Source organism: Lagopus muta, chromosome 2, assembly GCF_023343835.1.
Source record: "Lagopus muta isolate bLagMut1 chromosome 2, bLagMut1 primary, whole genome shotgun sequence".
Classification (NCBI taxonomy): domain Eukaryota; kingdom Metazoa; phylum Chordata; class Aves; order Galliformes; family Phasianidae; genus Lagopus; species Lagopus muta.
This window is the reverse complement of record NC_064434.1, coordinates 5,857,434-5,969,541: the sequence shown is the minus strand read 5'-3', so window position 1 is coordinate 5,969,541 and position 112,108 is coordinate 5,857,434. Positions and strand designations below refer to the sequence as shown.

Here is a 112,108-nt window from a genome sequence, read left to right as displayed (position 1 = left end):
CCGCTGCGCTGAGATAAAAATTACAGATGTGGCTGAGATATCTAAAAACATGGGACAGAACCAGGCTGCTGGGGAGCTGCTCCTTGAGCTTGATTGCAGAGTGTGACATAAGAGAAAGTTGAGGATTTTTAGGGTTTCTCCCAAGGATAAACGTTGGAGAAGGGAAAAAGGTGCCCAGGCTGATGGGCAGCATTGCAGGGAACAGCTGATGCCTGTCAGGGATGGGGAGTTCTGCAGGGAGCACGAAGCTGGGGATGTGCACGCATGTCTTGAGGTTTGGTTGGGGGCAGGGAAGGTGATAAGGGGACTGCCTGGGGGGCTGCACCCCTAAAAGCACACTGTGTGATATCTGCATCCCCACAGCAGCCCTATCTCCATTGCTGCCACTCCTGCATCCCCATCACTGCCCTTAATGCATCCCCATCCCATCGCTGCCCCTCCTGCATCCCCATCACTGCCCTTAATGCATCCCTGTCCTATTGCTGCTCCTCCTGCATCCCCATCACTGCCCCTCCTGCATCCCCATCACTGCCCCTCCTGCATCCCCATCACTGCCCTTAATGCATCCCTGTCCTATGGCTGCCCCTCCTGCATCCCCATCACTGCCCTTAATTCAGTCCCATCCCATCACTGCCCCTCCTGCGTTCCCATCACTGCACCTCCTGCATCCCCATCGCTACCCTGAATGCATCCCTGTCCTATTGCTGCCCCTCCTGCATCCCCATCACTGCCCCTCCTGAATCTCCATCACCACCCTTAATGCATCCCTATCCCATTGCTGCCCCTCTTGAATCTCCATCACTACCTTTAATGCAGTCCCATCACATTGCTGCCCCTCCTGCATCCCCATCACTGCCCTTAATGCACCCCCATCACTGTCCTTAGTGCATCCCCATCCCTCATCACCCCATGTCCAAACAATTTCCCCGATGGATTTCCCATCTCTTTGTGACACCGAGTGCACTGACCCCTCTGCAGCACTGCCCCGGGGGACATGAAATGCTCACTCGGGCTGTGCCAGGCGCATTTCCCCAGGGCTCCAGCAGCCGCTCAAGGCTGAACCTTGGGATGCCTGCGGGCGATCCCAGCTGAGCCCTCAGCAACCAACGTGCAGTCAGGGCAGCAGCAGGAATAAATAACTTCCAGAGAGCTCGTTGCCTTTTGTGCTCTTCTGCTTTGTTTTAAAGGGAGAGCGAGGGGGATTTTCAGATGGGAACTTCACGTGCAGGTGGGAAACTTTCCCCGCTGCTCCGAGCATTGAGGCAGTGCTCTGCATTTAAAGAGGAGGATTTCCCAGGGAAGAACCGCGTCTCTCCTCCCCACCCAGCCCTGCCCCTTACCTGGAGAGAGGTCTTGTGCTCCGTTCCCTTTGCTGAGCCCACTCACGGGGTGGGGATGCTGTGCCGCGGAGGCTCCGGCGTGCAATGGGCTCCTGTGGAGGATGTTCTGCTGTGCTCAGAGCGGTGACGAAAGGGGAGGAGGGAGGAGGGTGAGCCCAGAGCGCTGCGAGGAGGAGGAGGAGAGGGGAGGAAGGTTTTCTGTGGCCCCCTACTCCCCTTCTTGTCCTCCTGTGTCTGGGTGGGATGTAGGGATGTGCAGCAGGGCAGTGGGGCTGCAGCACGGCGTGGGGCACTGCACTGGGCACTGTGTGGGATCCTGCAATGGGCATTGCATGGGGTATTGCAAGGGACATTGCAAGGGGCATCGTGTGGAGGCACTGCATGGGGCTTTGCAAAGGGCATATTGCATGGGGCATTGCATGGGGTGTTGCAGGGAGACATTGCATGGGGGTAATAGGGTATTGCACGGGGTGCTCCCTGGTGTACTGAGAGGGGCATCGCATGGAGTATTGCATGGGGTGTTATAGGGGAGATTGCATGAAGTTTTCCATAGGCAGTCCAAAGGGCACTGCATGGGGTGTTCCATGCTGTACTGCAGGGGAGTGGAGGCAGCTGCCCCCCATCAGCCCACTCACCCACCTGCCCTGAGCTGGTTTTGAGGCCAAGCTGCTCATGGGCAGCTCTCACAAAATGCTGCCAAGGAGAATGTCACAAAATTGGGAAAGCATCCTGCATCTCCCCCACCCTGCAGGACTAATTTCCCTTCCACCTACAGCCAGACTGAGACGCCCATTGGGTGCAAACAGAGGGATGGGGACAGAGCTTTGACAGGGGGTCTCTCTCCATCTGCAGGGGATGGGAAACCCTGAGCTCATCCTTCTCACCTCCTTCCTGGGCGAAGGCACAGCCCTGACCCAGACCACTCTCCCTCCTTCCTTCCTGCTAGGAAATGTACTGCACAACCTTCCTGCTACTGATGCCCAGCACTGCAATTTCCAGCCCTGGGGGACCTGGAGAACAGTTTGCATCCTTTCCCCTGGGAGGTGAACAAGGAGGCAGAACCAGGCTTGGGGGGCACCAGAATGTGCTTCTCTCCCCATTCTGCAGCCCAATGTTGGACCCCAGCCCACCTGCACGGACTGAAATCGGGGCAGTGGGTGCCACCTCGGGGTGCTGAGCACCCAAAATACCTGAGGAGAGGAGCACTGAAGTGGTGGCATCACCGCTCTGGGTGCTGTCCTTCATTGAGGAAGGAGACAAAGCAGATGTGGCAATAATGCTGACGCCTGGCAGAGAGCAATGCATCTTTATTGTGCTGCCTGCAGCTCCTGGAGATGTGTCACTGCTGCTGCCTGAGGTGTTCCTGTTGCCCAGCCCCAGGGTTGTGCAGTGCACACCTATGGTGTCCCCAGGCTCTGTGATGGTGTGGCCAAGACGTGTCCTCCTTGTGTTTAAACAGACCAGAGTTTTCTGCCTCCAGCTATTTTCCTAATGCCCAACCCTCTGTAGGTTCAGTGCACTCCGGTTGCCAGCTTCAATTTACTGCTGGGCTGCTTGTATTCATCTCCCATAGCTCCAATCCAGCACTTCTCTGCCTGTGTGTGTGCAGCCACTCCAACCCCATCCCCATCCCCATCCCCATCCCCATCCCCATCCCCATCCCCATCCCCATCCCCATCCCCATCCCCATCCCCATCCCCATCCCCATCCCCATCCCCATCCCCATCCCCATCCCCATCCCCATCCCCATCCCCATCCCCATCTCATCCCATCCCATCCCCATCCCATCCCAATCTCCATGCCCATCCTCATGCTCATCCCCATCCAATCCCCATCCCCAACCCCATCACCATCCATGCCCCAGAGAAGACGGCGATCATTTGTAGAAAGGAACAGCATGGATGAAGACGGGCATGACGTTTGGATTTTTGGGGTTGCACACAGTAATCCTCGGGGCTTCCTTCCAGCTTGAGATATTCCATGTTTCTCAGATTTTGGCTGATTTTGGCTGGCTGCAAACGGTTGCATGGGCATAGCATGTTCAGGGAGAAGCAAAGGGGCTCAGAGTTCTGCTGGAGAAGGAAGGAGCCTGCAGCAGGGAGTGCACGCAGTGCCATGGGGCTCTGCAAGATAAATGCATTAAATACTCGGGGTGATGGGCATCATGTGGATGAGGACTTGCACAGCAGGCTGCAGCCCTCAACCCCGCCCAGCACCCAGCTTGCTCTGCAAATGCCCTCTGCAAAAGGACTCCTTGAAAGCAATACAGCATGAGTACAAAGCAGCATCCTACCAGCAAGCGAGGCTGTACGGAGGGCAGAGGCAGAGCTCAGCCCGTATCCTATGGCTGGGCAGCAGCAGCACGGGTGGCCGAGCGCTGCAGGCGGAGGCTCAGCTCATCCTGGAGGCGCTGGGAGGAGGCGTCGAGGACGTGGGCAAGGTGGGAGGTGAGATTCAGCACGTGGGCCACCAGGCGGATGTCCTTGCGCAGCCTGTGGGTTCAGGGCAGGGACATGGGTGGGTATCAATGGCAGGAGATGGCTGAGCCTCCAAATCCTATGGGTTTGGGCAAGGGATACGTGTCTGGATGTTAATGACATGGAGTGTGGTTTAGGGGCATGGTGGTGATGGGTTGGGCTTGATCTCGGAGGTCTTTTCCAATCTTGATGATTTTCTAACCTTCATGATTCTCTCATTCTGTTTGGAAAGGATATGGTGGCAGAGCCTCCAGACCCAACGTGTGGATATCAGTGGCATGGTACATGGTCAGTGGGCATGGTGGGAATGGGTTGGGTTGGACTTGGTGATCTTAGAGATCTTTCCCAACCTTAGTTATTCTACGATTCTATGTGAGTGACAGGGGATGGGGGAGCTACAAATGCTATGGGTTGGAGGCAGGGACACATGCATGGCATGAGATGATTGAGCCAACAAAACCTGAGGGTTCAGGCAAGGGATAAATGTCTAGATATCAGTGGCATGAGACATGGTGGGGATGGACCAACGGCTGGACTTGATGACCTTGGAGGTCTGTTGAACACCCAGTGATTCTACGATTCTGTATCAATGGTGTGGGGTGATGGGGCCTCCATACCCCACCTGAGTCCCACCAACCAACCACATGTGCTCACTGACAGCACTGAGCATCCTTAGGGCCACGCAGAGCAGCACTCTGGCCTGGTTGCCCGTAACGCCCACCTGTGCAATTTGGGGTGATGCTTCCTCTTACCCCCATCACCTGCAGGGAGCATCTCCCCTGCCTCTCCCCTACCAGAGACCTCCAGATTTCAGAACTCCCCAAGAACCATTCCTTTCTCCACGCTCATAAGGACAGATGGCTGTTGGGATTTGGGGTGCTGCTCACTTACTTCTCCCTCTTCTCCACCACCTGCGGGTGATCGCTCTGAGCCATGTGAGCCTCCAGCTCCCTGCGCACGTTGTCCAGGCTCTCCCCAAATTCCTGGTTGGCCCCACGGATTGCAGGCAGTGCCTCATTGATCACATCCTGGTACCGGGGTTGGGGTTCCTCCAGCACCGCCGCCGCCTCCACATCCTGCAGCGTGGCCCTGTTCTGCTGCAGAAGGCTCTGCAGGTGCTCCAGCTCCTCACGGGATGCAAGATGGGATGGCACACGGGGTGGACCGCAAGGGTTTGGGGCATGGAAAGTGATGCCACAGCGCTCAGGGTCCCCAGGAGGGTCCTGCTGGGGGGTGGCACGAGGGAGCAGGGCGCACAGCCCCACCAGCAGGCAGCAGGCCCACGGGACCATGGTGTCCTATGGGGAGAGGTGGGCGTCAGCACCCCGCAGTGGGGCTGGGATGCTCTTGGGGTCCCTTCTGCATCCCACCAGGGACCCTCAGATTTCATTTTGCAAACAGCAAAATCCCTCAGGGACACTTCTTTTCCTATAAGGGATGGCAAACTTTTTGGCTGCTGGGATTTAGGATCTGGGGGATGCTATGTGCCAAAATGCAAAGGGGGGGAAACTGAGGCACAAGGGGGCTGGAGCTGATCCTGCCTCTCCAACTCCCCTCCATGCAGGAGAGAGGGGCCGCGGTGGGGAGCAGCAGACAGCTCGGCTCTTCCAAAACCAACGCTGGAAACCAGTGGAAACCGCTGGCAGCGGGGCTGGAGGGGCGGAGACCAAAGCAAAGCGCCCTGAAGCGTTGGGGAAGGACCGGAGATGCCATTCAGAGACCGCAGCGCCGTGGCACCCGGCCCTGCCATGAACTGGCTGGGTCTCAGCACAGCGTCTGCTGGCACAGAGAGCCGGGCTCCATCCTGGCCAAAGCCAGCAAAACTCTTCTTTTCCTCTCCTTCCTCCCCAAAATGCTTTCGGATTTTTGCTTTGGGGAACTCACTGCCTGTCAGGGGTCCAGGCTTTGCCAGAAGCTGGGTAAGGAGCTTTTATCCGGGTGGGGCACGGGTGGGTGGGGGGCACTGAGCAAAGCAACTGGATGCCCATAGCTGGGAAAAGCACAGCTCACGGGTGCTCAGATCCCACCCAGAACAATTCTTCCCCCCAACCCAAAGAAATTCCCACCCTCCCCAGCCCCCAAGCAGGGAATGGCCCCTGGTCCCCATGCACTTTGTTTGCAACGCTGCAATAACCCCCCTTCCCCAGCATACACTCTACAACCCCCCCCTTTGTTCCAGCATTTCAACCCCACTGTTCATTTTGCAGTTGGGGAAACTGAGGCACCAGGGGTGGCACTGCTCCCTTCCCACCCCCCATAGCCCCCATCCCACTCACTGCAAGGCGAGACGATGGTCCTGCAGTGGGATCTGTGCTCTGGAGGCTGGGCCAGCCCACGCACATGTGCACACGCATGTGCACACACACACTGTGCTCAGCACTGAGCGGGCCAAGCTTTCAGGTCTGGAGTGGGATGTATGGGGTCGTGCAGCCCCCCAGAGGGGGATCCGTGTGTATTACAAAGCTGGGAGGGGTACAGCTGTGAGCAACATGGCCAGACAGTGTGCACACGTGTGCACGCATGTGCTAAGCGTGTGGATGTGCTCAGTGTGCACACATGTGACTGATGGGGCATACGGTGCTTTCTGTGCGTGCTTGTGTGAATGTGTCTGCAAGCTTGTGCATGCAGACCTGCATTTCTGTGTGTGTTTGTATACATGTGCATGCAGATATGCATGTTTGTGTGCGTGTGCACATGCATGCAGGTGTGCAGGTGTGTATGCGTGTATGTGCAGGTGTGTATGCACGTATGGGTGCATACGTGTGTAAACCCGAGGGGTGCAGCAGGAGCCGAAATGGCTGCAGGACCTCCTTGTTAATGCCCCCCAAAATGTAACGTAGGGCAAAAGCCAACAGATTTGGGCACTCGTGAGGACCTGGCAGACCGCTACCCCAAAACCACGGGGTATCAGGGGTCCCACAGCCCCGAGAGGGCGGTGGTGGGGCCGAGGAGCGTTCTCATGTCGGGATGTCCCCCGGAAGGACACACCTATGGGTGAGCGTGCCTGTGCTGAGTGCCGGAGGGAGCGGGCCGGCGGCGCTAGGACCTGCGCGGCGCTGCTGGGAGGGGGCGTGGTCACAGGGCAGGGGGCGCGGCCTAAAGCATCGAGGGGCGTGGTTATGGGAAGGGGGCGAGGCGGAGGGCGCGGCCTTCAGGCGGTTGAGTGGAGGTCACGGGTTCGAGACCGGGCGGTGGCGGCAGTCATGGCGCGGCGGTTTGCGTTGTTCGATTTAGGCGGAGTGCTCTTCGAGCCCGGCCTGCAGCACTTTCTGGGCTCCTGCGAGCGGAGATACGCCTTGCCCAGGTACGGCTCGGCATCGCTCTGTGGGTTGCGGCTCGGAGTCCTAAGAGTCGCCCGCCCGCTTGACAGCGGAGCGCCTGTCAGCCGGAGACACGTGGAGACGAAGCGGCGATGTTGTGTGTGCGGTCGCCGCACGCGCGGAGTGTGCGGGGTCTCAGCGATAAACCCGACGGGACGGGTGGGGGAGGGGGTGGAGTGCAGGATGGGGGTTAACCCCCCCCTAAAATTGGAGATTTCTATAGAGGACGTTGACGTAGAGGTGGAGAAGAGCGCCTGATGGGTGTGGGAGGAGAAATAAATATGTTTTTGTTCATGAAGAGCCCCAAACACCCCAACTTGGAAGGGGGAAGCCATCAGCCCCTCCCTTATGCCTTCAGTGGGGCTGCGCTGTCTGAGACCCGACATAAGTCGTTGCACCCCCTGAAGTGCTCCGTGCCAGCCTTCACACTGCCCGAATTGGGGTGTTTCACCCCATTCTGATCCCGGAGACCTTTGGGAACCCTTTGCCCTATTTGATTTTGGGAACTTCACAACGCCATCAGCTCCTGAGGGTGAGCAGAACAGGTCGGGGCTGGTTGCACCACCTGACGTGTGCGGGGCGGGGGGAGGGCAGTGGGATTTCAGCACAGCGATGCATTTCGGTGCGATTTGCAGAGCTGAAGCAACGAGTTAAGCAATACAAATGCAGCAGAGCAGATGGAGCAATAAATTCCTCCATTATCAGCCGATGAAACATTTCATCCTTCACCTCATTACGAAAAAAAATCGGCGACACCGATCTCGCTGGCACGGGGAAATCGACCCGAAGGAGTTCTGTCCCGGAGCCAGCGCTGTGATTTTATTTTATTGCTGCCTCAGAAGGCCCTTCGTGAGCTCCTGATAGGGACAATTATTTTCCCTGAGCTGCAGCTTTGCACAATTCCTCGCTCTCGGCTGTTTTCTCTTCTCCTTGGCCAATCTGCCCTGCATTGTACTGAGATGCGAAGTAATTGAGCTGCCAGCTGGAATGGATGGGCGGCCTCCCTGCGCCCCTATGATGGGGATGGAGGGGGTTGGTGCTCAGAGCCACCTCCATCTGATGCATCTCTCGCACCCCCCCAGTCTTGGGGTGCCCAATGTTCAGTCCTGGGGTGCCCCCTTCCAGGTTTTGGGGTGCTCTCCCCTTGGTTTTGTGATACTCCCCTTGGTAGTGCGGTGCCCCCCAGGCTTTGGGATGCCCCTTATTGACTTTGGGATGCCCCTTCTTGGTTTCGGGATGCCCTCTTTTGGTTCAGGGGGTCACCTCTTTGGAGGCTTGGGGTACTCCCCCCAGTCTTTGAGGTTCCTCCTTTGGTTTTGGGTTGCCCTCATGGTATTGAGGTACCTAACCTTTGGTTTTGGGGAGCACCCCCAGGCTTTGGGATGCCACCCCCCCCCCCCCCTTGGTATTGGAGTACTGACCCCTTGGTTTTGGGGGACCCCCTTTGCTTTTGAGGTGGCCCTTCAAGATTTGGGATTCCCCCTTCTAGGCTTTGTGGTATCCCCTTCCATTTGATTGTGGGGTATCCCACCATCTGGTTTTGCCGTGCCTACCCCTTGGTTTTGGGGTACCCTCCAGACATAGGGCTACCACCCCCAAGCTTTGGGGTTTTGGTTTTCACCCCCGGGTCCTGGAGTGTCCCCTGACTGCAGCACCCCCCTCTCTTCCTTTTGTAGGAATTTCTTGCGGGATGTCCTGTTTGCAGGTGGTTCTGACAGCCCCCACAACAAGGTGATGCGGGGGCAGATCACCCTGTCCCAGGTGAGTGGTTGAGCACAGAGTGGGGGTGTCCATCAGCTGCCCCTATATGGAATGGAAGGGTCAAGGGTCTGGAGTTGAACCCTTTGGTTTTGTGGGATGCAGCTGGTGAAAGTGAGGTGCGAGGCTACGGGTGCTGCCTCGCCACAGGACTGTCTCTGATGGGATGTGGGATGTTTTCCAGCTCGTCTCAGAGGTGGATGAGGGTTGCAGGCAGCAGGCCTCCACTGCAGGCATCACGTTACCAACCAGCTTTTCCATCGCCCATGTGTTTGAGGACATAGCAGCCAAGAGCACCCTCAATGCCCCACTGCTGCAGGCTGCCAGAACGCTCCGGAGGAATGGTGGGTGCTGGGGAGCTGTGGGGTGTCCCTGCTCATTCAGGATGGAAAAAACCTCTCAGATCCCCAAGTCCAACCCTAACCCAACCCACCGGGCCCGCTGCTCACGTCCCTCAGTGCCACATCCCCACGGTTCTGGAAACACCTCCAGGTTTGGTGACCCCACCACCTCCCTGAGCAGCTGTGCCACTGCAGCACTGCTCTTTATGAGAAGAAATGCTTCCTAATATCCAACCTGAACCTCCCCTGGTGCAAATTTGAGGCCATCATCTTTCAATGCTTGGAGACAGGAAAGGCTGCGCCTTTAGGTGGTTTTGGTGCTCCTGGGTAGTGTTGGGGCGTGCTTGGTTTGTTACCAAGCAGAGCCTTGATGATCTTGGAGGTCATCTTTAACCTCAGTGAATCTATGATTTTATTTAGGGATATGGCTTAGTGGGCATGGTGGGAATGGATCCATGATTGGACTTGATGTTCTTAGAGCTCTTCTCCAAGCTTGATGATTCTATGATTCTGGAAGTAGGCATGGTGGTAGTGGATTGCCAGACAGACTTGATGATCTTGATGGCCTTTTTCAACCTTAACAATTCTATGATTCTATTTAGGGACACAGTTTAGTAGGTGTGTTGGGGATGGGTTGATGGTTGCACTTGATGACAGCTCTTTTTTTAACCTTTGTGACTCTATGATTCTGAGTGGGCATGGTGGTGATGGGTTGACGGTTGGACCTGATGATCTTGGAGATCTTTTCCAACCTTAGTGACTCTACAATACAGTACCCATGATTGCATCCAAACGGCTTTAAAATATCTTTGGGGAAGGAGACCCTTAGCCTCTCTGGGCAGCCTGTGTCGCAGTCATGAAGCTTTCCCTCATCTCTGCCTTTCCCCAGGGTTTAAGACCTGTGTCTTCACCAACAACTGGGTGGATGACAGTGCGGGGCGGCTCTTCACCTCCTCTCTGCTGAATGTGCTGCAGCGGCACTTCGACCTGGTCATTGAATCATGCCGTGTGGGGCTGCACAAGCCAGATCCCCGCATCTACACCTACACCCTGGAGCTGCTGCAGGCACAGCCACAGGAGGTATGGGGTCACCACCGTTCCCTACAGCTTCCAAGATGCTGGTGGTGGTGGTGCCCAGAGAGGCTGTAGGCTCTCCTCCTTGGGGATCTCCAAAGCCCATGCCTGTGGTGCTAGGCACCCTACTATGGGTGGGGAAGTTGGGACCCAGGGGTGCCTGTAGGCCCAAGCACCCTTGGGATCTCTGAATCCCTTTGTCTGGGATCTGCTCCAGGTGATCTTTCTGGATGACATTGGGGAGAACTTGAAGCCAGCCCGAGAGATGGGAATGGCCACCATACTCGTCAGGGACACCGACACCGTCCTGAAGGAGCTGCAGGAGCTGTCAGGCGTGCAGGTATGTAGTGGTGCTGTGGGGACACCTTGACCCCCCCTGGTTCATCAGAGCCTATTGGGTTCTGCTGTATGGGATCTGGGAAGAGGTTGGATCGCTATTCTCTGACTTAGGATCAGCAGTATTAGGGTGGGGGCACAGCTTTGGGTGTCCAGTGCTGATGGGAAGAGGAAGCAGGCACAGTTTCTCCATCCATGAGCAACTTGTGGAGCATCATGCTGTGACCTTGCATCCAGTGCTACAGTGCCTGCATGGCAGTGCTGGGTGACACTGGAAGCTCAGCACTAGCAGATGCAGTACTTCAGCTTGGCAGCTCTCCTTGCCCCGTAGCTTCTCCAGCAAGAAGAACCATTGCCGACTGCCTGTGATCCAGCCACCATGAGCCATGGATATGTGTCCATCCGGGTAAGAGAGACAGCAAATTGTGGTGGGGACAAATGTGCTACTGAGGGCACTGGGACATAGGTGAGGATTTGTCACCTGGCATCACACTGTGCTGGAGGGACTGTGCTGCATGGTGTTCCCCATCCACCCTATGGCTAACTGCCATGCATGTGGCTCAGAAGCACCCAGGGGGCTCTGAGGTTGCTGAGGGTTCTGTCCCCACAGCCCGGTGTGCAGCTGCACTTCGTGGAGATGGGGCATGGCCCTGCTATCTGCCTGTGCCACGGCTTCCCCGAGTCCTGGCTCTCCTGGCGCTACCAGGTAAGGGGATGGGGAAATGGGATGGCTATGTTGGCGTGGTGACACACCAGGCATTGCCACGTGCCTTTTTTTGGAGGTTTCTGTGGTTTTCTGCTTTCCTTTTGGAGGTTTCCATGTTTTTTACTGCTTGCTTTCTCAGATTCCTGCCCTGGCTGATGCTGGCTTCCGTGTCATTGCTTTGGAGATGAAGGGCTACGGCGAGTCCACAGCACCGCCAGGTGAGCAGTACCCATCCTTCCCCATAGGACCAGAATGTACCATGAGCATCCCAGTGTTGTTCCCATCCCTTTGCACTGGATGAGGGGCTCAGGGCATAGTGTCTGCTGTTGTACCCAGCTGGGTGGTGTTGGGCACAGGGCTCTTTCACCCTGGGGAGGCAGAGGGGCTGTCGTGATCCCTTTAGATAAATGGGAATGCTGCAATGATGGGAATTCTGTCTTTTGTGCAGAGATAGAAGAGTATTCCCAAGAGCAGATCTGTAAGGTAAGGAGCTGTGGTGCCAAATACAGATGGGAGAGCTGGAGCTGGAGCCCTGGGTTTTGCTACTGCTTATGGGTGAGACCCATGGGGGGGACTTCAGCCTCTGCTTAACGCTGGGATGTGGAACCCTCTGACCCCAATCTTCTCCATCCTCCAGGACCTTACCGTTTTCCTGGAAAAACTGGTAAGAGCCCCCCACCACCTGCCTCCATATCTCTGCAGCTTGTGCTCTCCCTGTATGCTGTAGTTGTGAACTTCAGGACAGGGATGCTCGTGTCTCCCAAGATCTATAGGGATATCCCTATAGGGTCTGTCAGCTCCTGTTCTGTGTTGCCTCCTCCAGTCTTTAGCTGAGTATAGGGATATGGTACCCACCTCCACGGGAGCATCATCCCATGGCAAACCCTTTGGAATCACAGCAGATCCTGGAGTACTCAACCTGGCAGCCCCCATCCCCTTTTTATAGGGTTTCAGCTCCCATCCCCCTTTTGGGAGAGGGTTAAACCACAGCACAGAGCCTTGCCAGCCTCAGCTTCCCCCCTTGCCATCCTCAGGGAGCTCTTGCTGCTGGAAGGGAGTTTTAATTATATTTCTAAACATCAGCTAATTACAGAGCGTCTGCTTCGTTGTTGCGAGCTGGTGTTTTAATTGGATTTGTTTGTAGGAGCCCGCGGGGGTCAGTGAGGAGAAAGGAAATGTGGGGAGCAGAGCAGTGGGTGTAGGATCTGGCTGCCCTGCAGGGTGCTGCCAGCTCCTCCCAACCCTACATCCCACTGTCACCTGGGGGCTGGTCCCCATAAGTCCCCCTGCAGAACCCCACGCTCTACCCTCTCCTCCATCCTCATCCCACTGGTAGCGAAAGGCCCCACAAAAGAAAGAGAAAACTGCTGTTCTCTGATCTTTTTTTTAATGCTTTTTGGGGAAGGCAAAGCTCTCCATGCTCAGTGCTTAGGGTGCCAGTCTCTGCTTTAAGTGGGGGGTGGTCATTGGGCTCAATGGGATGCTTACCTTGTGGTTGCACTCACTAGAGTGCTCTCATTAGGGATATACTCAGTGGGATGCTCACCTTGGGTTTGTGTTCATCGGAATGCTCTCCTTTGGGATGTAGTCACTGGGATGCTGGCCATGGGGATGAGCTCAATGGGATGCTGTCCTTGGGGACACGCTCACTGGGATGCTCACCATGAGGATGAGCTCAATGGAACGTTCTCTTGGGAATGCACTCAATGGGATGCCCTCCTTGGGGATATGCTCAGCAGGATGCTCTTTTTGGTGTTGAATGCAGTGGAATGCTCTCCATGGGGACACACTTATGGTCCCCCTTCCTGTCCCTGTCCTGCAGGGCATCCCACAAGCCGTGTTCATCGGTCACGACTGGGGTGGTGCAGTGGTCTGGAACATGGCCCTCTTCTACCCCGAGAGAGTGAGGTGGGTTCATACCTCACTGCCCTTTTGGGGTCAGCAACCATCTCTGCAGGGAGTGCCCCATTGCCTTTCATCCTGCAGGGGGTGCCTGGCTTTGCTCCCTATGGTGACTATGCTCCCCGCATTGTCCTAGGGCCGTGGCCTCACTGAACACCCCATACCGACCAGCAGACCCCACAGAGGACATCGTGGAGAAGATGAAAAGCTTCCCTATGTTTGATTACCAGTTCTACTTCCAGGAGCCGGTGAGTCAGAAATGAGGGACCTGCCCATGTTGGGGTCCCTAATGTGCACAGTCTTTGCCTACCCCATGGCTGGACTCCCAGTGCCATCCCAGTGCCATGGGGCACCCAATATCACCCCACTGCCCCATCTTACACTGCAGGGCGTCGCAGAGGCTGAGCTGGAGAAAGACATCGGCCGTACCCTGAAAGCCCTTATCCGTTCCATCCGCCCAGAGGTAGGAGAGGAGCTGGGAGGGAAAAGGATAAACCTGGGGGGAGGTGAGCAGAAGAATTTGGGGATGGCTTTATACTGCCTACAGTGCTCTTCAGGCACGCTCCACCTGCGTCTGCTGCCCTTTCTGCCTGCAGCACAGCCTGCATTGAGCTGCCATCACTAGGGACCAGAGTGAACGCATCTCTGTGAGCAGTGTGGGGCTCACAGCCCTGTAGAGTGATGAGACACTGCAAAGCTGTGCTTTGAGGAAGGGGGTGCTTTGAGAAAGGGGGTGCTTTGAGGAAGGGGGTGCTTTGAGGAAGGGGGTGCTTTGAGAAAGGAGGTGCATTGAGGAAGGGGGTGCATTGAGGAAGGGGGTGCATTGAGGAAGTGAATGCACTGAGGGAAGGGGAACATTGAGGGAAGGTATGGTTTCTGCATCCTTTGGGGTGCAGCAATGCTTGGTGCTGACTCATGGCAAGGAGGGGCTCACAGCCCCACGTTGGCCATGGATGACCCCCCCTAGCATTGTGCCATCTTTTCAGGACCGCCTGCGCTCGGTACCTGGCATACGTGGTGTCCAGGAGCGAGGTATGGGGCTTCTTGGGGGCACAGCTCTGCAGTAGGACTGAGCTGGGGGTTGGCCATGCTCCCATTGCCCTGCTCTGTGCTGTAGGGGGGCTGCTGGTCGGCTTCCCAGAGGACATTCCTGAGAGCCTCATCCTGCATGGTGCTGTGCTGCAGTACTACATCGAGCGCTTCCAGAGGTCTGGCTTCAGGTAGGAGCAGTGCTGTGCCTCTGTAGGGCCGTGTCATGGGCTGGACAATGGAATCAGTGGAGCTGTGCTCCAATTCCCCATTCCCTTTCCTCAGGGGTCCACTGAATTGGTACTGGAACATGAGACCCAACTGGCAGTGGGCACTCTCAGCCAAGGACAGGAAGGTGGGCACGGGGATCTCCCTCATAGAAGCAGTGTGTGGGGCCACCACAACTCAGATAAGTGTCACCCTATGTGTCCCCTGCAGATCCTCATGCCAGCACTGATGGTGACAGCGGGGAAGGATGTGGTGTTGTTCCCCAGCATGAGCAAGGGCATGGAGGAGTGGGTATGTGTGGCCCCATCCCAAAGCCATTGGGGTGGAGATGCTTCCGTGGGAGCTCCAATGGGAATGGAGCTCTGGGGGTGGGAATTATGCTGGGATATGGGCTGGGGTGTGGGATGTGGGGAGTTAAGGAGGGTTGCAGGGGGTTGCGGAGGGGGTAAGAGGAAGAATAAAGGGTGGGTAAAGAAGGGGAGGAATAATTGGGGAATAAGGAAGGAATAAGAAGGGGGTAATGAGGAACCGAGGGGAATAAGGGAAGAATAAATAAGGAATAGGGGGAGGATAAGGGAGGAATAAGGAAGGAATAAGGGGGGAATAAGGGAAGAGTAAAGGGGGAATAAGGGAAGAATAAAGGGGGAGTAATAAGGGAGGAATGGGGAGGACTAAAACAGGAATAAGAAAGGGATAAGAGGGAAATTAGAATGTGAATCAGGAGGGAATAAGGGGGAAGGATAAGGAGGGGAATAAGGGAGGATGAGGGGAATATGGAAAGAACAAAGGGGGATGAGGAGAATACAGGGATATAAAGGGAGAAATAAGAAACAGGTTAGGGAAGGAAAAGGGGGAAATAAGGAGGGGATAAGGGAATGTGGGAAGAATAAGGGGGATAAGAGGGGATGGGGGGATAAGGGTGGGATAAGGAGGGCATCAGGTGGGCATCAGGTGGGGCCTAGAGGGGAAGGGGTGGTATTTCCTTCCTCAGCAGAGGCAGGAGGGGGTCTGCTCCTGGCCCAGCCCCCTCCTGCTTCCCCCCAAAGATCCCACAGCTGCGCCGGGGGCACCTGGAGGCGTGTGGCCATTGGACACAGATGGAGAGGTGAGGGCTGGAAAGGGGGACCCAGGGCTGGACCCCCACTCTATGCCAACTCCAACCCTACTCTCTGCATCCCCCCCAGGCCTGCGGCCCTGAACAAAATCCTGGTGGAGTGGTTGGAGGGCCTCCCTCCAGATGGAGCCATGCTGAGGGTATCTCGGCTGTGAGCATCCCTGCAGCTCCATCCCAGGGCTCCCCTTGCCCTGGGGTGATGCTGGAAGGGAGGATTTGGTAAGGAAGTCTGGATGCACTGACGCTGCTGCTGCTGCTTCAGGAATTGCCTTCTGCCTTTGTAACACAGAGAAATAAAGCACCCATGGGGCTCAGCCCCCCACTGCTTCTCCCATGGGGTCTTCAGGACGTGGGTTGGTGCTGCATCCCTGCAGTGGCAGAGCTCATCCCATTCCTGTTTGCTGAGCTCCAGGCCCTTGCTGCGGCCTCACAAAGCTTGGAGCAGACAGCCAGGATGGTGGAAGGGCTGGGCAAACATGCCTGGTATTTCCCTTCCTTTCCTCCATGCTCCCCCCCCCTCCCCCCCACCAACTCTTCCCCAGCCCTCAGTTATTTTCAGTCTGGGATTTGTGGTTTGTCTGGCTGCAGGAAGGGTTGCAACACTGTCTGCTTTTGTCATTTGTTTTTGTTGGAGGTGGGCAGGAGTAGGAGGACCCCATTGCACCCCCAGCAACTCGCAGAGCCCCATCCTGTTGTATGCAGGGCTGCAAAGCGTGGTATCCCCAGTCCCTGCAGCACCCCCAGGGATGGCTTTCACAGGGAGATCCCAAACCCCTTTCCCTCGCTGCATGCCCTATAAACCATCTACAATGCCACAGCAGGGTGGTGCTCCAGCAGGACATTGCTCCAGCAGCCCCTGGCCTTAATCCCCACCTCAGGGTCCCTCTCCTGCAGCCCCTGTTGGCTTCTTCAGCCCCACAGGTGCAAGTGTATCCTGTGCATGTGCATCCTCAGTTCCTTGGCTACACACACACATAACCCCTAGGGTGCATGCATCCTTGTTCACCTGGGTGCACACATCCTTAGCCCCTTGGGTGCATGCATCCTGGTTCCTTTGAGTGCATGCATCCTTGTTCCCGTGGGTGCATGAATCTCAGGATTATTATCAAGAAGAAAAATCGTTACCTGGCCCTAAAGCGAGTGGGGAGTCAGCAGTTTGGCTTTGGCAAAGCATAAATCAGTGTTGATGTATTTCTGGGCTGTTGGCAGTGTTTAGGTGCTGGCTGGCACACACAACAGCAGCACTGGGTTAATGAGTGTTTGCTGCAAAGTGCAAAGGTCTCTCTGGGCCCTACACGTTTTGCTCAGCTCAGATCTCAGCACCAACGTGCTGCTTTGCACACTGGATTGTGGGGCAGCTCCCTCTGCTTTTAATGGGGTCTGTCCCCAACCCTTCAAGGCTGCAGGGCCGTACAGTGAGGACATGGTGGGCTCCCCCCCCCCGCGGGCCCTACTGGGCTATGGGAATGGAAGCAATTAACAGAGCAAAGGGAAAAAAGCCCTTGGAGATTGAGAAGCAAAAGTAAAGGATAAAAGCTGCCTGTAATTAAATTCTGTCTTTTATTTTTTAATGGAGAAGAAAGGAAAGGAACCGTTTTCTGGCTGGAAGGAGCAGTGCTCAGATCATTCTTGACTCTCAGATACTCAGAGAGCTGCAGCAAAGCACTGCTGCCCCATATGTCCCCATTTGTTATAGGGGCATTGGTGGCTCTCCTGGTCCCCTCACCTTTACCCAGCCCCGGGGAGGCAGCAATATGGGCAGACTCTGCAGGCACGGGGCAGAGCCTGGGCTGGGATCCCTGCAGTTTGGAAGGGCATTGCAACTGGGGAATGCATTGCAATTGGGGAATGCGTTGCAATGGAGAACACATTGCAGTTGGGGAATGCATTGTGACGTGACAGCGAGGAGAATGGCTGCAAAGGTGTGATATTCCTACAGGTTTCACAAACATAATGTTTTTAGAGGGAGGCCCAGAGCAGGACCCTGGTTCTGTCACAACCAGAGGACTGCAGCAACCTCAGCTCAGCCCTGCCTGGCACCGAATAACTGTGCTCAAGCAATGGTGTTCTCCCCTGGGTGCAGCCAAGAGCCTGCAGGCACCCAGCTGGCGAGTGGAGATGGAGGAGGGGGGAGGCTGCTGCACCTCTGCTGTTAATTAGTAATTTCTGGGCTATGTTTGGAGCTCTGCTGACCTTTGAGCACCCGCAGCTGTGAGCAGGGCGGGCGAGGAGGTGGTTGACCCCAATCAGCCCCATAGCTGGCTAATTACTCATTAAATCGCTGTGGTGCAGTTAGGGAAACCTCAGCAGGGGTTCGAAGTGGCCAGTGGGCCAAGGAAATTTGGAGGTGGATGGGAGGAGATGTGGAGAGCTCTGAGGGAGGTGCTGGAGAGAGAAAGGTTCTTCAGGCTCATGCTCTGCAATTAAAAGCAATTAGTAGTTGCGCAGTTGCACTGTGTCCTGCTCCCAGTGGGGCAGCAGAGTGCATTGCGGGCGCCAGGCGAGTGTGCAAAAGTGTGAAGCATCCCAATGCCTGTGTGCACGACCAACCTGAACACCTTTGTATGCATGCAACCTACAAGCCGGCAGGGCTGTTCCCTTCAGTCCTGTAGGATGGGGACATCCATTCGACAGGAGGATCTCCTCCCCACAGCCCCAGCGTTTGCAGCATCCCCCCCTAGCCTGGGGCAAAGGGCACAGCCCCTCTGCTCCTCCTGCAGAGGGCTGTTACTCATTATCCCCCCTGGGCCTGGGGAGGGGCTGCTTGCTGAGCCAGGCAGCAGCAACCCCACATCACTCCACAACATCCCCCCACGTCACCCTGCATCGATCTGCCTTGTCCTGCATCAAAGCCCACAGCACCCCACGTTTTCCATCCAGCAGCATGGTAAGGAGGGGAGGGGGGCGCCCCACTGTGGGGTAGCATTTGGGGTGGAGAGGGACTATTATTTACTGTGACTTTTGGTAAGGATCGGATAACAAATTAAATGATGTGGTGAGAAACAGAAAGGTTTATTGTAAGAAAGGGGGGAGGGAGGGAGGAGATTCCCTTTACAAGATAGGATCGGGCTGTGGCTGCTGAACAGGATTTTCTGACCCACCAAACATCTCCTTTCCTCAATTCTGTTCTTTTTTTTCCCCCATGTATTTCATAAAGTCTCCCTGTTACCCTGGCTCTGCATCTATAACTCATCCCACCTCCCCCTCACCCCCAGGGCTGTGAGCTGTGGAATCAGCATTGCTCTTGATGGCCCTGTCCCCAGGCAGTGTCACTTCCCTGGGCAGGGTGATGGGCCATCAGGCAGTGTCCCTGCCCTGCCCGGGGGGAGCTGGGACGGGAGCACTGGGGTGATGGGGATAGAGGAGCTGGGGTACCCCTGCTGCTCCCTGGAGAGGTCTGGTTAGATTTGGGGTGTCCTCCTATGGGGTCTGCTTTTTGCATGCCCATGCAAAGTGAGTTGGGAGCTGAGCCCAGGTCTATCAAACTGGTGCAGAAAAGGCTGTGCAAAGTGTGGGAGAATGGGGTGGGTTGTGCTCATGCGAGATGCCTATGGCAATCCTTCCACATCTCCCCACTAACTGTGGGGACATCTCCAGCAGGGTGTTGGGCTGAGATGAGCTTCTGTGCCCTCAGTAACCAACTCCTGTGGAAACCCAGCCCTGGTATGGGGGGTTTGACTGACAAAGGATGAACAGCAGGGGAGGCATTTCACACAATTGCAGACACATTCCAGTTGGAGAAGATCAGCAAGCCTGGCCCACCGTGCCCACTGCCCATGTCACCCAGTGCCACATCCCCGGGGTTCTGGAACACCTCCAGGGATGGTGACCCCACCACCTCCCAACCATTTCAGAGGAGAAATGTTTCCTGATAGCCCACCTGAGCCTCCCCTGGCACAACTTGAGGCCATCGCTTCTTGTAGTATCTGTTCTGCTCAGCTTCACATCTTGGTTTTGACCCAGGTTCACGGCCAAGGAGGAGTCAAGTTCCAGAATTGGGCCAAGACTTATGGCTCTTCCCCAGAGCTGTACTTCCAGCCCACCTCAGTGGAGGAGATCCGGGAGGTAAGGAGGAGCTCCCAGATCTGTTAGGAACTAGAGGAGGAATGGCCAGTGAGGGCAGTGCCACTTCATTGTGTTCAGATGGCTCCCAGCCATGACAGCATGGATCCTTCCCTCAGCCCCAGGTTGTGGCCCAACCTTCTGAGCCACAGATATGGGCATCACCTCTTTTGGGGTGATCCCAAGGGCGGCTGTGCTGGGAGGAGACTTGTTCCAGGGGTGGCTTTGGGCCTGAATGGTGAATTCTCTGTGTAAAGATGGGTGAGGCTTGAGGTTGTAATGTGCCTCCATCACCATCCATGGTGTGTTGGGTGCTCAGGGGCCGTGTGTTGCCCCAACAGATCCTGGATATGGCCCGGCAGAGGAACAAGAGGGTGAAGGTGGTGGGGGGTGGCCACTCACCCTCTGACATTGCCTGCACTGATGACTTCATGATCCAGATGGGGAAGATGAACAAGGTCCTCAAGGTGAGGCGTTGGTGGCCCTAGCATATGGTGGCACTTGCCTTAGAATGGGGATGGGTGGTATGGCACCAGCGTACCTGGGATGGAGGACGAGGGGGTCTTTTTCTCACAGGAGGGAGTTCTCCCAAATCAGACCCTGAAATGTTGGTGCCAGAACAGGGAGTGGGAGTTTTCCCATTGTGTAGAAGCCTTGTAGCATTGTGTAGAAGCTTTCCCCTTGTGTAGAAGCTTTAGAGCATGTGGAGCTGCCGTAAAAATGCAAGGGAATGAGGATGTCTTCCTAAATTGTGTTTGAGGAGGGCTCAATATCTACACATTGTCCTCTCCGTGGCATGCTCGTAAATCATTTGGGTTGAAAAAGACTTCTGAGATCCCCTAGTCCAACCCCAACCCACCCCACCATGCCCACTGCCCACATCCCTCAGTGCCACATCCCCATGGTTCTGGAACACCTCCAGGGACAGTGACTCCACCACATCCCTGGGCAGCTGTGCCACTGCACCACTGCTCTTTTGGAAAAGAAATTTTCCCTAGTATCCAACGTGAGCTGTTGTGTTTCTCCTGCTTTGCATCCAGACCTGAGGGTGCAGGGAGACACTGGGCTTTTACTGGGGCTGAATGGCCTGTGTGCATGCATATACATGTGTATCTGCATATCTGTGTGTGTGTGTGCAATAGAGGGTGAAGAAATCTTGACTGTAGCAGGAAATTCTGAGAGTTGTATCACTGCTGGTAATTAGGGAGCAACTCCGGCCCTGCCTGCCAGAAGCAGGATGCACAGCTCCAGCAGTGCAAGCTGTCCCATCCTTTGCAGGTGGACAAGGAGAAGCAGCAGGTGACGGTGGAAGGTGGGATCTTCCTCTCAGATCTGAACGTGGAGCTGAGCAAGCACGGGCTGGCGCTGGCCAAGTGAGTGGGACATGTGTGCTGGACCATCCCTAGGTGTCTGCCAGGTGTCTAGCCTTGCCCCAAATTGGGTGTTGGGAATGATGGGAAGATGGCAAGATGGGAGTGTTTGGGGAGCTTATGCTGCAGTGCATGGGTGTTTGCTTTGGGATCTGATGGGGCACTGAGGCTCCGCAGAGTGATCCCAGCTGGTCCAACCACCTCCTACCTGCAGTGATGTTCAGGAAGGGGCTTGCAAAGGGAAACACTCATGGAGAGCTGACCTCTGCTGACCCCAGGGAAGAAAGTACTCTTTTATTCCAGGCTGGCTCAGTATACAATCATAGAATGGCATGGGTTGGAAGGGACCCAAAGATCATCAAGTTCCAACCCCCCTGCCACAGGCAGGGTCACCAGCCTCCAGATCTGCTACTAGACCAGGTTGTCCAAGGCTCTGTGCAACCTGGTCTTGAACAGCTCCAGTATCCTGCGTCCCTCAGTTGATATGAGCGATGGGTTTTTCAGAAGCCCTCCGGGGTCAAATGGCCACTGGTTTGGGTGGGGACAGCAGGATGTTCATGGAGGATAAATCTATCAAGGGCTTTGCAGCATCCATAGCGAATGGGCCTGGTTTAGGCGGTCCCTGTACCCCAGCTGTTGGAAGCTGGAGGGGGATTTGGGAGAAATGGCAGGAACAGCACATTGTTTAAGAGGTGGCTTTAGCCTTCTGCCTTCCCCATGTGTCTGCTTTTGCTGTGGCTGGGGAGACAGAATGTGGGAGATTTCTCCATGCCAGTGAGTCACTGTAGGCTGATGGGGAGAGATGGGGACTTGTCAGGTGGGACAAGCTGGGCTGGCAGAAGTGACCACCTCTCTTTTCCTCTCTGTGAACTAAAGCAGGATCCTGATAGATCTGACCCAAGGAGAAGTTCACATATAGTCAAGAAGAACATTCATGACTGCAAGGTGCCCTGAAGAGCAGAAAACCCTGCTCAGAGGGGCTGGGGACATGTTCTGGGGGATTCTGTGCCAACACACAGGGTCAACATCCAGCTCAGTAGACTGTACCCCATACCATGTCCCACATACTCAGGTCCTCACCCAACTTCATCTGCCAACAGCTTAGGAGCCGTTTCTGAGGTGGCAGCAGCTGGTGTGATTGGGACAGGGACGCACAACACTGGGATCAAACATGGCATCCTCCCCACCCAGGTGAGTCACAGTGTCAGTGTGTGGATGTTGGGTTCTGAGGGCTACAGGGGATCCATCCCATTGTCCCCTCACCTGGTCTGGGGCTAGCATGTCCCATGAAGGACCCTGAGCCCAAATCCTCAATGGGTCAGCCCAACTCATCCCCTGGACACACTGAGACCTCTTCTGCCACCTATGATCCAGCCCCAGACTCCTCTGTCCCTATGCTTTGTTGCCTTGTAATCTGTTGAAATTGGTAGAGATGTGTTGATGGTTGGACTTGGCCATCTCAGTGCTCTCTTCCAATCTGTGATTCTATGAAATAGGAGAAAGCACGTAGTTCTTCTCTTATTGAAGCCCCCCCACGCTGAACCTTTGCAGGGTCCGGGTCTGTTGTTAACTGGACAGTTATGAAAATGCTCCTCTCCTATCTCAGATCCTACGTGGTGATCCCACCAATGCTTGTGGAGATGTGAAATCATTTGGGGGAGGTTTACTTCTTTAAGTTGGCTTTTAAGATGGCTTTTCCCAGTGCCCTTGAGGTACAGAAGGGTCCTTTTATGTCAGCACGCCAAAGGTGACAGAAGGAGATGTGGAGTCTGGGACACAAGGTTGGGTGCTCACTGATGCCTGACTTTGCTCCTGGCAGGTTGTGGGGCTCTCACTGCTGACAGCTTCAGGGGACATCCTGGAATGCTCTGAGTCCATCAATGCAGACATCTTCCAGGCTGCCCGCCTGCACCTTGGCTGCCTGGGTGTTGTGCTCACCGTTACCTTCCAGTGCGTGCCCCAGTTCCACCTGCATGAGGTGACCTTTCCATCCACCCTCACTGAGGTAAGGTGTTGACTGTGCTCCCGAAGCCTCCTTGGGAATAAGCAGAGTTCCAGGCAGAAATAGTTGGAGGGAGATTGGGAAGTAGTAGGAAATAGCGTGAGTGTGCTTAGGTGGTAACTGTTGCATAGGTTGTACCTGTTGTGTGTCTTCATGTTGTGCTTTGTGGTGTCTTTTAAGATGGGAATTGATCAGGATGACCAAGGAGAGGTTGGCCAGGGAGAGAAATGCCATTTTAACTTCCCATGAGTGGGAATAGTATCTTCTGGGCCTGGGACCAGAGTGGTGTGGGGTCTCTTTCTTGGAGATCTCCCCAATCCCTTGGCTGTGGTGCTGGGCACCCTGCTCTGGGTGGCCCTGCTGGAGCAGGGGGTGACCAGAGATGGTTACCTCAAATCCCAAGCATCCTCAGCTCTGCTTTCAGCCTTGAATCTGTCCCAGGGCAGTTCAGTGGTATAAAGGAAGCCTCACCTTCATCACTGCTATAACATTTCACCTTTCAGCCATTTCCAGGCTCCTCTTTTGAAACTGGTTTGGACTGTTGAGGATATTTTAAATATATATATATTTTTTGCATTTACCCAGTCTGAGATCCAAGTATCTGGTTTTTACTATCCTGGACCAGCATCTGTGCAGCCCCATGGCTGTGTCCCAGCCTCTCAGCATCAGCTGTCCCCTGTCTGACTCAGCACGGAGGTGGCAGAGGTGGGACCCGGGTTTCCTGGCTCAAAGCCCCCATTCCTTGTGCATCACCCTGCTTGATTTTTAGTCATTCCCACACCTGGTGGGTTTAAATCACTCCCACATCTTGTGGATTTCAGTCACTCCTGTATCTCATAGGCAATGCCTGATGCAGATTTAATGTTCCAGCTGGAGAAAATTGTCCTGGCTGGAAATCCCAGGCTGCCAAGCCAGTGTGCTGGCCAATCTAAGCAAGAAGAAGGGGAGGAGTTTGTGCCTGCACTGCCCTGCATCCCTGACAGCCAGCAATGACTGAGGTACCATGAACCTGGTGCTTCAGGGATGGGCTGCCTCCACTGTGCTGCCTCCTGAGAACCAGAGCTTTGCTTTTCCCAGTGACAGATGGGCCACCTAAAATAGTCTGGGAGCAGCTTGGTCCTAACTTTGTCCCTTCGTGTTTGTAAGTTCTGGGGATTTTCAAGATGGGGACCCCATCTTCCAGCACAAAGGTTGGGTTTAACCATTATTTTTTGAGAGGAACCACGCTTCCTTCCAGGGAAATATGAAAGGGCACAATGGGTGGCACACTTCCAGGCCACGCTAACAAATTCCTTCTCAGCACTCAACCACGGAGCTGCACGTAGCTGTGAAAAACTCCTTTTAAGCCATTTGTCACGTTGCTACTGCCTACGTCATCTCCCTCTTACCAAGGGCTCCAACCTCCACAATGAAGGTGTATGGCACCAGTGGCCCATCTGAAGTATCCTGTGGACTTTTGACCCCATCTTGCACAGTTCTGAAGACTTCACACAGTGTCACTTCTTGGCAACTTCTGCTGCCTGTCCTCTCCTTGTTGTCCCATCCCTATGGCACACGGCACATGAAAGGGCACTGAGGAAAGCAGAAGTTTGGGTTCCTGCTGGCTCTGGGGCTGAGCCACAGGACTGTGCACAGAGCTCAGTTTGAACAGTTGGACTTGATCATCTTACTGGTCTTTTCCAGCCTTTATGACTCTATGACTCCCTTGGAGCCCTCCCACCCTCGTATTGCCACAGTGTTGGATGGGGTGGCCCTTCCAGAGCTGAGACATGACCTGTCCCTTGTCACCAACAGAAGGTCATTGCTGGAGGCCAAAGCCAGCAGCACTGTACCACCTGTGAGCAGACTGTTATGAGATCTGATGGCCTTTCATCAGGACAGACTGCATTCACTGAAAGTTACCTTTCTGGATGGGGAAACTGAGGCACAGAGTCCAACAGATGGAATCTCCATCGATCCCTCCAGTGATAGTGGAGAGCTTTGAGAGCTTGGATCTGCTCCAATCACTGATTATCTGTGTCCTCCTAAGAGGTGTGACATCCCTGCTGCTGTACAAACCTCAGCAGCATCTTCATCCCTCATCCCATCTGAGTCTCACAGGTCCATTTCCAGCTTTGGCTAACACCAGCGCAGAGCTTCGTTAAGCTGAGCTCATGAAAAATGAAAACTTCTTGGACACAACAGTGGAATTTGTTGCAGGATTGATCAGAGCCGCAGTGATGGTAAAGCTCTGAGAAATGCTGTCCTTAATTTTTTAAGGACTGAATTATTCAGCGCCCCATTGGGGTGGCTTGAGCACCGCCAGCAATGTGAACTGAAGCGGGATCATCTTTGCAAGTCCTGATCCATAGCAGCCTGGTGGCCTTCGAGTTGTGCTGTGGGTGGTTGGGCTGAGCTGGAAGGAAGGCAGGAAGGTTCGTGCACAACACCCCAGCACCTGTGGCATCTCCATCGATCACCCAGGAGAGCAGCCAGAGCTGTAGCACTATGGGCATCCCTGGAGATGTTTCCCCATGGCACCCTCTTGGCCAGCACTGAGTTCCTTGCAGGTGTTTCCAGTTGCAGAGGGGATGAGGTTTGCATTGAATAATTCAACCTGCAGCTTCCCTGGTGTCCTGTGGCAGAGTTTGCCTGCTTAAATGCATTGAAGTGTGGTAGGATCTGCTGGCTCCTTATAGCTTGATCCTCATCTGTCCTACAGCACTGCTCAGACCTTCACCTGAACTGGCATCACCTTTGGCCAAGTAATCTCTAAGTGTCTGAGGTTGGAAGGGACCTTTGGAGGTCATCTGTCCACCCCCTGTTCATGAGGTGCCTTTCCAGTGCCCTCTGCCAGGTTTCTGTCCCTGCTGCTGAGCATCCCTATCACCTCCTGTGTGATGGGGTCTCATCCTCAGGGATCTCCCAGAGCTGTAGTGCTGGGTATGACATGGGCAGAGCAACAGTGCTCAGGCTTAGCAGTGCACTGGACCTTCCTTTAACAGCAGATCTGCCCTTGAAGGTGCCAGTCGTTTTACACCTCCTAATCTGTCTTTTAGCAAGAAGAGCAGTTGTGTTTGGGACGGGCCCACAGCCCCGTAGGGCTGGAGTGTCTTTCCCTGTCCCTCAGGGCTAGCAGGGCAAAGCAGGGATGCACCCTATAAATATTAATGCCATTATCAATCCTCTGTTGTCGCTGCTCCTCGCCTGCTTCCACATCTCCAGCTTTCATGTTGAGTGGCCCAGCGAGGCGGAAGAGAATAATGGCAAGGGAGCAGGCTGCTTGAAATATTTAAGCCTGAGTTATCTAAGACGTTGCAAATAATATATGTGTCAAAGGAGCCAGGCTTGGATTTGTGGTTATGTAAGATCTGCTTGCCTTCTTTTCTGGCCTCGTGATTGTCTTTATCATTGGAATATGCTCAGCTGCCCTGGCTGCTGATGGTGACTGGGAACAAAGCACAGATAGAGAGGATTGGTGGCACAGCTGAGGTCACCTGAGCCCCATAGCATGTGCTGGCATGGTGATGGGGCTGAGTTCAGCCTCTCCTCGACCCAACCCGATGGGAAGCTAAAGAGGGTGAGGATGGGCCAGAATAAGATGCTTGTTCCACTGATGAGTTTCCCAAAAATTCCAGCACTGGAGGGCTGAAGAAGTTAGGCTCTGAGCCCTCCACTGCTGAACCCAAACCCTTGTGAGATAGGAAGATAGTAATGGGACAAAGAGGGGCTGTTTTAAACTAAAAGGGGGAGGTTTAGGTTAGATGTTATGGGGAAATTTTGTCCTTAGAGGGCAATGAGAGCCTGACACTGCTGCTCAGAAAGCTGTCCCATGCCTGGAGGTGCCCAAGGCCATGGATGGACTCTGGGCAGCCTAAGCTGGCTGATAGGGCCCACAGCCCAGCATGGATTGGGGGTGTTGTAAGGACTCTTCCAACTGAGGTTCTATGATCTTTAAGGTTCCTTCCAGCCCAACCCATTCTGTGTCTCTGTGATCATTAACTACTCTTCTAATCCAACTGTTCTATGATTCTATGATCTTTGAGATCTCTTCCAACCCAACTCATTCTGTGTGTCCCAGGCACCTCATCCTGGTGCTGTACCTAACCTGATCCCCCCTGCCCAGCAATGCTGGCATTGCCTTTAGTGTGCAGATGCAGATCTTCCCTTTGGAAGCGTGGGTGCAGGGTGACATTTAGCACCAGCATCCTCTCCCAAAACACAAGCTCTCCACGCTCCCTGGCTCTGATGGACCTGGAGGACATGTGCCAGTGGCTTCACACTCCTTATCCCCCAAGGCCTGTTTCAACCCAGCCTTTATGCAGCGAAGGGATTTGTTCTAGGAAAGCAAAACGAAGCTGAGCCGAACTCCCCCAGGGCTCAGTGTGCTCCTGGGCCATCTTCGTGGCATGAGAGAAGATTTCCGCTGTGCGTCCTCTGCCTCAGACCCAGGCGATGTCCCCAAGGACTCCCACTGCTCCCGCCTGCTTTGCAATTATCCTACAAAGCCTCCAGCTGATTTCCTCTGGGCTGATCTGGCTCTATCAGAGGGATCAAAGGCACACATTGAAGAGGTCGCCCCGCTAACAATTTGCTTGCGCTCTCAGGAGGAGGAGCAAGAGCTGCAGGATCACCTTGAAAGTTGCTGCCTCTGCACGCTTCTCCCCCCTGACTTGTTTTAGCTCCTCGGTGCACTTGTTCCTAATACAAACCAGAGAATGTATGGGGTCGTGGCTTTTGCCCTGTTCCTGCTTGCACAATCGTTGACTGCTTCCTTGGAGAGTCATGGAGTTGCAAACAAGAGCTTCTCCAGCCAGAAAATGGGAATTTCTCTATGAGGTTTCACGGCTCAGTGTGCCCTGTGAATGCGTAGTTAATGACAGCAGCGTGAGGTCATTAATTCCCACTAATTGCAAGAATGGCTGTTCACTGTCCACCACTGAGGTTGCTGTACCACGTGACCATGCAGTGGCCTTAACCTCACGGTGAGGTCACAGCAAAATGCTCAGTGCTGAAGCAGCCCAGCCTGGTGATTAATAGCTCATTAGTACAAATAACCCAAATGGCCCATCTGGAAGTGAGCATCCGTGACCTCCCTGGGGTTATGACCATGGGTCACCACACCCTGCATGCTCCTCTTGTGTCAAGCAAACCCACTGGGTTTTCTTTAAGCTTTCCTGCAAAGCTATGAGGGATCTCTGCCAGGAGGAGCTGGGGATGCTCTTTGCAAGAGTGGTAGTGCACTGTGCTCAGGGTGAGCACAAGTTTTTGTACATGCAAGCATGGAGAAGGAACAAAGACTGATATAACTTCTAATTTCTGCAGTGGGATTTCCTTGAAGGAGCACTAGGATGAGACCCTGTGTCCTTAGGAACAGGCTGTCCTGGGTCTGCAGCAACCCCCATCCCCACCTGCATTGTCCCTGCTGTCCCCGTTCCTGGCTGTCTTCAGCTGCTGGCAGGCAGCTCATCCTCTTTCAAGAGCTGCCTTTCCTAAAGCTCTTTTTTGTGTCTTGATGAATAATTTGTCAATTCTGCATTTGGAGCAGGGTGCATCTCTGGGATGGGACTGTGTTGTGCATCCTGGTTCCATGCTGCACATCCTGGCTGCGTCCAGCATTGTGCCAAGCTGCAGAGAGCTGGGAGGTGAAGGGGAAGATGGATGTGCCCTGCTACCCTCGTGGGGTCCAGTCAGCCCCATAGGCTCTGCCCTGCAACCTTGGACCTTGGCACGGTGTGGGGTCACTTCTTCTCGGGGTTATAATCTCCTACCAGCCCTGTTTCCTCTGGTTCTTGCAGGTCCTCAATCAACTTGATGACCACCTGAAGAGATCCCAATACTTTCGGTTCCTGTGGTTCCCACACAGTGAGAATGTCACTGTCATCTACCAGGACCCCACCAACAAGGCAGGTACCACTAGGCCCCAAGAAGAAGGGAGAAGGGCCATCACCAAAGCTGCATCCCAAAGCCTGGTCTCCTCCCAGGTCTGGATGTGACCCTACTTCATCATGGGAGAGAGATGTGGGGGTCCTGGGGTGCCCTTCTCCAGACCCCCACCCCAAAGTGGGATGCAGAAAGCTGCAATCCCTGCTAGTCCCTAATGACCATCATCTTCCTCTGCTTGGCTTTGCAGCCCCCCTCTTCCTCTGCTAACTGGTTTTGGGATTATGCTGTTGGGTACTACTTGCTGGAGTTTCTCCTCTGGATCAGGTAGGAGCATGGGGAGGGTTTGGGCAGCCTCATCTCTCTGTTTTCTGCATCTCTGCACTCGGGGATGTGGTGGCAGGGGGAAGGATGCGACCCAGAACCCCCCATCCCTGGGAAGAGGAGGCTGCCCACTACCTTCCGTGCAGGAGCATGTTGGGGCTGGGGCTGATAGCTGGGGCTGATAGCTGGGGCTGCACTGCCCTCGTGTGCACAGAGCTGGAGCAGCCTGCGCATTTGCAAGGGAAAAAAATAATAAATAAATAAATAGGAACTTTCTGAGGACGTGATACCCAGGGTGAATAGAGGGGATGCAGCCCCTTCAGAGGGCATCCATGGTTGGGGCTTGGGCTCCATAAGCCCTGAGCACTGCCCCGTTGGATTCTTACCTCCTGCTCTCCCCCTGCAGCACCTTTGTGCCCAGCTTGGTGCGCTGGATCAACCGCTTCTTCTTCTGGCTCCTCTTCAGCTCCCGGGTGGAGAACATCAACATCAGCTACAAGATCTTCAACTACGAGTGCCGCTTCAAGCAGCATGTGCAAGATTGGGCCATCCCCATGTAAATAGCCCTGCAGAACCCTGACCCATCCCAAAACACATGCTGTACGCTGTGCTCTGCCCAGCCTAGCTTGCCTGGAGCAGGAGCAAAGCCACAGAGAAAGGGACCAGGCTAGCAGGCACTACTGCCATCTGCAGGCATAGCGTGGGGACCCTTCTGCATCCATATCCTGGAGTACTGGTACCATGTCACAATACAATCTTTGGTTGTCTGGAGGAGTTTTGGGTGCCTCACTTCTGGAGGTGCTTAAGGCCAGGTTGGACGGGGCCCTGGCAGGCTGATGTAGTAGGGGGCACCCAGCACACGGCAGGGGTTGGAGCTCAGTGATCCTTAAGTCCCCTCCAGCCATTTTATCATTCTGTGATCTTGGAGCCTAGTGATCCCAAAGTGATAGGATGGATATGCTGGGATATGTCACAGGGACATGGTGAATTAGCATAGGAATGGAGCTATGGGGCATTTAAACCCAAAGGCTGCTGGGTGGGACCATGCTGACATTAACTGAGCTGCTCTTGGGCAGTGAGAAGACAAAGGAAGCACTGCTGGAGCTGAAGGCTGCCCTGGAGAACAACCCCAAGATGGTGGCCCACTACCCTGTGGAGGTGCGCTTTGCTCGAGCGGATGAGATCTGGCTGAGCCCCTGCTTCCAGCGGGACAGCTGCTACATGAACATCATCATGTATAGGTGAGCAGCCCTCTCCCCTCTGTTTAGGATATGTACTCAGAGAAACACACACATCTCAACCACCTCTGGCTCTCAGCTGCCCCTGCAGAGCTCGTGCACTTTTGCTTGCTCATCCCACTTGGTGCTGGGCAAGTGTTAGTGGCATGGAAACATAAAACCATAGAATGGTTTGGGTTGGAAGGGACCTTAAAGCCCATTCATTCCCAGCCCCTTCCTTAGGAACAACTCCCACCAGCCCAGGCTGCCCAAAGCCCCATCTGGCCTGGCTTTGGCCATTGCCATGATGTTCCTAGAGGGTTTCCACCACCTGGTTCTTGTCAAAGAGTCCATGATGGTCCCCTGGGCTTGCCCTGTTCCCCCTGGTGTGGGTTTCTCAGGGAGGGTGTACAAATTCCCCTATCAATGCCCCCTTGCTTGGCTCCCCCAGGCCCTATGGGAAGAATGTGCCCCGGCTCAACTACTGGCTGACCTATGAGGGCATCATGAAGAAGTATGGTGGGAGACCACACTGGGCGAAGGTATGTGTGGCTACATTCTTCCTGGGGTCCTTTCCCTTTCTCCATCACGGCTCTTCTTGGTGGGGGCTTTTTGGGTGGGAGAGGGCCAGAGAAGGGCACCCACATCAGATTTCTCCCTTGGGGAGGGCTGAGCATGGGCTTTACAGCAGTGTGCTCCTTAGCCACAGGCAGCCCCCCACCATTTCCTCTCCTGTAGGCCCACAGCTGTACCCGCAAGGATTTTGAGAAGATGTACCCGGCCTTCCCCAAATTCTGCTCCATCCGGGATAAGCTGGACCCTACAGGGATGTTCTTGAACACCTACCTGGAAAAGGTGTTCTACTGACAGCACGGGAATGGAACAATGCAGGAGATGGAAGAGAAATCAGCTGTCATCCCTGGTTCTCAGGACACCCCAAAGCTCGTAGTCCTTGGTGACCCCAAAATGCTGTATTCCCAGCTCTGTTCCCAGCTGTTGCAATGGCAGGCAGCATGGGCTGGCCCTGGGAATGGGGCCGTGTGTTGGCATCGCTCCTAGTGGGTCCCTGAGATGTGCACAGTTCCAAGTGTCTCCTGTCCAAGCCAACATCTGAATAAAGAGCTTTCTAGCAGAGCCAGCCTCAGTGTGTACTTTCAGGTGGGTATGGTGTGCCCAGGTCTGGGGACCAGAGAACAGGCTTGGTGTCCCTGAGTCAGAGCTGGACACAGGGACCAGAGCCCATTGCACAGCTCAGGCTGGTGCCATCCAGGTCTTTGGGCTCAAGCCCTTGCCCCTTGTTGAGGAACACAGGCAGATATTGGAAGAGGTTGCGTCTGTGTTGGTGTAAGAGAAGCCATGCTTGGACAGATGGACTTCGTCCTTTCCCAAAAGCCATGGGAGATGTTCCTCAGGACCCAGCAGGGCAATTCCCACGCTGCAGTCTCTGCTAGCAATTGTCCCCACTGGAGCAATCCAAATTGCACTGGCCTGGGCCTCACTTCTATTACCGTAAGATGGGAAAGCGGACATGATCGTGTAAAGAGAAGCTGGAGGATTCCCCACTAAGATCAGGATAGATGGGCAGATGATCAAAAATGCATTTAGTGCCCTGTGGAGTCAAGTAGAAAATGTTTACAAGGTTTGAAATTGGGCTCAGTGATCCTTACAGGTCCCTTCTAACTCAGGATATTCTATGGTTTGAAGGTCAGTTGAACTTTGGCTTTTGGAGCCAACAGCTGGCACAGGGTGGACCTTGTCTTCTGCATCTTGCTTGCTTCAGCTTCCCTCGACCTCAGGTGGTTAAAAATTTGGCTAAACTGAAACACATGCAGTTTGTGTCCAACTTCTCAGCTTGTTCCCAGCCCAACGTGCAGTGGCCAGGACCCCAGTGGAAAGATTAAGGCAGGGTGAAAGTGCTCTGGGGTGCCCAATGGGTTGAGTCAGGGAAGAGGGAGAGGCTGGAAGCAGCGCAGCATCTTGGGCAAAAAAACAAAGGCCAGGTGGTTCCTGCACGTGATGTTTCTGAGTTTCCCTAAGTTCCTGCCTGCTGGAGCCTCATCTGAGGTGCAGCCCTTGGAGCCCCATGCCTTGAGCCGCTCTCAATGTACGGGTCTGCTGGAAACAACCTGAAGATAGCTGTGTTGTAGTTTAGAGGACTGATGATGAATGCGAGCAGGAAGCAGGTGAGGATTTACCTGGGGGTTGGCCTCCTTCCAGGGGGAGGAGTTTTACCAGGTTTCATTTCCGCTGCAAAAGAGGAATTCCTGGAAAGCCTTCGAATCCGAAGATAAAAGGTTGTACGTCCTTGCATGTGTTTAAATTGCTTTTGTAACAGATTTCTTTTGCTGCCTGAATAATGTGCTCTCAGCTTCTAACCTGTTTAATTTCTTCTATATCTGTTTACTGCAATGCTGGGGAAGGTTTCTTCCCAAGGAGATCTCAAATCCTTCCGTGCCTCGGTTTCTTGGGCTTGGTTTCCTGGTAGAAGCTTCAGTCTGACTCAGCTCAAAAAACCTCTCTGAATTCTTGAAAAAGCAAATTAACATAATTATCAGCTCAACCTTTACACTTTGTGTGCCACAACAAGTGTCTCCGGTTTGGTGGCACAAGAGGCAGATACTGCTTTGTGTTTTCTCTGCAAATTCTTCCACCTTCAACACCTTCTCCTAAGGCTGTCTGTTGTCACCCATGATGTTGCTGGCAGGTCTCTGTCCTCTGCCACCCTCACGTTAACCGCATCCCCCCGTTCCTAAGGACACCTTAAGGTTAAGCCATGGTGTGCTGTGAAGAAGCCAGAATGTGTGAATCCTTGTGGAAGTCCTGCTGTGACCCCCAAGGAGGCAGTGGTGGCATCCTCAAATCATGGCTCTGGAGGAAGTGATTGTGTTCTTCTCTCCCACAGGAGGCTCTTGCAGTGCATCCTTCTCTGTCCTGGGGCCACCACCTTCTGAGCTGCTGAGACCTGGTTCCACTAAGGGACAGCACCCTGCTACTCAGCCAAGGTCACCCCTGGTTTGGCATTACTCTGTTACAATGGCAGAAGGATGTTCCAGACCACCTGGTGAGTTTAAGGGGGTCCTGCATTGTGTCTTCCTTCACCGTGAATGTCATTGAACCTGTAATCATAGAATTATTATGGTTGGAAAGTCTAACCTCAACCAAGTCTAACCTCAAGCCATCCCCACCGTGCCCACTGACCATGCCCCTAAATGCTTCTCCATTGGAGAAGAGGCTCAGATCCACTCTTGGCAACTCCTCTGACCACCCTGAGGTGGAACTTCCCAAAGGGGACTATAGGGAGGGGCTCTTTGTCAGGGAGTGTGGTGATAGAACAAATGGCAATGGCTTTAAATTTAAGGAAGGTTAGACATTAGGAGGAAATTCTTCACAATGAGGTGAGGCCCTGGCACTGCTGCTTAGAGGGCTGTATGTACCCCGTCCCTGGAGGTGCCCAAGGTCATGCGTGGGGCTTTGGTCCCTGGGAGGCGTCCTTATGGCAGGGTTGGTGCTGGGTGGGCTTTAAGAGCCCTTCCAACACAAACCAGTCTGGGATTCTGTAGTTCAGCATCATGAGCTTTAAAGGGATGCTTACCCAGAGCTGCCAAGAATGATCTTCAGTTCAGAAACCCTCTAGTGAGATTTGGAGATCAGAAGCACTAATCAGAAATCCCCTTTCCTCTGACAAGGTGGCAATGATGATTTGCTGGAAGAGACTCCCAAGAAAAAGAGCAGGAGAGATCTAATTCTTGAGGATGGGGAGCGAGAGACTCTTAAGAACTGTAAGTAGGGAAAAGGCACAGTGCCTACTGACCCTGGGCTTGGAACATGCATCTCTGCAGCCCTGACCTCAGTGTCCTTCCTGCAGGTAAAAGGATGCAAAGTGAACTAAAGACCATCCTGGAGAAGTCCTCCCAGAAGCTGTCACAATTCCTCCCTGTATTCAGCCAGCCTGGGGCAAGAGAGGGGATCCTATATCTCAGGTGAGTTGATGGGTATTTTTTGCCTTAAAGGGCATCTTTTGATTCTTGTGTGAAAAGGGGCTGCCCAGAGCTTTTGCCTCATAGAATCATTCAGATTGGAAAAGACCTCCAAGGTCCCCAATTCGAATCCCAACCCACTGATGTCCAATCTGCCATCCTTTGAAAGCCTCAAGCCTATTGAACTTACTTAAATTTTAATTATGGTGGGGAGGCCCTGGCACTGCTACCCAGAGAACTGTGGGTGCCCCATCCCTGGAAGTGCCCAAGGGCAGCCTGTGCTGGTGAGGGGAACACAGCCCATGGCATGGAGTTGGACTGAGGGGCTTTGAAGTCCTTTCCTACCCAATCACAGAATGGCCTGGGTTGGAAGGGACCTCAAGGATCACAAATCTCCAACCCCCCTGCCACACGCAGGGCCACCAACCTCCACATTTCATAGCAGCCCAGGCTGCCCAGGGCCCCATTCAATCCGGCCTTGAACACCTCCAGGGATGGACGGGGCATCCACAGCCTCTCTGGGGCAGCCACAACCCTGATGTGTTTCCATGATCCTATGAAATGTTCCTTTTTTTTCTATCTTTGTGCTCAGGAACCGCCTCACAAGCTTGAAGCCCGACATTCTGATGGACCCCATTTACATTGGTCTCTTTGGCAGCACTGGGGCAGGGAAAAGCACATTGCTGAATGCCATCATAGACAAAAACTTCTTCTTGCCAGTGTCGGGGAGCAGTGCCTGCACGTCCTGTGTGGTGCAGATCAACACAAGCCGCAGTAAACAGCACGAGGCCAAAATTCACCTGCTCACAGATGAGGCATGGATTATAGCTCTATGTTTCTTGAATGTCTCCCTAGACACAGGGTTGGGTTGGATGGAGCTTTTAGCACCTGATGGAGCTGTGTGTGTCCCTATTCATTGTGGGAAGTTGGACCTGATGGCCTTTCAAGGTCCCTTCCAACTCAGATGATTCTGTGATTCAATGTTTGCCTTTAGAGGAGAGAGGAAAGAGGCTTAGCTGACTTCTCCAGAGGGAAGAACAACCTGATGGAAGAATGTGGGAGGGGAGGATGTGACCCAAAGGCCAATGTGTCCCCAAAGAAGTGATGGGCACTGGCGCTGGTTCCTGCTGGTTTAGGTGTGCCAGGAGGGAGGAAGTGATGGGATTTCTTGCAGGTATCCAAGCCATAATTTCTGCACATCTAATGTGTCCTGCCAGGAGTGGAAGGATGAGCTGAAGGGTCTGGTGGCGTTTTTGGACCCCAGTGAAGACAGTGAGGACAACAGTGAAAGAAGTGAGGCTGCTTTAAAGATCTCTGCGATCTATGGGAAAGGAGCTGAAACTAAGAGTTACGAAGAGTTGTGCAGGATGAAACCCATCGTTTCCATTCCCCCTTCAAGATGTATCATCTTCAGGGAAACAACAGTGAGTAGCCCCTGTATGTCATGGAATCCCAGAGTTGCACAATGATTTGGGTTGGAAGGGAACTTAAAGCCCATCCAGTTCCAACCCACGGGCACGGTCACCTCCCATAGACCAGGATACCCAAACCTCATCCAACCCTGGTGGGGTTCTGGTGTCTCTGAGGTTCTTTGCTAAGGGGGTCACTACTTTATTCACTTGCTATGGCCCAGGCAGAAAAACTTTCAGACAAAATGTGCCCATATATCCGGAGTCCAACCAGTGCAGTAGGAGAAATGAAGAAAGAAGACACAAAAATGCGGATCTGGCCCCTGATCAAAAATGTGGAAGTGACTCTCCCGTATTCACAAGTGATTCCGGAAGGTGTTGTCTTTGTGGATATTCCAGGGACAGGTGATTTCAACAGCAAAAGGGATGAGATGTGGAAAGAGGTGAGTGTGAGCTGCCCCACTAGGAGGGCAGGAATATTTGCTTCTCTGCACGTGGCATACTTCTGTTCTCTAAGGATCAGTGATGGAGAGGCCTGGGAGCCTCCATGGGGCTGTGGGGAACAGGGATACCTTTAACAGAAGGTGCACACCATTCTGGTGTGGCATGTCTGAGTTAATGGGAATAAAAAGTGCTCAGCATCTCCCATGTGTAATCTCATCCTTTATTTCTGGCCCTCCTTCCCCTCCTGCCCCTTGCAGAACATCAACAAATGCTCTGTCATTTGGGTGGTCAACTCCATCCAGCGGATCCTGGGAGAAAAAATCCATGAGATGCTGCTGAGAGAGGGCATGAAGGCTTTCCAGAGTGGGATGTGCAGGGACATCTCCTTGGTGGCCACCAAGTCGGATGACTTGAATCTAGAGGAATATAGATGGTAATGAAACAAGTAGGGTGGGTGATGCTGGGTATCTCTTCTCCTTGCAGGATCTGGGGACTGCTAAAATCATTCAAGTGTGTAATTTCTGCCTTGTTTTTATCTTTTCAGGGAAAAAAAGAAAAAAAATGTGAGTATTTTTCAGCCTTACATTTCTTCATCCCTTTCACAGAATCATAGAATCGTAGAGTCATTAAGGTTTCAAAAAAAAATACAGTAAGATCACCAAGTCCAACCATCAGCTCATTACCACCATGCCCAGTCATAGAATGATAGAATCATGAAGGCTGGAAAAGACCTCCAAAAGCACCAAGACCGACCCCAACCCACCCCCACTGTGCCTACTGACCATGTTCCCAAGTGCCACATCTCCATCATTCCTGAACATCTCCAGGAGCAGTGATTCCATTTAAGGAAACTGGAGAATTTCCTATATGAATCAGTGTGACATGAACAGAACTGATGGGCTTGGTACAGAAACCAGGAGCTCTGTGCAGTTCTTTGTTAAGAGAGTCCTTCATTAGGGAGAAACTGTCCTGGATGGCCCATTTGACCTTAGAAGTTCAGGATCCCTAAAACATTACTGGGAAATGTCAGTAGTAATTCCTATTCTTTCTTCCAACACAGATAAATAAACATGATGCTATCCTGGAAAGGAATGCGGCTGTGAAACAGGAGAAGAGTAGAATGATAAAGAAAAAACTCGAGGTAATGTTCCTTGGAGAACCTGGTTGGCATACGTCTGTATGGCACTGTTCTTCATTAACAGACATTTTCCATGATGTCTGCTCTTTGTCTAGTAGCCTCTGCTTGCTTTCTTTGCTCTGTGTTTGGTCCATTTGGTCCCTGGTCATCTCCAGTTTAATTCTCCACTGTCTATGAAAGAATCGTGTGAAATTTAATGGTGGAGATGTCCCCTAACCAGCACTTGCTTCGTGAAAAAGAAGAACCCAGCTGACATGAGCTCGGGGTGTTCATGTCTTTCAGGAAAAGCTCCCAAATGACTTGGAGGTGGTGCACAAGGCTGACCTTGTGTACACCGTCAGCGCCCGCGAGTACTGGCAGGAGGAGATGCTCAGCAAGGAGGAAACAGGTGATGGTTGGGTTTTCTGGCTGCAGGTGGCATCCAGTGCTGCAATGCAGGGCTGTCATAGAATCATAGAATGGCCTGGGTTGGAAAAGATTGCAATGCTCATCTAGTTTCAACCCCCCTGCAATGTGCAGGGTCGCCAACCTGCAGACCAGGCTGCCCAGAGCCACATCCAGCCTGGCCTTGAATGCCTGCAGGGATGGGGCATCCATGCTCACCCAACCTCCCGCCTGCTTGCAGAGATCCCAAAGCTGAGGGAGTACGTCCGCGGGTTTTACGTCAAGCAGAAGAGGAACGTGCTAATGGATCACACCATGGAGGCCTTCACTATTTTCTCTCTCATCTGTAGTCTCCAGGCCAACAAACATGCTCAGGTTCGCCCAGAGAGGCTTTAGGGAACAGCTAAAGGGAAAGGTGGAGAGGTAGTTTGGCTCTGGTGGGGTTATTTATGGCTCCATTGTGATCTTATTATAATTATTTTTTCTTTCTGTTGTCCACTGATGTCAGTATCAACTTGCAAAAAGAAATCACTTGAGAGAGATCATGGTGCAGAAGATTGCTGATCTGGAGAAGGATATTAAGGAGTGCTTTCTGCCCATCGAGCAGCCACTCAAGGAAGGCGTAGAAGAAGCAAAGAGGTCCTATCAGACAGCTATCCGAAGTATCGTCAGTGTGAGTATAAATCGGTTTCTCTGCTCTCTGGTGACAGTGGCAGGGCTTGAGGAAACAGCACGGAGCTGTGTCAGGGGAAGGTCAGGTGGGGGTTAGGGAAAGGCTGTGCCCCAGAGGGCAATGGATGTGGAGCAGCTCCCCAGGGCAGAGGGCAAGGCTCAGAGCTCAGGGAGCACTGGGATACCACTCTCAGATGTATGCTCTCCGGATGGTCCTATGTGGAGCCACGAGTTGGACTCAGTGATCCTTTGGGGTCTCTTCCAACCATGGCCAGGCTGTGCCTCATCACACTTCTTTCTGCCCTGCAGCGCAACCACGGGTACCAAGGCTACCATCAGACCCTGAGGGCCGTGTGCCTGAAGAAGGGGGTCTATGCCTCCCGCACCTTCTTCCGGATAGATGTCAACAGCTCCTTGGCACAGCCCATCTACGAAAAGATCGACATGAATTTTGGGAAGGTGTTCAGGTGAGAGCCTGCCTGTGTTCAACCGCAGTTTCCATAGAATCCTAGAATCATTTGAGTTGGAAGGGACCCTTACAGGCCATCTGATCCGACTCCCTTGCACAGAACAGGGACACCCACAGCTCCATCAGGTGCTCAGAGTCCCATCCAGCCTGACTTTGGCTGTCTGCTGGGACATCCATCACCTCTTCGGGCAACCTGTGCCGGTGCTTTTTAGAATGCAATCATAGAATCCTGAGAGTGGGGAGGCCATGGAGTACAATGCCATTGCCATTGTCCTTTTTGATGAATTTCCTACCCTGACAGGATCCAGATGGGCACCTGCTCCACACTGAAAACCTGCCTTGATGCTTTCAAAGAGGCCGTGCAGCAGGAACTACAGAAAGCCCAGACCAAACTGATGGCTGACAGTGAGCTTAAGCTGGCGTTCCTCAAGCAGGAGGTACACTTGCCTTGCAAGGGGAGCAAGAGGAGATGGAAAGGGGTGAAGCACTGCTTGTGTAGGACCTGTGGAGATGACTTGCTCTGTTTGAAGTTCCTGGAGAGAACACAGAGGGAGATATGAGCAGTCTTCAACAAGCATGACCATCAGCAGGGTTAGGAGTTCTTCCACTCTTTCTTGAGTCCTGGAATAAAACTTCCCATCTTCATGTTAATTCATAGCAGTGGAAAAACGATGCCCACTGGTCATCTGTTAAATGCCACACTCCAGTTTAGGTCATCGTTACGGGGTTATTAGTATGAAGTCGTTAGCTTAGGTCTTCTGCAAAAGAGCAGTGCTGCAGTGGCACAGCTGCCCAGGGGAGGTGGTGGGGTCACCGTCCCTGGAGGTGTTCAAAGAATGTGGAGATTTGGCACTGAGGGATGTGGGCAGTGGGCATGGTGGGGTGGGCTGGGGTTGGGCTCAGGGGTCTTAGAGGTCTTTTCCAGCCTGAATCATTCTATGGTTGTATGACTGTCTTGTGGGCAAGCACTTGAACTGATTCTTGTAGACAGACTTCATCGTCAGTGAGGCTGAGAAACTCGTCCTTCAGAAGAAAGCAGAGATCTACCAGTCCCTTGTAGTATCCATTCAGAACGACCTGCTGCTCTGCTATGAAGGTATGACCATCACCTTTGTCCTGAAGGTTCTTTCCATTTTAACAGGATGACCCCACTAAGGGCTGAGCAGAAGGGTGCAGGCTTATAACTTACCTATAGAAAGGCTGGGAAGAAATCCACAGGGAAAAGGATTGTCTGTTAGGTGGTCGTTGACTCACAGAGATTTCAGAAGTCCAAAGTAGCCCGTACTCAAATATGGAAATTCACCTGCCTGATTTACACCAATTTGTTAATTTTTGTAATCTACAGACGTCTTCTAGCTCTGATTCATTCCTATTCGTGTCTCTGAAGGAAGAAGCAAAACTAATAAGCTCCTTAATCTGTTTCTTTCTTCCTTTCCTGTCAGTAGATGGCATACTTAGGAAACAAAAAGTTAAAATCCAGCTGGTTGAATGCAGGTCCCTGGCATGAGCAGAGGCAGATGGGTCTCCTGCTGTAGAAAACCACCTCTATGACCTTGTGACCCTTTCCTAAATCAAAGCACTGCCCCCTCTCCTCTTGGGCTGGACCCCAATGTGACAATGACCCCTCTGCCACAGAGGCTGCTGCAGTGAGAGGACTACAAGCCTACCAGAGGATGCAAACTATCCTTAGAAATGGTATCATGAGAGCGGTGGAAAGCGGGATGTTTGAGAGAGCTGAGAACAGCATGAGAGAGCACCTGCAGGACATGAAGGTAAGTTGGGTGCCTTCGTGTTCCTTGGGGACCTCTTCACAGCTGTGGGCAGAGCTGTGCAAGTAGAGGACAATGTCCCCAAAAGGAGCTTGTGTACATGTGTGATAACAGGAATGCGTCTTCTTGTGAAACATTGGCTCACTTGTGGTTCTTGGTGATGCTTTTGCTCACATGCTGCACTCTTTGGCTGCACTCACAGAATCACAGAACTGTAGGGGTTGGAAGGGACCTCTGGAGATCCCCCAACCCAAATCCCAGCCAAAGCAGGTTCCCTATAGTAGGTTACAGGGGAAAGCGTCCAGGTGGGTTTGAATATCTCCAGAAAAGGAGACTCCACCACCCCTCTGGGCAGCCTGTACCACTGCTCTGCTACTGTCACTGTAAAGAAGTTATTCCTCATGTTTGTATGGAACTCCCTGAGTTTCAGTTTGTGCCCATTTCTCCTTGTCCTGTTGCTGAGCACCAGCAAGAAGACAGCATCCTCCTGACCCCCACCTTTCAGATATTGATTACACTGATCAGATCCCCTCTTCCCTTCTCTTCCCCAGGCTGAACAGCCCCAGGGCTCTCAGCCTCTCCCCATCAGGAGATGCTCCAGGCCCCCACCATCTCTGCAGCCCTCCTCTGGGCTCTCTCCAGCAGTTCCCTGTCTCCCTTGAACCGGGGAGCCCAGCACTGGACTCAGTGCTCCAGCTGTGCCCTCCCCAGGGCAGAGCACAGAGAGGAGGATCACCTCCCTTGCCCTGCTGGCCACACTCTGCGCAATGCATCCCAGGGTTGTATTGGCCTTCTTGGCTATAAGGACGCACTGCTGGCTTGTGGTCAACCATCAGTCAACCATTGGTCGACTGTCAGTCAACCAGTGATCAACCATTGGTCAGCTGTTGGTTAATTGTTGGTCAACCTGTTGTTCACCAGGACATCCAGGTCCTTCTCTGCAGAGCTCCTTTGCAGCAGCTCAGCACCTAATCTGTACCGATGTGTTCAGTTGTTCCTCCCCATGTGTAGGACACTACACTTGCCCTTGTTGAACTGCCCCTCACCATTCTGCATTCAGTATGCTCAGGAAGATGCATTTTAATGTTACCCAAAGAAGCTCTGCTCTGGAAATATTTAACTCCTATAAAACATTGAGCCTTCTCAGAACAGCCACGCTCTGTTCTGAACTGTTGGCTTGTGCTGCAAACCGCCCTCTCCTTCTCGTATACCAACATCAAGGATCAGACCAAGAAAAGATGGGCTGGTGGCTGCCCCTGTGCTTCCCCTGCTGGGAGGTGACCAGGTGCACTGACTGGGACTGGGGAGGATGAGGAGCTCCACTTCTCTCCCCTGCTGATGTGCTTGGTCATGTGATGGCTGCAGGAGCAGATCACCAAGAAGCTGGAGGAGGACTTCTCCAACATGCTCAGCCTCGCCTTCTGCCCCTGGGACCAACTGGATGGCAAGCTGCCAGGTACAGCCCTGTGGATGGGTTGGGGGCTCTTTGTGCTGATCCCACATCCCCTTCCTGAGGGCGTGACAAGGTGACAGCGTGATGCAGACGTCCAGAGCTGCAGTCTCACCATGAAGTGCTTTCCTTGGTTCCCATGGGACGTGCCATAAGCAAGCATTGTGCCCACATCCCAGCCAGAGCCTCAGGACTCCCCAGCTTGTCTCAGAGCTCTCCATTCTACAATCCCCAAATCCATACACATCTGTATGGGCACAGGTTTAGTGATGGGGTCAAATAAATCCCAGCTAGGTACGCCAACTTCTTGAGCACCTGCATGGAGGAATCTCTCCTATTCTCCAGAGGCAGATGTCTAGCTGACTCTAACAGGCTCCTCTGTTTTGCAGACTTGCAGAATGAATTCTTGAACATCAGCTTCATTCACAAGACCCTGCAATCAGCCAAAATGTCTTAGAGAGCTGCAGGAATTGCCCCTGATGGTGTGGTCTTATTACTCGTGGTTGTGGCTTGCTTTCTTTATCCTGTGACTTTATAGGAAACTATCTCCAATGTTTTTTGTTTCCTCTTACAAAGCATTTCTGAGATGTTTTGTATGCATTTTATATTACTGACTAAGTAAGAGTCCTGGGCAATTCTTAGTGCCCCTTCCCTGCATGCCTACACACCAAACGTATCCTGATTTTACTAGACAGGTTTATATTGCTCTTGATGCTTCAGATTTTTCTAATAAAATAAAGGTGTTGTAAACAAATCTGTGTACACGTAGTGTGCTCCTGTGAAAGCCAGGCTTGGGTAAAGCCAGCCCCATACAGCTGCTGGAGAAGTGCTTATCTCTGCAGAAAGATCCAGTGCAAAGCAGAGGTGATGGGTTTGCATGGGGCACAGGTACTAAAGGTGTGCTGGGCTCAGGGGAAGGATAGAGGTGTCTCAGCAGCTCCAAACTCCAACCAGAAACAGAAGAAACCTTCCCTGTGAGAATCATAGAATTGGAATCATTGAATTATTCAGGTTGGAAAAGACCTCCCAGGTCACCCAGTCCAACCCCAGCCCACCCCACCATGCCCACTGACCACATCACTCAGTTCCACATCCCCACGGTTGTGGAACACCTCCAGGAACAGTGCAGGTGCTTGCATCAGCATTTGCACAGCGCAGAACTTGCTCCAATGTGCAAGAATGTTGTCACTGCTGTGAGCAGGTACAGCCACTGAGACCAGGGCACAAGGGAAACTGGCTCAGCCCAAAGGGGCGGTGCATGGCACGGGCAGGGCTTTGTGTGTAAGCATTTCTTTCTCTATTCTTGAGAGGCAAGCAAGAGGAAGGTGAAGGCAAGGTTGCAAAATTCGATTTCCTTGTTGCTTGTGGATGACTCCATAGACAAGCCTTTGGCCACCTCTCTCCTGTCTGTACGCTCCTGGAGGTTGGAAGTCTTTGCAGAGCACAGGTGAGAGAAGCTGCCCATAGCAGGAGGGACTGTTTCCATCCACGGGTGCTCTCAGAGCACACATCTGAGCAGCCCATCGAGGAGTGCTCAGCTGCAACCACCATGGAAGCAAACACTTGGGGGTGGAGCTGGGGCAGTGGGCTGGTGCTGCCTGCCCAAGTCAAGGGGAGATGCTCCTTGTGATAGACAGCCCTGCAAAGGACAGCTGCCAAAGGCACCGCAGTTGTAGCATCACCCATGCCTTCTCTGATGTGTGTGGGTTGATGATTAACCCAAAGCATCATAAAAACAAGTGCATGGAGTTCTTTCTTCGATACCCAGAGCAACCTCTGAACCAGTGAATCGATCAGTGGTGCAGCTGTGTCCAGGTGTGAGCAGGACACCTGGGGCTGTGTGGCACACACAAGGGTGTGACACCAGAGGCATGGGCTGTGTGATTCATACTTATCTCTTTTTTCCTCCTCCCAGGTGGCTCTGGGAGCACAGAGCTGGTTGTAACTTAGCACATCCTGGTGGTGGAAAGACTATGGAGGGGTCCCATGGAAAGGCAGATCCTAATGGTGAGTGCGTATCCCTGTTCCCAAACCTTCTGCCTTCACTTCCTTGCAGGTTGCTACAGATAGGTGGCAGGAGTCAGGAAGCCACAGCTTTAGTTTGATTTCCTGACAGGGGAATTGGCCTCTTCACCTCACACAGGGACAAAGGGGAGGTTCAGGTTGGATATGAGGAAACATTTCTTCTGATAAAGAGCAGTGATGCAGTGGCACAGCTGCCCAGGGAGGTGGTGGGGTCACCAACCCCATAGGTGTTCATAGAACGTGGGGATGGGGCACTGATGGATGTGGCCAGTTGGCATGGTGGGGTGGGCTGGGGTTGGGCTTGGGGATCTCAGAGGTCTTTTCCAACCTGAATTACTCTGTGATTCTATCAGCAAAAGGGGGTAGGGAAAGGCTCTGCCTTCACCCAAACAAACGCTCATTTCAGGGAGCTAGCTTTGTGGCACTGTTTCCTGCAAAACCTGAAACTGTACACCAGGAAAAGAAAGGTAGAAAATGAAAAGCAGGAGCCAGCGAAAACAATGCACACGGTGATGAGTCACGTGGCAGCAGGCAGGAGGTGAAGAGGTGTCCTTGAGATTCCTGATACCATTTCTGCAGAAATATTGCAAAAGGTTTTCACCCCCCTCTTGATTTCTACATGTTCAGGGCCAGTTTTGTAGCTTTTCTTTGCAGTCTGAAGTGCAAAGCCATCTACCTGCCTGCCATAGATATCCTGCTGTGGGCAACCAGGAAACAGGAGAGGCTGTGGGTACCCCATCCCCAGAGGCACACAAGGCCATGGATGGGGCTTTGGTCTATGAAAGGTGTTCCTGTGGCAGGGGTTGAGGCTGTGTGGGCTCTAGGGTCCCTTCCAACCCAAACCACTCTGGGATTCTACAGTTCTATGTAATCCCATTCTCTTGGAGACTTGTGACCTAATGCTAGCCATTCTATTACACCAGCCCTGCTCTGCTCCTTCTGCTCTTTCTGTTGGTGTCCAACACAAATCCCATCTAGCAGCCATCTGCCTGACCAAGGGGATCTGGGGGCTGACGTGAGGTTTGCTGTCGTGTCCCCACTCGGGCTGTTCCTGGGGTACTGGAAGCACAGATTCACATCTCTGTCCTTTCAGCTCCCTTCAGTGCAGATGGGGACAGTGCAGCTGTGATTCCTCGGAAGCAACCACGCTTGCAGCTGTCTTTCCAGCAGGAGGAACAGAAGACTCTCAGGAACTGTGAGTGCTGAGAGCCATGTGCACGGCACCATGGCTGGCCCAAGATTCAGAGAGGGGCTGCAGCCCTGTTCCTACACACTGGAATGACCACATAACCACCTCTCCCTTCCAGATGAGAATATTGAGAGCAAGGCCAGAAAAATTCTGAGCACCTCCTGTCAGAAGATGACCCATGTCTTTCTGCTGGAAGACATGCCTGGGCACCTGGCCTATCTCCAGTGAGTCTGTGGCCAAAGAGACTCCACCAAACTTGCTTTCCTTTGGCAATGCTCTGGGTCTGGCTCCAGGCTCAGCTCTGCTCTGAGGCTTTGACAGACACCAGTTGCTAGGGAGAAAATTGGAAGTGGGAATCAATGCTGGGATCGCTCTGCAGGGTGCATTCCCAAAGGCAAAGCAGGTTGTGCCCTGGTGGCTTTGTGCCATGGGGAGGTTGAAGGGTCCTTGTGGGCACCCCCTGGAGGTGTCAGGGAGGGATCGCTGGAGCCCCTGGATCTGCTCTCGTTTTGGCATGGGGTCTCCAGGGTTTGGGGCAGGGAAATGAAGGATGTTGGAGATCATGGGTTGTGCCTTAGTAATAAGTCCTTTTGTTGGAGATATCGCATCTTGCAAGGAGAAAACTCCCTCGATATTTGCATGTGCTGCAGTGGTCAGAATTTCTTGTGCACCCCTTCCCCAGGGACCGCCTCACCACTCTCAACTCCGGGCCTGCCTTGGAACCCCTCTACATTGGGCTCTTTGGGAGCAGCGGGGCAGGGAAGAGCACTCTGCTCAACACCATCCTGGGGAAACGCTTCTTCCTCCCGGTGTCAGGGACCCGCACGTGTACGTCCTGCCAGGTCCATGTCAGTGTCTGCAGGAGCAAGCATTATGAAGCCAAGATTTTTCTCCTCTCGGATGAGGTAAGGGTGTATTCCGGGCCCTGCCATGGAAGGGTGCCCAGCCCAGCCCAATGGGGTTGGGGACATCTCCCCAGAAGGAGCTCCCAAAGCTCTCTGCTCCCTGTGCTCCAGCATCTCCTTGGCACTGCGGTGCTGCTGATGGGGCTCCAGACTCTGCCCAGTGCCCCTGGGCTGCCCTGGGCACTGCAGAGCAGAGCCCAGCTCCATTCCCTTGCAACTTCCATGGAGATTTCTGGCCATGGGTCTCTGGCCATGCTTGCAGACAAGAGGGAGCCTTGCAGCCCCTGCACTGCTGCTCCCCACTGCTCCCCACAACTGAAGCTGTTCCTGCCCCAACAAATTGGAACCATGGTGCTGCATAATGTGCTCCTCACTCAGGAGTGGAAGGAGGAGGTGAAGAACCTGGTCATGCTCCTGGAAAACAGACATGAGAACAGTGAGATTGATGGCGATCTGGAGCATGCCATCAAAGTGCTGACGGCTATCTATGGGGAAGGAGCAGATGAAAAGTCTTATGAAGACCTCATGAGATCCAAGCCTGTGATCACTATTCCTCCTTCGAGAGTTATCACTCTGAGAAAGACAGAGGTGAGCACAGCACACAGCAATTCCCGTGTCTTTGTTTCCCTTATCATGCTGTTTTGGTGGTTTGCACTTTTCAGGCTGCTTGGAAGGTTTATCTCTATAAAGAATCTGTGAATCATTAGGTTGGAAGAGTGCTTTAAGTTCACCAAGTCCAACCATCACCCCAACAACCACCAAACCACGTCTCTTAGTGCCACATCCACACATCTCTTAGATACCTCTAAGGATGGGAACCCCAGCACTGCCCTGGGCAGCCCCTTGCAGTGACTCACCACCATCTCCATGAAGAAATTCTCCATAAGATCCAACCTAAACCTCCCCTGGCACAACTTGAGATCATTAATGGGGGGCAAACATTGAATTGCTCATGTTGTCCCAGGCAGAAGACCTCTCCAATGAGCTGGATCCATACATCCGTAACCAGGATGGCCTTGAGGGGGTCGAGTTGATGGGCAGCCCCCAGTGCAGCGAGCAGATGCGGCTCTGGCCCCTCATCAAGCAGGTGCAAGTGACACTCCCCCCATCTGACCTGGTGCCTGAAGGTGTCATCTTTGTGGACATCCCAGGGACAGGTGATGCCAACAAGAAGAGGGATGAGATGTGGAAAGAGGTGAGTGGCACTGGGGGCAATGCAGTGGGGTGGGGAGCACTGGGGTTCTAACATAAGGAAGGGGCCCTCAGTGCTCATGCATCCTGCCTGATTCTTCTCCCCTTGTTCCCCCAAGAGCATCTTGCAGTGCACATCCGTATGGATCGTTGCTGATGTTGAACGTGTTTTTGGGGCTAAAGCACATGAAATCATGGTGCAAGAGGCAATTAAAGCTTAAGGCAATTAAAGCAGGTCGGCAAGTGCAGCGATATCACCTTTGTGATCACCAAGATGGATAAGATTAATGTGGACGAGTACTTGAGGTAGGCAGTGGCTGGTTCTGGTTTGCAGAAGGACAGGCTGCCTCATCCCCACTGCGTGCTGCCTGTCCAGCTGCATTCCCTACCAATAGCTCTCCTTTTATAATTATTACACATTCAAAAGCCCTGGCACCCAGATCTGTGCCCGGGGTTTACAGCAGGACCCCATCACTATACATCCCATGTGCAGAAAGACCACATCCCATGTGGTCTTTCTGACCACCCTCCTCCTTTGGTGCTGTGGTAGTGCTGTGGGCTGGCGCCTTGCTGCCAGCTGACACCAGCACGTGCTATAGGTTTCGACTTGACTGTATCTGCTAAAAGCCTTTTCTTCTTTTCATTTCCCAGGAGCCACCCAGAGGTTTCAGTGAGTATCCGCTGGCTGCTTTCAGAGGTGGAAACCCACACCCCTTTTCTAACTGAGTATTTCCATAGAGCAAAAGTGCATAGTCTCTCTTTGGAGGATGGCTGTTGTCTTCCATGGATGTAATGGGGGGAGCACTGGTCCCTTGCTGAGAGGATCTGCACTGGGGCTGCACCAGGCTTGCTTGCAGCTTTGCCTTGGTGCAGAGAGGATGTTCTCCTCATAACACTTACTACTATTTGCCATCTAGAGGGATGTAAGCAAGCGTGAAGCCATTTTGGGGATGAAACAAGACCTGAAAGCAAGAAAGACCAGAACACTAAGGGAGAGGATGAAGGTAGAGTCATTCTATAGTTTGCTGGCTGTGAAGTATCATTTGGTCTTTACTTTGGTAACAAAAGCGTCAGTTACAGTGCTGATGTTTATGCATGTGTCTTTTCCCAAGAAATGTGTTAGCCCCCTTACAGAGATGTTTGCCTGGGACAGGATTGGCTTCACCCTGAGTAGGTTTGCAGATGACACCAAAATGGGAGGAAGTGTCAACCTACCTGAGAGTGGGAAGGCCCCACAGAGTGACGTGGACAGGCTGGATCAATGGGCTGAGGCCAATGGGATGAAGTTTAACAAGACCAAGTGCCTGGTCCTGCACTTTGGTCAGGACAATCCCAGGCAGTGCTGCTGAGAAAGAGCAGTGCTGCAGTGGCACAGCTGCCCAGGGAGGTGGTGGGGTCAACATCCCTGGAGATGTTTGAGAAAAATAGGGATGTAGCACTAAAGGATGTGGGCAGTGGGCATGGTGGGGGGTGGGTTGAGATTGGAGAGGTCTTTTCCAACCTGAATGATTCTATGATTCATGTTGCTCATTGTTGCTGCACGCTTGCATGTTTCAGAGGAATCTACCCAGTGATGCAGAGGTCCTGCAAAAGCAGGAGCTGGTTTTCCCTGTCAGTGCCCAGGAGTTTTGGAACCCCACAGTCCTCAGGAAGAAGGATACAGGTATTGGGTGGGCTGGGGGTCTGCTGCAACCCTGCTGCCTTTATACTGATATCTGATAGCAATGGGATATAAGTTACAATTCTGTTATCTTTCAGAAATCGTCGAGCTGAGAGCCCATATCAGGAGGCTCTACCTGGACACAAAACGAAGTCAGTTACAAGATTACATGGAAGAAATCCTTGTTGTCTTCTCTCTGGTGGATGTTTATCATTCCACACACCTCAGCCCGGTATGTCTGGTCGCAGCTGGAGGCAGCAGCACTAGCGTTGGCAAACAAGTGTAGAACTACTCCTGCTGCCCTAAGTAGAGGTTTGCTGCATGCATGGGTAAATTCAGCAGTGCCAGGTGATGAGGAAGCATCCCTCAAACACAGAAAGCCTTTTGCCTGGTACGCCCAGATGTGAGGATGCACCAAGGCCCATGCCTGCCCACAAAGCCATTTTCTGGTTATCCGCTTTGCTCCCTTTGGAGAGGGTGAAAAAGCAAGAAAGTTGCAGAGATTGAGAGAGCTTTGCCAGCCCTGCAGCCCCATTGGCAGTTGTCCCTCTCATCTTTCTCATCTTCTCAACATTCTCACATGGGGCCAGTAAGAGGACAGGTTCTAGCTTCCCCTTTGCTCTCAGAGCTGACATTCAAGCTACCCAGGAGTTGCCAGGAAGGGCAATGTTAGACCCTGTTGACTTTGCAGTCAACAGCTGTGGCACCTTGCTCTTGCAGAATCCGTGTGTGAATAAGGAAGAGCTCAACATGTTCATGTCAGAGAAGATCCAGTCTCTGAAGAATTCGACTGAGGTCACTTTTAGGCACATGGATGAGCCTCTCACCCGTGGGGTGAAGTCTGCCCAAACCAAGTATAAGAGAAACATTGAGAAGGTCTTCATGGTGAGTGGCATAGGTTTCTCTGAGGCTGAATAGGATTATTACATTTTCTGTGCTGCAGTTGCCATCACATCCAGTAACCGGTTGCCCAGAGAAAGTGCTGATGCTCCATCCCTGAAGGTGTTCAAAGGCAGGTTGGATGGGGCTTTGGGCACCCTGATCTGGTGGGAGTTGTTCCTGCCCGTCTCAGGGGTTGGAACTGAATGGTCTTTAATGTGCCTCCCTACTCAAGCCATTCTATGATTCTTTGGTTCTATGAGTCTTTGGTTTTATGATTCTTCGGTTCTGTTGTTGAGGGCAAGGGGAAATGGTTTTAAGTTGAAAGAGGTAAGATTTAGTTTGGATGTCACCACACTATGAGAGTGGTGAGGTGCTGGAACAGGCTGCACATCCACAGGCTGTGGATGCCCAGTCCTGGAGGTGTTCAAGGCCAGGTTGGATGGGGCAGCCTGGTCTGATGTTAAATGTGGAGGTTGGTGGCCCTGCGTGTGGCAGGGAGGTGGAGATTCATGATCCTTGGGGTCCGTTCCAGCCTGGGCCATTCTGTGTGTGTGATTCTGTGTGTGTAGTTCTTTGGTTCTACTGTTCTGTGGTTCTGTAGTTCTATGATTCAGTGACTCTATTATCAGCTGACTTTCTCTTGCTCACTGATCACTGGCAAATGTTTTGAAGTTTGTGGGTTAAGAGATATGTTCTTGCTGCTATTCAGTGTTACTTTAGCTTAGCAATGAGAGTTTGAGTCCAGGGAAAGAAACACGGACATGTTAAGGAGATGCCATGCCTAAAGACAATAGCCAGTTGCCTGCCCAAGTTACTCCATGGCTACATGCCAACAGGACTGGCCAGGTCTTGGACGTGCACTGGATGGGGATGGTGTGGAGCCCAGAGATGGCTGGGATGGCTTGGCTGTCCTGCTGGGACACGGAGAGGCATGGAAGGCCCAGCATCTGAGCGTGGGTTTCTCCTCCAGCTAGTGAAGGAAGAAGCAGCTTCATGAGGTAGTATTGGCCTTATTTGTTCTAGTTTACGAAGCTCTGCAGTTGCACGAGAAGAGCTTGGCCATTGGGCAGTACTGCTGCTGGGGGTTCTATTCATGCCAGCCATTTTTCTCCTTCTGCAGCAAGGCAAAACGTCCTCTGGCTTCCACAGGACCCTGAAAGCTGTGTGTGTGAGGAAGGGAGTGTATGTGTCCCGTGTGTTCAATCGCATAGACATCAACAACTGCCTGGCTGAGCCCATCTATGCAGAAATTGGGGCGATGTTTGCAAACATATTCAGGTGAGAATGGTGGGTGAGCAGGGAGTGATCTTGGAAACTCAAAGAAAAGAGTTTTCCTGGAAAGCCATCTGCAGACAACCTGGTTTGGGAAGCATAAAGGTCTATATTTCTTCCTCCCCAAGAAACTCGAGATAGCATTATGTTGTCTAGTCACTAGACTAATTAAAGATGCCCCACCATAATTCACCTACTTACACAAAATATTTGATGGACTTGTCATGGGAAAGACCCCTACAATCATCAAGTTCAACCTCCAACCCAATCTCACCATGCCCACTAATCGTGTCCATAAATAAAGTTATAGAACCATTCAAGTTCTATCACTTCAGGTTCCAAGATCACCATCACCAACCCCAACCCATTCCCACCATGCCCACTGACCATGTCAGTGCCACAGCAACTTGCTCCTCTGTATATTTTGCCTTGGGACCCCCCAGCTGCCCTGTACCATGAACCCTCCTGTGCCTGGCCAAACAGAGCCCAGGAGGGACAGCAAAGTGGGAAAAGCCTGCTGGGGTCTAACAATCGTTGTGGTCTTACACACACAGAAAACAGGCATTCACAAGGATCAGCCTGCAGACCTCAATCAATGAGTTCAGCAAGGAGGTAAAAGACAAATTTATGGACTTTGGGAAGGTTACAAACATGAACAGGTCCAAGCTCAACTTTCTCAAGCAAGAGGTGAGTTTAAGATGAGGGAAGCTTAATGCCAGCTTGTGTCGCTGGCACAGACCTGAGAGTGGGCAGCAGCCCCTTGGCAGGGACTCAGGGGATGCAAAGTAGGGCAAAATCAGAGCTGCAGTGTGTAAGCAGCTTTGGATGGAAGTCTGGAGCACCCTCTAACAACCAGCTTCAGGGGTAGTAGAATTGTTTTTCATGCTGATCCAGTTTCATCCTCAGAAACCCACTATGGTTTGGCAGATGCCTTGCCTACAGGTAATGGAAAGTAAATGGGAATCCCAGCCGAGCAGATCAGGATAGATCTGATGCCAAGCTGCAGAACTGATAACAAAGCCCCATGCTGCAGGGTGCTCCTGGGGTCCATCTTGGGGTGCAAATTCAGGGTGTGATGCATGCCTTGGAGGCCATGCTATTGAATGAACAGCCTGAAGACAGGTTCACTATTTGCTCCTGCTGCTGGCCACTGAGGGTTTGGAGATGCTGTAAATGCTCCGCATTAATTCCTGCAGACCGACATCATCATGAGAGCTATAGATAGAGAAATTCTTTTGAAGAAGAAGGCTATCTATGAATCTCTTGAGTTGACCATCCAAACCATCCTGTCGCCGTGTTATGAAGGTAGGACTGGTTCTCCACCTAACTAACTCAGCGTCTGAGGCTGTGAGCTCGCTGTATGGCCAAGGACACATTCTCCCAGCTCGGATGAGACTTCTCAGTGCAGAGCCTGAATTCTCTGAAGGAGGATGTGTGAATCTGTGCCGACGTGTGATGCACTCGGCTGGTCACAGTCATCCTAGCAGGGAAGAAAGCATTTGAGTGCCAAACTCTATTGCAGCAATTCCTTGTATTTTTGATATCTTTGTCCCATCCCACAATGGGTATGGCCTGAAGGGCTTTGGAAGGAGGTTTTGCTGTTGGGTATAGGAATATTTTAGGATAGCACATGTAGCACTGGGAAGAGAGAGATCAAGAGGTAGAAGTCTACCAACAGAGGGTTCATGGGCTTTAACACATGCTTTACATCTGAATACCACTCCAGCTCCTCTCTAAAGGCCTTCTATGTATCAGGAGAAAGTTCTTCTCCAAAAGAGCAGTGCTGCAGTGGCACAGCTGCCCAGGGAGGTGGTGGTGGGGTCACCAAACCTGGAGGTGTTCCAGAACTGCAGCGATGTGGCACTGAGGGACACAGTGGGCATGGTGGGATGGGCTGGGGTCAGACCTGGGGATCTGAGAGATCTTTTCCAACCTGCATGATTTGATGATTCCACAATTGTGATGTTTCCCACCGTTGCATAACAGAGGCTGCGAATATACGTGGGAAGGATACCTGTGCGCGAATCAAAGCCACGCTGGTGCAGAACATTGAGCTGGAGGTGCGGAAGGAGATGTTTGAAAAAGCAAAGGAGAAGATGATGAGTCAGTTCCAGGATCTGACGGTGAGTCACGCTGCAAAAATTGCTGTTGGAAGTCCAGGCTGTGTGAGCAGAAATTGGGATGGACGAGCAATGGGATAGGGGGCGTGATGATGGGTTGATGGTTGAACTTGGTCATCATAGAGGTCTTCTCCAACCACAACGATTCTATGATGCTATGACTCGATCCCCTCGTTTCCTGTGAGTTCTTACTTTGTTCCATTCGTTTCCTGATTTCTGCCTCTGCTCTCTTCCACCTTACCATGCTTCCCCAGCAAGCGTAGCAGTCCCATCTCTCACATTCCCCCGTTGGCCATCCCAGCAGAATGACACTCTCATGCTCTCTGGTTGCAGGAGCAGATCACCACCAAGCTCAGCAAGGACTTCCTCAGCATGCTGGGCGTCGCGTTCTGCCAGAACGACCAGCTGATGGACGCACTGCCGGGTATGGGCCGGGCTCTGATGGGGCTGATGTGGGGTGTGCACATCCCTGGGGCCTCGCATCTCTCCATTCAGCCGTACATCACATGTTAGCATTCCACTAAGGAAAACGTCTAGATCGACCTTTTTTTCCTTGCAGATTTTCAGGGGGAATGCCAAGAAATCCAGAATTTGCTGAGAACGCTGAAACAACTGGAATGACCAGAAAGGTCCTGCGAGAAGAAGCTCTCTTCCCAATTTTCTTTTAGCTTTTTTTATGTTTATTGCTTTTTAATCTGTTCATTGCTTTTCTATGGTGGCCAGCTTGCAAGGGGGGATTTAAAGAGAGTTAAGGGTTCAATGGAGCTCTTAAGGATCCAGGAAGGTGTGGCTTTCCTTTGGGTCCATGGCAAATCCCAGCCCTCCTTGGGCTTTCCCCCTTGCTGGCCTTGGTGCTTGCTGGAGGTGCCACCACATGTGGACATGTGTCAGGGAATAGATCCACTGATTACCTGTATGTGATTGATTGCATTTGTATGGAACATTCATTGTAGGTCAGGTGTCATTTTTTTTTGTACTTATTTTTTTTTTACAGAGGTGAATGCCTTCTCCCATTGCCTTTCGGTTCTCAGGTAGAAGCCAGCAGAGGCAGACTGATGTCTACCTGAGGCACCGCTGCAGCCGTGCACACGGAAACAGGCTGTGTGGTGCACAGAGATGCCCACCAAAGGGCAACTCTGCTGGAAGTTCTTTGCCTGAGATCTAATAAAACATGTAATACAATAAAAGATACAGCTTGGTGCCAGAGTGTGCGTGGTGTCATAGCACGGTGTGCAGCAGTGCCGGAGGGACCAACTGTGCCGTAGGACAGAGCAGTGCCATAGCACAGAGCGGTGCCACAGCACAGAGCAGTGCATTACAGCGGTGCCCTCGCCCCATGGCCTCTCCCTCCTGTTGCCCCCCCTCCCCTCCTCTGCCCGCCCCGGGGCGGGGACGGCTCCGACCCGGCTTCCCCCCCCCCTTCCTCACGCCCCTATCCTACAAAACACGCCCGGCCCGGCTCAGTTCAGCTCAGCTCTCTCTTCGCTCCGCCGCAGCCGCTGCCGGCCGGGAGCCCATGGGAGGCGGCTGGGAGGTTTGGGGGGGTTCGGGTGGGCGGCGGGGAGAGGTCGCCGGGCCCTCGCTGTCTTTTCCTATCCCGGCCATCGCGCTGCGCTGGGGGTGTTGAGAGCCACGGGAATCCCGTCCCGCGTGGGTAAGTGGGGAACATCCCGGGAATGGGAGGAGGGCGGGGGGAAGCAGAAAGATGGACAGCCCGGGGGAATGTGTGGGGATCGATGTGTGCCCGCAGGCTCCGGTGCCTCCATCCCGAGCATCCCTCCCGGTTTGGTTTGGTTCCCCTTGGGGATGCTGCTGGGTGAGAACAGAGGTATGCGATGCTCCTGGCTCCAGCTCTCCCCATTCTTCCCCTCGTGCCCCGCAGGCAGCGGGAGGATGGAGAACAAGGCCATGTACCTGCACACCTTCAGCGAGAGGGAGAACGGATCCATCTTCGAGGAGCCCTTCGAGGGCAGGAGCCTCTCCAAGCTGAACCTCTGCGAGGACGGTGAGTGTTGCATGCTGCATTTGGGGGCAGGAACCCATCCCGAGCGGGGAGCTCTCCTTCCACTGCAGTTCTTTGGGAGAAGTGCTCTGGGAATCCCACTGCACAGAGCTCCCTGTGTCTCCTCTGCTGTTCTGTCTGTCCCTTCTGGTCTCATGGGGGGATGAGTGCTCCTGTAGGATCACAATGGGCTCTGCTGCTGACCAGGGCTGTGCTCGAAGTGCTTCTTTTAGTGGGGAAAGTTTGAGCTTCCAGCTCTCATGCAAGTGTTTTTGCCCAGGGATGCCCTTTTTCTTTTCTCTTGGCTTACAAAGTGCTCCTTCCACTCAGTCCTGGCTTGGTCTCCATCACGAGACCAAGTACCATGGAACAGTCTCTCTAAGGAGGCAGAACATTGCTCATATCACTGATGCCTTCCCAGGCTCACACACATGGGGCAGCCCTGGATGTAATGGGGAACCTGGGCAGGCTGCATCCAGGCACTGCCAAATTGCTGTGTGGATGCTCATGCTGCGCAGGTGGCTAAAGGCGAGAAGAGCCATGGTGTTCCTATGGTGCTCCAGCCCTTGGGATGGGCACAGCTTTGGGTCTGTGAGTCATTTTCCATGGCACTTACATGGGTAGTATTGCTACCCATACCCGATGTCACCCTGCAGTGCTCCCCCTGACCCCGCAGCACGTGGACCACCCCAGCAGAGCTCAGTGCTGGCACGGAGCAGGAGCTGGAAGGGTTGGAGCTCTCTGCAGCCAAGCCCTGGCTGCAGCACTGAGCAGCAGCGTGCTGCCCCGTATGCTGGATCAACAACCCCTGTGTCTCCAGGGCCAAAACCTCTCCTCCCTTGCTCTCCCTATGCACAGAGGTCACTGCAGGGAACCCGATCCCCACCCACTGTTGTGGGATCCAGGGGGTTGTGTTCGCTCTAGAGCTGCATGGGATGATTCCCTGGGCAGAGACAAGGTCAGCCCTGAGCCTGTGAGGCTTTAGCACAAGGCAGGGCTCATCCCAGCATGAGGATGAGGAGGGATGCATGCAAACACTGCTCCCCTACTTTGGGATAGGAACACAGGGACCTCAAAATAGGTCTGGGGATCAACCCTGCTCTCAGTCCCCACCTTCTTCTGGGGCTGGGCAGAGCACACAGCTCAGCTCCCCCGGGGATGGGCAGGGGAGAAATATTTGCTTTTCCCCTTGGTTACGAGCCGGAGCACAGCCCTGGGCTGCTCGTGTGGTGAACAGGGAGGAGTGGGTGGTTCAGGGCTCGGGGCCAGCTCCTCCCGGAGCCTCCCAGGACCTGATATAAGTGTTAATGTCAGAAAAATATTGCAGCTTTGCTCATTATGAAACCTTCGGTTCCATCTGTTTGGCCGGTGACAGCATGCCCCGAGCAGCAAATGGGAACCGTATGCGGGTAATGAGCTGCATGTTACAGGGAGGGAGGCTGCTGGGAGGTGAGAGCTGCCCTTGCACCTTCTGCTGCTCTGGGTGCCCTCAGACCTGGGATCCCATGGGATCCTGGGATCAGCCAGCAGGACCATAGCACTTCATCATCTCAAAGCCTGGTCACTAACCTCCCTCTGCCATAAATCTGCTCTGTCTTGAGCCCGACACCCAACGTTGTCCTTTGCTGGCTGGAGGGTTTCGTGAGACCCCTGAACCTGGGCAGGAGGGACCCACTGCCCATGGCTGGGGAAGGTCTGGGTGCAATGGGATCACAGAACGATAGAATTGTTAGGGTTGGAGAACACCTCTAAGAGAAGGGGACAGCCCAGCTCCTTGTCCATCATATCCCCGCCTCGGTCTCATAGAGTGCCCATTGAATGGGATGGGGCTGGCTCCCCAAGCCCCACTGTGATGTTCTCTGCTGGATGCAGGCATTGTTCATGGGCGTGGATAAGTGTGGTCTCCTCCTCATTGGGTTTGTCTTTGGGGCCACCGTGCTTCTCCCACTTCAGTCTTTCTGCTGGATGCATCCAGTTGGGTGCACTGGAGTGCTGAGAGAGGGCAGGATCCGACCAGCCCCACCTGCTGCATTGCTGACAGCATTATGGCAGCTGAGATGTTGGCAGATTGGCTCCTGGAGATGATGGACCCACACTGGCCCGGTGCTCCCCGTAACACCCACTCTGTCCCCAGGTGCCGGGCACAGGATGAAGGCAGCCGGGCGCTGCGGGCGGCTGGGCTCCCTGGCAGCACTCAAGTATGCTGTGCTGGGACTCTACCTCCTCGTCTTCCTCATCCTCGTTGGTGTTTTCATCCTTGCAGGTAAGGGCTGAGTGAGGGGCCACGCTCCTTTGAGCAGGATGGGATGGGGACCTGCTGATGGCATCCCTTCAGGGGAGAGGGGTCGGCGATGGGGTCTGCTGTTTGTGAGGCTTGGACCCATCCCTGGGGGGAGGTTGGATGGGGTTGTGGGCAGCTTGGTCTATGGGAGGTGGCACAGAATGGGCTCCCCAGGGCAGTGAGCATGGCTCCCAAGGAGACACAGGGTTTGATTTTGGGTGGTGCTGTGTGGAGCTGGGGCTTGGACAATGATCTCCATGAGTTCCTTTCTTCTTGCTCTGTTCTGTGGGAGTCAGCATGGACTTCAGGCTCCCACCCTACACTGCAACCTCAGCCCCATGCACACATCCCACGGGGTTGGCTCTGCCCTGTGTCACTGCTACCTTTTGTCCTCCCTTGTCCCAAAGTCCTGGACTCAGTTTGGGCAGCAGTCTGTATCCCTTTCCATGGCCCTGCACGGCAGGGACACCACAACAGCTATCATACAGTCAGAGAATGGATTGGGTTGGAAGGAACCTCAGAGATCATCCATCTCCAAGCCCTAACAAGCACAGGACTGCTCCAAAACACGGACAGGAGATGCGACCCCAAGGACCATTCTTTACAAAGGGTGGATTTCGCTTTCTGTGGGCTGAGGAAGGGACAGCGGAGTTTTTTGCTGGAATTTTGAAGCCTCTCCCACTGATTTCTTGCATTACATTGTTTTAATGTTGTTGTTGGACTGAGAAACCCCACGCTGGGGATGCCATGAATTGTGCAAAGGGCTCGGGACAGGCACGCTCATCCTGGTCTGAGGCGCAGCTGTTTGCTGAAAGCAGCTCCAGCAATAACAGGAACAGGATCGCGGTGTCTGATAGGGGCAGGGAGAGCTGCAGCTGGGGCATCTTCAGGGCCTCATGTCCTGCAGGCACTGAGATCCCCGCTCTACCCATAAATCAAGTCCCAGTTGCCCATGGGGGGGGGGCGGGGAGAGCCAGGCCCTTCAGCCCACCCCATGCCTTGAGGTGCCCAGGATCAGGCTCAGCCCTGCTGCATCCCACTGAGCTAGGTGTGTGTCCAGAGCTGGCAAAGGGCAGAAAATGAGTAAACCACAAAAAAACAAAACAAAATAAACCACTTAAGAACTGAGGAAACAGGATGTTTTGGGTGAAAAAAAAAAATAAATAAAAAAAGCAGGGGGAAAAAAAACCAAGAGGCACAGTGCTCTAAACGCAGCCTGCTTTTAATATCCTCTTTTGCAAGAGTTTGTTGTAGTGGTTTTCTGGCTGCGCCCCTGGGATGCACACTCCCTCCTGCTTGGCTCCTCCAGGCACCGGCAGAAAGGCGATGTGGAAGGGAGAGATCAGCGGGGCTGCCAAGGGGGAATGGATTGCAGGGTGGGATCAGGCCGCAGGCACGCGCTGGAGCTGAGGGCACGTGGTTGGGGAACACAGAGCTCGGGGTTATGGGGTTGAAAACACAGCTGAGCCCTGCTCGTGCCCGAAAAGAGCACGGAGCCTGAGCTGGTTGCACTCTTATGGACTCTGCTCTCAGCTTTTTTGCTGGTTGAATCCCAGCGCTGCAGCTGACTTCTGCATGCACTGAAGTTGCCTTGGTGCGGGCATCCAACCGTGCTGGTGGATGGAGCTGCACCCCACTGCCACGCGTGCACATTTTGACACCTCATAATGGGAAGACAAATGCAACCAACCACTCAAAAATCCCCTTCTTTCCCCCACTTCAATTGCTGAGCACGATGCTGTGGAGCATCCCTTTGGTTTCTTGGGATCAGCTGTGCTGGCTGTGCTCCCTCCCAGCTCCTCATGCACCCCCTCCAAGTTGCACCTTTCTGTATGCTTGCACGTGTGCACGGGGTGAGAGTGCAAGCACTGTGCAGCTTGCAGCTGGAGCAGTGCCTGGGGAAGGACTTGCAATTCCTTGGGAAAGAGCAGGGCATAGCAGCTCATGGGTGCTCCCAGGGCAGGATCTGGGGTTGGGGAGCCGCGCCAGGAGATGCTGGGGATAGCAGCCAGAAGGACGACGTGTCCCAACAACACAATAGCAGGGAGGGAGCAGTTGCTTGCCGAGCCCTTTGGGGACCATGAGCTCAGCCCTGGCGCTGCCAGGCCTCGTGCTGGAGCTGGCAGCAGGGTGGTATTTGGGGTGGCCTTGCCAGGTGCTGCGTGCAGAGGGGTGTGCATCGCCACTGGTACCATCGCACGTGTGGGTCTGTCCTGCGTGCAACTGTGTGTATACACTGTGTGCATGCAGCTGTGCTCTATAAATGAGTGTGTTTGTGTGCACGCATGCATTAGTGTGTCTGTGTGTGCACGTGTACAAGCTGCGTGTGTGCATCTGTGTGCGTGCTGCAGGCTCCTGGCAGCTCTGATAAACACCCGCCAGTTCCCAGGTCCAGCATTCAAGCAAACAAAAGCAAACAAGGAGGCTGTGGGACCAACACACCCATGTTGTGCTCCTCTGGCTCAGCCCAATGCCTGCAGCTTTGCCTGATGAGTGGTGTCACATTCATCCTCATTACTCACAGCCATTCCCCTCCCTTCCGATGGGTCGGGATGAGGACTTGCCCTGTGTTATCAGGCTCAATATTTCATGCCTTTTCTTGGGACAAAGCCTTTTCTTTCCCATCTGCTTGTCACCAGCAAGGGAGGGGCAGCAGCAATGGGACCATACTGGCAGCGGTGGCTGATGGCACTGGGGTTGTGGGAGCACAGGGCTGCTGGCACGGGGCTGTTTGCATGGAGAGATGGGATGGGAGCTGCACACAGCACACAAGGGACACGTTGCCTCCAGCTGTCTGTGGGCTCCAGGGCTTCTCATTTTTTCCCTCATTGCTGGAGGGAGATGTGGGGCCTGAGGGCAGATGGATGTCCCAGCTGATGGCTTCTTCCCCTCCATCCTTATCTCCATTTCTTCATCCTTCCTTCCATCCCTTTCTCCCTCCGTTCTTCCCTCCATCTATCTTTCCCTCCATTTCTTTCTCTTACTCCATCTTTCTGTCCCTTCACCCTTCCAGCCTTCCCTCCATCTCTGCATTCTTCCTTCCAGCTCTTTCTCCATTCATCCTTCCCTCCATCTCTCTATGCTTACCTCCAATTCTCCATCTCTCCCTCCACCTCTCTATCCCTCCATCTCCTTCCTTCCATCCCCTTCTCTCTCCCTTCATTCTTCCCTCCATCTCTATCCTTCCCTCCATTTCTTCATCTCTCCTTCCATCTCTCTATCCTTCCATCCTTCCCTCCATTTTTCTCTCTGCCTCCCTCCATCCCTCCGTCCTTCCTTCTATCCCTCCATCCCTCCCTCCCTCTCTCCTCCTCCACAGGGACCACAGAGCCAACCCACTGGGCTGCATCACAGAGCAGAGCTTTGTGTTCCAGCCAGGGGAGAAACCTGGTTGTTAAATTAAAATTAAAACCTCTGCAGGGGAAGAAGTAATTTGGAGATTTGTGTCTGGGGAGGGATCTGTGTGTGCAGAGGGAAGCGGACACTTTTAGCAGCCAGTTGGCTGCAGGGAAAGGCACAGAATGAAACCACTCAGCCTGGAGCAGGGAGGCTCAGAGGGATCCCATCATGGCCATAAATCCCTACAGGAGGTGCAAGGGGAAAGGGCTGGGCTCTGCTCAGGGGCACTGGGTGTAGCCTGGAGCTCAGCAGCTCCTCTCTGCCCATCAGCAGCACTGGTGTGCAGGCAGATGCCAGAGCCTTGGCACAGGGAGTAGAGAGCTGAGGGGACTTCTGCTTGGGCATCGCCCACAGCCCCTGGCTGAGGTGCTGGGCACACTGCTCTGGGCAGTCCTGCAGTGGTGGGGTGGAGGGGAGGACCAGAAGGATCCAGGGGTGCCTCCAGCCCCAAGCACCCTGGGGTTCTGAGGTTCTGTGATGATAAGTGGATGGATGATGGGTAGATGTATGGATGGATTGATGGGTGGATGGGTAGATGGATGAGTGGATGAGTGGTGGATTGTTGGATGGGTAGATGAATGAGTGGGTGGGTAGATGGATGAGTGGATGGGTAGGTGGATGAGTGGATGGGTAGATGGATGAGTGGATGGGTAGATGGATGAGTGGATGGGTAGGTGGATGAGTGGATGGGTAGGTGGATGAGTGGATGGGTAGGTGGATGAGTGGATGGGTAGGTGGATGAGTGGATGGGTAGGTGGATGAGTGGGTGAATGAGTGGACGGATGGATGGGTGGATAGATGGATCAGTGGAGCACCTCAGAACGGGAGATGCCCAAATGCTATGTGCACACCTCTGCCAAGCCCCATCTCCTTGGGGTGCTTCCTGATGCCCCTTTCCCTTCTCTCCCTCGCAGTCTCCAGGCCGCAGACTTCTCCTGAGGACCTGAAGGCGTTGATGGGGAATGTGAACCGCCTCAATGAGAGTTTCCGGGACATGCAACTGAAGCTGCTGCACCTCCCTCTGAAAGGGGATGTGATGGATCACATCTGGAGGCTCCAGGACCTTCTCCAGAACCACTCGGACTCCTTGTTCCTCATGACGGGCTCGCTGCAGAAGCTGGAAGGCCTTCTGTGGAGCCTGCAGACCCAGGCTGGCCAAACCGATAGGGCCGTGGCCAATCTGTGGGACAGCCTGGCCCTGCAGGGCGATGCAGCCCAGCAGGAGCTCTACAAGCTCTCAGTGGAAAGCAACAACAGCCGGCTGCTGCTGCAACACCACGAACACCTCTTGAGCCACTTGGGCAGCAGGCTGGAGGGTCTGAGCGAGCAAGTGACAGCCGTCAGCGGAGCCGCCGATGCCATGAACAGGACCTTCTCCTACGATGTCAACGTCCACCACAGCCGCATCCAGGACCTGCAGGTACTGATCAGCAATGCCACTGAGGACGCCCGGCGGATGCGGCTCATCCACATCGCCATGGAGGAGCAGCTGAAGCACGAGCTGGCCATCCTCGGCAACGTGACGGAGGACCTGCGTCTCAAGGACTGGGAGCACTCCATTGCACTGAAGAACATCTCCGTCATACGGGGTAGGTCGAGATCCTTTGGTAAGCAGCATCCTGGTTGGCGCTGAGAATCATAGCACGGTTTGAGTTGTGAGGGACTTTTAAAGGCCATCTGGTCCAACTCCGCTGCAGTGGGGGTGTCCTTGGTGCTTTGGGTGGCCCTGGTGGCATGGGGATTTCCTTTGGAGGCATCTCAGGAACGCTGGCATGCACCAAATCCATCACAGAACCACAAAATCGTAGGGGTTGGAAAGGACATCTGGAGAACATCTAGTCCAACTCTAGGTCTGTGTGGTGTCCAGGCGTCTCCATCACCTTGGATGCTCTATCAGTGTCCCTCCAAGTTCTCTCTGGTCCACATTAGGGAGCTCCTGGGATTTTCTCACTGGTTAAACCTCTGCCAGGTCCCTGCTGACCACAGACTGGGCTGAGTGCAGCAGGCAGAGGGCTTTGTGTGCTGCTGCAGTGGTCAAGCAGAACATTTCCCACCAGGTGCCTTCACTCATCACCCATCACATCACTTGCTTAACCACATATCCTTATCAGATATCTATTATGTATACCACATATAAGATGTTGGAGGAAATTTTTCACTCACAGAGTGGTCAGGCCCTGGCGCTGCTGCCCGGAGAAGCTGTGGGTGCCCATTCCTGGAGGTGCCCAGAGTCATGTATGGGGGCTGAGCAGCCTGATGTGGTGCCTGATTCAATGGCTGGCAACCAACTCATCGATCTCTGAGGTCCCTTCCAACCCAAGACGTTCTATGATTCTATGATCTTCTTCTTTGCAGGTTTCCCTTCCCATGTTCTCATCTCTACCTGCAGCCCATACCAAATAACCAACCCATCCTCTCTTGACCACTGCCCCTAGTTTTGCAGAGATCCTTTTTTGCCAATTATGATATTACTGTCTTAGGCAGTGATATATGCACACCCAGCACAGAGGTGCTCCTCTTGCTGCTCCTCAGTCACATCATGGACAGATGGGTTTTCATTGGCTGAAACATGAGCAGATTCAGTGGGATCCAATTCACACCAGCTCCCAATTCCAATGTCCTCAGTCCATGATGAGCATTTTCCTGGTGCTCCTTGCCAAAATACCAGATTTTAGTGCAGGGGCTGCCAAGACACTGGATCTGTCTGGCTGTTATCTGAGCCAGGAGGGGACAAATGTGGCTTTGCAGCATCTGGAGCTGCAGCAGCTTCAGCCACCTGACAGCAGAATCATAGAACCATAGAATCATAGAATGATTAGGCTGGAAGGAACCTTGAAGATCTTAGAACCACAGAAAGGATTGGGTTGGAAGAGACCTTAAAGATCATAGAGCCATGGAATGGTTGGGTTGGAAGGGTCACTAAAGATCATAGAGCCCATGGAATGGTTGGGTTGGAAGGGTCATTAAAGATCATAGAGCCCGCGGAATGGTTGGATTGGAAGGGTCATTAAAGATCATAGAGCCATAGAATGGTTGGGTTGGAAAGATCTTTAAGGGTCAAAGAGTCCCAGAATCATAGAATCATGAAATGGTTGGGATGGAAGGGATATTAAAAATCAACTAGTCCCAAGCTGCTGTGAGCAGGATTGCACCCACTAGATCAGGTTGTCCTCTAGGATATGCTGTGGTGGCTGATGGACCACTGGGCTCATTGTGAGAACAGCTTTGAAGGATGAGTAAATCTTGGAGCCAGCTAACAAATTTGCTGTCCCCAGGACTGTGTCTGACCTCTGGTTTTAGGGAAAGGGAATGTGGGACAAGTGCAGCACATCCTGTCCCTGGCTGTGTTCTCCAGTCCCCAGGTCTTATGGAGCAGACATGGTTGATAGTCGCCCGTGGCCATCTTCCATGAAACCTTGTGCTATCTTCACCTGTCTGTGCCCTTGGCCTCCCTGATGTTCCATGGAAGGCTATCTGGGATGGAGAGAGGGGGGAAGGGGATGGGATGGGATGAGATAGAATGGGATGGGATGGGATGGGATGGGATGGGATGGGATGGGATGGGATGGGATGGGATGGCATGGCATGGCATGGCATGGCATGGCATGGCATGGCATGGCATGGCATGGCATGGGATGGCATGGGATGGGATGGCATGGCATGGCATGGGATGGCATGGGATGGGATGGGATAGGATAGGATAGGATAGGATAGGATAGGATAGGATAGGATAGGATAGGATAGGATAGGATAGGATAGGATGAGATGGGATAGGATGAGATGGAATAGGAAAGGATGAGATAGGATGGGGTGGGATGGGATGGAATAAGATGATAATGATGAGATAATGTTGAGAGAATGTGATGGTGATGATGAGATGATGAGATGATAAGATGATGAAGATAAGGATGAGGAGAAGGGTTGCACTGAAGCAACTACAACCACCCGGCCAAGAGGTGCCCATAATGGGTGCATGAACAGGACATGGCCTCCCTCTTGCTCTTTCAGGGCACAGAAAATCAATGGCTGTACATAGCACCACCCATACATGCATCCATATCCTTCCTATTTCTTAGTTTTTTCACCCATCTATTCAGTTTTTCCCAGCAGACCCATTCCCATGGCAGGGTGTCCATGTTGCTGCATCCCTCTGCCAACCCCACTGCACGTCATCCCCCTGGCAAACCACAGGGCACCGCTCTTAATTTCTTAATCCTTTAATTTCTTAGTTTCATAAGTCCTTAACCTTATTTAGGACTGCTGAGTGCCCCCCTCTCCCAATCCTGGCCCTAAGGGACGTGGTTAGTGGGCATGGTGATGGTGGATCAACAGTTGGGCTTGGTGATCTTAGAGGTCTTTTCCAACCTTAATCATTCTGTGATCCCTCATCACTGCCACGGCTGGCTGTTGTTTTTCTGCACAACTGTCAGACTGTGGCTTTTTGGGTTTCTAGGAAAACAGAGTTTTATGGTTTCCAGTTATCACCCTGGCGTGGTAGGACAGTGACCAAATGACCCTCCAGACCTCTCTCTGCCCTATTTTCAGTTATCCCATGAATCATTTCTTTTCTGTCCAAGTTCTTCCAGCAGATTCAGCCCATAATTGTTTTCAGCTTCATGGAGTTGGCCCCTTGCAAGGCTCTGTCACTGCTTGGACTTTCTGCTCACTCACAACAAAAATGATCACCAATGGTTTGTTCCCAGCCAGGGGTGATGTCTGTGCTGTAAATCCACTCCTAAAGGCTCATCTCAGTATTTCCAAAGAGCTTTAAAAAAAAAAAAAAAGAAAAAGAAAGAAAAAAAAAATTATTATTTATTATTTCTTTCCTGGAAGATATTTCAGTGGAGATGTCACAAATTTTGCTCGAAAGGAAATTCCAGCAAAAACTGAAGTTTCCTTTCAGGTCACATGCAGGTGGGAGATACGAGGTGAAGGAAGAGGAAAAACAGGGTGATACTTACGATAATTCTATACACATCTATATGCACAAAGCAGCTGAGGTTGATGGAGTTACTACGGTCCTTTAACATGCACAGAGCAGGGGACGGGGCTGCTGGCAGTGTCCTGTAGCCAGAGCTAAGGGACCCCACATGGACACCATTGCAACCAACCCCATTGCGTTCCAGGGCCCCCAGGACCCAAGGGAGACCCTGGCCATGAAGGGATGGAGGGGGAGCCTGGCCGGCCCGGCCCACCCGGCCTGCGAGGTAAGGACTTATGGGGCAGCCCCTGGGCTCCTCCTTCTGTGGGACACTGATGCTTAGGGATGTTTCATAGGATGCTTTCTTCAATGCCAAGAATGCTTTTGTTTTTGCTTTTTTTTTTTTCCCCCTTCTTAATTCAAACCATTGTTTCCGAGACAAATTCAATTGAAAATACAAGAGAAGACCATCACATACCCTGAGAAATTGGCCTCATCGTGAGCCTGGTTCTCATTTTCAGCCCAACCCAGAAGTGGTGGGTTTACATACAGGATGCGGATGCACAGCAGTGCCAGGATCCCATCACCCTGACCCACATGGGGCTGCCAGTGTCACAGCAGAGGGGCTCAGAGCCTTGGACACCCCCCAGCCCCGTTTTAATGCCCTACATCCCCCTGGTGGTGGAAACCCAGCTGCTCTCCCCAGCGCTGGCTGCCCACACTCCTTTCACCAACAGATATATTTTTTTTATGTGCTGACAGATTCATGGCTGTTTTTCTTGGGCGTTACAAGCATCAGAAATACATCATCTGGTTTGTTTCCTTTTCTTTTTTTTTTTTCTTTTTTTTTCCTTCTTTATTTTTTCTTTAAACAGAAAAACAAAACGGTCTCTGGAGGGTTCACCTATGGGCAGAGCTGCTATTTTGGGGTCTTTCTCCACCTCGCTTTTTTCCGGTGCATTTTTGGATGCAGTTGGGGTAAAATCCCCATAGCGCTGCAGCTCTGCCCTCCTGCTCCCAAATCAGGGCCAGCTCCTGCCCCGCTGTGATGCCCCATAGCGCAGCTCAGAATTCAGTCCCCATGTCCTCTGGAACCCAAGTTCATCTCGGTGGCTTTTCCTTCTTCAAACCAGAGGAAAACCCTGGGATTCCCAGAAAGGTCAGCCCAAGAGGGGCTCAGCTCAGTGCCGAGGGTGGGGGGCTCTCATGGAGTGGTTCCTGTGCTGCACCGTGACCCCTTTGCTTCTGTCCTTGCTCCAGGGATGCCTGGGGAGAGAGGACTACCAGGACCACGTGGCTTGAAGGGGGACAAAGGAGACTTTGGCCCTATGGGTCCAGCTGGGATGCGGGGATTCAAAGGTAAGGACCAATAGGACTGGGATCAAAGGTAAGGACCAGCCTCTAGGACATAGAATTATTGGGTCATTAAGGCTGGAAAAGACTACTGAGATCACCAAATCAACCCATCACCACCAACCCACTAAACCATGGAGTCATTGGATTGGAAAGATTTTCACGTTGACCAAACCATCAGCTTGAGCTGCTGAATGCTATTCCTAACCCACATCCCTTAGTACCACGGGAGTGAAAGGGCACATCAGGGGCTTCTTGGATGTGGAGGGGAAGCACTGCTATGGGGGCACAGAACCTCTGCTTTGGGATGGCTGAGCGTGGGGATGCTCCCTATAGAAAGCAACAGGAGTGAAGAGCTTTGTTTTTGTGCTCCCTTCCTGACTCGCTGTGGTTTGAGCACGGAAGGCGCCCGCACACAGCAAGGCAAGGCACACCCAGGGGACCTTTTAAAAGAAACTCCTCAGTGCTGGAGCCTAAATCGGGATGGGTGAAGCCAGCTCCCAAAACAGGCTCTTTCCATCCCAAAATGGAGGAGGCAGGAAGAGCCCAGCCCAGAGATGTGGCACCGCCCTGGCTCCAGCTGTCCCTTTTTGGGGATGTCCCCATCCACGTTCTTTGTCTCTTCCAGCAGTTTTCTGCACCAGTTTCCTTTGGTGAAATGCCCTCAGTCTGTTCCTGATCCTCTGGAGCATCTCCATGGTGATGGTGGTTGGGTCAGGGCTTGGTATTCTTCCAATCTAAAGTATTCTGGGATTCTGGGACTCTGGATCTATGACAGCAAGAACCATGGCCACTTCTCAGCAGCAGTTGGACTTGATGATGTTAAAGGTCTTTTCCAACCTTAACGATACTATGATCCTATGAGCAGCCATGGTGTTGATAGGTTGGCTTTGGGATTGATGATCCTAAACATCTTTTCCAACTGCAGTGATTCTACGATTCCCCTGTTAGCTCTCCAACACATTTCCAAAGCCATTCTGCAGCTCAAGTCCCCTCGCCCAGGGAGACTGAGCACTTCTGCTCTTGGGTATGGAAAGCAGAAAGTTGGATGGCACCAGAGGCAGTGGTGAAGTTTTTAATTGCATCTATATGTGTGTGTATATGGGTGTCTACTGATTCTAGCTAGCATCTCCTTGCTGCTATGGAGCAATCCCTATACCCAGGGATGCCACCACCTCTGAGTCCTTCCTGTCCCATCCCTGTCCCACCCCTCCATGACAGATATGTCCCACCCTGTGGCAGCCCCGGGTCCCAATGAAATCCCAAATCTTCCAGGATCAGGGGGCTTCTCCCCAACCCTTCTCCAATAAATCACAAAGCACGTTGGCAGCAAGTGCTGAATTTCTACGGTTTATGGGATTCTCTGAAATTTATAGGAAACAGACCCGGGGTGAGGCAGTGCTCCAAGCTGGGGCTTCAAGCAGAGGCACCAGGCACCCCTGTCACAACCCTAACCCTATAGCAGGAGGGGTGAGCAACAAGGCTCTCCCCAAAAACCCCGGCTGTCCCCACTGTAGGAAGTTCTCCCCAAAATTCCTGGGTCACAGTATTGGAGAAAAATGTACCAAACGCTGCAGACACCCTGAGGGATGGCTTTCCTTTCCTGCCTATTTCCTCTCGTCACTATTTTCCTCTCCTCAATGTATTTTCCCTCCAAATCACCCCAGGAAGGGATTATTTCCCCCATTTCCAAATGGGAAAAGCCATTCTGGAAAGTGAGCATAAATCAGTTGTCTTTATGCTGTCCCAGGGAATGCTGTGCAGGGAGCGTGCTTGGGAGGGAAAGTAGTAAATTAACCAGAGGTGGGGGGAAATTTGGGGCAACGAGAGGTTCCTCTTCATGCAGGCAAAGCAGGAGGTTCTGTCTGGGACTGAATTTAAAGGGCAGCAAGAGCTGCATCCATCAAGGCGCCCTAACAGCATCCCTTCCTCCATCCAGACCACTGAGGGCCATGGTTAGTGGGCATGATGGGGATGGCTTGGGGTCAGACTTGGTGATCTTGGAGGAATTTTCCAACCTCAGTGATTCCATGATTCCATGATTCTATGGGTGGGAAATGGCCGTGACCATGGGTGGGATCCCCGTGAGCCTCCTTAGCAGCAAGTACACATGATGGCCCATGTTCATTCTTGTGTCCACCATGACCAGCTCCTATTGTGCACTGATCTTTCTACTCACCTTCCTATTCTGCAAGTTGATCATCAAATGATAGAATCACTCAGGTTGGAAAAGCCCTCTGAGATCCCCAACCCCAGCCCACCCCACCGTGCCCACTGCCCACATCCCTCAGTGCCACATCCCCCACATTGCTCTTTGAACACCTCCAGGGACGGTGACCCCACTGCCTCCCTGGGCAGCTGTGCCACTGCATCACTCCCTTTCTGGGCAGACTTTTTCACAGTATCCAACCTGAATATCTTCTTCTTCTGAAAGTTTTCAGTGCTGCAGTCATAGAGTCACAGATTCAAGCTGGTTATAGATCATAGATCCACATTCCTTACTGAGACTTTCAGACCATGACACTTCTGCCCAGCGTTGCATATGGCATTTCTGTTCCTTGAGTTTCACCCTCCCCCGTGCATCTCCCCTGATAATCCCTATACAATGCACTGTAGGGCCCTGCAGGGATTGCAGCGTGCAACGCAATTCAGCTCTTTGTGACCTCGTAACACTGAGACCTGGGAACCCCTTTGCTACCCCCCACAATAGGGTGACAGTCTGGCACTTGTGGCTGTGCCCATACACCATCCCACGCTGCCATGTCCCACCCCCACCTCTCTCCTGCTCTCGGTTCTGCTGCCATCTGGTTCCCATCAGCAGTGCGGGCTGCAGGCAGCCTTCCTCCAGCTGACACAGCTGGGACTGCCCCGGGGGGAGCGATCTCAGCTTCCCAGAGCCTCCAAGTTAAAGGGCAAGAATTTCCTGCATGCTTTTTTTTTTTTTTGCTTTTATTATTATTATTATTATTATTATTATTATTATTATTATTATTATTCTCCTCCAAACGTGCATGCATGTTGGTTGTTGTTCCTACAGGCAGATGAGGGATGAGGGCTTCTCGTTTCGGGGAGCAGCTCCAGCACCTCACTGCTTTTGGTTCCCGTTATCCCAAGGGACAGTTGGAGCATCGCCCTCAGCCCCTGGGGTCCCCTCTGCTTCTCATCCTTTATCTGCACCCGGAGCTGTTGTGTACAGCCACAAAGCAGCTGATGCAGCATTCTAAGGGTGTTTCACATGGATTTGGGGCTCCCTGAGTTGTGTCTGGAGGTCACAGAGTCACAGAGTGGCTTGGGTTGAGAAGGACCTGAAGGATCGTCTCATTACAACCCCACTGAAACCTTGTGCCAAGCTGGGGAGGCAGAACCACTTCTGCTTGGGAAGGGATAGAAAGATCTGTTTTCCTCCTAAATTTTCCACCCACACCACCAAGGGGAGGGATCTCAGCAAATTGCTCTTTTCCCAAGAGCAGCTCCATGTTCAGCAGCCACTGCCTTGCTAGAGGCTGACACACATCTCCTTTCAGCAAGGCTGATATCCCATACTCTTTCTCTTCCCAGGTGATCGAGGACCAAAGGGAGAGAAGGGAGACCGAGGCAGCGACATGGGTGAGTGTCCATGGATGTTCCCTGCTGCTTTTTCCCCACAGGACACGCTGGGGATGGTCCCTCTGCTCTTGGTTTTGATGCTGTTTGCTCCTTATCCTCAGCATCTTGGATTAGCCAAATAGTTTGGCAAACCAAGGCAACAAGCCTGGGGCATCAGAGGCTGGGAAAGCATCGCCAGGATGAATCACAGAATCATTAAGGCTGGACAAGACCTCTAAGATCAGCAAGTGCAACCATTGACCCATCCCCACCATGCTCACACATAGAACCATTGAGGTTGGACAAGAACCTCCAAGGTCACCATGTCCAACCATTGACCCATCCCCACCATGCTCACACATAGAACCATTGAGGTTGGACAAGAACCTCCAAGGTCACCATGTCCAACCATTGACCCATCCCCACCATGCCCAATGACTCATGCCCCTAAAATGGGACATGGTTACATGGGATGGGTGCATCCAGCACAGACCCGGCTGGAAGCTGGATGCGTGCATCCTTATCCCAAACAAAAAGGATCTGCATGGCCCTTGGGGTGGGTTTGCATCCTGTCCCCCCTCCTCACCAGGCAGATGTTCTCTATTAGAGCAAAGCTATCTCGGTGCAGCTGCAAAGACTCAGCCCTTGTTTTCACAGCCACTAGGATTTGTTTCTCCCCTTCAGCTTTTCCTTTCTTGTTTTGCTTTGGCTTCGCTGGGGAGGGAGGGTCAGAGGGAGGCATTGAGGGGGTCGGAAGGAATTGGTGCAGGGAAAGCAAACACACACAGGAAAAAATGAGGAATGATGATTTGGGGGCTTACTGAGTATGAGGCACTTGGCTGATACAAAGGGTGATGACTTGAAATGAAAAGAGGGAGATTCGGGTTAAATGCTAGGAGGAAATTCTTCACAATGAGGCCCTGGCACTGCTGCCCAAAGAAGCATGGGTGCCCCATCCTTGGAGATACCCAAGGCCATGGATGGAGCTTTGGTCTATAAGAGGTGTCCCTCTGGCAGAGGTTGAGGCTGGGTTGGCTGTAAGGTCCCTTCTGACCCAAACCACGCTGGGATTCTGGGTCCATGAGATGGTATTGGGGCGCTCTGGGGGTTCCATAGAGATCCATAGGGTTCTACTGGGATCCCACAGAGATTCATGGGAGGCTATTGGGATGTTGTAGGGTGCCATAGGAGTCCTTGGAGGTTCTAAAGTTCCATAGTGTTCTATCGAGGTGCTCCTGTGGGTCCTGAGGGACTATTGGGGTCTCATAGGGTGCTACTGGGGTTGGCTGTTGGGTTCTGGGGGTGTTCTGAGAGTCCTTATGGAGGTGTTTGAATGCTGTTGGGGACCATGAGGTGCTCACTTGGGATCCACAGGGTGCTATTGGTGTCCCTCTGAGGTGCTGCTATTGGGGTGCTTTGAGAGTTCCATAGAGATCCATAGGGTTCTATCGAGATCCCAGAGAAGTCCAGCAGTGGGCTATTGGGATGCTGTAGTGTGCCATAGGGTTCCTGGGAGACTCTGGGTCCCATAGGGTGCTATTAGGGGGCTGCTGGGTCTAAGATAGACTATAGGTATGCGTAGGACGTTATTGGGGTGCTGTTGGAGTGCTATTAGGATCCATTGGGTGCTCAGTTGGGGTGATTCAGGGGGCCCATGGGGTCATACTGGGTGGTATTGGAAGTCCTGAGTGGCTCTTCTATTTCCATAGGGTGCTACTGGGGTACTGTAGGGATCTATTGGGCTGCCATAGGGGTCTGTGGTGTACCAAAGTGGTGTCATAAGGGGTCTGTGGGTGCTCTGGGAACCACAGGTGCTGTAGGAGTGCTATTAGGGCCCAGGAGATTCTTAACAGGGGTCCATGGGATGCTATCGGGATACCATAGAGGGGGTTCATAGAAATCCATAGGGTTCTATTAGCACCCCGTAGAGATCTGTGAGGGGCTATGGGGATACTGTAATGTGCTGTTGCGGTGCCACTGGGGGTACTGGAGGCTATTGGGGTCCCATAGGGTGCTACTGGGATGCAGTAGGGTTCTAATGGGGTGCTACAGGAGTCCATGGGGTGCTACTGGGGTGTTGTAGGATGCTGTTGGAGTCCGTAGAGTTCTACTGGGCTGCCGTAGGGATCCATGAGGTGCCACTGGGATCCTTAGGGTCTATGGTGAGCCATTGGGGTGGCCTTGGTGACAACCACAGTGGGACATCTCCAACACCACATCGCACGGTGATGCCCCACCAACCCCCCCATCACTCCTGTGTCCCGTCGTGTCCCCCCATGTCCCCTGACATCCCCTCTGTCCCCAGCAGCTGCTGCCGAGGAGGGGTTGATCCGGTTGGCCAACGGCTCGGGACCCCACGAGGGCCGCGTGGAGGTTTTCCACGACCGCCGTTGGGGCACGGTGTGCGATGATGGCTGGGATAAGAAGGATGGGGACGTGGTGTGCCGGATGCTGGGCTTCCGAGGCGCCGAGGAGGTGTACCGCATGGCCCGCTTCGGCCAAGGTGAGCAGGTGGCAGCGGGTGACAACAAGTGACAACACTGGGATGGCAGTGCTGGACAGCACCACCACCGGGGCTGTGGGAGTTTGGCTTGGAAGCCAACCCTCATGAAGATGTCCTGAACTCCAGGAGCTGGTGGCCTCTGCAGCTTAGGTAGACCCCAGGGGTGGCCCTGCAGCTGTGCCCCAGTGCCACAGCTGGAAAGAGTGCAGGGCATGGAGAGCAGCCAGCTCTGTCCCCATTGCTGTTCTTCCCCATCCCTGTCCGCATTCGTCACCCCAACTTTGACCTCATCACCAGCCCTGTCCCCATCCTCACTCCTGTCCCCATCCCTGACCATATCTGTGTCCTCATCCCCATCCAAACTTCGATCCTCATCCCTATCCCCATCCCCATCCCATCTCCATCCCTGTCCCCATCTCCGTTCCTTTTCCATCCCTGACCACATCTGTGTCTCTATCACTTTCCCTATCCTCGTCCCCAACTTCATCCCCAATCCCATCCCTGTCCGTCCTCTTCCCCACCTCCATTCCCATTCCTCTCCCATCATCATCCCTGTCCCTGTTCCTGTCCAGGGATGGCCCTGACCATCTGTCTTCATCCCTACTCCAATTTCAATCCTCATCCCCATCCCCCCCACCATTCCTGGTCTCATTCCCATCTCAGACTCCATCCCTATCCCCATTCCATCTCCATCTCTGATCCCATCCCTGTCCTCATCCCCATCTCTGTCCTCATCCCGACCACATCTATGTCCCCATCCCTGTCCCTATCCTCATCCCCAACCCCATCCCTGTCCTCATCCCCATCTCCATTCCTGTCCCGTTCCCATCCCTATCCCTATCCTCATTCTACTCCCATTCCATCCCATCCCATCCCTGTTCCCACATGTGATTCATCCCCATCCCTATCCCTGGTCCCTGTTCCCGACCCCATCCCCACTCCACCTCATCCCCATCCTTGCAGCTGACCCCTCTCCATCCCCATCCCACAGGCACGGGCAGGATCTGGATGGACGACGTCTCCTGCAAGGGGACTGAGGACAGCCTGCTGCTCTGCAGCTTCTCCAGCTGGGGCAAGACCAACTGCGGCCACGCAGAGGATGCGGGCGTCAAGTGTGTGACGCCGTGACAGTGAGGACACCCAGTGCTCCTCACCTGCATTTCCCAAAAGGTTTTATTGGAGAAATAAATGCTTTTTTTTATTATTCTCTATTACGCTTCTCTATTATGGCTTCCTATTAGGGTTCCCTATTAGGATTCCCTATTGGAGTTCCTTATTAGGGTTCTCCAAGCCCAGCGCTCAGGACGATGGCTCCTGGTGTTTGAGGTGGGATCAGGGGTCTGTGGGGGATCCGTGCAGTCCTGATCCAAATGGGATTTAGGGACAGACAGAGAGAGAGGTGGTGGCTGGATGGGGGCCTCACAAGGCGAGGTGGGAGGTGTCAGCCTGGCATGTTGAAATCGGAGCTCAACCCACGCTTGTGGGAAATGAGGGAAAAACATCTCGGATGTTTTGGGTGTGGGAACGGCCCTGGTGGGCGTGTGATTAGGAAGGGAGGTCAGAGGGGGAGGGTTTGGGGTGTTGCAGAGAGGCAGGACGTTTCCAGGGGTGTGTGGAGCTACTGCCCCCACGTGGCACCTTTATAGGGACACGATGCCCCGAGGGTTTGAGGATATTGTAGCAACACAACTCCTTGAAGGGCTGGGAATCCCGTGGAGAATTCCATAGGGGCTTGGAACTCCATGGAAATCCTTCCCAAAGGGTTTAGGAACCTCGTGGGGATCCCCCTTAGATGTTGGAGACTCCACTTGGGACCCATCCAGAGGCTTGGGGACCTCATGAAGATCTCTCAAAGGGCAAGGTCCATAGGGTCCCACTTTAGGAGCCTGGAAACACTACAGGGAATACCCCAGGAGTTTGTGGGACACCAGAGATCCCCCAAAGACTTTAAGGACACCACATTGACTTCCGGAAGGGCCTGGGGACTCCATGGAGACCCCCTCCTTAGGAGCTTGAAACTCCATGGAGAGCTTAGGCACCTTACACTGACCACTGAAATGGCTGGAGACACAAATGTAGGTGGTCTAGGGCTAGGGGACCCCATGGAAACCCCCCTTAGGGGCTTGGAACCCCTAGGGGTTTGGGGAGAACCCCCAAAAGGCTGAGGCATTGCACATGGACACCCAATAGGGACTGGAGGCTTGGAACTCCATGGAAATCCCTCTCAAAGGGCTTAGGGATCCCATGGGGATCCCCATTAGCTGTTGGAGACTTCACTTGGGACCCACCCAGAGGCTTGAGGACCTGATGGAAATCTCTCAAAGGACTTAAGGACCCCACATTGATCACCCAAAGGATTTGGGGACCCTGTGAAGACAACTCCACCCCAAAGGCCTTTGACTCCTCAAAGGGTCTGGAGATGCCACGGGAACCTCCACAGGCTTGGGAACCTCATGGAGACTGTGAGAAATGCCCCGAAAGGCCTTGGAGACCCCACATTGACCCCCCCAAAAGGTCTGGAGAAGTCATAGGGATCCCAAAAACTCCTCTTCCCCTCAGCACCCCTTGAGGGCGCCCTGCAGGCTCCGCCCCTTTAGACCCCCCACTACATTTCACACCAGAAAGGCCACGCCCACAACGAAGCCACGCCCCTTTCCGCATTCCGTCTTATCTTGTGCCCTCGCGGCCGCCGTTGCGGAGGGTTGAAAGGAGGAGGAGCTCCCGCGCGCGCCGCATTCAAACGGCGGCGGCGGAGGGGGAAGGTAGCGGGTGGCGCGCTGCGGCAGATCCCGCAGGCCTCTCGTAGCCTACAGGGACCGCTTCCCTCTGCTCTGTGGGATCCGCAGCTGCTGGGGCCTTGGGGGCTGGGAGAGGCCTTGGGTGAGGGGGGTGGGCGGGGGGGTTGGATCTCGTTGCCTCGGGCGGGGAAGGCGCCTGAGGGCTGCAGGCAGAGGCCCGGGGCCGAGCGTTGGGCTCACTGCCCCCCGGCGCTGTCTGTGCCCCCTTCTTTGTGCTGGGGGTGTGATGAGATCTCTGCTCTCTGCTGTAGCGATCGGCACGGTTTGTAGCCATGGAAGCCAAGAAGTGTCTGAGCAGCCTGGAGCAGGAGAAAGCCGGTGAGTTGTGGGATGGCGTTGGCACAGACCTCCAGAGATCACAGAAGGTTTTGGGGTTGGAGGGAGCCTTAAAGATCGTGTAGTTCCAACCCCCCCTGCTGCTGACCATGCAGGTAGAATGCAGACCATTTTATCAGGCTGCCCAGGGCCCCATCCAACCTAGCCTTCCCTGGATGGGGCATCCCCAGCCTCTTTGGGCTGCCTGTGCCAGCATCTCGCTGCCCTCTGAGTGAAAAATTTCCCCCTAAATCTCTTCCCTTTTAGTTTAAAACCTGTCTCCCTTGTCCTGTCACAATCTACCCGTGTAAAAGGTTGATTTTTCTTCCTGCTTATAAGCTCCCTTTAAGTACTGGAAGGCCACGGAGATCTCCTTGGAGCTCCTCCTCTCCGCACTGAACATCCCCAGCTCCCTCAGCCTGTTGCATAGGATTGATGCTCCAGCTCTCTGGACACCTTTGTGGCTCTCTTTTGGACTCCCACATCTTTCCTGTGCTGGGTGCTCAGACTTGGATCTACACTGGAGTACTTGGATATACTCCAGATGAGGCCTCATAAGGGCAGAGTAGAAAGGGATCTATTCTAACCCCAAAATGGGTTTCCATGCTTGGCTTCAGGCCCTAGACTTCAGTGCCTTGGATTGATGTATGTTCATCCAACCAGTAGTGAGCCAATTCCATCAAGGTGGGTTAGTCCAGAGAATAGGAACCAAAAAGCTGTGCCTTGTTGTGGTTGACTCACAGCAAGAGGTGCCCAAGGCCATGGATGGGGCTGTGGGCAGCAACCAGGCAGCCTGTGGCACGGGTTGGGACTGGATGGGCTTTAAGGTCCATTCCAACCTAAGCCATTCTATTATTTTGTAATCTAACATCAGCTCGAACATAGAACATGAAACAAAATTCACCAGGATCTGTCCTGCATGAGACACCTAACAGGAGCGGTGAAGGGGCTTCTCAGTGAGACCTGTGTTGGATGCATTGAAATATTGGGGGAAAAAGAGGGGTTGGAAAGGAGCTTTTCTTCAATCTGAGTTTGCAGCAGCACATATGTGGAGTCACAAGTGGATCACAGCTCCTAGCAGTGTGAGGCTGCTGCTGCCTGCCGTCCCTAGGTGGGCATTCATCAGCATTTTTCTGTTCTGCTCAAACACAGGGCCAGCTTCTATCACTATTCCTGCCTCCCCCTCCATGCAGAAGCTTGGATACGGCACTGGGGTGAACGTCTACTTGATGAAAAGGTGAGAGGGACACGGTGTTCAGAGTGGGCCTGGCATCTTCCTGCTCTATAAGTCAGGTGTTAGGAAGCAATTGGGTTCTGTGTAAGAAAATACAGACTGGAATGGGCAGAATTAGGGAAGGGTTGTGGCATTCCCAGCTGTCCTGTGTGTGCCAGCACAGCACTGCAGGGCTCAGAGCTGTAAAGGAACCTGTCAGTTTGGAGTAACCCAAACTGGCCTGGAATTCAGGTATGTGGGGACTCTCCCTGGCTCTGCTCTGGCCTGTGGAGCAAACTGCTTCCCTCCTCAGGCCTCAGCTCCTCTACCTGGAAGAAGTGCTGGTCCACATCTCCTTTCCTGCAGCACTTAAAAATTCAGTGTGAGAGTGATACATATATGGGCAAAACATTGCTCTACACCTCCAGTGTGTGCGTGTTTAAGGAATATGAGAGCAGTTTGGGCTGGAAGGGACCTTCTAGCACACTCAGACTCAACCCCTGCCATGGGGACCTTTTTGGGGCTGTCCAGGGCCCACCTGTAGCCTTGGGCACTGCCCACAGCTCTGGGCAGCAGTGCCAATGTCTCATTGCTCTCTGAGTACAGAACTCCCCCCAACATCTAACCTTAAATCTCTCTTTTAAAGCCATTAAAGCTTTCGTTTAAAGCCATTCCCCCTTGTCCTGTCACTACTGGCTGGGTTGGCAAGCTATAGTTTATTTTAGTGTTCTTTTTGTTTTTTTCTTTCCCTTTTTTTTCCCTTCCATAAACTAAAGACAGATGCTCTCTGGAGTAGGTCCTCAGTGACTTGGGCAGCATTCACTGTGCTGCTTGCAGTGATTCTGACTGAAACATGTGGGTTTCCCCATACAGATCTCCCAGAGGTTTATCTCGATCCCCATGGGCTGTGAAGAAAATTAATTCCAAATGCAATAAGAATCAGCAAAACATCTATCAGTCCAGACTGAACGAAGAAGCCAAGATCTTGAAAAGCCTCAAGCACCCCAACATTGTGGGTAAGTTTCCATCACAGCCTGTGTTGCTCTTATTGCAAATCAGGCTGTTGGGGCTGGTGGATCAGAGAATCTCAGAATGGTTTGGGTTGAAAGGGACCTTTGAGTCTCCTCCAGCTCCACTCCCTGCCATGGGCTGGGTGTACCCCACCAGGTGCCCAGGGCCCCATCCAGCCTGGCCTTGGGCACCTGCAGGGATGGAGCACCACAGCTTTGTCTCACCTACATGGCAGGGACTAGGGAGTGCTCCTGGGCATCAGTTTTGGAGCAGGAAATACCCTTTGGTGTTTCTTTGGCTGTTGAGATCAGTGTCAGCTGCTGGCACAGCTCTGGGGTGAGCTACCCCACAGGAGAGCTGTAGGCTCCCTATCTGTGGGGGGAGAACCAGAGGAAAAAACAGCACCTGTACCAGAGCTGTGCTTACTGAAGTGTTAACTTATGACCTCAGGGGATGGAGAGGGCATGGTGTAATCAAGCAGCATCTTGAGATCTGTGCTATGTGTGGAATTGGGCTCTGGGTTCCTCTCTTATGACACACCTTTGTTCCAGGCTGGGGGTGACAATCGAGGCTCTGTCAAGATCTTGGCTGTCAGTGGTAGGAATATTTTGAGAAACTGCTTTGGTCTGTGTTTAAATTCTGCCCTTATCTCGTGTAACATCTCTGCTGGCAGTCAGGACAGCAGCTTTGTTTGACTTTCCTTTTATTTGTGCTTTGAACCCCCTCACTGTGGCCACTTGAATTACAGATGCCGTTAGCTACCAGGAATTTTGTTTGTATCACTAAAGTTGTGCGCCTTGATTCTGGCAGGAATTTAAAAGCAAAGGTATTCTTGACCTTTCATGTTGCAAACAGTGCACTGCTTTTTCTTTTCCCTTGTAAGAAGGGCTGTAAATCATTAACAGGATGAGACTTCTGTACTGTTCTTCATCACCTGTTTACGGGTGGTTGTGAGAAGTGGAAGAAGAAGGGTTACACACCCATAGTTAGCTTTAATTTGTGAAATAGGCCCTGTGAGAGGAAGGCTTTGCTTCCCCACACCTCCCCCTGCTCTTTGTTTTGCTCTCTGGCTCCTCATTGTCCAACTGCAGGTGTCAGCCCTGTGGACCTGCTGCACTCCTCCCTCCCTGCTCTCAGTTCTTTATCTTGTGGACATCAGGATAAATCCCTTGCCCTGTCAAGGGGTGCAAAGCTGAGCTGGGAAGTGGAAGTCTGTGGGAGATTCCTTCCTTCTATACACGAAGTCTGAGGCCCCTGTCCTGGGCCTGGGGCCTCTTGGCTCTCCACAGATGCTCCTTGTGGCTTCACTCCAAGAAGCTGCCACACAAAGACGTGCCATGAGGTTTTTTTTTTTCAGGGTGTGAATTTCATAGAATCACAGCATGGTTTGGGTCAGAAGGGGCCTTAGAGCCTGCTCAGCCCCAAGCCCTGCCACAGGGACACCTCCCATAGTGCCCGAAGCCTTTCCCAGCTCTCCAACCAACACGTTCTCTTTCGAAAGGTTACCGTGCATTCACCGAGGCCAACGATGGAAGCATGTGTCTTGTCATGGAGTTTGGAGGAGAAAAATCTCTCAATGACTTGATTGAAGAAAGAAATGCAGCTCGTTTGGGCCCTTTCCCTGCTGCAACGATTTCCAAAGTTGCCTTGAGCATGGCAAGGGGGCTGAAGGTACGTTGAGTGTAAACCACAGCTGTTCCACGTGGGGTTGCATCTACCAGAAAAATAAATGAATGCAATGTGCGAGAAGGCCGAGTGCCAGCAGATGGAGAGCAGATGCTGTAACGCTTTGTGGAAGGCACTGGAGCTTTTCTAACCTGGGTGCTGTGCACACTCAAGTGCCCCCCTCACTCCAGAAGCTTGTGATCAGAGTGATATTGAACGTAAAGCAGCAGTCGTTGGCACACGTGTCCTGCTGGCTCTGTGCTGCCTGCCTGTCTGCTCGCTGCCAGCTCCATGCTGTGCCAGGCTCCTGCAGAAAGCTGCTCTTGCTTAGCAGTGACTGCCAGCTGGTGCCACTTGTGCACCTCCTACTGCAGCACTGGAGCTGCTCCTGCGTGTATCTACTATCTATTTGGGTAGGGCTGTGTCAGAAAGAGCAGCAGTAGGAGATGTTTTTCATAGTATGATTTACCTTGTAACAGAAGAACTAGGGATTGTGCCTGCCCTTCACAAGCTCAGCAACTGACTTCCTTTTGTTATCCTCTAGCAGCAGCTCTCTATAGCTGGGAACTGCTGCAAGGCTGGACAATACCTTTAAGCTGACTGACGCTGTAGAATTCAGTATTTTATGTCTTCCTGGACACAAGGAGGAGCAGAGATTTGGGACTGCCTATGAAAAATTCTCTCCCAGCTCTGCCTGCAACCTGCAGTGCTCCCACAGGGCTCTGGGGTGCTTTGGGGAAACCTTCAAAGCAAGCAGAGGGATTGGGTGGCCCCAGCCCAGCAGGCTCCCCATAGGCATATTGGTTTAGTAGGCAAGATGGTGATGGATTAACATTTGGACTTGATGATGTTGGAGGTCTTTTCCAACCTTGATGGCTCTGTGATTCTACAAGTGGGCACGGTAGTGCTGGGTCAATGGTTGGACTTGATCTTCGAGGTCTTCTCAATCCTTAATGAATCTATGAATGTTTGTAGGTGTTAATTGCTTCTCTCTGCCTCCTAGTACCTTCACAATGACAAGAAGCTGCTCCACGGAGATATCAAGTCTCCCAATGTTGTTGTTAAGGGTGACTTTGAAGCCATCAAGATCTGTGACGTGGGAGTATCCCTGCCCCTGGATGAGAACCTGACTGGTAGGTTGGGTCATAGGGAAGAGCAGCTGGGTGGCTGCCAGAGCCTGGCCACAGCAGCAGCACCAACACACCCTTGTGGTTCCTTGGGGGGTGTTGGGTGCATTTTATGGGGGTGAAGGGGCTCTCACAAGGCCCAGATCTCATCCTTCAGAGCTTGTTGTCCTGTACCCTTCCATGTTCACCCTGTGGGCAGCAGTGCTGTTGTTTGGGGGATGCTGGATGAGGCCCTGCTGGACTCTGCTGAGGCAATGCTGTTGCCAGAGCTTAAAGTAAATGAATGTTTCTTGTAGGGCTGGAAGGAAGCACGAGCCAAATGCAAGCATTATAAAGACTTCATGTAAATGAGAAGCAGATGTCTAATGGCGTCGTGGCTTGGCTGTGAACAGCAGGAAATGTGTTTGGGTTAATTACAAGAATGCTTTTCTATGCTGCTTTACACAGTGCTTGGGCCTGCAACAGCCCCATAACTTACAAAGCTGCTCTATTACGTTTTTATTAGTAGCTGTTCCCTTTTATAAGGAGCAAGAGAGCTGGAGGCAGCGCCCCAGTGTAATCTTCCAGACAGGAGTGTGGTTAAAGTATCAATTTCTGGGCCGATTGAACCATCCTCTTGTTCAGCCCTCATCTTGGCTTTGCCTCCTCCTGGTCTCGAGGAGACAGCATACACTGCCAGCAAGAGGATGCTGGTCCTGAGATCTGTGTGGCTGCCAGGGACCAGCACGCATCGGGCTGCAAAGTGCTGAGGGATTTCAGCATTCCCTTCTGGTTACAGGCCAGGCCTTGGAAGATGAGCACTGAAATAAAGGTTCTGGAGTAGCTGAGATTGCTGGCAGCTCAGGAATTTGCTAGAGAAAGCTGGGGGAAATTTGGCACTGTCCTGCTTGTAACTACTGGTTTGACCAACACGAATGGGGTGCGAGGGATCAAGTCAGACCTGGTGCTTCCTTCTCAGGTTGAAGCTGAGAAGCGAGCATTTCAGCTCTCCTGAGGCTAGTTGTGATCACCGAGGCATTAAATTGAACAAAGTGGTGAGAATTGGATTTGTGTTTGAATAAACCAAGCCCAACTGCGTGGCTGGTGGTGGCTGATGGAGCCTGGTGAACTCCAGGGGTTTACTTTGTCCCCTGGCAAGGTCAGTGTGGCCAAAGGCAAAGGGGAAAGCTGACCTGGGCAGTATTGTCTCCTCTGTGCTCCTTCCCCAGGGGCGCTAGGCTGAGGAAGGGAAACAACCAGGTATAAATGATGTAAAGGCTCTTTCTTTGCAGGGCATCTTATGGGAGGGCTAAGCTGCAGAGCACAGCCCTGACCCTCAGTGCTTCTCCCCCTGCATGCTGTCACATGCTCCTCTGTGACATCTCCTCCCTTGGCGAGGTCTCTGCAGTCCCTCTGCAGTGTCAGGCAACGAACAGAGCAAGCCATGGGTCACAAAGTTTGAGGCCACACAGATGGGAAAGAAAAATGGCTTCGGTCCTCTGCAAAACCCCACCCTGTGATCCCACACTTCTGTGGGGTCTGCATGCTACAAACAGGCTGAATCCTGGGGTGTAGTGAGCTGCAGCCACATCTTGCTGTGTCGGTCCTAGCAGCACCCCAAACTGCATTGATTCCTTGCAGTGAGTGACCCTACAGTGCACTACATTGGCACCGAGCCCTGGAAGCCCAAGGAAGCTCTGAGTGATGATGGTGTGATCACTGACAAGGCTGACATCTTCTCTTTTGGGCTGACTCTCTGGGAAATGATGACCCTGTCTGTGCCCCACCTCAACCTGGGCAGCAGCACTGATGATGAAGGTTTGTTTCTATATTTCTTACGATGGGTGCATTTGAAGTGGCTGGAAAAGACACACTAGAGCAAGTTTGCTGTGCTGAGGGCACATGGGAGTTGTTTCTCTTCTGACAAGGCAATGGGTGAAGCAGTTGGTGTTGATGTGGGCTCTTCCGGCCTGCCCCAGTGAGGTCTGTGCCCTTATTCAGTTACAACAAGCACACGAGGCAGAGTGTGGGAGGAATGGGTGGGATGTCAGGGACAGACCTGAGATAGAAGCCTGGGGGGAGTGTGCCCCAAAGCTAAAACCATGTGGGTTGGGCTCCTGCTTGCTCCAGGAGTGCTGGTACAAACCAACACACTCAATTGCCAGGTATTATATATATTATATACATTCCTGGTATCAGAGCCCAGTGGCTCCTGGCTGCAGCCTTTCCTCCCAGCCCCATTGTCCAGCATCTTCTTTCCTAATCCCTAAAGAAAGGGTGAAAGCTGGGCTCCAACTGGTCCAGAGCCCTCAAATGTGTGCAGCTCACAGCACTGCACCCTTTCTGATGGGGTTGATGGTTTTTGTTTTATGGGTTTTTTGGGTTTTTTTTTTGCCAGATGAGTCTTTTGATGAGGATGACTTCGATGAGGAAGCATATTATGCAGCTTTGGGAACCCGTCCAGCCCTGAACATGGATGAGCTGGACTCATCCTACCAGCAGGTGATTGAGCTCTTCTCTATCTGCACCAGTGAGGACCCAAAGAAGCGTCCCTCAGCTGCTCATGTTGTGGCAGTCCTGGAGGCAAGCCTGCCCCCAGAGCTCAGGGCCTGAACTTGAGGGTGAGGCTATTCCTGTAGTTTGTATCCTTCTATGCTCTGTACTTAAAAACAGAGCCTAAACGTGTTAAATGATGACCCATCTTAGCACTGGAGAGCAGGGATTGCTAGTTCTAGAGCAATCCTCTCCAGCCTGCACTTTAGTTTACGATAAGCTCCGTGTTCTTAATTGCTGTTAGCAGTTTAAAAATCTTTTCTATGTTTGTGTTGATTCAATCCTCTTCAGTTGGTGTTTTTGTAACAGGTATCAAATATACTTTCTTCTTTACCTTGGTGTGGAAGTGATATTCTTTCTGCAGAGGGTGTGGGTGTCCATGCCAGGTGCTGCAGGGTGGTGGTGGTCAGCACTCCCAGCTAACAGTGGGGCTACAAACAAGCTGCAGCCTGATGAAAAGGTTTCCTGATATGAGAAGTTGCTGCACAGAATCCTCTCTGGGTAAAAGAATGTTGGGAGAGGTAAAGGAAAAAAAAAACCCAAAACATGACATGTTTAGGAAATACCTGCACCTAGCTGGAGGTGGCAGCTGTACCACAGCTGGTCCTGCTCCCATGTGCAGCTCTTGGCAGTTGGAAGCTACTGCTTCCTCCTCCTCCAAACTGTAAACTAGGAGAGTTTTGTTTCCATACCCCTCTGTGCACTGAAATGAGCTCAAGCAGCAGCATTTTGAACAGTTTATTGAACAAGCAATCTCTGCAGCACAACACTTCAAAGGTTCCCAGACTTTGTGCACTGGAGGCTGAGGGAAACCCTGCCCTGTGTTCTCATCACGCTTCTGTATGCACAAATTTAGGGACAGCTTTCCCACCACTGCCTCTGCCCCAGCCCTTTACATTCAGCTCCTGCACGTTCAGCAGATAGTTTCAAGCAGCTTTCTCACAACAGTGCACATCAAACCCTCACAACCCCCAGGATGTTCCCCAGCACATGCATGGAGAGTTCAAACACCCACACATCCAGGGGGAGAAACGATCAGCTTTATATTAATTCAAACTCTTAAAGAAATAAAGTTATTTGTAATAAAACTTCGATTTAGAAAGAAAATTATCTGCAATCCAAGCAAGCTTCCTTGCGTTCACAGCATCCGCCACCAGTGTACAGAAGGTGTTGGCTTCCCACAAGTGCAGGAAAAACGAGTGCTCAGCAGGAAGCCAGAGTTCACCAGGCCCTAACATTGAAGCGTTACTTTAAAAGCAACACAGTCGTGGTAAATGATTGGAGCTACTCACAGCTAGTGGTAATCAAGTCCAGTCAGTTGCCATAAACAAAGTTGTAGACGAGGAAGGTGGGTGTTTGGCAGTATTTGGTTGCAAACTGTTTGCCATCTGGTGTGGGGTCAGAGAAGGCAATTTCCTCAGTGCTCAGGTAGCTGCCATACATGAATGTGCTCCTGGGGGAGAAGAGAGCTGTCAGAGCCACGCTGTGAGCCAGGGGAGCATCACCCCAGCCCCCCTCTGCAGGGAGCTGATACAGAACCAAAATAGAGTGGGAGACCCTCCCTTATGAAGCTCTGCTTTCAAACAGCAGAGGACAGTGCTGATGCCACTTTGCCCTCCTGGAGCGTGGTTTAATTAGGAACCAGGAGACCATTATACTGAATCCAGACCACTGAGGTCCCCATGGCTCAGGGCAGCACTGCCCACAGAGGGAGTGGGAAATGAGCACCGAGTGATGGACTTTCAGAATGCTGAACTCAAACTATAGTGGAGTAGGTTGATATATATGTATAAATACAGATGTATGCATATCCATCCTGTGCACATTTATATTATGCATACAGTGGGTATATATTATGTATTAATGCTTACATATGACTACAGGTTCATGGGCCAAGCTGAGCCTGGAGGCAGACCCTAGGAACAGATTGAGGGGATGCTTCCTTGTTGTTTTACTTTTTTTTTTCCTTCAAGTCCTCCTTCATGTTTCTCTTGAACCAAACACACTAGAAAAGTTCAGAATTTCCTGCCTGGAAAAGACTTGGTGTTTGGGCCCAATTTGTCCAGTAAAATAACATTAAAAATACTCTTTCCTAACAAGCAGAGTTTCCCTTGGAAATTCCAGTCCTCGTAGCTGTGTGTTCCAGTTATACTCAGCCATAACAGCTCGGCTCACCTTTGAGATTTCAGATACACATCATTTAAGTACTACATAACAGACTACCTGCCCACTTAGTAGCCCTCCACCATGAAGATGGGATTGCAGATGTGTCTGTACACACGAATGAACCACAGAATACCTTGAGTTGGAAGGGACTCCCAAGGATCACCGGGTCCAACCCCTGGCTCCACACCCAAACCTTATAGCTGAGAGTGGTGTCCCAACACACCCTGAGCTCCAAAACTGGGGCTGTGCCCACTGCCCTGGGGAGCTGCTCCATGCCCACTGCTCTCTGGGGCAGAACCTTTCCCTAACCCCCACCTCACCCTCCCCTGATGCAGCTCTACGCCGTTCCTTTGGATCCTATCATTGGAGGAAGCTACAGGCTGCCACGAGGCCTCTTCTCAGCCTCCTCAGGGCCAAACTAACCGCAGGACAAAGCCTCTCGTGATTCTCTGCAATCCCTTCCTCCCTCTCCCAGTTCCCACCCCTCCTCAGCTCCATACCTGACCACGTCCACCAGGCGCCGTGCGATGCCCCTCCTGCGTGCGAGGCCGAACACCCAGATCCTGCTGACCCCACACACTGCAGGCTCCGGCTCCGTGGAGCAGCGCCATGCCCGCTGCTGCTGCAGGGCATCCTGCCCAGGGCTCTGAGTCGTGCTGGGCTCACACAGCACCCGGAAAGCCTGCAGAGATGAGTGGAAGCATTGAGCTGTTCCTCTCAGGGACACAGAGCCACCAAGTAATGCCAGCTGAACTTCCTGCTGCCTTTTACTGGCAGCCCGGTCTGCTGGTTGGCGACCCTGCACACAGCAGGGGTGTTGAGACCAGATGATCACTGCGGTCCTTTTCAACCCCAGCCATTCTATGATGTTACAGGGCAGACCAGCTCCTAAACCATGTGCAAGCTTGCTCAAGCACCAGCTGTGCAAACCCAACTCCTGCTAGCAACATCACCAGCTGACAAAAGCACAAGCTTTTCTTTAATTTTACTCTTCCTCTTCTTAATTTTACCCTTCCTCCTCCTTTGAAAGTTAACATTTCCAAAACACACCAAGAGCCCCAGTTACCAGCCTGCAGTTTCCCCCTCTCTTCACACAATTAACACACACCTGCTTAATTGATTCAGCCACCAGGCACCCAACAATCATCTTCTCGTTGGACACAAACAAGTAGGTTTTAGTCTTGGCTGGGCAACTCAAGGCAACTTGCTTGAAGCCCAGCTCATTATCTACAATCTCTCGCACGTCTTCTGCCTGAAACAAAAGGAGGGGTGCATTAGGTACCAGCATTCTTCAGCTCAGCATGAACCTGTCAGGAATGAAAGGAGGCTGTGGATGCCCCATCCCTGCAGGCATTCAAGGCCAGGCTGGATGTGGCTCTGGGCAGCCTGGGCTGCTGGTTGGTGACCTGCACACAGCAGGGGGTTGGAACTGGATGAGCATTGTGGTCCTTTTCAATCCAGGCCATTCTATGATTCTATGAAACTCATTTCCCCCAAATAATCCCATGCTTACACAAGGCCAGGATTCATGAAGCAGCCCTGAAGCACTCTGCAGCTTTACCTGACACCAGTGGCTCTCACTGTACACACAGCTAATCTGGCAGGATTTTTTTGTTTTGTTATATTAAAAAGACAAAAAAAAAAAGAACAGGCTCTCACTAGCATTCTCATCTCTGTATCTCCCTCAGAGCACACTCACCTCTCACCTGAATCCTTCAACACGTTGTATTGAATGTTTAAGAACAAGACCTTCAGCATGGAGAGCAGAGTCAGGATGAGCGACCACAGCAGCCTGCACTGTAGAAATGCAAGCTGCCACGACCCATGGAAGCTGTGTGCCCCATCCTTAGAGGTGCCCAAGGCCACAGATGGGCTCTGCACAGCCTGAGCTGCTGGGGGCACCTAGGGGTCTGTAAGGTCCCTTCCAAAAGCAGCCATTATGTGATACAGCGACCCTGCTCTGCCCTCCTGTAGGCCTTCTGCATTCCAAGCGATGTATGACTGTGTGAACTGAGGCATTCAGGGATCTGAGCCATGAAAAAACTAATCTACAATACAAACCCCAAAATAAACAAACATGTACCTTCTTGACTGCGTATTTTGGGTCATCTGGAAGAATCAATACGATTTTCCCATCCCAGAACTCTGCCACAACCCGTTCTTTCTTCCAACACTGCCACAGAGAGGGGGAGAAAAAAAAACAAGTCAGTGGTTTAGCAAGAGAGGAAGTGATTCAGTGAAGACTCTGGCAGATGTAGCTGTAATTTGAACCACCTCAGCTTTCAGGAATAAAGTCAAATCACATTCATCAAACTGATGAACACAGTTGCTGGCACTGCACGCTACTTACACTTTAACCTCCCATCTGGCTGACAAAACAGCCTGCAGCTGTCTCAACTTAATACCTGGATGATATGTGCTGCTTCCTCTTTACTTAGAGGGCAGTGAGGCCCGGGCACAGCAGCCCAAAGAGCTGTGGGTGCCCCATCTCTGGAGATGCACAAGGCCATGGGTGGGCCCTGGGCTGGTGGGGGGCAACCAGGGGTTGGAACTAAACGATCTTTAGGCTCTCTTCCAACATTCTAGGATTCTCCTGTGTCCTTCAGAGATGTGAATGCAGCTGAAGCCTTACCACATATCTGAGGCACTCGAGGAATCTCTCGTGGTACTGGATGTGTTGGGCTTCGTCCTCAGGGCTGGCAGCTGTGTAGATCATGCCACATGACTTGCAGGCAACGGTACCAAAATGCTTCTGTCCTGCATCCTAGTGAGAAACAGAGCTGGTTAAGCATGAATGACACGTGCTCTGAAGGTCGAAACCACATTTAGTTTAAAGGAATGAGGTTAAGAATTTGTTATAGCAACAATAATCAAAGATTAAAATATTTTGATTACATTTGGATTTTTGAGGAGGAGCACGAGCTTTTGCTTATTCGTAGAATATTCAAGACTACCTAGCATGAAGTTGTTATACAAAGAATGCATTATTTGGAACAAGCCTTGAAACAGATGGGTCAGCAACATGCTGAGCAAACAATGTACAAGAACACCACAAAACCAAAGGAAAACCATACAGCCCTTTTTTGCCAGTCACCTAAAATAAAAAAAATAATAATAATTAAAAAACTTTTTTCATAGCTCTGTCAGGACACAGGGAGAAGGAACTGCATGTCAGCTGTGCAAGGACTTTCAATACCTGAAGGGACCATATAAACAGGAGGGAGAATGGCAGATTATGAGGGTAGATACTGATAGGACAAGGGGGAATGGTTTTAAACTGACACAGGAGGTTTAGGTTGGATCTTAGGAGGAAGTTTTTCATTCAGAGGGTGGTGAGGCACTGGCACAGGTTGCCCAAGGAGGCTGTGGATGCCCCATCCCTGCAGGCATTCAAGGCCAGGCTGGATGTGGCTCTGGGCAGCCTGGGCTGCTGGTTGGCGACCTGCACACAACAGGGGGTTGGAACTGGATCATAGAATGGCCAAGGTTGAAAAGGACTATAATGATCATCTAGTTTCAATTAGATCATCAATCAACTAGTATCAATCTTTGAGGTCCTTTTTGACCCATTCTATGATTCTATAAACAGCAAGTTGATGTCTAAGTGGTGACAAGAAATGAAGGCCCATTTGTTTAGAACACGTCCTATTTTCCTGCACAGGCTGTTTGCCCTTCCCTGTGCCCTCTCAGTGTGGGCTGCCCTTGTCCCTCAGCACCTGCTATCCACCCCTTCTCCATCATGGCCCCAAGCAGAGCTGTACACTGGCTGGGCTGGAGCTTGTGGCCCACAAGTCAGCCACACTCAGAACAACGAGTGCAGGGTAAATGCTGCAGCTGTCTTCATACTGCTGCTCTCATCTGGGTTTCTCTCTTCTGTGTAACCACCCAGCAATCAGATCAGTGCTTCACCCTGAAGGGCAGCAGCAGCAGGAAGGCAGATGTGCTTCACAGCTCTGTGTTCACAGCCCCTGCTTATACATTTCCACGCTGCCTTGAGTGCCATTTGCTGTTACAGTTGTCACAGTGTGGTTTGTTTGAGGCTTACATGTAAGGAAATCTGCTTATTGCTTAGCCTCAAGACATGTCTTATTTCCTTGTCACTGTGCCACGAGCCACCCCAAGGACCCAGCATCCTTACAATGATCATCTGATCGTTGGACTGCTTGCAGAGTTCTCTCGCTTTCTTGCTTTTCTGCACACCGTGAGGCATTTTTGCAGGTGGACTGGACCCAAATGGAGAACTCAGTTCATCCAGCGCCCTGAAAATCATTTCAGAAAGATGTCAGTTGGTCAAAGGTTAACACAAAGGTTAGCTTCACACATCAGACACCCAGGGCAAGATTGTGACTTTTATAAGAGAACACCCCAAAACTGACATACAGCAAAGGTTGCTGACAGCTGTGTTGCCAGCTGCTCTTTGGAGAGTGGGGAGGGCTCAAGGCAGAACAGGAACTGCACAGCTACCAAGCCCATGATTGAGCACTCTCTCACTTGCACAGCCATCCTATCTCCAGGAGACTGGGACACTGCCACTAGCTGGAACTCAGCAGTCCCAGCCAAAGGGATACAACAGAGGAGACAGGGCCAGGTCCATGAAGCATGAGAACTGGAGGTGAAGAAATACATGCCCAAGCCCAGTGCTCCAGCCTCAAACCATGGCTTACTTGGAGCTAGGCAGTCACACACAGACTCAGCAAGCTGCTCAGTGCTGGAAACTTCACCAAGTCCAGGATCCAAAGAAACAAAACATCCCCTAAAGAGTCCCTTTGATATATTCCTACTAAGTTGATACATAAACTTATGGCTGTAATCATGCTTTTAAAAACATGCTTGAAGAGAAGCCCTCCTTAATGCAGCCGTGAAGGAAGAGTTCACTGCCACACTCCAAGTCTCCAAAACTGTACCTCCTTCTCTGGGGCAAAGCACACCAAACCCACAGTCCTGGCAGAGGGCTGCAGCAGCTGAGCACTGTCACAAAGCCCTTGGATGGTGAACTCAGCACTCCAGCAGCAGAACAATGCTGAATCAGAAACTCCATGCCAAAGATGTGAGTGGAGAGCACCAGGCTGCCCTGTGGAGCTTGGTGGGTTTGTAACATCCCCAGCAGGGCTCAGGGTGATGAGCAGAAAGGGATGCAGCCCCAAATGCCTGTGATTATAAGTGCAGCTGGCAGAGGGAACTCATGTCTCAATGCACAACTCGGTGAGCCCAGGTGTGAGGGCTCAGTGTGTGCAGCTCAGGACACCTGATCCAAGCTGGATTTGGGCACACTGTGACACAAAGCAAGGACGAGGGTCCTCTTCTGCCATCTCAGCAGGAGTGGCATCGTCATCTGAGATTATCTTACACAGCTTCAGGTATTCCTGTGCTGAAGAAAGCTGACTATGAATCACACGCAGCATCAGCAACGCTTCCCTCTCAAGGAGAAAAAAAGATTGATCTCCAATTACCTATGGGTTTTGATCTAGATGGAGAAACTTTAGCTGAGACCCACTGCAACTTGTTATTAACTGCACAGTTTTCCTTCAGACTTCCACAGCGTGGAGTTTCTTAAGCAATCTCCAAGTGGGAAACTCTTAGTGTCATGCAGTGAACACGGAACTCAGATACACCCAACCATTTTATAGATTCAGCTGCTAAGGAGAACTTCCAAAGCAGAAACTTCACATAGGAAAAGCTTGTGTTCATCAGCTTCCCAAGAGACAACAGCAGATCCAAGGCTGATGTGCAGTTAATCACAAACACCAGGCTTTGCACATATTCCAGGGTTCCACTTGCACCACGGAAGGTATGTGAAAAGCCACATGAGGAAGCAAAGCAAATATTGCAATCAGATCTCGCTTTCAACACTCCTCTGTGGCAAAGCACTACCATAGCTCAACAAGTTTTGGAAGGTTTGTTTTGGCTCAATTTGAAATGATTTCAAGCACTGGGGGCTGTGTGTGTGTTAATGTCCACAATAAACTAGGCTCAGAATGTTTTGACTGTTAACAAAACATATCAAAGAGTTGATTCAGTGTGGGAGGGGGACCAGCAGCTTTTCTTGCATGGGAAATCTTTTTCCATTGGAAGTCTTGGAGTAGGGCAGAAATTAATTAAGGAAATAAACTAATCAGAAGCACAAACATCAGCATCATAGCAGTACAGAGAGAAGCACAGAGGCTGGAAGTCATTTAGCAAAGAGATCATGCATCTTACAGAATCCAAAAGCAAACCTCAACATGCTCGTGCTCTATTTACATCCCACTAAACATGAAACACAGCCAAATACAATTCTGAAAGATCCACTCAGGTGGGAAAGGAGAAGAGAAGCAGATGCTTCTGTTAATTAATCCTCACCCATCTCTGTTACAACTTCTGTCTTGTCTTTTGCACCTGGATCAAAAGGGCAGAAGTTTGAGTGCTGCTGCATGACAGCTTATCAGCCACAAGCACCTGAGAGAAGCAGCTAACGACAGGTTCACCTCTGAAGCAGCTGCTTCCCAGAGCCAACAAGGATTACCTCTCTTGTTGCCCTGCACCAAGACAGAAGGCTGAACTTGGGCTTTTAGAATGATTACATGCATATTTTAACAATTATTCTGTCAATATGACACTCCTGATAGACAGCAAAGATGAACATACCTCTTCTTGCTGGTAGGGGGCCCACTGAATATGGGGTAGACAAGGGCATTCGAAGATGCTGGAAAAGATAAGTGACATTATAGTGGCTTGCAGCCATTTTTTAGTCACAGAACACGTTGATACATGGAAACAGAAGAAGTTGGGAAGTCTTACCATAAGTTACAGCACACAATCTGCAAGTTTTAGGATAATGCAGCATAGATCACAGTAAGTCTAAGTGAATTATTGCTTAGGAGTGTTTTCCATCAAGCATAAATAATTCAAGTGCTCAACTGTTTGCTGCTTTCATGATTTTTGACTGCATTTGCTGAAGGATGGAGACTCCTCAGCAATTACAGAAACATGAGGAAGTGCACAGGCAGAAAAGCAGCACTGACAGCCTCCAAAGAACACAATGAGAAGACAAACATGCTGTTTCTAGGAACAGGACACAATAAAATGGTTCTTGTTATTATCAGAAGAGGTAAGGAAGGCTCCAGTAAATGATACAAAGCCCCAGACTTGTTAGAAATGTGAGATCTTAGAGGGCCAAGAAAGCATTCAATAAGAGCAAGAGGAAGACTTGGCAGTGCCTGCTGCTAGGTGAGGAAATGTGAAATCCAGGTGACAAACTAGGAAAGAACAACTTGTGAGCAGATCATTCACATCACTAAGATACAAAGGACACTCCAACTTGCACACTTCAGAAAAGGAACACTCAGTTAAATCACATTCAAACCACTATTGGCAGTAATTCACTGCCTAAAGAAGTGCAGAAGGGAGTTTCCTCGGTCACCATCAGGCACAAACTTCATGCATACAGCCTTGTGGATATTCAGCTAGCAGACAGGCACATGTAAGAATTGAAATTAAAAAGCATTCTTGCATTGAAAAGGGTTGGAAAAAAATACTCCAAAGTAAGGATAGAAGGGAAACTGCTCCACTTAACAATAAGCAGGGGCAAAAGTATGGAGAGGTGTCGACTCTCTGGGCAGCAGCTGCTGTCAAACCCTTGAGTTACCACCTCCTTGAAAGCAGAAGCATCTCCCAGATGCAGTGCCTGTGTACTGTGCACACTGAGTGCACGAGAAGACCGAGATGCACAGAATTCAACTTACCCTTCTTACTCCCTTCGTGTGGAGACTGGCTGGAAGGAATGCAATCATCTGACTGGCATGTTGTGGAAGAACTAATCTCACCACCATCCTGTAAATTAAGACAATCTTTTAGGGCAAAAACTCCCCAGCTCTCAGATAGCAGTTACAGAACCACACACAGTGCAGGCTCCCTTCCTGAAGAAGCATTAATTGATGCTGTATACAGTTTGATTCACTCATCACTGCATTTGTTTTGTGCTTTGTTTTGTGCTTTGTACCATCAGCTTAGCATGCCTGGGACTCAGCTTCACTTTCTGCTTATATCTATGTGTCTTAACAGTTTTTGGAAGCTTCCTGCAAGCATTCTATTAAAATCAAAGTCTGCCAAACCAACTGCTGCCTCCAGCTCTGCCCTTGTCATAACATGACTATGTTATTCCCCATCTCCTCAGGGTCACCAGACTGTACAATGTGAAACCAGATCAAGGCCAAACTCTCCCTGTGCTCATTTTGCAATAACAAAGTCACCAAGTTTCTTTTTCCAATGCTACGTACTTCTGATTAACCTCTGAGAAACAGCTCAGCCATTAAAAAATGCAATTACAGCAGTGTGAAATGCTTTAGAAAGTTATATATTAACTGCATGTGCAAGATTGGATTGTGCAAGCTAACACTTGTGTTTTAGTAGTGCTAGCTAGTAAAAACATATTGACAATTAAGATTGGTGTGTGAGAAACACACTAATACAGTGCAGGTGAACAAAGCAGGCAATAAACTGTTCTTTATAATCATGCATTGGTTCAATAAAGCACATTAGCCCTATAAAACCAGCTTCCCATCTTGTTCTCTGCTTCCTTCTGGTGCCTGCTATTAAACACTGCAGTAGAACCCCAGCAGCCTTTCCCACCTCCAAGCATTTTAGATGCCAGAATGCAGCAACACAGATGTGACACTAAGTGTAATGGAGGTCTGTGACTCCCTGTTCTGATTTCATATTTACTGCATTCCACTGCTACCCTTACCTTTCCCACCTATCACCTGTGTAGTTCTTTGTCAGCTTTGCTCCTCACCAAACACACGCAGAAATAACAAGGGGGAATGGTTTTAAACTGAGACAGGGGAGGTTTAGGTTGGATCTTAGGAGGAAGTTTTTCCCCCAGAGGGTGGTGAGGCACTGGAACAGGTTGCCCAAGGAGGCTGTGGATGCCCCATCCCTGCAGGCATTCAAGGCCAGGCTGGATGTGGCTCTGGGCAGCCTGGGCTGCTGGTTGGTGACCTGCACACAGCAGGGGACTGGAACTGTGGTCCTTTGCAACCCAGGCCTTTCTATGATCCTATCACGATGACTCAGATTGCTGTCAGCACAAACACTGCACAGGCAGCTTTCCTCTCAGCCACCCTAAATAGAGTATTTCACTGCAGCACACAGGGATGACAACAAACTGGAGTTTTACCACTGCTTTATGCCTTCATAACATACAAACAAACCTGCACAGGTTCTTTTTAAGTCAAATCCAAATGAACACCTGGGCTGAGTAACCGGAGCATGCGTGAGACCCAGCAAACTCAGTTTATGTCACCTGAACCCTGCTGGCACCTCTACTCACCGTGCTCCCTGCATGGCTGCACTCTGCAGTCTCAGGAGGATGAGAAGCAACAACAGTGCTGCCTGCACTTTGCTGCAGAGACGCCTTTCCTTCATGTGCAGTATTTCTCTCTTGATTTACACAACTTGGAAAGTTCTCTCTGTTGTTGTTTTCTCTCTTCTGAGGCACAGAAGTACTTCTCTGTGCACTGTCTGCCTCGAGGCTTTTGTTGGCATCGGCTGAATGAGACCTGGGGGGAGTCTGGAGAGGCTTAAGGTCTAAGGGTGGTTTCTTAGAGTGCGACTTCTTGCCGGCAGAAAAGAATGCTGCTCCCGACTGAAGCCTCAGAGCCGGTTTCACTGTCATGCTGAGGACTCTGAAGGGTGAATCCATCTTCTTCTTAATTAGACAAGGAGTATTCTCTTTCCCCACACTAGGTTTTTTAGGGGGTGCATCTGCTTTCAGCTTCTTAAGGGCTTTGGGGGCAGTTTTGCCATGCTTGGAACCAGCTGCAGGCCTGGCTGGCTTCGAATTCGTGTTCCTGCTGACATTCACATTAACTTTCTCAGTCCTGCTGGCAGCCAGGGGACTCTTACAACTGCCCCTGTCCCCAAAAGCTCCATTCTCACTCAGCTGTTTCCTCTCTAGAATAGTAAGGTATTGCTTTTCCTTGCTATAAAAAGACATCACGGGCACGATGGGCTGGTATGAGGCAGCAGGCTTAGGGGATAACTGGGAAGAAAACTCCGTGCGTGCAGCAGTGGGGATGCTGGCAGCCTGCAGTGGGGACACATCCAACCTCCTCAGTGGTGCTGGCTTCACAGAAACAGCTCCACTTTCCTCATCGCTGGAGCCAGGTGACCATTTGATCTGAGAAGAAAACCAGCGAGCTCTTGATTTCTTGAGGCTTTCAGCAAAATCCAGCACCCTTCTTTTCACAGGAGTCTCAAAGGCACTATGAAAACAACAACAAAGCAAGACGTCACATATTGACAGCTTTTCAGGTATTCTTGTGCTTAAGTAACGCTCCAAGTCCACTCAGTCTAGCTGCCTGCACCACCAGATGCCCTTTAACAAACACAGACCCAAGGCTGTCAACAGCCATTTTGTTTTCTGCTTTCAGAGGGGGGGAAGCAAAAACCCCACAGTATTTCACAGCAGGTTCTGAAAGGCATGCACTGAATTCTCACACCGATGTATTTCTGAGGCTAAAACTCTGTCGGCGCTGCACCAAGGGCCCAAAGGGGATCCACTTTACACAAAGGACACATTCAGCTGTAACATATTTGCTTGCTGTAAATATTTAGTGAGGAAAAAATCTCACTATCTCAGGAATTTGTCCGTCCAATTCAGAAGAAAAACTTCACCCTGGCCTCCTCCCCGAAATATTTTTGTGGGTGAAGGACAAGAGGAGCATGAGAGAAACCTGTTCTGCTGTGACAAAGTAACAAAGGGAGAGGACCAGCCTGTTCTGTGGGATGTAAGCTCAGCTTTGTGTCCACAGCCAGTGGCTACATTAGTGGGAACAGATATACTTGTAAGATATATGTAAGAAAGGAACTCCTGGGGACTAAAAGTGCCCCTGGGGTGCAGCAGGTCCAGCACTGCCAGCCAACTCCAGACAGCCAATGCTTCTATGATCATTTGCACACTTTTATAAACTGGAAAAGACTGAAACTATCACAAATAAATGTAAACATCAGAGTTTTATTTCTTAGGTTCCTAAGCCATCATTTTTTTTTCAGGTTTCCATTGGTTTTGGGACCTCATTAGGGTTGTGTGTGAACGTCACACATTTGACAAAGGTGACTGCCAAAATAAGATACGCTTATTAAAAAGCAGTAATAGCTCTGGCACACAGCAATGCAACCACCAACGTGGCTCTGCAAAGCACCAGCTTACTGTGACACCTTTTTCTTGTTTCTAGTTCTGCACTGATTGTGCTTTAGATGGAAGATCAGTTTCAGCTTCCCTACGTATCAGTTGAAAGCTCTCAGAACAATATAAAGTGCTATTAAGTCATAAATATCGACTAATTCCAGAGCATTTCAAAACTACCTTATTTCCACTTCATGATAAAATTTTCAAGAATTTGAAATATGAGAAGCTGGATTTGGGTTGGGGCAACCCCAGATATGTCACAGAATCGTTTCAGTTGGAAGGAACCTTTAAAGGCCACCTGGTCCAAGTCTCCTGCAGTGAACAGGGACAGCTACAGATCCATCAGGTGCTCACAGTCCTGTCCAGCCTGACCTTGGCTGTCTGCAGGGACAGGGCAGCCACCACCTCTCTGGGCAATCCATTTCAGTGCTTCACAACCCTTAGTGAAAGATTAAAAAACAACAAAACATTTTCCTTATATCCAGGCTATATCTCCTCTCTCTTAGTTTGAAATTATTTCTCCTTGTCCTATCACAACAGACCCTGCCAAAGAGTTTGCCTCCTTCCTTCTTACAGCTCTACTTTAGATACTGACAGACCTCATTCAGGCCATCCCACCAGCCTTCTCTTCTCCATGCTGCACAGCCCCAGCTCTCTCAGCCTCTCCTCATAGGAGAGCTGTTCCATCCCTGGGATCATTCTTGTAGCCCTCCTCTGGATTCACTCCAACAACTCCATGTCTCTCCTGTACTGAGGACTCCCAGCACTGCAGCTGAAGTCACACAGCACAAAGCAGAGGGGCAGGATCCCCTCCCTGACCCTACTGGCCACACTGCTTTTGGTTCAGTCCAGGATACAGTTTGCTTTCTGAGCTGCAAGGGCACAGTGCTGCCTCATGGCCAGCTGCCATCCACCTGTACCTCCATGCTTTTTTCATCTACAGAGAACTCACTGAGAGCAGTCCTGAGAAGGACTTGGCGGTTCTGATGTATGAAAAGCAGGACATGAGCCAGCAGTGTGCTCCTGCAGCTTGGAAGGCCGGGGCTGCATCAACAGAGGGGTGCCAGCAGAGACAGGGAGGTGACTGTCCACCTCTATTCTACCCTTGCGAGACTGCAGCTTGAATACTGTGCCCAGGCCTGCACTGGAAGGATGCAGAGCTGTTGGAGCAGGTTGAGAGGTGGGCCATGAAGATGATCGGAGGGCTGGAGCACCTCTCCTATAAGGACAGATTGATGGAGTTGGGCTTGTTCAGCTTGGACAAGAGAAGACTCTGGGGAGACCTCATTAAGGCCTTCCAGTAGCTGAGGGGAGCCTACAAGCAAGATGAGGACTGATGTTTTGCACAGTCCACTGTCAATAGGACAAAGGGGAATGGCCTTAAACTAATTCAGATTAGATATAAAGAGGAAATTCTTTATTCAGATGGCAGTGATACCCTGGCATTGCTGCCCAGAGGCAGCATGGGCCCAGATGGGCCCTGGGCAGCCTGAGCTGATGGGGGGCACCCAGCCCATGGCAGCAGGGTGTGTAAGATCCCTTCCAACCCAACCATGCTGTGACTCTACGAATTTACATTCAAGGAAACATGAAAAAAAAGAGGTTTGTACGTAGTTAACATACGTCTGAGTAGGGCTCTGGCTCCTCTTCTGTGAGCTCACAGCTGCCATGTCACCAGCCGAGCACCTGCAGGAAGGCATTATGAATCAGGTGAAATCGATTTTAGTTACAGCTTTCAGTTAACGAAGGAAGAGAAGTTGGGAACTGGCAATAACGATTAATAAAAGCTGTTTTCAGACAGGGCAGGGATCGGAATAATGTTTTAACTGAGAGTAAATAACAGCACAGAGAAGATTTCTGCTTCGAGTCCTAACCAGACCCTTCCAATACCCAAAGAAGGGCGATAAGAAAGAAGGGAACAGACCCTCAGCCCCTCTGAGGACGACTCCAGACCCCTTAGGCCCCGCACACACCAGCCGCACTCCCCCTCACCTCAGCGCCGCCTCCATCACAGCCACCAACGGTCCCGCGCGTTCCAACCCGCGCGCGTTCACCCGCCAGGCCGCCCATCCGCTTCTCATTGGCCGAGAGCCTTGCCGCTCAGCACATCTCGCAGGGCCATTGGTCTGACTGCGGCCCGCCACTCACATTTCAGCCAATTAGACGGTTGTCCCCCCCCCGGCGGAAACTCCAACTCCCAGCATGCCTCGCGAGAACAGAGCCGCCTCTGGGGGGGGGGGCGGTGCGCGAGGCACGCTAGGAAATGTAGTTCGTAATGCACGCTGAGACTCGGAAGCTTGGGAAGCGCTTTGCCCAAGCAGTGCCGCGCCCTGCCACAGATCTCGTATCTCGGAGTTCGACTTAGGCGTTCAATCTAGAGGAATTTACAAGGATTTAAGTAGCGAGAGCTGACAGGACCGGACTGTGGAGAGCCCTCCGTGATGCAGTGGTCCACACACTCAAGAAATATAAAGCAAAACAAAACGCTCCGGTCCGAGCCCCGAGTCCGCCTCCCCTCAGATCGGGAGAAAACGCAACCGCGAACAAACACCTGGTACAGAGCGGTGGGGAAGGTCTGCACATGCGTGAAACGACGTACAAGCACTGCTGCAGCGACCAGCGTAGGCCCAAATTATCTTGCCCAATCACGTCTTAGCATCTACACATGCGCATAACGCCCCTCCCTTCACATCCGGGAGACTCGGCGCATGTTTATGACGTATGACGCATGCGCGGCGCCTGGTGTGCATGCGCACTGCTCCCTTCCGGCCTCCGTAGCCAGGAGCGGGCAGCGGTACTGTGAGGAGCCCGGGCGGGTCTGGGTGGGCCGCGCCGCCGCTATGGTGTTCTACTTCACCTCCAGCGGTGAGTCTGCGGCGGGGGGTTGTGTGGTTTCAGGCCTTTCCTTGCGGGTCACTGTGGGAATGGCGCGTTCCCTGCACGGCGGTGGGGCTCCTTGACCTTCTTCACTGTGGTGTTCCCCATGGAGGCCTCAGCGTGTGGCGTTTCCTCCTCATATCGCACTGAAGTTTCCCCTCCTAAGTACTGAAATGCTTGGGTTTTTTAAACACCGAAAGGATCTTTTTTTGTGTGTGCCCCAGATCCTCTCAGCAACGTATAACCGCAGTGTGTTGTCCGTGTGAGGATTTTACTGCATCCCTTTAAGTTTACAGGCTTGGGGCAGAGTGGCTGGAAGACTGTGTAGAGGAAATGGACCTGGGGGTATTGATTGATGCTCGGCTGAACGTGAGCCAGCGGTGTGCTCAGGAAAGCCAATGGTATCCTTGCCTGCATCAGAAAAGGTGCTGCCAGCAGGAACAGGGCAGTGATTGTCCTCCTGTACTCAGCTCTGGTGAGGCCACAGCTGGAATAATGTGTCCAGTTTTGGACCCCTCACTGCAGGCAAGACATTGAGGCCTTGGAGCAGGTTCAGAGAGGGGTGACAAGACTGGTGAGAGGTCTGGAGCACAGGGCTGATGAGGAGTGGCTGAAGGAGCTGGGATTGTTCAGTCTGGAGAAGAGGAGGCTCAGGGGAGACCTCACTGCTCTCTATAACTACCTGAAGGGAGGTTGTAGTGAGCTGGGGGTCGGCTTCTCTCGTGTGACTAGTGATAGAACTAGAGGGAATGGCTTCAAGCTGCCAAACCAGGGGAGATTTAGGCTGGACGTTAGGAAATACTGCTTCTCTGAAAGAGTGGCCAGGTACTGGAATGGGCTGCCCAGGGAGGTGGTGGAGTCACCGACCCTGGAGGTGTTCAAGGAACGTCTGGATTTTGTGTTGAGGGACATGGTTTAGTGAGAGCTGTTGGTGACAGGTGGATGGTTGGAGTGGATGATCTTGTAGGTCTTTTCCAACCTTGGTGATTCTGTGATTCTTATTCTGTGATTCTGTTTTTATAGCATTATCTGCCTCAGTTCTGGAGGTGAACTTCCTTCTAGAGAAGCTCAGGAACGCCATTTCCCTCAGGCAATGCTCAGCAGTGCTTCCAGCAGCCCTCCCATCAATCTGCTCCGAGGATCCCATTAGTAGGGCAAGAGATTGTAGCCCCAGATGTAACCTGGAGAGGCTCAGGTTAGATATGAGGAAAAAAATCTTCTCAGAAAGAGCAGTGATGCAGTGGCACAGCTGCCCAGGGAGGTGGTGGGGTCATCATCCCTGGAGGTGTTCCAGAACCATGGCAATGTGGCACTAGGGGACATGGTTTAATGGGCAGAGGGCACAGCAGCATTGGATGGCACTGGGAATGGCTGAGCTGCCATAGTGCATCACAGTTAAACCTGCTGATGGTGTAAACCATCTCGTGTAGTAAGTTGAAGATTTCTGATGTGGTTTACTCATAGAAGAGGACACAGTGAGAATGCCACTGTAGCTTGTTTAAGCTGCGTTGCACTATTGTTGATGTGTACACTGAGTTTAATTGCCCACACAGCTCAGAAAGCCAACTGCACCAAAAGCAGCTTGGCCAGCAGGGTCATGGAAGGGATCCTGCCCCTCTGCTTTGTGCTGTGTGACCTCAGCTGCAGTGCTTGGGGTCCTCAGTACAGGAGAGACATGGAGCTGTTGGAGTGAATCCAGAGGAGGGCTACAAGGGTGATCCCAGGGGTGGAACAGCTCTCCTATGAGGAGAGGCTGAGAGAGCTGGGGTTGTGCAGCATGGAGAAGAGAAGGCTGGTGGGTAACCTGAGAGCAGCCTGTCAGTGTGTGAAGGGGAGCTACAGGAAAGAAGGGGACAGGCAGGGTCTGTTGTGATAGGACAAGGAGAAATAATTTCAAACTAAGAGAGAGGAGATATAGCCTGGATATAAGGAAAATTGTTTTTTTTTATCTTTCAGTAAGGGTTGTGAAACACTGAAATGGGTTGCCCACAGAGGTGGTGGCTGCCTCATTCTCGAAGACACACGTGGTCAGGCTGGACAGGCTTCTGAACACCCTACTGAGCTGTGAATGCCCCATTTCATTGCAGAAGGGTTGGATGAGATGTCCTTTAAAGATCGCTTCCAATTCAATTGATTCTATGTTTCTAAATGATATGGGCTAGAAGCATTGACCTGCTAAGGTTAAGGTAGTGCTCTCCCACTCTTTTCAGCATAGGCTTCATTTTCATGAAATCATATCTGAGCATATAATTTTATGTTTCTGTGCAGTGTCTCTGTTCATGATGATCTCTCATTCTCTGCACTCCTCTTCCTGTGTGTTCAAGGTAGATTTTTTTTTTTTCCAATCTTTAACTCTCACCAATACGGAAATGCAAATATATGAAATGATTCTATTTCCTGTTGCCTTATTGCCAAACGTTATGTAAATAGCAATAGGTTTCTTTTGAAAGGCATTGCAATGGCATGAAGCTGACAGTCTGCTCTCAGCAGTCCTTTGTGTTGAAGTAGGTCCTTATTGGTGAAAGCCAAATTTCAGTGCAGAAGCTAGAACTGTGACACAGGTAGACAGGTTTCAGTCACCATGGAATTGGGATTTCCCTGCTGCCATATACAATGCCAGAGCGTTTTTGAAGCAGGCTGCAGCAGGACTTCCTTGGCTGTGGCACCCTCTTACTGCAGCCTCCATCTCTCTGCTGTGCTGGCTGTCCATCCAGGTTTGCCAGAACTGAAAATGGCTTTCCTGCATTATGGAATGAACCCTGAAGAAGAGAACATCGTTGCTCAAAGTGCCCTGAAGGGATGCAGATAGGACGAGTCTGGCTGATGTTTGGCTAGCTGCAGGCTTTCAGCTGTCTTGCAGATCTTAATCCTCTCAGCTCCCCCAGGGAGGTGAGCGTTGTTCTGCTGCTTTGGGGAAGTGAGTTTGTTTTGCTTGACCACACAGAGAGTTAACAGCAGACTGTAAACACAGCGTTGGCATTCCTGGCTCAGAGCCTGCGTGCTTAATTGGACAGATTGTATCTGTGTAATTAGATAATCCAAACCACATGGGTGCTGAGGGTGTTTTGCCCTGACAGCTGTTCTATGTTGGATAATCTTCAGTGGAAACTGCTGGAAAGAGCCCCCAAAGATCTCTGAAGCGTGTGGGATGAGGTCTGGAGGAGCTGCAAAACAGTCGTGCAGCCCAGAGGAGGGAAGTGGGATGCATGAAACAATTTTCAGTGTAATTTCTTTTTCCAGGGCCAATGCATGGCTCAGTCCTCGCACGGTTTGTCCAAAGCCCTTTTGATTTATTTTCCTCTTTCTGTTCCTCAGTTGTTCCCACCGTTTACACCATTTACATGGGAAAAGACAAGTATGAAAGTAAGTATGCTGAAAGTAAGTATGCTGATGGGTGAGGCTGCTTGCCTGGGGTTAGGCCTGTGGGTGCCCAAGGTTATTTTGAAAGGATGTCTCTTCATTTGTTAATTTGATGTGCTTGAAACCGTGCAAATCATTCCGAGTTACTCCTCTGAAATCCACTGTGCTGCTTTTAGCTTGGATGGATGAACTTTAGATACAATGACTGGCTTCAAAACAACTGAAAACTAAACTAGCTGAAAAAATGAGCCAAGGCAGCAGCCTTTTCAGATCGTGTCTGATGACATCCTTCAAGTCAGCCTCCCCCTTCCCTGCTCCCTCTATTATTCCTCTCCCCACTGAACATTGGTGGCCCAGAGGCTCCCTGTGCCTGTTCTTCCCCTCAAGGTGAAGGTTCTGCTTCTGCTGCATCTCCTTTTTCCACATCAGGAGGCAATGTGAAGCCATGGTGCACACCATGCAGAGTGCTTGGCTGTCTCTTTGCCTGAAAGTCTCCTTTTTAGGCTGATATTTGGAGAAACAAATGTTCACATAAAACTGTCCACGTGTGACAGGAGGAGAGGAAGGGATGGAAACGCACACACTGTGTGTTCTCAGCATACTGGTTCCTGGCATAGCTGCATGCAGCTGGGTGCACTAAACCCTCTCTGCCTCTGCTTGATCCCCATGCTCTGGCTGATCATTAGAGGTCGATTTCTGCTCTGGTCAGATCAGCAGTCACAGCAGGCAGTGTGATTGGAGGTCCTGTGCTTTGCTCAATGCCATTTTTCTTCTTGCAGATGAAGATCTAATAAAGTATGGCTGGCCTGAAGATATCTGGTAAGTCCTGCAGCTCTGTGCACACCTTCATAAAGCACACTGCTTCTCTAGGTGCTGCTGCAATTCAAATCCCAGCCCTTGTGCTGCCACAGGCACTGCAAAGTCTGCTTTCTCCCAAACCACTGAGCAGCTTAAATGCATTTCCAAGGTGGAGATGGATTTTAGCAGCTCCAGGTGCAGATGCTCAGATGCTGTTTTGAATTCGTTTTCCTACATCTCCCCTGCTTTGTCCATTGGAAGGATTTGACTCCTGGGGTGTGGTTTCTGGGGATTTGGGGAATGCAGCCAGAAGCCTCCTGAGCCACAGTGAATGCTGTGCCTACAGAATGTTATCTTCTTCCCTAGTATCTTTTCCTCTGCACTTGCTTGGTGTCACCCCTGTGTACACTGTGGATTTCTGCTGTCCTGTCCTGTACAGCAGCCATGGAGTTTGGGTCTGTGAGCAGGAGACTTTTGACTTTTTTTATTCCCCTCAACTAAAAGCTGTGTCAGCTTTCAGCACACCCACAGGGCTGCGGTCAGGCTGGTGAGAGGAAGCACTCCATCTAGCCTGGGTTGGTTTTGGCTCACAAGATCTCATCAGAAAAGAAAAGCAAGATCAGGGGAGTTCCCACTCTTGGCAGCAGCAGTGGGTGGCATCTGCTGGCTGATTCAGACTCCTGCTTGTGCCTGCCCCCCTGTACTGACAGCATGGTAGCCGACAAGCTCTGTACATTGTCAGCAACAAACTGAGTGGTAAAAAAGATTTTGCTTTGGTTGAGTAACACGTTGGTGTAGCAGCATCACGTGATGTGAAGTCAGGAGAGATGTGGATCTGTGTGTCCAGAGCAGGGCCACAACAGTTATCGAGGGGAAGGAACATCTCACCTGTGAGATGGACAGACTAAAAGAGGTGGGGCTCTCTCAGGATCTAAAGGGGGGGGTCTAAGAGAAAAATATGTGGTTGTGATAAAAGCACTCAAATGGATCTGTCTTGTTTGCACACGTGCATCCTGAACATTTTTGTAGACTTGTCCGTGGAGAAGCTGCTCTATCAATAGGAAGTAATCTTTTTTCAGAACAGATGATTGCCATCTCTTACCTCCTGCTAAACATGTGATTTTTTTTTTTTTATTCTGTAGGTTTCATGTGGATAAGCTCTCTTCTGCACATGTGTATCTTCGGTTGCACAAGGTAAACCTGTGATGTGTCTTTACAAAAGCCCTAAATGGCATTCACCTGTGTAGAATTATGCAGTCCCAGCTTGCTGTGGGCCCTGTGGATGGGACCAGCTGAACTCACATGAACACTGAAGTTCACAGGCTCCTGAAGGGTACAGAGTCATAGAATGGTCTGGGTTGGAAGGGACCTCAAGGATCCCAACTTCAATCCCATGAAGCTCCAACCCCCTGCCACACGCAGGGCCACCAACCTCCCCATTTCATAGCAGCCCAGGCTGCCCAGGGCCCCATCCAACCTGGCCTTGAACACCTCCAGGGATGGACGGGGCATCCACAGCCTCTCTGGGCAGCTGTTCCAGCACCTCACCACTCTCTCTGTAAAGAACTTCCCCTGACATCCAACCTAAATCTTCCCTCCCTCAACTTCAAACCATCTCCCCTTGTCCTGCTGTTATCTGCCCTTTCAAAGAGTTGACTCCCCTCCTGTTTGTAGGCTCCCTTTAGTTACTGAAAGGCTACAATGTAGTCACCCCACAGCCTTCTGCAGATATCCACCTCTGTGAGGAGGCTGAATTACAGCTTCCATCACCAAATAATGGTGGAAGGAGAAGGAAGCTTCATGTGGCCCAGCAGAACAAATTGTTTCTGACCTGGCATTGAGCATGTGTCTGAGGGAGAAAACCAGAGTGCACATCACTTGTTTCTCTCCTTGCAAATGCTGTGAGAGATCTAGTAAAATGTCAAGAGTAGAAGGTGTTGGGAGTGTTTGCAGGGCATTGTGTCCTGCTCCTGGCTGTGGTGTGCTCTTTTGTGTGCTCCTCAGTCCCTACAGCCCCTTCTCACTTGCATGGCTGATGCTGTGTGCTCTGTCACAGGGGCAGACAGTGGATGACATTCCTAAAGAAGTTCTGATAGACTGTGCCCACCTGGTGAAGGCTAACAGCATCCAAGGTGGGTCTGTTTCCCATTGGGGCTGGGTGCAAGGTGTTTGTTGTGGGTATTTCTGCTCCACACGAGCATGTGTGTGAACAAACATCTGTGAAAGCTGCTGCTCTGTTCTCTGTTAAGTCGGTGCCTGCTGGTCTTATGGGAAGCAGATGTCACTTACAGCTGCCGAGGCTGCTTGTTAGGCTTTCAGAAGGAGGAGTTTTAAATCTCTGAAATTCCTGTTTGTGCCTCCACGCTGCTGCCTGAGCCAGAGAGTCCTTGCAGGCTCTTCCCTCACACCACCTTGGGGCCCCCTTCCATAGCAGTCGCTCTTCTGGCAAAGACAGCCTCCATCTGGAGTTGGTTAGCACTGCTTGCAGCGCTCGTGTTACTGCAGAAATTGATGTTGTGGTGGTTTTTGTTTCACTGTAACACTGGAAGGAGTTCTCCTTTTTCTTCTTTCTTGCCTCGTTAGTAATGCTGGTGACAAGAATAACTGTTGGAGTTTGCGTTTGCACAGAAGTCTTTCAGCTGGGAGAGAATAAAAATGTTTCCATCCTTTCTCCTCTGCTCCCCAGGTTGCAAGATGAACAACGTCAACGTGGTGTACACACCATGGACCAACCTGAAGAAGACTGCAGACATGGATGTGGGGCAGATTGGGTTTCATAGGCAGAAGGATGTAAGTGTTTGCTGCAAGCCAGCAAGGTTCACCTGGTGACACGCCATCACATTTCCAGTTAGCAGCTGGATGGGTTATCTTCAGCATTTACCCTAAAGGAAGGGAATCATCTAATTCCTGAAGCTTGAGAGAGATCCTTGGGGCATGTTTAGGCTTACCTTGCCATCAGCTGGGAATGCATGCTTGGTGTTAGCCTGTGGCAGAGTGTAGCCTGGATGGGATGCTTGCAAAAAGCAGTGTGGTGTAGCTGATCAGTCTCTGCTAAACCTGAATGCTATCACATGTCTGTTCTGTTGGCTCAAATTCATCTGCACTGCAATCATCTCTGTACGAGCAGTCAGTTTGGATCAGCTTACAAACACCAATGTGATCAGATGGCTGGAAGGGCTCAGATGAGCTTGCTGTGCAGTGGAGGACTCGGGGGCATCTCTGAGACCTCCAGTACTGTGATGACTTTGCTGTCTCTGCTTTGGGCAATGTTTCACCGCAGTGCTACTCTGAATTTGTTAAACCTGTTATAAGGCAGAGCTGCTTAGCTTTGTTGTGGGGTCAGTCCAGCACACTGAGCTGTTCCCAGGCCTGAGCTGTGTCCCCAGGTGATGTTAAGCATGAACTGTGGTTATGCAGCTTGGCTGCTGGGATAGAAAGCTCTCTAGAGATGCAGTTGTTTGACTAAAACAGGTCCATACCAGGGCAGGAAATGCAGAAAACACTGAAAACTACAGAATTAGCAACATGTGAGTTTCCCTTCCCCAAATGGTTGGTGGAGGCCTGCTGACACCTCCTCAGGAATCAGCAGAAACAGGGTTTTTTTTTTTGGCTTCTTTGCTAAGGCATATGCTAAGAAAACAAATTAGACACGCTTATGTACTCAGCAGTACTTGTGCTTGTTAGTCGTGGGCCTTTGGTGCTGTTACACAACAGGCTGAATAGGACAAGGTGGCTGTGATTTCCCTTCGCATCTGTTTTTGTGGGATTCAGCCACTTGTAAAGTAGAAATAGGGCATTTTCTTTCCATAGACAAAGTGCCAAAATAAAAGTATTTTTTTTATAAGGATCATAGTTCTTTGCACTCCAAAGGTGAAAATGCTGACAGTGGAGAAGAAGGTGAACGAGATACTGAACCGATTAGAGAAGACAAAAGTGGAACGTTTCCCAGACCTGGCTGCTGAAAAGGAGGCCCGTGACAGAGAGGAGAGGAATGAGAAGAAAGCCCAAATCCAGGAGATGAAGCGGAAGGAAAAGGAAGAGATGAAGAAGAAGAAAGAGCTGGAAGAACTTAGGTAAGTCATAAATTGCAGTGCCAGTGTTGAGCTTCTGTGGTTTCCATCAGCGCGAGGGGAGAGTCATGGGTCAGCAATTTCTGTGTAATGGTTGGCGCCGCATTACTCAGTGCTCAGCTGACCTGCTCTTGTATAGATGTCTGCATGGCCCAATGGTTCCCTTTGTCTTTACAATAAATGCATTTCCCCCCTTTTTTTTTTTTTCTTAAAATAAACCTGGATGTTAAACCATTGTGAAAAGAAAGGACGGTGTCTTTTGAAATCTATCCCTGACTTGGGAGAAACTGGGGGAGCCACTTGTCTCTGTGGGATGGGAGCAATCTATTGGGTTCCAGCTTTCAGCTTTGTGTAAGTCTTGGAAAGCACTGAGCCACAGGCAGGCTTCTTCAGCTTCCTGTTGCATCACCTTTGTTACTGAAACGTGTGATTCCTCAGTTTTCCTCCGTAGGCAATTGCATGCTCCTTTGAACACTGAAAGGAATGGTGCTTTAAAATGTCATATTGACCTTTCTGTCACTCAGCTACCAAACCTGCAGCAGCATGGGGGAGCTCATTCCTCCCTCCTGCCTGCCCCATGCAGACCTGGACGTGCCAGCTGGCCAAAGGCTTACTTTAAAGCACAAGATACATTATTGTAGCAAGTTGTATTTATATGTGAATGATAGGGAGACTGGAATTTGAAAAACTCAAGGTCTCAACACGTGGAAAGGTCATAACGAGGGCTTTGGAAAAACAAACTCAGCACCAGGAGGCATATCTGTGCTGCTGAGAAAAGGCTCTGCCTTCCTGATAGGCCTTGCTCCAGAGTTGTCCCTTCATCCCCCAGAATGAAGGATTTTCTGTCTCATGGTGCTGTCTAGCTGATAGCTTCTGAACAAAGCTGCAGAGGCTGTGGAGATGAGTCTGCAGAGCACCTGTGCTTTCTTCAGTTGTTTTAAATAGCTAAAGAGTGTAAGATAACTAGAAACTAGATCATAGAATCATAGAATGGCCTGGGTTGCAAAGGACCACAATGCTCATCCAGTTCCAACCCCCTGCTGTGTGCAGGGTCACCAACCAGCAGCCCAGGCTGCCCAGAGCCACATCCAGCCTGGCCTTGAATGCCTGCAGGAATGAGGCATCCACAGCCTCCCTGGCATCACCCTGAGTTCAGAAAGAAATTGGGTTTTTTTGGTACTTGATCCTATTTTATCAAAATGCCTCTCTGTGTTGGTGGTTTTTGAAAACATATCTTGTAAGATGATGTCATTTCCCTTTCAGGAGTTACTCATCGTTAATGAAGGCTGAGAATATGTCCTCCAATCAGGTGAGAGCTGAGTGATGCCCACAGAAACTGTTCAGAGGCAGCTGAAATTCAATGCAGGATTGTGACAGTCCAGCTCCGCATTGCAGTATGGTTTTAGTGACTCCTACATGACAGTGCACATCTCCTTTGCCCCTTCTCATTGAAGGACAATGCCACTTTCTTTGGCTTTCAGAGAAGGCCCTAATGCTTGGATGTCTACCAGGTGGAGCCTGTGCTGCTGGTGATGTGTACAGAGCCCTCCCAGTGCATTTCCACTTGAGTGAAGGAGCAGGGAGAGCTATAAGTGAGGTTCCAGGCTTGACTGTCCTTGCTTGGGAGCAGAAAGGTCATCCTGAGGGTGGCGGAGATTATTTTCCCCTGCCATCTTTTTTTCAAGGGAAGGAGAAAATGCACGGTGTATCTATGAAGGATGATAGTACAGGCAGGGATGAATATAGGTTCTGAGGGGCAGAGAGGAAGCTTGAAGTGATTTGCTTACAGGGAAGTAAACAACTGGGAGGAGCACAGCAGGGAAGTGAGGAGGTGGGTCACAGTAGGGCTTGGGGCTGAAGTGGAGAAGAGGTTCCAATGTGCACTGGGTGCGTCTGTGCTTTGCCTGAGGTCTGGCTTGTGTACAGCTTCCCCTTGGTGAAGTGTTGGGCAAGGAGATGTTGGAGCTCATCTCAGTGACCCTCAGTTGAAAATGTGCCTTTTGTAAACTGTTAAAAGGAGTTTGTGGTTTTCATGAGCTCTTCATTTTCCTCCTGGCCAGCGTGCACATCCCCTCTGAGAATTAAGTGTTGAAATGTGAGTGCCTCCTGACGCACTGCTAGGGAGAGGAGTGATGGAAATGCAGCAGCAGGGGTGTTCCTGCTCTCAGCTTCTGAGCCCTGCTTGGTGCCAGGCTGCTTTCCTTCTGCTGGGTCATGACATGGGATGGCCCATGAGGCTGCTTGTGAAAGCCCCATCTCTGGTTCCTCCCAAATCACAACAGATGGGCTGCAGCTTCAGGGACAGCAAAGAGCAGCGGGTATTTCACAATGCAGAGCTTCTCTGGGTTCTGTTCCCATTCCAGAGGATTCTAGGATGTTTTTACTGGGATGGCAGGAGGCCAGAATAAATGGCAATGGTGAAATCCTGCTGAATACACCATTTCACCATTTTCCACTTTGCAGTGGTCCTAATGTGTGTTTCTTCCCACAGGATGGCAACGATTCCGATGACTTTATGTGAATAAAGTCGCTCTCCTTTCTCAATCCAAGGTGGTTTGGGATGTCTTAATGTCACCGTTGCTAAGAATGCCAAAAAATCAAACCAAATAAGTGAACTCTGACTCCATTTCTTCAGAAGCTGGTAGATTCTCCTGGTGTCCCGACCAACCCTGAGCCACGGACAACTTCTGGATGGAGAAGATCTCTTTGTCTGCACATACATCTCTTTTTTTCAGGGACGTAGGTGTAAGGAAGCAAAATTGAATTTCAGTTCTACAAAGACGATGCTATTTATTCTAGGAAAGGAGTTGCTGTAGCTTTTAATTGAATGAGATTGAAAGAATTTGTGCTGTCTCACTGCTGTCCTGGCAGCTTCGTGCTCCTGAAAGAGATGCCATTAATTTGGCATCGCTGGTGAGCCCCAAAGCCACACTGCTGACTGCGCAGCTCTTATCCCTGTGGTGGTGAAAGGCAGCAAAGCAAGGAGAATTCCCCCAAAATGTGGGGTTTCCCACTTTGACAAGCTCACAGCTGCTTTGCAGACCCACCTGGCAGTAAGTGTGGCAGTTGGTTGCCACTTGTTAACCACAGAGCTGCAGCTGGTGAAGGCTTCCAGCTGATGGTGCAACCTACGTGAGCATGTCAGTGTGGGCTGTGATATGTGCCTTTCAGCACAGGATGAGAACAGCCCCAGGGTGTCATTCTTTTGAATTACACTTTATTTCTGGGCTGTTTCTTGGGAACCTTCTCTGCAGAGAAAAGCTGACAAAGAAGGGTTTTATGCAGCCTGTCCTGTTCAGAGCTCTCTGTAAGGTTTTGTGGAGAAGTCTGTACGAAGCTATCACGATAATTGTTGCAGCACATGTATATATGTTATGATTAAATTCATACCAGGCTGGTAAAACGTGCTGGTGGGTGAGGGGAGTGGGAGAGTGGAACTGTGGGTGGTGAATTTGCTTGAGGGGGTTTCTAGGGTGGGGGCTACGTATGCAGCCTTTCCCCCAGCGCTGGGCCGTGCCGCTTGGTGTTCTCCCCTCAGAACTGCTGC

At 51.8% G+C, this 112,108-nt stretch overlaps 8 protein-coding genes across 13 annotated transcripts; 7 read left to right on the top strand and 1 right to left on the bottom strand.

Moving 5' to 3' along the window:
* Nucleotides 1-6,946: 6,946 nt before the first annotated feature.
* On the top strand, nucleotides 6,947-15,970 carry EPHX2 (epoxide hydrolase 2). The gene is made up of 19 exons (XM_048937398.1): nucleotides 6,947-7,121; nucleotides 8,814-8,898; nucleotides 9,080-9,239; nucleotides 10,126-10,316; nucleotides 10,528-10,650; nucleotides 10,978-11,052; nucleotides 11,257-11,352; nucleotides 11,492-11,570; nucleotides 11,801-11,835; nucleotides 11,990-12,016; nucleotides 13,175-13,260; nucleotides 13,391-13,502; nucleotides 13,643-13,717; nucleotides 14,241-14,286; nucleotides 14,372-14,474; nucleotides 14,569-14,638; nucleotides 14,722-14,802; nucleotides 15,558-15,616; nucleotides 15,696-15,970. Exons 1-19 carry the CDS (start codon nucleotides 7,021-7,023, stop codon nucleotides 15,778-15,780), a joined length of 1,689 nt encoding a protein of 562 aa, XP_048793355.1. The 5' UTR covers nucleotides 6,947-7,020; the 3' UTR covers nucleotides 15,781-15,970.
* Nucleotides 15,971-18,348: 2,378 nt separating this feature from the next.
* Nucleotides 18,349-31,596, top strand: LOC125689792 (L-gulonolactone oxidase-like). The gene is made up of 12 exons (XM_048937438.1): nucleotides 18,349-18,512; nucleotides 19,589-19,690; nucleotides 20,029-20,154; nucleotides 20,966-21,060; nucleotides 22,158-22,248; nucleotides 22,877-23,062; nucleotides 28,837-28,944; nucleotides 29,172-29,248; nucleotides 29,652-29,801; nucleotides 30,322-30,486; nucleotides 30,914-31,004; nucleotides 31,201-31,596. The coding sequence occupies exons 1-12, from the start codon at nucleotides 18,510-18,512 to the stop codon at nucleotides 31,327-31,329; spliced, it is 1,323 nt and encodes a 440-aa protein (XP_048793395.1). The 5' UTR covers nucleotides 18,349-18,509; the 3' UTR covers nucleotides 31,330-31,596.
* A 113-nt stretch (nucleotides 31,597-31,709) lies between these two features.
* On the top strand, nucleotides 31,710-40,045 carry LOC125689769 (nuclear GTPase SLIP-GC-like). Of its 2 annotated transcripts, XM_048937359.1 has the most exons (16): nucleotides 31,710-32,572; nucleotides 32,680-32,756; nucleotides 33,365-33,523; nucleotides 34,149-34,241; nucleotides 34,328-34,442; nucleotides 35,032-35,254; nucleotides 35,657-35,863; nucleotides 36,073-36,291; nucleotides 36,550-36,725; nucleotides 36,837-36,855; nucleotides 37,353-37,433; nucleotides 37,713-37,818; nucleotides 38,056-38,189; nucleotides 38,323-38,487; nucleotides 38,796-38,953; nucleotides 39,257-40,045. In XM_048937359.1, exons 1-16 carry the CDS (start codon nucleotides 32,565-32,567, stop codon nucleotides 39,513-39,515), a joined length of 2,199 nt encoding a protein of 732 aa, XP_048793316.1. In that variant the 5' UTR covers nucleotides 31,710-32,564; the 3' UTR covers nucleotides 39,516-40,045. The 2 variants fall into 2 exon arrangements, with proteins under 2 accessions (XP_048793316.1, XP_048793317.1); XM_048937360.1 differs by lacking the exon at nucleotides 39,257-40,045 and having other exon boundaries at nucleotides 38,323-38,453; nucleotides 38,796-38,940.
* A 2,276-nt stretch (nucleotides 40,046-42,321) lies between these two features.
* Nucleotides 42,322-54,606, top strand: NUGGC (nuclear GTPase, germinal center associated). The gene is given in 20 exon segments (XM_048937352.1): nucleotides 42,322-43,621; nucleotides 44,090-44,181; nucleotides 45,293-45,394; nucleotides 45,507-45,612; nucleotides 46,071-46,293; nucleotides 46,672-46,881; nucleotides 47,258-47,488; nucleotides 47,604-47,711; nucleotides 47,714-47,790; nucleotides 48,136-48,154; nucleotides 48,402-48,488; nucleotides 49,042-49,147; nucleotides 49,243-49,376; nucleotides 49,865-50,029; nucleotides 51,147-51,304; nucleotides 51,853-51,985; nucleotides 52,495-52,603; nucleotides 53,285-53,421; nucleotides 53,752-53,842; nucleotides 53,978-54,606. Coding segments are annotated over 19 exon segments (2,292 nt in total). The 5' UTR covers nucleotides 42,322-43,621; nucleotides 44,090-44,147; the 3' UTR covers nucleotides 54,040-54,606.
* A 282-nt stretch (nucleotides 54,607-54,888) lies between these two features.
* SCARA5 (scavenger receptor class A member 5) lies at nucleotides 54,889-74,662 on the top strand. Of its 2 annotated transcripts, none has more exons than XM_048937404.1 (9): nucleotides 54,889-55,072; nucleotides 55,301-55,423; nucleotides 57,555-57,683; nucleotides 62,015-62,689; nucleotides 66,227-66,307; nucleotides 67,282-67,380; nucleotides 70,933-70,980; nucleotides 73,265-73,462; nucleotides 74,454-74,662. In XM_048937404.1, exons 2-9 carry the CDS (start codon nucleotides 55,312-55,314, stop codon nucleotides 74,588-74,590), a joined length of 1,479 nt encoding a protein of 492 aa, XP_048793361.1. In that variant the 5' UTR covers nucleotides 54,889-55,072; nucleotides 55,301-55,311; the 3' UTR covers nucleotides 74,591-74,662. The 2 variants fall into 2 exon arrangements, with proteins under 2 accessions (XP_048793361.1, XP_048793362.1); XM_048937405.1 differs by having other exon boundaries at nucleotides 54,890-55,072; nucleotides 73,268-73,462.
* A 1,465-nt stretch (nucleotides 74,663-76,127) lies between these two features.
* Nucleotides 76,128-84,456, top strand: PBK (PDZ binding kinase). 2 transcript variants are annotated; one of them, XM_048937474.1, is made up of 8 exons: nucleotides 76,128-76,224; nucleotides 76,512-76,578; nucleotides 77,728-77,812; nucleotides 78,662-78,804; nucleotides 80,301-80,470; nucleotides 81,468-81,597; nucleotides 83,212-83,388; nucleotides 83,969-84,456. In XM_048937474.1, the coding sequence occupies exons 2-8, from the start codon at nucleotides 76,533-76,535 to the stop codon at nucleotides 84,181-84,183; spliced, it is 966 nt and encodes a 321-aa protein (XP_048793431.1). In that variant the 5' UTR covers nucleotides 76,128-76,224; nucleotides 76,512-76,532; the 3' UTR covers nucleotides 84,184-84,456. The 2 variants fall into 2 exon arrangements, with proteins under 2 accessions (XP_048793431.1, XP_048793432.1); XM_048937475.1 differs by lacking the exon at nucleotides 76,128-76,224 and adding an exon at nucleotides 76,231-76,342.
* Nucleotides 84,457-84,846: 390 nt separating this feature from the next.
* ESCO2 (establishment of sister chromatid cohesion N-acetyltransferase 2) lies at nucleotides 84,847-100,054 on the bottom strand. Of its 3 annotated transcripts, none has more exons than XM_048937365.1 (11): nucleotides 100,008-100,054; nucleotides 99,080-99,142; nucleotides 95,597-96,530; nucleotides 94,011-94,098; nucleotides 92,914-92,971; nucleotides 90,428-90,548; nucleotides 88,922-89,053; nucleotides 88,373-88,462; nucleotides 87,398-87,541; nucleotides 86,790-86,971; nucleotides 84,847-85,576 (listed from the first exon to the last, which is right to left on the bottom strand). In XM_048937365.1, the coding sequence occupies exons 1-11, from the start codon at nucleotides 100,037-100,039 to the stop codon at nucleotides 85,438-85,440; spliced, it is 1,983 nt and encodes a 660-aa protein (XP_048793322.1). In that variant the 5' UTR covers nucleotides 100,040-100,054; the 3' UTR covers nucleotides 84,847-85,437. The 3 variants fall into 3 exon arrangements, with proteins under 3 accessions (XP_048793322.1, XP_048793321.1, XP_048793323.1); XM_048937364.1 differs by lacking the exon at nucleotides 100,008-100,054 and adding an exon at nucleotides 99,449-99,977; XM_048937366.1 differs by lacking the exon at nucleotides 100,008-100,054 and adding an exon at nucleotides 99,381-99,420.
* A 133-nt stretch (nucleotides 100,055-100,187) lies between these two features.
* Nucleotides 100,188-111,105, top strand: CCDC25 (coiled-coil domain containing 25). Its single transcript, XM_048937490.1, has 9 exons — nucleotides 100,188-100,321; nucleotides 103,649-103,696; nucleotides 104,473-104,512; nucleotides 105,634-105,685; nucleotides 106,548-106,623; nucleotides 107,178-107,281; nucleotides 108,362-108,564; nucleotides 109,825-109,870; nucleotides 111,053-111,105. Exons 1-9 carry the CDS (start codon nucleotides 100,297-100,299, stop codon nucleotides 111,080-111,082), a joined length of 624 nt encoding a protein of 207 aa, XP_048793447.1. The 5' UTR covers nucleotides 100,188-100,296; the 3' UTR covers nucleotides 111,083-111,105.
* Nucleotides 111,106-112,108: the final 1,003 nt, after the last annotated feature.

Excerpts from the sequence above, each read along its gene's own strand:
- LOC125689769 (XM_048937359.1), top strand. Across the intron at positions 32,757-33,364 it reads TTCGAATCCGAAGATAAAAG|GAGGCTCTTGCAGTGCATCC; the intron begins GTTGTACGTCCT and ends TCTCTCCCACAG. Across the intron at positions 36,292-36,549 it reads GGGATGAGATGTGGAAAGAG|AACATCAACAAATGCTCTGT; the intron begins GTGAGTGTGAGC and ends TGCCCCTTGCAG.
- LOC125689792 (XM_048937438.1), top strand. Across the intron at positions 23,063-28,836 it reads TTCCATCCACCCTCACTGAG|GTCCTCAATCAACTTGATGA; the intron begins GTAAGGTGTTGA and ends TGGTTCTTGCAG. Across the intron at positions 29,249-29,651 it reads GAGTTTCTCCTCTGGATCAG|CACCTTTGTGCCCAGCTTGG; the intron begins GTAGGAGCATGG and ends CTCCCCCTGCAG.
- PBK (XM_048937474.1), top strand. The coding sequence starts at position 76,533 with ATGGAAGCCAAGAAGTGTCTGAGCAGCCTGGAGCAGGAGAAAGCCG. Across the intron at positions 77,813-78,661 it reads AACGTCTACTTGATGAAAAG|ATCTCCCAGAGGTTTATCTC; the intron begins GTGAGAGGGACA and ends TTCCCCATACAG. Across the intron at positions 83,389-83,968 it reads CAGCAGCACTGATGATGAAG|ATGAGTCTTTTGATGAGGAT; the intron begins GTTTGTTTCTAT and ends TTTTTTTGCCAG.
- CCDC25 (XM_048937490.1), top strand. The coding sequence starts at position 100,297 with ATGGTGTTCTACTTCACCTCCAGCG. Across the intron at positions 104,513-105,633 it reads GGCTGGCCTGAAGATATCTG|GTTTCATGTGGATAAGCTCT; the intron begins GTAAGTCCTGCA and ends TTTATTCTGTAG. Across the intron at positions 105,686-106,547 it reads TGTATCTTCGGTTGCACAAG|GGGCAGACAGTGGATGACAT; the intron begins GTAAACCTGTGA and ends GCTCTGTCACAG.
- ESCO2 (XM_048937364.1), bottom strand. The coding sequence starts at position 99,537 with ATGAGAAGCGGATGGGCGGCCTGGCGGGTGAACGCGCGCGGGTTGGAA. Across the intron at positions 94,099-95,596 it reads GCAGCCATGCAGGGAGCACG|GATGGTGGTGAGATTAGTTC; the intron begins GTGAGTAGAGGT and ends CTTAATTTACAG. Across the intron at positions 90,549-92,913 it reads CCCCCTACCAGCAAGAAGAG|GGCGCTGGATGAACTGAGTT; the intron begins GTATGTTCATCT and ends AATGATTTTCAG.
- EPHX2 (XM_048937398.1), top strand. The coding sequence starts at position 7,021 with ATGGCGCGGCGGTTTGCGTTGTTCGATTTAGGCGGAGTGCTCTTCGAG. Across the intron at positions 9,240-10,125 it reads CAGAACGCTCCGGAGGAATG|GGTTTAAGACCTGTGTCTTC; the intron begins GTGGGTGCTGGG and ends GCCTTTCCCCAG. Across the intron at positions 15,617-15,695 it reads CATTGGACACAGATGGAGAG|GCCTGCGGCCCTGAACAAAA; the intron begins GTGAGGGCTGGA and ends CATCCCCCCCAG.
- SCARA5 (XM_048937404.1), top strand. The coding sequence starts at position 55,312 with ATGGAGAACAAGGCCATGTACCTGCACACCTTCAGCGAGAGGGAGAAC. Across the intron at positions 62,690-66,226 it reads GAACATCTCCGTCATACGGG|GGCCCCCAGGACCCAAGGGA; the intron begins GTAGGTCGAGAT and ends ATTGCGTTCCAG. Across the intron at positions 73,463-74,453 it reads CATGGCCCGCTTCGGCCAAG|GCACGGGCAGGATCTGGATG; the intron begins GTGAGCAGGTGG and ends CCCATCCCACAG.